The sequence below is a fragment of the Bombina bombina genome, chromosome 1 (assembly GCF_027579735.1).
Source record: "Bombina bombina isolate aBomBom1 chromosome 1, aBomBom1.pri, whole genome shotgun sequence".
NCBI lineage: Eukaryota > Metazoa > Chordata > Amphibia > Anura > Bombinatoridae > Bombina > Bombina bombina.
The window spans coordinates 169629971-169774149 of record NC_069499.1 but is presented as its reverse complement, the minus strand read 5'-3'; the positions used below and the strand labels follow the sequence as shown (position 1 = coordinate 169774149).

The following is a 144179-nucleotide window of genomic DNA, read 5'->3' as shown; positions in this document are numbered from 1 at the left end:
ACTGTCAATGAAATAGCCAGCAGCACCGGAGTCAACAAAAGCCTGAGTGACTATGGAGGAGTCCACCCAGGAAAGGACAACCGTGACCAAAGGTTTCTCCTTAAGCGGTTCCGGGGACAAGAATAAACCACCCAAGGTCTGCCCCCAACAGGACTTTAGGTGTGAGCGTTTCCCAGCCGTGTAGGACAAGACTTCAAAAGGTGGCCCTGTAATCCACAATAGAGGCAGAGCCCCTCCCTCCTCCTAAAGGCCCTCTCCGCCACGGAGAGATGCGTGAATCTCAACTGCATTGGCTCAGCAGTACCTGGTGACTCGGGACCAGGAGGCATGGGAGGAGAGGGAGGCATGGGTGGGAACGAACACGTAGGAGACAACGGAACAGGAGGCTTCCGCAAGTGCTCCTTGAAAGAGGGCCTCTCTCTGAGTCTGATGTCAAATAGGATAAAAAAGACACCAATGCCTCAAGATCCTCTGGTAAATCTCTGGCAGCAACTTCAGCTTTAATCGCATCAGAGAGCCCATGAAAGAAGGCGGCAACAAGGGCTTCATTGTTCCAACCTACCTCTGCCGCAAGCGTACGGAACTCAATAGCATACTGAGCAACAGATCTTGTACCTTGCTGAATGGACATGAGTCGTTTAGCAGCAGAGGAGGAGCGAGCTGGAACATCAAATACCCATCGAAAGGAGGCCACAAATTCAGGGTAATTTGAAATCACAGGTTTATTAGTCTCCCACAAGGGATTAGCCCAGGCAAGAGCTGTGTCAGAGAGTAACGAAATGAGAAATCCCACCTTAGCTCTGTCAGAGGGAAACGCCTGAGGTAACATCTCAAAGTAAATGCCCACCTGGTTCAAAAACCCTCTGCACTGAATAGGATCGCCTCCATATCGCTGAGGTAGAGGTGCAGAACTGGACATGCTCCTGGTAGGCAAAGGTGCAGCAGCGGAAACAGGAGCAGCCATAACATGCGGGACACTTTGGTCCAAATGTGCAGTGCGAGTCAGCAGGGTTTGCAGGGCTAGTGCAAATTGATCCAAGCGGTGATCCTGTACATCCATCCTGGAAATGATGGCAGGTAAAGGTGGATAATTAGCAGCAGCAGGATTCATGGCCTTTGTGTAATGTCAGGGTGCCTGGAATCAGACTGAGACGAGAAGTGCAAAAATAATCACACCTTTATTAATAGCAAAAAATAATAAAATATCCACAAGTCAAATAACAATCCAGGAGTCAAAACCAGAGCTGGTAGTCAGCCGAGCCGAGTCAGAAGCCAAAGCGAATAGTCAGACGAGCCTGAATCAGGAACAAGGAGAACAGCAGAGTCAGGAACAAGCCAGGGATCAGGAACCAGGAAGGACGTCAGGCAGCCAGGTAATACACAGGAACTCTCACAAACAGGTCTGAGACAACGCAAAGGCAAAGCATACTGAACAGAGGCCCTTTAAATAATAAATGATGACATCACAATTCTAAGACTGCATCCTGTCTCACATGGATGATGCACACCAGTCTGGCCATAAAAGGAAGTGCAGGAATTGAGCAGCATCCCCCACAATGCACCAAGTCAGGAAGAGAGGTGAGTAAAATGGCTGCCAGCAGCACATGGCAAACACAACAGGGAAACACCCTGACAGTAGTGAGGTGTGAGGAAGACAAAAGGGAAGCCACTTCACTCTCAGTGGTTGGGAGGAGGGTGCAGAGAGTGGCAGAGGGTGTGACTGGGAGCGAAGTTGGGAGATTACAGGTTTGTGTGGGGATGTTTCTTCAGATGGCAAGGGTTTTATTGAAAAAATAGTCAGCAGGTTCTTGAGCACTGAATGCAGATGATGGGGGTGGTGCAGGTGGGTAGAGGAGAGAGTTGAAAATGGAGAAGAGCCTTTTAGGGTTTGAAGAGTGAATGGATATAAGAGAGGAGAAGTATGTTTGCTTAGCTAAGCGAAAGGCAGAGGTGTAAGAGTAAAGAATGAACTTATAGTGCAGGAAATCAGGTTCAGAGCGGGATTTCCTCCAGGCACGTTCAGCAGTGCATGAACATTTTTGTAGGTGGAGTGTTTGTTGGGAGTGCCAGGGCTGGAGCTGACGATGTGGGGCTTTGCAAAGTTGGGGTGGAGCGAGAGTGTCAAATGCAGCGGAGATAGTATTGTTATAGTGGGTTATAGCAAGGTCAGGGCAGGATATCGTGGAAGTGTTGGAGAGGCGTATATGAATAAGATTGGAGAGTTGGGGAGGTTCCACAGTGTGCAGATTTCTACTGGTGTGGGGGCAAGAGGGATAAGTAGGTTTAGCATCTATATGGGGATTAAAGGTGAGCAGATGGTGGTCTGAGATTGGAAATGGTCGACAGGCAACATCAGAGAGAGATCAGAGATAGGAGAATACCAGATCAATTGAGTGTCCGTCACGGTGGGTAGGAAATAGAGTGGATTGTGAGAGGTCGAAGGAGTTAGTGAGTGAGAGAAGTTTAGAGGCAGCAGGGGCAGATGGGTTGTCAATAGGGATGTTGAAGTCCCCCAGAATTAGGGTAGGTGTATTTGTAGAGAGAAAGTGAGGAGTGATAGATAACTGCCACTCTGAGAGAGAGGGGAGTGAACAGGCGGATGCAGTGGACTTCAAAGGAAGAAAAGGAGAGAGATGGAAATGGAGATAGGTACTGATAGGAGCAGGAGAGGGAGAGTAAGATGCCAACACCACCACCATGTCTCTCACCTGGCCTAGGTGTGTGGCTAAAGTGAAGACCACCATGATTGAGAGCAGCAATGGAAGCAGTGTCAGAGGAAGATAGCCAGGTTTCAGTAATTGCTAAAATTTTAAAAGTGTTGGAAACAAACAGGTCGTGTACAGTTGTAAGTTTGTTGCAAACAGAACGAGCATTCCAGAGGGCACAAGAAAAGAGAGGGGATAGGCGCTGTGTTAATGGAGATGAGATTGTTGGTATTGCGTGACCTAGAGTTTTTGCAGTGGGAGACGGAGCGAGATTGTAAAAGTGTGGTGAATGCGGCAGGGCCAGGGTTAGGAGAGACATCACCAGCAGCAAGCTGTAGTAGCAGTGAGAGTGACAGAAGGTGAGAGTGAGATTTGTAGGAGCGTGAATGACTAGACACAGGAGAGTTAGAGTGGGAAGTGTTTCTAAGGAAACAGAGTAGTTCATGAGAGGACAGCATAGGGGATGAGAGAAGGGAGGAGGAGATGTGGATAGTGTGGGGATTGTTGGACATGCAGTGATTTTTAGGAGAAGGGCAGAGAGAGCAGAAAAGACATGGAAAGCATTGTGTAAGTTTATAGTTATTAAGTTTACCTGTTAGTTGGTCTGCAGTTTCAACCTCCAGTTTCTAACTCCAGTGAGTAACTCCGCCACTTTTAATCAAAGAGCCACTTAGACTCAGAGAGCCAAAGCTCAAATGAGCTTATGGCTTGCAATATGTAGTAATGAGTGTAATGGAATAATTTTGTGCAGCTGATTAAAAGAAGTTGGGCTAGCCAGGAGTTACACACTTGCAAATTAGAGGGGGGAGGGTGGCAGCATGCATTACAATTATACAAAGTATATGATAAAATGATTACAGGTAGACAATATGGAGACAGAGCAAATGGTTACCAAAGATTCAATCAGGAATTAAAGGGATATTTAACAGCAGCCAGGTAGACAGAGGCAGAAGACATTACCAGAGATTCAAACAGGAATTAAAGGGACATTTAACAGCAGCCAGGTAGACAGAGGCAGAAGACATTACCAGAGATTCAAACAGGAATTAAAGGGTCATTTAACAGCAGCCAGGTAGACAGAGGCAGAAGACATTGCCAGAGATTCAAACAGGAATTAAAGGGACATTTAACAGCAGCCAGGTAGACAGAGGCAGAAGACATTACCAGAGATTCAAACAGGAATTAAAGGGACATTTAACAGCAGCCAGGTAGACAGAGGCAGAAGACATTAACAGAGATTCAAACAGGAATTAAAGGGACATTTAACAGCAGCCAGTTAGACAGAGGCAGAAGACATTACCAGGGATTCAAACAGGAATTAAAGGGACATTTAACAGCAGCCAGGTAGACAGAGGCAGAAGACATTACCTGTAGAGAGATGAGATGAAGTAGCATTAGAAGCAGTGTGAATGTAGATGAACTCCAGTGAGCAACTACGCCACTTTTAATCAAAGAGCCACTTTAGACTCAGAGAGCCAAGGCTCAAATGAGTTTATGGCTTGCAATATGTAGTAATGAGTGATATAAGCATATATATGTATACATATATAGACACCCATATAGAAGCAAGTCCTGCTTTGTGCACCTATGCAATACTTTACTCACTTATTTACTCACTTATTTTCAGTTGTGTACGTTACTGCAACCTAATCCTAGTGGCTTTCCCAACTCCCGACTTGATATGATCACAATCAGCAATTTTCCTTGTTTATCGCCGGTACTTTTTTACAGTAAAATGGCTTCATACTTAAAGAGACACTAAACACCTTGCAATTAGAAGACATTTCTGTTGTCTTGCTATAGATTAACATATAAGTCTCAAGATTTTAAAACATATTTACATATTGCATGCTGCAATTGTTTTTCTATACCAAACTGCACCTAACACTCGCTTTAATTGGAGGATCCAGTCTGCGATTAATCCCGCAGACAACAAGGATAGCAACTGTCATTATGCGTAAACAGCATTGATTTGCAGTTGTAATCAACTAAAGACAATTACGGAACAATATGTTGCAGGGTTAGACTTCATAGAGAATTCTGCAGTGTGGTTTTCAAGCTTGAGAATGAGAAAGTACACAATGTTCAGAGCTAAATTACATGAAAGGGGCAAAATAAATAATTTAAGTATATGGCAAAGTTGTTTTACTAAGCAAAACTAAACATGTTATATAAAATTTGAATTTTGCCAATTCTTATCACAATCAAAATTCTCAAAACTTAATGATATATTTATGGAGCTACTTTTTATTACTTATCCAATTTTATTACTTATCAAGACAAACAAATTACGGCTCCCCCGTATTGAATGTCATCACCAGATACAAATGCTTCCTGCTTGGCCAATTAAAGTTAACAAAATTAAGAATAAGCACTTATACACTAATAATACCTCTCTGGTTTTGGAGCATAATAGGTTAATTGCACACGTCACCAATTAACGTCACAACACAAACCACACACACAGATACGACCAATAGATAGAAAGAAGATAGACAGAAAGATAGATAGATAGATAGATAGATAGATAGATGATAGATAGAAGATAGACAGACAGAGAGACGGACAGACAGACAGATAGATAGAAGATAGATAGAAAGATTATAGATAGATGACAGGCTTTAACTCATGATTGCAAGTGTCATATGCTTTGTACAGTCTGCATGTTATTCAGACAAATTATGCAACAACACATGTAATTAGATATCGTTTTAATTTAATTTAATATTTTCGGTTTTATAGAGGATATTACCATGAGTGTAACATCCCAATAATCAAACCAACAGCATCCATTGGATACATAGGGGCTGATTTATTAAGGCCCGAATGCACCTGTTTCCGTGCGAGACTCCAGGCTCGCCGGAAACAGGAGTTAAGAAGCAGCGGTCTTAAGACCACTGCTCCTTAACTCGTCCGCCACTTCTAAAGCGGTGGACAGCAATCTGCCGATCGGATACGATCAGGTTGATTTACACCCCCTGCTGGCGGCCAATTGGCCATGAATGAGCAGGGGGCGGCATTGCACAAGCATTTCACTAGAAATGCTTGTGCAATGATAAATGCTGACAGCGTATGCTGTCCGCATTTATCGATGTGCAGCGAACATGATCCGCTACAGAGGATCATGTCCACCCGCACATTGTTCAATCCCCATAAAATTAGGTCAAAAAGCTAGTACAAAAAAAGTTTTAGTACTCAATGGATATAGAGGTCTATAAAGCATTGTTTTACAAACTAAATTAACAATGCAGCTGCATTTTTTTCTAAATCTTATCATCTGCAGAGTCCTCTAATAACACAATGTACACTGAGCTCTCCCCTACTCCTATTGCTAAAACCGTGTTGTACAGATCTCTGGCACCTCCTAGTACCACAATCACTCTGCTCCTGCCAAGAGCAGGCCCTGATGTTCACCATGTGCCACAAGACAAGAGAATCCGTGGCTGCAGACCCACTGAATGGAATTCCCCCCATGCTGGATACAAAAAGAATATTGCCAGAATAATGTCAGTGTATCTGTTACCTCCTTGTGTGTATCTTCATTTTTTTTTTTAGTTTGTTGGAATAAAGCTTCTTTGTTTTTAAAGCGATTAAGTGGGGCAGTATTCTCTTTGTATTCACCATATGATACCCCTGTCTAAAGATATTTATTTGCCTGCAATATGTCATGTTGGGCATTGTACACTGTGACCTTGGAACCATTACCTTCTCTTTAGGTTATGTTTGCCTATTTTTACATGCTGTGTCAGTTTATTGTATCTTTTATGGCTATTGCCTGTATATCTTCTGCGGCTGGCCGTCTTCTGCATCTTGTATTCTTGCTTGCTGTTTCAGTTCAACTGATCAAATACTTGTCTGCCATATCCCTAGTCAGTCTGTTGCCTGTTTTGCACTTTGTTTTACTAGGATTTAATTTAACTCTTAACTTGTTTACCTCTTACCTATGCTTCAGAAATGTAACTAGCTTATCATGTATGATGTCCCCTGGATGAACCTGTGTATTTATTACATGAGCATACCTTTTATACTTGTAGATATGCTATTTCTTTATTACCTCAATGCTGCACTCAATCTATTAAAATGGTATTCACCTGCCAAGAACTGTGAAATCATTGATCTGTTGTTAAATGTTATAACCCTGTATTGTTAATTTATTGCAGGCACATCAGACACACTCTCCTCTTCAAGGTCCGACTCCTCAGGAACCTCTCACAGGTTTTTATTATTTTGGGGGGCTTTTTATTTTATTAGGGGGCTTAGATTAGGTGTAATTAGATTAAAATTCTTGTAATATTTTTTTATTTTTTGTAATTTAGTGTTTTTTTTTTGTAATATAGTTTAGTTTATTTAATTGTATTTTAGTTTAGATCATTGGAGGTAATTTATTTAATTAATTTATTGATAGTGTAGTGTTAGGTGTATTTGTAACTTAGGTTAGGATTTATTTTACAGGTCATTTTGTAATTATTTTAACTATGTAGTTATTAAATAGTACTTATTAACTATTTAATAGCTATTGTACCTAGTTAAAATAAATACAAAGTTGCCTGTAAAATAAATATAAATCCTAAAATAGCTACAATGTAATTATTAGTTATATTGTAGCTATCTTATGGTTCATTTTATAGGTAAGTAGATATTTTTAAATAGGAATAATTTATTTAATTATAGTAAATTTATTTAGGTTTATTTAAATTATATTTAAGTTAGGGAGGTGTTAGGGTTAGACTTAGGTTTAGGGGTTAATAACTTTATTATAGTAGCGGCGACGTTGGGGGCGGAAGTTTAGTGGTTAATAATTGTAGGTAGGTGGTGGCGATGTTAGGGAGGGCAGATTAGGGGTTAATAAATGTATTATAGTGTTTGCGAGGTGGGAGTGCAGCAGTTTAGGGGTTAATACATTTATTATAGTGGCGGTGATATCCGGTCGGCAGATTAGGGGTTAATAATTGTAGGTAGGTGGCGGCGACGTTGGGGGGGGCAGATTAGCGGTTAATAAATATAATATAGGTGTCGGCGATGTTAGGGACAGCAGATTAGGGGTTCATAGCTATAATGTAGGTGGCGGCGGTGTCTGGTCGGCAGATTAGGGGTTCAATAATTTTATTATAGGGTTTGCGATGTGGGGGGGCCTCGGTTTACTGGTTAATAGGTAGTTTATGGGTGTTAGTGTACTTTGTAGCACTGTAGTTAAGCGCTTTATGTTCCGGCGTTAGCCCATAAAACTCTTAACTACTGACTTTTTTATTCGGTAGGAGTCTTGGAGGTAGAGGCTGTACCGCTCACTTCTTCCAAGACTCGTAATACCGACGTTAGGTAAATCCCATTAAAAAGATAGGATACGCAATTGACGTAAGGGGATTTGCGATAGTCAAAAGTCCCGGAAGAAAAGTGAGTGGTACACCTGTACCTGCCTGACTCGTAATACCAGCGGGCGTTAAAAAGTAGCGTTAGGACCCCTTAATGCTGCTTTTTAAGGCTAACGCAGAACTCGTAATCTAGGCGATAGATATTGACGGCAGATAAGAGCCATAGGCCCAGCAAGTCTGCCCGATATTACAGTATAAACTTATCTAGTTTGTAGGATAGCCTTATGGTTGTCCCATGCATTTTAAAGTCCCCCACAGTGTTTGTCGCTACTACCTCTTGAGGAAGTTTATTCAATAAATCAATCACTCTTTCTGTAAAGTAGTGCTTCCTCAAATTACTCTTGAATCTACTACCCTTTAGCTTGAGCTCATGACCCCTTGTTCTTGAATTTTCCATTTTATGTAAAATACCCACAGCCTCAGTTTTACTAAGCCCTTTAATGTGCTTGAAAGTTGCTATCATATCACCTCTTTCCCTTCTCTCCTCTAAGCTATACATATTTAGGTCATTGAGCCTATCCTGGTAAGTTTTATTTTTTAGACCATTTACCATTTTTGTAGCCCTCCTTTGCACAGATTCAAGTTTGTTAATATCCTTCTGAAGATATGGCCTCCAGAACTGCACACAATACTCAAGATGAGGCCTAACTAATGATCTATAAAGTGGCATAAGAACCTTACTATTTCTGCTGCAAATACCTCTACCAATACATCCAAGCATTCTGCTAGCCTTACTAGCTACATTACTACATTGTTTACTAAGTTTTAAATCATCTGAAATAATAATTTCCAAGTCCTGTTCCTCATCTGTAACAGTCAGTAAAGTGTCATTGAGTCTGTAATTAATGTTTTGTAATTACAAGGTGTTTACTGCCTCTTTAAGTGTTGTAATACAGAGCAATCCAAAATACCACTTAAAATGTCACACTTTTTGAGACCGATGGTAAACCAGTTTTATTAATAGTATAGCACAGAACTGCATGAAGAACCTGCACACCATCAGCTTAGTCACTTTGGTTTAGCGCTCGAGCAGTATAACATACATTTTACTGTGTGCCCCCATAGAAATCTATTATTGAAGGGATTTAGCGCACCCATGCTATCCAACATACAGATGTTGGTCCAATGTAAAAAAAATCCAATTTCAACACAATCCCAATCATTATAGCAGATGTTAAATTAATCTGAAAAACAAATCCTAAAATTTAATATTTATGGGCTGTTTGGCTTCCGATTAGGTAAATATGTATATAAATAAATAAAGAATTAAAAAATCATGACAACTGTAAGGTGTTGGTTTCAGGGGGGGGAGTGTCAGGTCAGGCCGAAGCCGTGGGCCCACTGTACCACCTGAAGCAGATGTAGATTATCTGATAAGGATATCCTTAGAACAGACTCAGACCACGCAGCAATGATCCAAAACTATTCTCCTTTATTGAAAGACACACAACATGTCTTATAGGCACCAATTACAGTGTACAGGGTTAACTTGATGACACGTTATGGCCGCATCATTTTACACAGTTATACACAGTGTTATTCTGGAAATTTACTACCTCTAAACAATCTATATAGTCATAACAAGAAATGCATCTGCAAGAACAACAAGGTCGCCTGACCATCTTATTGAGATAGTACCCTCCTGGGTCTAGTGCCAGGGACATTTACAAGGTTAGCTAGCTTTGCAAAATAAAATGACAAGCATATATTTCTCACTACAGAATAACCCATTATAATAAAGTTTAATCATTACAAGATGGATGCAAAGAACAAGATGGCGCTAGTCAGGTTCACATTAACCCTTAACATACCACCCTTTTATTCTAACAGAATAACATAAAAATAGAGAGGCGCGGAAAATGAGGAAGACCTTTAACAACAGTATGAGCCTAATACTATGGTAACAGAACTCTATGTGAGAATACTAGAGAGAAAAATATTCACATGTCGTGGCACAATTTGTCACTGCACATAGGTGCAGCCTCTCCAATACCTTCCGTCTACCTTCCAGCATCCCTAAAGCTACAGGTCTATCTGCACAAAGACCCAACCAGCCCCCCATCTACCCCCAAACAATGCTGCATCTTTTATTTCTCCACCTGCATTGCTAGCACCCCCCCCCCCAATATGTCCAACAGTTTTTTCTCCACAGTAAAGCATGACATGGTAACAGCACAACTGTCTCTAGGTGGCCTCTGATCACTTTAAGAACAGTTTTTGTGCTCTTAGAGTGCTCCACCTTCCTCAGACACTTTGCTTTAATACAGTTCAATTGCAGTAGGGGTGCTTATCCAGTGCTCTTCCGCAGGGAGATGCTGGAAATCTGATGGTTTGTTCATGGGGTAGACAAGGCAGCCAGTGGATCCCCATAGCAAGCAGACACTCGAGTCACTGGGAGTCTAAGAAGAAAACAGAAACAGTACAAGATGAGTACACACCCCAATACAATCACAATTATGTCCAAATAAAACTTGTTTCATCTTTTTTCAGGCATCACAATTCCTTTAGCTTAACTCATCCTATGTCAAAACCAAGAAAAAACATTGTTGATGATATATAATACAAACTAATACATTGATACTTTTACAGAGAATAACTCACAGCTTCTCTATACAATTTAAACAATACTTCATGAACACTAACGGCTAGATTTGGAGTTTTGTCGGTAAGGACCCGCGTAGCTAACGCCGGCTTTTTTCTGGCTGCACCATAAAAATAACTCTGGTATTGAGAGTCCACATAAAGGCTGCGTTAGGCTCCAAAAAAGGAGCGTAGAGCATTTTTAACGCAGCTTCAACTCTCGATACCAGAGTTGCTTACGCAAGCGGCCAGCCTCAAAAACGTGCTCGTGCACGATTCCCCCATAGGAAACAATGGGGCTGTTTGAGCTGAAAAAAAAACTAACACCTGCAAAAAAGCCGTGTTCAGCTCCTAACGCAGCCCCATTGTTTGCTATGCGTAAACACTTCCTACGTCTGCACCTAACACCCTAACATGTACCCCGAGTCTAAAGACCCCTAACCTTACACTTATTAACCCCTATTCTGCCGCCCCCGCTATCGCTGACCCCTGCATATTATTATTAACCCCTAATCTGCCGCTCCGTAAACCGCCGCTACTTACATTATCCCTATGTACCCCTAATCTGCTGCCCCTAACACCGCCGACCCCTATGTTATATTTATTAACCCCTAATCTGCCCCCCACAACGTCGCCGCCAGCTACCTACAATAATTAACCCCTAATCTGCCGACCGCAAAGCGCCGCCACCTACGTTATCTTTATGTACCCCTAATCTGCTGTCCCTAACACCGCCGACCCCTATATTATATTTATTAACCCCTAATCTGCTCCCCACAACGTCGCCTCCACCTGCCTACACTTATTAACCCCTAATCTGCTGAGCGGACCGCACCGATATTATAATAAAGTTATTAACCCCTAATCCACCTCACTAACCCTATAATAAATAGTATTAACCCCTAATCTGCCCTCCCTAACATCGCCGACACCTAACTTCAATTATTAACCCCTAATCTGCCGACCGGAGCTCACCGCTATTCTAATAAATGGATTAACCCTTAAAGCTAAATCTAACCCTAACACTAACACCCCCCTAAATTAAATATAATTTTAATCTAACGAAATTAATTAACTCTTATTAAATAAATTATTCCTATTTAAAGCTAAATACTTACCTGTAAAATAAATCCTAATATAGCTACAATATAAATTATAATTACATTGTAGCTATTTTAGGATTAATATTTATTTTACAGGCAACTTTGTAATTATTTTAACCAGGTACAATAGCTATTAAATAGTTAAGAACTATTTAATAGTTACCTAGTTAAAATAATTACAAAATTACCTGTAAAATAAATCCTAACCTAAGTTACAATTAAACCTAACACTATACTATCATTAAATTAATTAAATAAAATACCTACAATTACCTACAATTAAACCTAACACTACACTATCAATACATTAATTAAATACAATATCTACAAATAGCTACAATGAAATAAACTAACTAAAGTACAAAAAATAAAAAAGAACTAAGTTACAAAAAATAAAAAAATATTTACAAACATAAGAAAAATATTACAACAATTTTAAACTAATTACACCTACTCTAAGCCCCCTAATAAAATAACAAAGACCCCCAAAATAAAAAATGCCCTACCCTATTCTAAATTACTAAAGTTAAAAGCTCTTTTACCTTACCAGCCCTGAACAGGGCCCTTTGCGGGGCATGCCCCAAGAAGTTAAGCTCTTTTGCCTGTAAAAAAAACATACAATACCCCCCCCCAACATTACAACCCACCACCCACATACCCCTAATCTAACCCAAACCCCCCTTAAATAAACTTAACACTAAGCCCCTGAAGAGCTTCCTACCTTATCTTCACCATACCAGGTTCACCGATCCGTCCTGAAGAGCTCCTCCGATGTCCTGATCCAAGCCCAAGCGGGGGGCTGAAGATGTCCATGATCCGGTAGAAGTCTTCATCCAAGCGGGGCAGAAGAGGTCTTCCATCCGATTGAAGTCTTCATCCAAGCGGGGCAGAAGAGGTCTTCCATCCGATTGAAGTCTTCATCCAGACGGCATCTTCTATCGACATCCATCTGGAGCGGAGCGGCAGCATCCTGAAGACCTCGGACGCGGAACATCCATCCTGGCCGACGACTGAACGACGAATGACGGTTCCTTTAAATGACGTCATCCAAGATGGCGTCCCTCGAATTGCGATTGGCTGATAGGCCAATAGAATGCGAGCTCAATCTGATTGGCTGATTGGATCAGCCAATCGGATTGAACTTGATTCTGATTGGCTGATTCCATCAGCCAATCAGAATATTCCTACCTTAATTCCGATTGGCTGATAGAATCCTATCAGCCAATCGGAATTCGAGGGACGCCATCTTGGATGACGTCCCTTAAAGGAACCGTCATTCTTCAGTTGGACGTCGCCGGATGAAGATGGGTCCGCGTCAGAGGTCTTCAGGATGGAGCCGGTCCTCATCGGATGAAGATAGAAGATGCCGCTTGGAAGATGATGGTTACCGGTCCGGATCTACTCTTCTTCCCGGATAGGATGAAGACTTTGGAGCCTCTTCTGGACCTCTTCAGCCACCGGATGATGGATGTCTAGCCCCCCGCTTGGGTTGGATGAAGATTTTGGAGCCAGGACGGATCGGTGATACCTGGTGAGGTGAAGACAAGGTAGGATGATCTTCAGGGGCTTAGTGTTAGGTTTATTTAAGGGGGGTTTGGGTTAGATTAGGGGTATGTGGGTGGTGGGTTGTAATGTTGGGGGGGGTATTGTATGTTTTTTTTTACAGGCAAAAGAGCTGAACTTCTTGGGGCATGCCCCGCAAAGGGCCCTGTTCAGGGCTGATAACGTAAAAGAGCTTTGAACTTTAGTAATTTAGAATAGGGTAGGGCATTTTTTATTTTGGGGGTCTTTGTTATTTTATTAGGGGGCTTAGAGTAGGTGTAATTAGTTTAAAATTGTTGTAATATTTTTCTTATGTTTGTAAATATTTTTTTATTTTTTGTAACTTAGTTATTTTTTATTTTTTGTACTTTAGTTAGTTTATTTCATTGTAGTTATTTGTATATATTGTATTTAATTAATGTATTGATAGTGTAGTGTTAGGTTTAATTGTAGGTAATTGTAGGTATTTTATTTAATTAATTTAATGATAGTATAGTGTTAGGTTTAATTGTAACTTAGGTTAGGATTTATTTTGCAGGTAATTTTGTAATTATTTTAACTAGGTAACTATTAAATAGTTCTTAACTATTTAATAGCTATTGTACCTGGTTAAAATAATTACAAAGTTGCCTGTAAAATAAATATTAATCCTAAAATAGCTACAATGTAATTATAATTTATATTGTAGCTATATTAGGATTTATTTTACAGGTAAGTATTTAGCTTTAAATAGGAATAATTTATTTAATAAGAGTTAATTAATTTCGTTAGATTAAAATTATATTTAACTTAGGGGGGTGTTAGTGTTAGGGTTAGACTTAGCTTTAGGGGTTAATACATTTATTAGAATAGCGGTGAGCTCCGGTCGGCAGATTAGGGGTTAATGTTTGAAGTTAGGTGTCGGCGATGTTAGGGAGGGCAGATTAGGGGTTAATACTATTTATTATAGGGTTAGTGAGGCGGATTAGGGGTTAATAACTTTATTATAATAGCGGTGCGGTCCGCTCGGCAGATTAGGGGTTAATAAGTGTAGGCAGGTGGAGGCGACGTTGAGGGCGGCAGATTAGGGGTTAATAAATATAATATAGGGGTCGGCAGTGTTAGGGGCAGCAGATTAGGGGTACATAGCTATAATGTAGGTGGCGGCGCTTTGCGGTCGGCAGATTAGGGGTTAATTATTGTAGGTAGCTGGCGGCGACGTTGTGGGGGGCAGATTAGGGGTTAATAAATATAATACAGGGGTCGGCGGTGTTAGGGGCAGCAGATTAGGGGTACATAGGGATAATTTAGCTGGCGGCGCTTTGCGGTCGGAAGATTAGGGGTTAAAAAAAATAAATCGAGTGGCGGCGATGTGGGGGGACCTCGGTTTAGGGGTACATAGGTAGTTTATGGGTGTTAGTGTACTTTAGAGTACAGTAGTTAAGAGCTTTATGAACCGGCATTAGCCTAGAAAGCTCTTAACTACTGACTTTTTTCCTGCGGCTGGAGTTTTGTCGTTAGAGTTCTAACGCTCACTTCAGCCACGACTCTAAATACCGGAGTTAGAAAGATCCCATTGAAAAGATAGGATACGCAATTGACGTAAGGGGATCTGCGGTATGGAAAAGTCGCGGCTGAAAAGTGAGCGTTAGACCCTTTTTTGAGTGACTCCAAATACCGGAGTTAGCCTAAAACCAGCGTTAGGAGCCTCTAACGCTGGTTTTCACGGCTAACGCCAAACTCCAAATCTAGGCCTTAGCAAGTGAAAACTGCTAGACTTCATCAAGAGGCCGAATGGCTATGCTAAAACTTATGCTAAGGCCTACCCTGTAGCAAAAATGAAAAAGGAAAACAGTCAATAAAAATAAATGAATCTCTTTACACTGTCACTTTGAACTACTAAAAATAAGAGAACCTAGTGTTGCTTAATTCAGCACACCTACTATCTATAATGTTTATAATTCTCCAACTATGATCCTAATAGTCAACAATCTCATCTGATATAAACACTACTAGTTTACTAATTATTTTATGCAACCTAAATTCTCTCACACTCCTGTATGAGGAAAGAATACAATCATAACATCATTTAAAACTACAAAATCTTTTAAAAATCTTTTAAAAATAAACACATCTTTATGGTAAGATAAATCCTTTCTTTGACAAACATCAGGAATGACCAAATTAACTTTGCAAATACCATACCAATTAATTAAAGGAAAAATACATTTGCTTTCATAAATTATTCCCTAAATAAATATTTCTCTATATAATTAATATAAACTTCTAGCTGAGACATGTCCGCATTATGTTCTAGAGGGCGAAGGGTCTAAAATATTCTGATATATTGCAGCATTTTCCTTACACTATAAAGGTGCAAACATATTTTTTTTATACTCAGTGGGCCATTCAATAGGGTACAATACTGCGAGGTTTAGAGTACAATACAAGTGCATAAAAAGAAGAAATATAAGTAAATGAGTTAAAACAATACTCCCCTAATTTAATTGGTTGACCCTGTAACAGCATAATAGGTCCTCAATATCAACCGTCAAGGCACAGTCCAGAGAAGGATAGTATTTATGTTCTGACGACACACATCAGAGGAAACAGTCATGGATTACCCAGAGTCCAGTTCTGGGGCTGGTACCAGCATGCAATGCAAAGAATGGATCCAAAGATAGTTCAGCAACTTTTACTGCAGTATGGTGGTTAAAACAAGCTTGACAAAAGGTCTTTTATCTTTTTTCTCTGTAAAAGGTTTACTTGCATTCAATCTTCAAATCTTTGGAAGAGTGCACTTATGGAATTTTATCTGTACAGATTTTACCTAAATATGGAAACTCAAAAATAATTCAGTTAGTGTCTTTAATCTCTGGATACAGTTGCATAATCTCATCCTGCAAATACAAATATTATGTTAAGAACAAAATAGAAAAATAAAAACATTTTAGGTTCCCTTTCTTACTTAAAATAATAATCACCTAACTCACACAAAGATACTCATCAATACTTCCCCCTTGTTTACGTGAAACATCCCATGTGGCACGCAAACACACTATAACAATAAACTAAAAGACAAATCATGCACTCCACTCAGGCATGCAGAATACAATTCTCAATAGCAAGCCACATCAAATACACCTCACTATTCAAGATGCCATTCATACAGCACGCTTCCACACGCAGTCACAAAAGAGAAAAACATATCAATCTCTTAGAAAACATGTACAACCACTTGTCTATGCCACACAACAAAACATGAGCTGCCGACGCAAACTTTAAACAACCACAATTAACCTGAAATTCAACACCTATACTGACATTCCCTGAAACACAGCTCTCTCAAAACACTACACATAATTAAAAACATCCCATAAGAACCATCTATACCCTGGCTCTGCAACGTCTACTATGTACAAGACTTTGATATCATACTAATGATGCAATCACTACAGATGCTCAATAAACTCCGGTTGCAAATTTACACATAAAATCCTGAACCATAAACTTACAAAGGAACACACAAACACACCTAATTATCCTATTTTGGGAAAGATCAGATAACCATGGTACAGCCACCATTCTATTTAGCTCCTGCCCGCATGCACCATGCAAATCCACTGTGAAATAAATCATATGTGACACAAATAACTTGTGAAAAACTCAAGAATCCAGTCTATACTTTTACATAACCAAAATTTTAATAACAACACAAGTATTGGATCTAACTTTGTTGATAATTTGATATTCACCATTCTGCAGTTCTCTAGTCAAATATAACAATGGCATAAAAAATGAGCTTTCTACAAAAGAATAATAATAAAATTTCCCCTTTAAATTATTCCCAATGATCCATTGGCCTTATAATAAAAATGTATACTGACGTTCATTAAATAGCCTAAGCAAGCATAAGCAGCATAAAAACACACTCACAGTGGGATGCAGGCTAGTTAAAGGGACATTTTACCCAAATTAAAAATTATCTTTAGTTGAAACTGCTGACACAGTTAAATATACTAGTGTTAGGCTTACAGTAAACTTCATTGTCTTCTCTGTAAATATTTCCTTAAAATCTCAGAAGTTATATCAGTTTGCCTGTATCCCTTTAAATATTTTCACTCCTCTGTTTGTTTGTTTTTTCTTCCTGCTAGTCACAGAGATTGCAACACTAAGGCCTAGATTTGGAGTTTGGCGTTAGCCGTGAAAACCAGCGTTAGAGGCTCCTAACGCTGGTTTTAGGCTAACTCCGGTATTTGGAGTCACTCAAAAAAGGGTCTAACGCTCACTTTTCAGCCGCGACTTTTCCATACCGCAGATCCCCTTACGTCAATTGCGTATCCTATCTTTTCAATGGGATCTTTCTAACTCCGGTATTTAGAGTCGTGGCTGAAGTGAGCGTTAGACATCTAACGACAAAACTCCAGCCGCAGGAAAAAAGTCAGTAGTTAAGAGCTTTCTGGGCTAATGCCGGTTCATAAAGCTCTTAACTACTGTACTCTAAAGTACACTAACACCCATAAACTACCTATGTACCCCTAAACCGAGGCCCCCCCCACATCGCCGCCACTCGATTACATTTTTTTAACCCCTAATCTGCCGACCGCCACCTACGTTATACTTATGTACCCCTTATCTGCTGCCCCTAACACCGCCGACCCCTGTATTATATTTATTAACCCCTAATCTGCCCCCCACAACGTCGCCGCCAGCTACCTACAATAATTAACCCCTAATCTGCAGACTGCAAAGCGCCGCCACCTACATTATAGCTATGTACCCCTAATCTGCTGCCCCTAACACCGCCGACCCCTATATTATATTTATTAACCCCTAATCTGCCGCCCTCAACGTCGCCTCCACCTGCCTACACTTATTAACCCCTAATCTGCCGAGCGGACCGCACCGCTACTATTATAAAGTTATTAACCCCTAATCCGTCTCACTAACCCTATAATAAATAGTATTAACCCCTAATCTGCCCTCCCTAACATCGCCGACACCTAACTTCAATTATTAACCCCTAATCTGCCGACCGGAGCTCACCACTATTCTAATAAATGGATTAACCCCTAAAGCTAAGTCTAACCCTAACACTAACACCCCCCTAAATTAAATATAATTTTAATCAAACGAAATTAATTAACTCTTATTAAATAAATTATTCCTATTTAAAGCTAAATACTTACCTGTAAAATAAACCCTAATATAGCTACAATATAAATTATAATTACATTGTAGCTATTTTAGGATTAATATTTATTTTACAGGCAACTTTGTAATTATTTTAACCAGGTACAATAGCTATTAAATAGTTAAGAACTATTTAATAGTTACCTAGTTAAAATAATTACAAAATTACCTGTAAAATAAATCCTAACCTAAGTTACAATTAAACCTAACACTACACTATCAATACATTAATTAAATACAATATCTACAAATAACTACAATGAAATAAACTAACTAAAGTACAAAAAATAAAAAAGAACTGTTACAAAAAGTAAAAAAATATCTACAAACATAAGAAAAATATTACAACAATTTTAAACTAATTACACCTACTCTAAGCCCCCTAATAAAACAACAAAGCCCCCCAAAATAAAAAATGCCCTACCCTATTCTAAATTACTAAAGTTAAAAGCTCTTTTACCTTACCAGCCCTGAACAGGGCCCTTTGCGGGGCATGCCCCAAGAAGTTCAGCTCTTTTGCCTATAAAAAAAACATACAATACCCCCCCCCAACATTACAACCCACCACCCACATACCCCTAATCAAACCCAAACCCCCCTTAAATAAACCTAACACTAAGCCCCTGAAGATCATCCTACCTTGTCTTCACCTCACCAGGTATCACCGATCCGTCCTGGCTCCAAAATCTTCATCCAACCCAAGCGGGGGTTGGTGATCCATCATCCGGGGGCTGAAGAGGTCCAGAAGAGGCTCCAAAGTCTTCATCCTATCCGGGAAGAAGAGGCGATCCAGACCGGCAACCATCTTGATCCAAGCGGCATCTTCTATCTTCATCCGATGACGACCGGCTCCATCCTGAAGACCTCTACCGCGGACCCATCTTCTTCCAGCGACGTCCAACTGAAGAATGACGGTTCCTTTAAGGGACGTCATCCAAGATGGCGTCCCTCGAATTCCGATTGGCTGATAGGATTCTATCAGCCAATCGGAATTAAGGTAGGAATATTCTGATTGGCTGATGGAATCAGCCAATCAGAAACAAGTTCAATCCGATTGGCTGATCCAATCAGCCAATCAGATTGAGCTCGCATTCTATTGGCTGATCGGAACAGCCAATAGAATGCGAGCTCAATCTGATTGGCTGATTGGATCAGCCAATCGGATTGAACTTGATTCTGATTGGCTGATTCCATCAGCCAATCAGAATATTCCTACCTTAATTCCGATTGGCTGATAGAATCCTATCAGCCAATCGGAATTCGAGGGACGCCATCTTGGATGACGTCCCTTAAAGGAACCGTCATTCTTCAGTTGGACGTCGCCGGAAGAAGATGGGTCCGCGGTGGAGGTCTTCAGGATGGAGCCGGTCGTCGTCGGATGAAGATAGAAGATGCTGCTTGGATCAATATGGTTGCCGGTCCGGATCGCCTCTTCTTCCCGGATAGGATGAAGACTTTGGAGCCTCTTCTGGACCTCTTCAGCCACCGGATGATGGATCGCCAACCCCTGCTTGGGTTGGATGAAGATTTTGGAGCCAGGACGGATCGGTGATACCTGGTGAGGTGAAGACAAGGTAGGATGATCTTCAGGGGCTTAGTGTTAGGTTTATTTAAGGGGGGTTTGGGTTAGATTAGGGGTATGTGGGTGGTGGGTTGTAATGTTGGGGGGGGTATTGTATGTTTTTTTTTACAGGCAAAAGAGCTGAACTTCTTGGGGCATGCCCCGCAAAGGGCCCTGTTCAGGGCTGATAACGTAAAAGAGCTTTTAACTTTAGTAATTTAGAATAGGGTAGGGCATTTTTTATTTTGGGGGGCTTTGTTATTTTATTAGGGGGCTTAGAGTAGGTGTAATTAGTTTAAAATTGTTGTAATATTTTTCTTATGTTTGTAGATATTTTTTTATTTTTTGTAACTTAGTTCTTTTTTATTTTTTGTACTTTAGTTAGTTTATTTCATTGTAGTTATTTGTAGATATTGTATTTAATTAATGTATTGATAGTGTAGTGTTAGGTTTAATTGTAGGTAATTGTAGGTATTTTATTTAATTAATTTAATGATTGTATAGTGTTAGGTTTAATTGTAACTTAGGTTAGGATTTATTTTACAGGTAATTTTGTAATTATTTTAACTAGGTAACTATTAAATAGTTCTTAACTATTTAATAGCTATTGTACCTGGTTAAAATAATTACAAAGTTGCCTGTAAAATAAATATTAATCCTAAAATAGCTACAATGTAATGATAATTTATATTGTAGCTATATTAGGATTTATTTTACAGGTAAGTATTTAGCTTTAAATAGGAATAATTTATTTAATAAGAGTTAATTAATTTTGTTAGATTAAAATTATATTTAATTTAGGGGGGTGTTAGGGTTAGACTTAGCTTTAGGGGTTAATCCATTTATTAGAATAGCGGTGAGCTCCAGTCGGCAGATTAGGGGTTAATAATTAAAGTTAGGTGTCGGCGATGTTAGGGAGGGCAGATTAGGGGTTAATACTATTTATTATAGGGTTAGTGAGGCGGATTAGGGGTTAATAACTTTATTATAGTAGCGCTCAGGTCCGCTCGGCAGATTAGGGGTTAATAAGTGTAGGCAGGTGGAGGCGACGTTGTGGGGGGCAGATTAGGGGTTAATAAATATAACATAGGGGTCGGCGGTGTTAGGGGCAGCAGATTAGGGGTACATAGGGATAATGTAAGTAGCGGCGGTTTACGGAGCGGCAGATTAGGGGTTAATAATAATATGCAGGGGTCAGCGATAGCGGGGGCGGCAGATTAGGGGTTAATAAGTGTAAGGTTAGGGGTGTTTAGACTCGGGGTACATGTTAGAGTGTTAGGTGCAGACGTAGGAAGTGTTTACGCATAGCAAACAATGGGGCTGCGTTAGGAGCTGAACGCGGCTTTTTTGCAGGTGTTAGGTTTTTTTTTTCAGCTCAAACAGCCCCATTGTTTCCTATGGGGGAATCGTGCACGAGCACGTTTTTGAGGCTGGCCGCTTGCGTAAGCAACTCTGGTATCGAGAGTTGAAGCTGCGTTAAATATGCTCTACGCTCCTTTTTTGGAGCCTAACGCAGCCTTTATGTGGACTCTCAATACCAGAGTTATTTTTATGGTGCGGCCAGAAAAAAGCCGGCATTAGCTACGCGGGTCTTTACCGACAAAACTCTAAATCTAGCAGTAAGATTGTAAACAATTTATTAATTCAGTTTGCATTACAGAGAGAATGCAGTTACACTGCAAACGAAATATCTGCTATCTAAACGGCAGATTTAAAAAGAATAATACAAAGAAAGGTCTCAAAAAATATATTTTGCAAACTACTAATACAGTGTTATTGCTGCTACTGAACTCCTTTCACATGAGTGAACTGCTCCTTCAAAAAATAAAATGACAATTTTCTATTGCTCCATCTACGCCCTGAGCTCTGATTTTACAGACAAATATAAGATAAGGATTATCAGAAATTCAACCCATTATAATTTACTTCATATATACACAAACTTGCAAATGCAACTTCTCCTACATTTTAAACTACTCAGCTTGTATAACAAGCCATTTACAATACATTAATATCAAAACTATGTTACAGTGGACTGTCCCTTTAAAGACTAACCATTTAACACGTAAATTACATATGTATACCCTAACCATAATTTAAGCTGCTTGTATGATTTACCACACAAATTCAACTTCTGTACTGTATCATGACCTGCATATTAATTTACTTGCAACAGAAACAGACCCAAATACTTTTAGATAAATTTAATGATATACAGCCTATAACTATATTTTATCTTTTCCACTAACTCCGTGCACAGACCTTACAAATACAATGTTAATCTTTTTCAATTGACCCGAACATGACCAAAGGTCCTCAATCATCCGCACATTCACAAATCCTTTAATTTGTTTTTTATACTTGCATACAACAATTATCACTTAACCTAAAACTGCTTATTAATAACACACATACTTAAAACATGCTGTTGACTTTAAAATACATTTATAAAAGTAACACTACAAAATACCTCCTTACAACGTCTGATTTCCCAGCAAAGAAACAGAAAGAAACATTTTTTTTTACAGCGATACACTCACACAAGCCCATCTCATCTCGCATACCAGAATTCACCCCTTTTTTTTCTCCTTTCCTCCTACAGAAAACAAATATTCCATAACATACCAAAGACACATAAAAATACAATAATATCAACTTTCCAGCAAATGTAAAATGTATTTGAAAGTCTCCGAATTTGCAAAGAATGGCCATTTCCCCACAAATTGAGAAAACATTTCAAAACAGGATAAAAACATCCTCTGTTACTTTTTTTGTTTATTTTGTTATTCTGTTGATCTAAGCAACTCTTTGACACATAATAACAGACACATAACTCATTACACATCAAAATATACAACATTTCCTTTTCATTACTGCAAACAAAGAGAGAAAGAGTTTTACCAACGGAGCTGCTGTAACAGTTTTTTTTCTCTGTTCTCTGATCTGTGTGTGCGCTCAGTGGCAGCCCCCCTTCTTTGCCCGCTACATTATTTAACACAGAGATTTCCCATTGAATCTACACAGCAGAGCTTACTGACAGTGTTTTTTTTATGATTCCCCTCGCTTTCTCGAGTGGATGCATTATGTCTCTCTGCTTGAAATGTTTCCGTCTTTAACCGAAACTGTTAACCCTTTTGTAGACATTAAATATGTAATCTTCTCTGTGCATTATTATCTATAAGCAGATCCCATTCCTCAACACAATAATAGCAACAATAATAAAATGCATAGCCACTTAATATTTTCTAAGCACAGCACAATTTTATAGCAATAAAAAGCAAATAAGCAAAGCAAAGCATCAGATATCAAACATTAGATCCAGGTGGGTAACAAAACCCTATTATGGGAATGGATATGGAAAACTTCAACACACGTGAGACTCAAACTCACTGTCACACGGCCATGCCACCTTGCATGCCAATTATTATCTTGTGCGCTTACCAGACAGGACTGCAATACCTGTCTTAACCTAGCCCAGGACTGTAAACCTGGCTAGAGGGATTATCACACGTGCCGACAAGACTGAAACCTTCGCACAAAACCCTGCTTCTCTAGTTACTGCAGGAATCCCTTTTAACCCTTTATCATATATTACCAACACCTATTACAAGACTAAATTTAGGTTCAGATTCACAGAGGGAAAGCAGAGTAAAAACACTCATACTTACTGACTGCGAATCCCACTTCTGACACCAGAAACTGTAAGGTGTTGGTTTCAGGGGGGGAGTGTCAGGTCAGGCCGAAGCCGCGGGCCCACTGTACCACCTGAAGCAGATGTAGATTATCTGATAAGGATATCCTTAGAGCAGACTCAGACCACACAGCAATGATCCAAAACTATTTTCCTTTATTGAAAGACACACAACATGTCTTATAGGCACCAATTACAGTGTACAGGGTTAACTTGATGACACGTTATGGCCTCGTCATTTTACACAGTTATACACAGTTTTATTCTTGAAATTTACTAGCTCTAAACAATCTATATAGTCATAACAAGAAATGCATTTGCGAGAACAGCAAGGTCGCCTGACCATCTTATTGAGATAGTACCCTCCTGGGCCTAGTGCCAGGGACATTTACATGGTTAGCTAGCTTTGCAGAATAAAATGAGAAGCATATATTTCTCACTACAGAATAACCCATTATAATAAAATTTAATCATTATAAGATTGATGCAAAGAACAAGATGGCGCTAGTCAGGTTCACATTAACCCTTAACAACAACCTAATTTGTAGGAATTTTTCACTTAAATTGTAATATTATAATAATGAATGACGTGTGTAATTGTTCATTTCAAATACTTTTAATTAATTTTAGAATTAACATTCAACCTACAAAACACTTAATTGCATTTAAAGATGGACATTTTAATTATTGTATTTAATATATGTGTACTAATTTCATAGTTTAAAATGTGGTTTCAACTTTTAAGTAAATTATAATGTGTTGAAGTATAAGCCTAGGTAGGTTCTTAGAAGCAGGTATGTGCCTTTAGCTCTCTATGGCCCTGATATTCAAAACCTCTCTGCTCAGGTGAGATATTCTAAAATGATCCTCCAGCACTGCGAGATCCCTAGTGAAAAATTCAAAACGCAGATTTTGCCTTTACTTCTCCAAGAGGTGCATTTACACTTTTTATATCACTTTACACCTCAGATTACATTTTATTACATTTAAACCTTGCACTTTCTATTTTGTATTTTATTTTGCACACAGCAGTGCATTTAGGTTTGTGATTTTACAAATTCTGATTATGCCTTCACAGTTTCTGACAGTGGAGGGCCCTCTAGTGGGCCTGTAACAAAATTAAGGGATAACTGACTTGAAGTCTGGAGTTTGCTATGTGTGTGTTTTTTACTTTGTTGCAACTGGAGGGGCGGAAAGTGTGCTTACCTTTATATGCCCATGTTGCAGTGGTTCCAGCCTTTTTTTCCTGCTTCCAGACTTCAAGAGGATTTTGTTCTGCGACGAGGATTTTCTTGAAGACAGCATGGATCGTTCTAGGAGAGCTTCTGTTCGCCCCAGGCGTTACAGGGAGGAGACGGATAGATCCACAGGGAGAAGAGGGCCTGCAAGGGAAAGCATGAGAAGTTCAGATGTGTCAGGGTGCCAGGAATCAGACTGAGACGAGAAGTGCAAAAATAATCACACCTTTATTAATAGCAAAAAATAATAAAAAGTCCACAAGTCAAATAACAAGCCAGGAGTCAAAACCAGAGCTGGTAGTCAGCCGGAATCAGGAACAAGGAAAACAGCAGAGTCAGGAACAAGCCAGGGATCAGGAACCAGGAAGGACGTCAGGAAGCCAGGTAAAACACAGGAGCTCTCACAAACAGGTCTGAGACAACGCAAGGGCAAAGCATACTTAACAGAGGCCCTTTAAATAATAAGTGATGACATCACAATTCTGAGACCGCATCCTGTCTCACATGGATGATGCAAAACAGTCTGGCCATAAAAGGAAGTGCAGGCAATGAGCAGCATCCCCCACAATGCACCAAGACAGGAAGAGAGGTGAGTAAAATGGCTGCCAGCAGCACATGGCAAACACAACAGGGAAAAAACCCTCACAAGATGACAGTGAGGTTGTACTGCCAACACCCCAACCCAGCTCCCCTGTAGCACACTTATCTATACAGTGATGGCTGCCCCTCTTGATAGGTCGTTTCTTGATGCCCCTCTTGGGAGATAGTTTCTGGGCCTAGCACAGGCCTACAGGGGGCTGTGGCCCTCACGTCTCAGTCAGGCCTTTCACAATCCTTAGCACATTGGGTGGTGCAGGAGTCTGCAGAAGAGGGGACAGTGGCCCATTATTAAGATGACTTCCTGTTAATAGGGAGAGCAGGACGGTACTGCAGAATGTGATAAGCTAATAGTGGTCATGAGAGCTGTAACTTCAGAGTTCGGAGTCCCACTGGTGGAGGACGAAACACGGGGCCCCTGCACATGTCTAGCAATCCTGGGGATTGAGATAGACACAGTGGCAGCTGAATGCCATCTCCCGCGAGATAAAGTCAGATCGGTGGCGAGTGCTTTTAGCATTTCACTTAGGGAGTTGCAGTCATTATTAGGCATGTTAAATTTCACAGGCAGGGCCATTCCGATGGGCCGCATTTTTAACAGTTGAAGGGTCAAAGGGATGGCGCCAAAAGATTCATGGTGTCCACAGAAATGAAAGAAGACATACATATGGGACATATTTCTGACCCATTTCAACGGGGTCTGCCTGTGGCGGGCTGATCTAATTTCGAATCAGTCCCTGAATCTATTCACTGATGCGGCAGGAGGATTCGGATATGGGGCATACCTCAAAGGTGAATGGAGCGCAGCTCCGTGGCCAAGCGAGTGGGTAGCCTCAGGTTTGACAAGAAACCTAGCAGTACTAGAGCTATGTCCAATTGTGGTGGCTGTTGAACTGTGGGGAACTAAGTCTGGAGTTTGCTATGTGTGTGTTTGTTACTTTGTTGCAACTGGAGGGGCGGAGAGTGTGATTACCTTTATAGGTCCATGCTACAGAGGTTCCAGCCTTTTTTCCTGCTTCCAGACTTCAAGAGGATTTTCCCACCCACCTGTCCCCTTGAGAAACAGATGTTGGCGGCAAGGTATAACTGGTGCATTATTGGTTAGGTCTATCCCCTGGCATGAGTAGGTTTAGTTAAACTAGCTCTGTAAGCCCAGGTTTTAAAAAAGACCTCCACCCTTGCTCAGCGGGTTGAATGGCACATCTGTAAGGGTCACTCTACTGGGTTGGTGGTTAAATACCATAGCTAGGCGGTCAGTCGGTCATGGCCCTGGAGTGAGCAATCAGAATGAAGAGTGCAGGCCTTTGAGAACGGGGAGGGGTGACGCCCACTAGGTGCCGGCTTAGGGGGTTCCCCTCCTTGACGAATTGCGGCCGAAGATCTCTAAGCAAACATCTATCTCTCTCTGCTAATGAGGGTGAGCTACATGTACCACGCTGCAGGTACCGAAAGGGGCCTTGACCGTCTGTTGGTAGGGGTTAGTTAGTTTTTAAGTGCCACCAATGAATTTAGAAATTTTACAAAGTTTAAATTATTAAAAAGGTTGCCTAAACTATTAAATAGTTGATAAAGTTTACATTTTAATAAACGTGACCGGTCTTTTCCCAAAACAGTTGTATGTGTTTTATTTATAGTGTTGGTTAAGTTAGTAAACAAAATGACGCAATGGGAGGTTTATCCCTTATGTGTAACTTTAGCACATTAGTCTCATACTCCCAGAGAGCATCATTATTTTCAATAGGCCAGATAATCAAATATTCTCTAGTTTGGAGAGATTTAATATAGTGCTGACTTCACAGGAGCAGAACTCACTGAATTTTCTAAGAAGATATCAGAGAGATGAGAGATGCCTATCATAGAAAGTAATGAAGCCTTGTGGGATACAAAATTTCACATGGGAGAGCAAAGGTAACTTCAGACCCTTTTGGCTGATATAAAGGCTCCGTTTGCATCAATTACAAATTAAACAGATGTTTTAACTACAATTTAACTTACTTTTGTCTATATTTTAGTATATATTACTGTTCTGTTAGTTAAAATAAGGGTATTATGACTTTTGAGCAAACTTCACCTGCATACAGTTGGCCAGACAAATCAGTGAGACCAGCTTATTAAAAATGCTTACAAAATATCACTAGACTTGAGAGACACTTCAGACATGGACTTGGAACTCCCCTGTTCAGCCCTGTTTTTACAATAGAGAAAAATCAAAGTATAATGTAAGCTGCAAAATATATACATAAATATACAAAGTATGATCCTAATTTGTTATAGTAACACAGAAACTTTAAAAACCTAATCAGAATTTGTAAAATCACTGCTAGAGCTAAATCTTAATGTATTAAAATATAAATAAGTGCAAAGTTTAATTGCTTTACTACTGAAAGGATAGAATTTAAAGTGATCTAAAATACAAAGCACAAAAGTGTAAATGTAACAAAACTCTCATACCATGCAGTACTGGACTTGTCTCTCCATATTTAAAAATGAGAGAGGTCTTGCAATGCTGGAGAGTCCCTTTTTCTTTTGAAGATTCAATGAGTTCAGCTCCTGTGAAGTATGAACTGCAATTTCTCTCCAAGCTGGAAAACTTCTGGCACCAGTATTTGCAACAAAGGGCTAGTTTACAAGTGGCACACAATTTAGCACTCCTGCTCGAGCGTAAACTTCACTTGAAGTAATCTTTTTGTCAGGTTGCGTGTGTATTACAAGTTGAAAGTATGAAGCTTGCAATATCCAAAGTCTGTAAGTTAACATGCGAGTGAAACCCAACGGGCACTAACTTCTAGACTTTGGATATTGCAACTGCACTAACTTATTCTCCCCATAGACTTCAATACAGAGCGCAGAAGAAGAAAAAATTAACACCTATGGCTCTTACGCTAACTCAACAAAAATTATTCATATTTCACATTGAAATGTTCTTCACTTATAGTAGAAAGGTATTTTTATTGTAAATATATATATAACTATAAATATCTGTATATACCTATACCTATATATCTATTCCTATACATGAACGTTATCAGATATATATATATATAGATAGATAGATAGATAGATAGAAATATATATATTTAATAACAAAAAAGTACATTATTTTATGTGTTAATAAACTAGCATTGTAAAATATGCGTACATACTTCCATGTATATCTGATGGTATTTTGGTACAAGATATATCTATACCTATATAAATAGATGATTATATATAGGTATAGATATATACAGATATATATAGAAATATCTATTTCAAAATACATAGAACATAGTCTGCTATGTGCAGAACATTGGAATGTGAAATATTTACAGTAAATACATAGTTTATTAAACACTTTATTAAATATGAATATTGCATAAATATTTTACGTTTTCATCTACTTGACTGTAAAGGGCCCCAATTCACTGGTATATATACTGTATATACCGTCGTATGCAAAAGTTTAGGCACCCCTGACAATTTCCATGATTTTCTTTTATAAATAATTGGGTGTAGGGATCAGCAATTTCATTTTGATCTATCAAATAACCAAAGGACACAGTAATATTTCATTAGTGAAATGAGATTTATTGAATTAACAGAAAATGTGCAATATGCATCAAAACGAAATTAGACAGGTGCATACATTTGGGCACCCCAACAGAAATATTGCATCAATATTTAGTAGAGCCTCCTTTAGCAGAAATAACAGCTTTGTCTATACGCTTCCTATAGCCTGTAATGAGTGTCTGGATTCTGGATGAAGGTATTTTTGACCATTCCTCCTTGCAAAACATCTCCAGTTCAGTTAGGTTTGATGGTTGCCGAGCATGGACAGCCTGCTTTAAATCATCCCACAGATTTTCAATGATATTCAGGTCTGGGGACTGGAATGGCCATTCCAGAACATTGTACTTGTTCTGCTGCATAAATACCAGAGTTGATTTTGAGCAGTGTTTTGGGTCGTTGTCTTGTTGAAATATCCAGCTCCGGCGTAACTTCAACTTTGTGACTGATTCCTTAACATTATTCTCAAGTATCTGCTGATATTGAGTGGAATCCATGCGACCCTCAACTTTAAAAAGATTCCCAGTACCGGCACTGGCCACACAGCCCCACAGCATGATGGAACATTTACCAAATTTTACTGTGGCTAGCAAATGTTTGTCTTGGAACGCTGTGTTATTTTGCCGTCATGCATAACACCCCTTGTCATGACCAAATAACTCAATCTTTGTTTCATCAGTCCACAGCACATTCTGGCTTGTCTAAATGTGCGTTGCATACCTCAAGCGACTCTGTTTGTGGCGTGTGTGCAGAAAAGGCTTCTTCCGCATCACTCTCCCATACGCTGAATTGTTTAATGATGCACAGTGACACCATTTGCAGCAAGATGATGTTGTAGGTCTTTGGAGGTGGTCTGTGGGCTGTTTTTGACCGTTCTCACCATCCTTTGCCTCTCCGATATTTTACTTCGAGCATTAACAAGAACTGTGCCTGTGGCCTTCGATTTCCTCACTATGTTCCTCACAGTGGACACTGACAGCTTAAATCTCTGCAAAAGCTTTTTGTAGCCTTCCCCTAAACCATAATGTTGAACAATCTTTGATCCAAACACCCAATTATTTATAAATGAAAATCGGAAATTGTCAGGGGTGCCTAAACATTTTCATACGACTGGATATACCGGTATATATATATATATCTATACTGTATGTGTTTGCATTTGTTTATATGTGTATAAATATCTGCAAATACACATATAAATACATACATAAAAATAAATACATATATTCACACAATCATATAAACATATACATATATATCCATCTTTAGACATGTATATGTATGTATCTCTTTGCATGCCTTTTTTTTCTAACACCTGAGACCTCATATCTTTGAGCCCTTATAACTTTTTTGCGCTACTTTCCTTGAAAACCATATTGATTTTCTTTTTCTGTTACAAACAAACCTAATACAGGGCTTAATTGAATCTTGAATATCGTTATAAATATTCCCACTGTTTTTGTACGCCTGTAATCTGTGCCATCCCTTTTAGAGAATCATTAAAGTATTTGCCCATGTAAGAAAAGCATACCTAGGTAGACTCAGGATCAGTAAAGCACTACTAGGATCTAGCAAATGATTGGTGGTCACACACATATGCTCACCAGATGTGTTCAAGTAGGCTGCAGTAGTGTTTTATTGTGTTTAACCTTTTAGCTGTATGAAAGCAACAGTGCATTAAAAAATGCTCTAACAGATTGGAGCAATTTCATTTTGCCCTTTTAGGTCTCATGAAGTCCATAGTCAACATTGTAGCACATAACTGTCTTTTTTTAATTTATTTATAACTGTTGAGTAAGAGAGATCTTCCAGATTCAATGTGTTCTCTTTACTCTGTTGCAGAGACTGAATTGGACGTTGGAACAGCCAATCACATGTGGTTTTGAAATGTACAAAATGAAGAAGACCTATTTAAAGATATTTATTTTGCTTACAACCTTTACATTCATAGTCATTAGCTTTTTCTTTCATTTTCAATATATGGAACAACCATTTTTTGGTAAGTAATAATCAGTGTTCTGTTCTGTTGTATGTATTATATGCTTTGTGTGACAGTCACAGATAAGGAGCTCAGTCCTACCTGAAACCACCTTAAAATCTACCCTGGACTAAACCTGTGGCTTTTTATCCAGGACCCAGGAGGTTGAGGGGAGCCGTCACCTTGTTGTGAACATTCTATCATTAGGGACATAAAAGTACAAAAAGAAAAGTGCCATAGAGTGTTTGGGTATTTTACTATTACATATATGCCTGTATATAAGTATGTGTTTAACTTATTCAATGGGATTAAACACACAGTTAAAGTTATCTCCAAAGCAGCAATGCAATCCTGGGACTTAGTTGAACACATCTTGTTAGCCAATGACAAGAGGCAAATGTGTGTACCCACCAAATACTATCTAGTTCCCACTAGTGCATTGATGTTTTTAAGCCTATCTAGATATGTTTTCAGCAAAGATTACCAAGAACAAAGTGCATTTTATAATAGAGATAAATTGAAATATTTCTTAAAATTGCATGCTCTATGTAAGCCATGAACGTTTCATTTTGGCTGTATTGTCTCTTTAGTATTTTGCAGTTCAGCACAGTGAAAATAAGCTGTGCTTATGTTGCTGTTCACACATTCACATGCCAAGGTATAAAATAACGATTATATTAAAAATTAATCAAGATAATTCTAAAATTCTAAAATGTTCTAAAAGGCAGGAAATAATGCTGCCATCTAGTGCTCTTGCTAAGTATAACATTCTTGCTGTTGGCATATAGTGCTTCAGACACATGCACACTTCTGAGTTTGCCTTCCTGCTTTCCAACAAAGTATGATGACATATTTCTCCCTGGGATATTCATTTAGCCACTTTTTAAAGCAAACTGTTTAAAACACCAGGCCAATTTCATGTAAGAAAGGCCTCCCCCTATACACCTTTGTCATCTAGAAAAAGATTTTGGCCTATTCTGAGTATACTCCCATAATGCATTTAAATGGTATATAATAGGCCACACCCTATTGAACTGGGCTTAAAAAGAGGGGGGGGGGGCAGTAACACTCCCTGTCATCTCTTTTCCTCCTACTAAAAGATGGCTGAATTTGGACAGAGAGACAAAGCACGCATTAGAGAATTTGGCTAAGTATTCTAACGTCTTTTCTTGGGATAAATTATCTGTGATTCTTATATTTAGTTATTGCTGTTGCACAAATTGGGGTTCTGATACCTAGAGTAGCCCTGTATAAATTGGACTGATTTGTTGTAAATATATGTGTATATATTCATGTTATCTCAACATATATATTTTAAACTATTTGCAGTAATGGAGGACCTTTCAGTTTTTATTTCACTTAGTTGTAATGACTGACCAGTGTGAAAAGTTTACCAGAGGTTACCGTATTCTCAATATCAGATTCACCCCACTGACTTCAATGGAGCAGCAATGTTAAAAAAACAACTGACACCTATACTTGCACGCAAACCCCCATCACAATAAGCCCCCTACTCTAATAACCCCTATCAATTATCATGTAATTGTAAATAGACATACAACCTAAAAGAGTACCCTGTATTCTATCAAGTAGTTACTGTCTTTGAAGCAATATGAATTGAATTAAATTTGCATATCATCAAACACACATTTATTTAAAAGTAAACAGTCACACAGTCACTTAAACCTTAGCTATGTCACTTGCCATAATATTGATACCCTAACCATTCAAATGTGGGAATTGTGAATATGACGATATTGCATACTGCAGCAGCTTGCTAAATAACAATAAGCTATGCTCCTACAATCCGGAAGCAGTATTAAGTATTAACATTACAGTGCAAGGCTTGCTGCAAGTAAAGATCTAAATCTATTTCCCAATCCCACAAATTTTCATGGATATAATTTTTCGGAGGAAGCGTTATTGTTAAACGCACATCAGGGGTTCAGTTGGGAGCTTTGTCTCTCTTTTTTTAATCTCTCACTTTAGCGTTTATTTGTTAAAAAAAAGTGATATCCGTGAAAATGTGTGGGATTGTAAAATATATTTAGATTTTGAAGTAATTTAAATACCGCTCTGTTTTTAATACAGAGTCAAGATCAAAATATACAGCAATCTCGTGATTACGCTTGGCGCTCAATCAATTGTACTACACCCGTAATCTAGCCCTTAATTGTTATGGTTTGCTGGCTTAACCATAACATTATATTTAGTTAGATTAGTTAGAATAAATAAAATATATCACATTTAAAAATAAAAAAAAGGATACCACAAAAACTAAGTAAATTTGTTTAAAATAGCATGATCCATCTAAATCATGAAAGAAAGAAAAAATGGGTTTTATGTCCCTTTAAGAAATAATCAGTGGATAATAAGAGTTTAAAGAAAAATAGAACAGCATAACACATCCATTTATCCCCTATATATGGTCTTGAAATGCTGTAATATTTAAAGGGACGCTGTACCCCAAATTTTTCTTTTGTGATTCAGATTGAGCATGAAATTTTAAGCAACTTTCTAATTTACTCCTATTATCAAATTTTCTTCATTCTCTTGGTATCATTATTTGAAATGCAAGAATGTAAGTTTAGATGCCGGCCCATTTTTGGTGAACAACCTGGGTTGTCCTTGCTGATTGGTGGATAAATTCATCCACCAATAAAAAGTGCTGTCCAGAGTACTGAAACCAAAAAAAAGTTTAGATGCCTTCTTTTTCCAATAATGATAGCAAGAGAACGAAGAAAAATTGATAATAGGAGTAAATTAGAAAGTTGCTTAAAATTACATGCTCTTTCTGAATTACAATAGAAAAAAATTGGGTTCAGTGTCCCTTTAATGCTCTATGTAATGATAACCCAATCTAACATTTAGATACAAACAGTTCAATATCCAGCACTCTAAACCCATAAAAGTTTACGCACTGTCAAGGGATTACTGCAAAAATCCCACAAAATAATACAGCACAAAATTGCAGCAGCACCACAGGTAATCTTCAAAAGAATCTCTTTATTTTCCACAAAGTGGGAGCAGGTATTAAAAGAACAACGTTTCGGGTTACAAACCTTTAGTCATGTTCATACGAAATGTACATATCCAAGTCTCCTTAAATACCTATAGGCAGGTAAAGCCACACCTCTTTAATTAACATTCTAATTACACAACATTTTTTAGCTCTACTGGCCTCTAGTCATACTGCTGAACGGCATTGGAGAAAATCACAGAGTTCAGCTGATTTTCTTCATTACAAATTCATCTTGAACTCCTACTACTCTGCCCTTAATCTCCACAAGCAACACTACTTCTCTACTCTTATCTCTACTCTTTCTTCAAACCGAAAACGTCTGTTCTCCACTTTCAATACTCTCCTCCGCCCTCCCCCACTTCCTAATACAACTTCTCTGTCAGCCCAAGACTTTGCCAGTCCCTTCATTAACAAAATTGACTCCATCAGACATGAAATCAGCTCTCAACACAATTCCATTTTCTCCCCCCCTCAAATACTCTCACTCAACCACAACCCTCATAACCTGAAACTTAGTTCATTTTCCCCTGTTACTGAGGACGAAGTTTCAGCACTTATACTACGCTCTCACCTCACTACCTGTCCCCTTGACCCTATCCCCTCACAGCTGCTCCCCTCTCTCTCTGCTACCCTTACCCCTATACTAACACACATTTTCAACCTCTCCCTCAGCACTGGTACATTTCCCTCATCGATGAAACATGCGCTGGTCACACCTATGCTCAAAAAACCTTCCCTTGATCCTACCTCCCCATCCAACTACCGCCCAATTTCCCTCCACCCTCTTGCTTCAAAGCTTCTCGAAAAACTAGTATATGCACGCCTATCCCATTTCCTTACGTTAAACTCCCTTCTTGACCCGCTGCAATCTGGATTTCGTCCCTATCACTCCACAGAGACAGCTATTGTTAAGGTCACCAACGACCTACTTACAGCTAAATCAAAAGGCCACTTCTCTCTGCTTATCCTCCTTGATCTGTCCGCAGCCTTTGACACTGTCAACCACCCTCTTCTGCTCCAAACCCTCCAATCCTTCGGCATCTGTGACACAGCCCTTTCGTGGCTCTCTTCCTATCTGTCAAACCGTACCTTCAGTGTAGCCTTCTCTGGGGCCTCCTCTGCCCCGTCACCACTTTCTGTCGGAGTACCGCAAGGCTCTGTCCTCGGTCCCCTTCTCTTCTCAATCTATACATCATCAATAGGTTCCCTAATTAAGTCCCACGGTTTCCAATATCATTTGTATGCCGATGACACCCAAATCTACTTCTCTGCACCAGAACTATCTCCTTCCTTGCTAACCCGTGTCACTAACTGTCTTTCTCACATCTCTTCCTGGATGTCCTCTCACTACCTCAAGCTAAATCTCTCCAAAACTGAGCTCCTCATTTTCCCCCCTTCTTCCAAAATCTCCACCCCCAATATCTCTATAACTGTCGACAACTCTATCATTACCCCTACCCCGCACGCCCGATGTCTCGGGGTCACATTCGACTCAGATCTTTCCTTCACTCCTCACATTCAGTCATTGGCTAAAGCCTGCCGCTTCCACCTTAAAAACATCTCTAAAATTAGACACTTCCTTACACAAGACACAACTAAGATTTTAATCCACTCTCTCATTCTTTCCCACCTTGATTACTGCAACTCTGTCCTCTCTGGTCTCCCCACCTGCCACCTAGCTCCTTTACAATCCATAATGAATGCCTCTGCCAGACTCATCTTCCTTACACGTCGCTCTTCATCTGCTGCGCCTCTCTGCCAATCCCTTCACTGGCTTCCTCTTGCCTCTAGGATCAAACACAAAACTCTCACTCTGACATACAAAGCCCTCAACTGCACTGCTCCCCCCTACATCTCAGACCTTGTCTCCAGATACTCTCCCTCCCATCCCTTTCGCTCTGCTCATGACCTCCTACTCTCCTCCTCTCTTGTCACCTCATCACACTCCCGTTTACAGGACTTCTCCAGACTGACTCCCATCTTGTGGAACTCCCTGCCTCACTCCACAAGACTCTCTTCTAGTTTTAAAAGCTTCAAGTGCTCCCTAAAGACTCTACTGTTCAGGGACGCATACAACCTACGCTAACCTTTCCTAATACCAGTTCCTCTCCTCCACTGCAATCCCCTGAACCCTCTTAGCACGTAAGCCTAATAGTCCAGCTGTTTGTAGATCACCTTCTTAAGAGCTGACTAACTACAACAGTGCAACTCTTGGCAGGGCCCTCTACCCTATAATTGTTTTGTTGTACTTCCCCTTTGTTTATAGCGCTGCGGAATCTGTTGGCTCTCTACAAATAACCGATAATAATAATAATAATAATAATAATAATAGTGGCCTATACCTATAGTAATAAAAAAAATGTTTAAAATTAAAAACACATCAACACACAAATGTTGTCAGCAAAAGATCTAATATCCAGAATAACAAAGATAGTGTTTAAGAAAAACTTTTCATTTAAATTTCCAAACCTATTAGTAATTCACTTTATACATAAATATACTGTAATCCAATTCCCTATTCATTCCATTGGGCATTAAGCAATCTAATTTATTAATCCAGATTTATACAGGAAGGATACGGATAGGAATAGCCTGTTAGATTTTACTAGTGCTCATGCCCCTGCTCGTGTTAAGTCACTACCCTACAGTCAGATGCTCCGAGTAAGGCGTATTGTAAAGGATGAAACCCTTGCACTTAGGAGACTGAAAGAGATGGGTAATAGATTTGTGGAGCGTGGTTATCCCCATGACATGATTCAGGAAGATATTGATAGAGTATTAAAAACATCTAAAGGAAGGGTTAACAATGATAATTTAAGGAAGAAGAATGACCCTGACATGATGTTTTTTATTTCACAGTACAGTGCCGTAAATCCAAAAATACAAAAAATTGTTAAGAAGCATTGGCATGTCCTAAGGGAATGTAATCCAGAGGTGCAAACATTTCATCAGCCTCCCATGCCAGCCTATACTAGACTCCCTAGTTTAAGGGATAAAATTATTAAAGCACATGTGGGCAGTAGAAAGAAATCTAAACAGGGGTTCATTACCTCAGTAAATAATGGCTTTTTCCCTTGCCTTAATTGCTCTAGTTGTAACAATATAATAAAAGGAGATTTGTTTATTCATCCCATCACGGGACAGAAATTCAGGATCAAAGATTATTTTAACTGTAATGCCAAGTTTGTAATCTATCTGATTAGGTGTCCGTGTGGGTTAATTTATATTGGCGAGACGACACAAAGGGTCAGGGACAGAATTATTCAACATAAATCCAATATTAGAAATAAGGATTTAAATGCCCCAGTTTCATATCATTTTTTAGATAAGGGCCACATGATTGCGCAATTGAGATTTCAAATAATAGATTATATACAAGTACCAAGACGGGGGGGGGGGGGGGTGACAGAGAATTGCTCCTCAAAAAGCGAGAGGCTTTCTGGATTAATAAATTAGATTACAGTATATTTATGTAAAAAGTGAATTACTAATAGGTTTGGAAATTTAAATGAAAAGGTTTTTCTTAAACACTATCTTTGTTATTCTGGATATTAGATCCTTTGCTGACAACATTTGTGTGTTGATGTGTTTTTAATTTTAAACATTTTTTTATTACTATAGGTATAGGCCACTAGAGGCCAGTAGAGCTAAGACATTTTGTGTAATTAGAATGTTAATTAAAGAGGTGTTGCTTTATCTGCCTATAGGTATTTAAGGAGACTTGGATATGTACATTTTGTATGAACATGACTAAGGGTTTGTAACCCGAAACGTTGTTCTTTTAATACCTGCTCCCACTTTGTGGAAAATTAAGATTCTTTTGAAGATTACCTGTGGTGCTGCTGCAATTTTGTGCTGGCCAATCTAACATTTACCAGCTTTAAATGGACAGTTAACACTTTGAAACTGTAATAAAAAATGCTCAATTATGGGTAGCAAAAAATATAGCAATATACTTTACTTATTTATTTTGCCCCCTCTTCTTGTAATTTGTCTGAAATTTAAGAGATTTCAAATTCTGAGAACTGATAGTGTACATAGTAGGCTTCCCAAGCCTAACCCTGTCCCATACCTGCTTCTAATTGGCTTAAGCAGAGATGATAAGATAAGAACTGCAAAATAATGAATAGTTTGTAAACATAATGACCATATGTAGCTGTATCTGTATTGGATCATTAAAGTGAAGGTAAACTTTGATGAATCAGTGCCCTGTTTTTAAAAATACTATTAAAAACAAGGAAACTTTCATTCACCAAAGTATACATTTCACCGTTTTTGTAAAAATACTTACCTTTAATTCTGGAAGCCGCTCCAGCGCTTCCCCCACCCGTTGCAAGTCTCTTCATACGTCACTAATGACAAATCTTGCTTCCTCCAATCACGGCTTTCCTCCTAGAGCAAACATTGCCTGAGGCTACGCCGTGATAGGAGGAATCCGGATTCTTCATTGGTGACGTAAGAAGAGACTTGCGACGGGTGGGGGAAGTGCTGAAGCGGCTTCGAGAATAAAAGGTAAGTATTTTTACAAAAACGGTGAAATGTAAACTTTAAAGATTGAAAGTGCCCCTGTCTTTAATATTATTTTTAAAAACAGGACACTGATTCATCAAAGTTTACCTCCACTTTAATATTAGACAAAAGGTGGGTAGAGTTTGGCTATTGATAAACAGTTGTTACACGAACATATAACCAGTGCAACAATAACAAAATTGCTGGACTGCGCTAAAATTACTACACTCATTTATAAACACGTTTAATAAAAAATATCAGTTTAATATTGAAAAAAGTTTTAAAAGGGTTAAAAAGGGATATGGTATATGACAAGGTGTTGGACATGGAAGGACTCAAAGCTGTGTATAAATAAAAATGTAAATAAATATTTCTAAATATTTGTATGTGTGTATGTATAGATGCCTATATATGTGTATTTATGTGTTTGTATGTGTATATACTGTATGTATGTGCACACATACATACATACATATGTATTTAGACATAAAAATGTTTTGTAGAAATATTTGAAATTCATATTTTCTTCACTAAATATATACATATTATATATATATATATATATATATATATACATATATATATATATATATATATATATATATATATATATATATATAAAATTCATTACAGTATTTTGAAGCAAAAAAACTGAGAATTTGCATATCTTTCGGAGAATTCTCTTGTGCTTTGGTAACATTGTATATGAGATATTTCTGGGAAAAAGCAAGCGGGGAATCTTGCCTAGGTGTGCTAATTTCCTATGCAAATATTTACATAGATTTATATATATATATATATATATAAATATATATATATACTGTATATATATAAAATCTGTATGTACAATATAGATCTATATATATATATATATATATATATATATATATATATATATATATATATATATATATTTAATTAGAAATATAGTGATAGATATATATTTTACAATAGGGAATGTGTGAATGAAATAGTGCGCTGGGTATGGGGTATCAAACTCCTTACAGAAAAAATAGATCCTTCAATCTATTCAAAGTATGTGAACACAGAAAGGGGTGTAATGGCGCTCATAGCTAAAGATAACCAGCTAGAAACTGATAATACATATATATGCAAAGAATATAATAAAAGTATCAAACCCAATAGAAAAGTTAAAATAATTTATTCTTAAGTGCATAAAAATGTAATGAAGCTATAGAGACGTCTCTAAAGATAATATTAAAAAAGAGTTAAAGAGTTACAAATAAAAAGTCAACATGTTCAAGTTAGGCTAAATTGTTGGGCATAACGGATACAGAATATATAAAAAAGGGGTTACCTCGTGTGTAAAAGTCACAAGTAGTCTCTAAGTAAAGACAATCAAACCCAATATCTATGTCACATTTGATATATATGTACAACAATTATCTATGTCACATTAGATACATATGTACAACAATTTTATCTATGCTCAAGATCGTATCTAAAATAATACACAGCGGATTGGCTGGAAAACTAAACCACAGGCTAACTGGATTTGGTCTATATAAATATGCACCAAACACACGCTAAGTTAAAGCACTTTAAATATTAAATGAAAAAGGTTTCACATTAGTATGTAGAACAGAGTCCATTGGATCCAGCAGTGTTAAAAAGGGAAAGCGCTGTTATCCCAGATTAGGTATAGGTAGTAAAGCTTAAAATGTCAGATATCTTTTCAGCATCTAGCCAATAGATGGTATTTAAAAAATGACGTTCCTGTTATTAATGTAGGATTGTATCTTAGAAATTTTGTTGTCCTGAAAGGAAAGAGTGTCCTGTGCGTCCCGCAGTCTGGATGCTCATGAGTAGTTCCTCGTGACTTTGGGCGTCTGACGTCACAGCCGACACTCCGGGGGCTCGTCTCAGCCCTACCAACCAGCTCCGACTTCCAAGCCGACACAGAGAAGGAATACCATTAGAACTCCACTTCTTAGTGTGCAAACAGGCTGAGGGGTATATTATTAACCAGACTTCACCTGCCCTTAGTGCTATGCACGCAGGTTCTGTAGATGAGATAATTGAAACAAATTAATCAATATGAGAACAACCCGGGTTGAAAAAGATTCTTGTTTGTGCAATAATTCTTTCAGATAGAAGGTACACAGTCCCACAATTCAATGCGTTTCACTCTCTCCAAGAGCTTTATCAAGAATAAGTTTGACCGTGTAACACCTTCTTTTTAAAGGTACAGCTCCAACCTCATTGGTTAATCATCCAGTCCTCAGAATTAAGGTGGTATTGAATAATCAGACAAGCTTTACTACCTTCCTTCATTTGGTCTCCTTCATTTGCGGTTATTAAGACAAAACATTCTCATTTTTTTGCAGAGAGTCCTTTGGTCTTCTTAGTTAGAGGAGGTATTATATATCATTAAGTGCTTTACTACTTCAAAACATAAGTTATAATTTTAATATGTGCAAAAATAAACATTCTTATTAAAACATTTTATTGATGTGCATGAAAAAATCATATTATCACATAACTAAGGTCTATGTCTAAGGTATATGAAACAATGTATAATAGTGTGCATGAAAAAATATTTTTACTACATACCTAAGGTATATAAAATAAGATCTGTTATTATCTTGGACTTTCTCAAAGTAAAAAAAAAAACTTCTGGAATAGAACCATATGTGATTAAGTGATATATATTATATATTACGTGACAGATATATTCTTTGTGTGTAAAAAAGTTTATTGTCTTCAATAATGAATTTTAATATATGCTGCTATCTAATCTAAAAGGAAAGGTGATATGTCTAGCTCAGAGTTTAGACCTTTAGGAAATAGAGTGTCATATTTAAAGATAAGTTCAGCTTCCTTAAGTAATAATTTCTTTTGTATGTCTCCACCTCTCCAATGTTGTTTTACCTTTTGGATCCCCCAATAAGAAATGTCTTTTGTGTTACCTTTATGAACAGTTTTAAAATGTTTATATAGATGTGTATCTTCAACACCATTCTCGATGTTACAAAGATGTACTCTGATTCTGTCCCTAACGGCCCTCTTTGCTTCCCCAAAGTAAAAAAGATTGCACGTGCATTTTAAAATGTATATTATACCTTTATGTGTACAACTTATTATCTCTTTGATTTGGAAAATATATTTTGAATTATTAATCTGTATCATTTTTACTTTGCTACTGTGGCCGCAAGCTTTACATGAATAACATGGAAAAAAAACTGCCAATCTTTGCCCTTTTAGATCTTTCTGTATAATCACTTTTTTCTTCTGTTTCTTTAGTTCACTGGGTGCTAAAATTGATTTTAAATTAGTGGCTTTTTTAAAGACAAAGCTTGGGTTATTGGATATTTTTCCCCCTAAAATAATATCCTCTTTAATTAGGTGCCAGTGTTTTTTTTACAATTCTCTTAATTAAGTTGTAATCAACATGATAATCAGTTACAAATGGTATTTTTAGTATATCGCTTTGGTTACTGATTTTTTCTTTATATACCAATAGTGACTCTCTATTTGTATCTTTAGCTCTTTCTCATGCCTTGTTAGTATTCTCCACATTATTGCCTCTAGAATTAAATCTCTCTACCAGTGTGCCTACCTGTTCTTCAAAGTCTATTGTTCTAGAGCAATTTTTGCGTATCCTCAGGCATTGACCTATAGGAATGTTATTTTTCCAGGTATCTAAATGGCAATCTTTGGCATGAATGTAATTGTTGCAGTCCACTTTTTTAAAATGTGTTTTGGTCTCTATTTGATTATTAATGGACATTATTTCCAAATCCAAGAAAGTGACTGCGGTCTTACTATAGTTATGAGTAAAGTTTAAACCATAATTATTTTTATTCATTTCCTCAAACAGTGAAACAAGACCTTGTTCAGGACCTTTCCATATTAATAGCAGGGCATCTATATATCTCTTGTAGAGTACAAGGTTTGCACCATAGCTGCCTGTGCCAAAAAAGAAGAAGAAGAGAAAGTTCTAAATTTAGGGCTTTCATATGCCCCCACAGCTAGCCTAAATAAATTTAATACCTTTATCCATGTTAAAAAATGGTGAGAAACTTAACTCTGAAAAGACATTTCTTAAAAAAATCCAATTGAAAGACAGCTAAACACACAACCTCTTACATCCATCAAAGTCCAACATTCAGATCTAAAACCAAAATCTAGATTTAACCCCATCCATTCCAAAGGGAATTATCTAGATCCTTTTGAAAAATTAATCCTAAAGGACATAAAGAGATGTAATCCCCCTAAATCTAAGAAATTTAATATGAGTATTAGGGAAAAGACTATCATTATTGACCTTCAAAACAACAAAGAGTTAACTATAACATCAGCAGATAAGGGCGGGGGTATAGTCGTGATGGATACTAAAAATTATGTAACTGAGGCTCATAGACTATTGGATGATACCAAGACTTATAAGAGACTAGAATTCGTTCCAACTGTGAAATTTTCTCAAACACTCAATAAATTACTACTAGAGGGTAAAAGATCTGGTATATTGAATGATAAAGGGTTTCAGTATTTAACCCACAAAACTCCAAGAATACTGATCTTTTATTTTCTACCGAAAATACACAAATGTCTAGTTAATCCCCCAGGAAGGCCCATTATCTCAGGCATTGAATCAATATCAGCTAATCTTTCCCATTATGTAGATGGCTATTTACAAAAACATGTCCAAAATCTAAATTCCTATTTGAGAGACTCTACACAAGTGCTAAATATCCTCAGCTCACTTGAATGGGGAGAAGACATGTTTTTAGATACTTGTGACGTGACATCACTAAATACATTGATAGATCATGTCAAAGGTTTGGAGGCAGTTAATTATTTTTTAAAACAAGATAAGGATATGATAGAGATGCATAGAAACTTTATCATTAAAAGCATTAAGTTTATCTTGGAAAACAACTATTTTTCCTTTAATGAAAGGTTCTATCTCCAAATAGAGGGAACAGCTATAAGTACAAGGTTTGCACCTAGCTATGCCAATCTCTTTATGGGATCTTGGGAGGCCGAACGTTTTGGCACAGGCAGGTATGGTGCAAACCTTGTACTCTACAAGAGATATATAGATGACCTGCTATTAATATGGAAAGGTCCTGAACAAAAATAATTATGGTTTAAACTTTACTCATAACTATAGTAAGACCACAGTCACTTTCTTGGATTTGGAAATAATGTCCATTAATAATCAAATAGAGACCAAAACACATTTTAAAAAACATTCCTATAGGTCAATTCCTGAGGATACGCAAAAATTGCTCTAGAACAATAGACTTTGAAGAACAGGTAGGCACACTGGTAGAGAGATTTAATTCTAGAGGCTATAATGTGGAGAATACTAACAAGGCACGAGAAAGAGCTAAAGATTCAAATAGAGAGTCACTATTGGTATATAAAGAAAAAATCAGTAACCAAAGCGATATACTGAAAATACCATTTGTAACTGATTATCATGTTGATTACAACTTAATTAAGAGAATTGTAAAAAAACACTGGCACCTAATTAAAGAGGATAATATTTTAGGGGAAAAAATATCCAATAACCCAAGCTTTGTCTTTAAAAAAGCCACTAATTTAAAATCAATTTTAGCACCCAGTGAACTAAAGAAACAGAAGAAAAAAGTGATTATACAGAAAGATCTAAAAGGGCAAAGATTGGCAGTTTTTTTTTCCATGTTATTCATGTAAAGCTTGCGGCCACAGTAGCAAAGTAAAAATGATACAGATTAATAATTCAAAAGATATTTTCCAAATCAAAGAGATAATAAGTTGTACACATAAAGGTATAATATACATTTTAAAATGCACCTGCAATCTTTTTTACTTTGGGGAAGCGAAGAGGGCCGTTAGGGACAGAATCAGAGTACATCTTTGTAACATCGAGAATGGTGTTGAAGATACACATCTATATAAACATTTTAAAACTGTTCATAAAGGTAACACAAAAGACATTTCTTATTGGGGGATCCAAAAGGTAAAACAACATTGGAGAGGTGGAGACATACAAAAGAAATTATTACTTAAGGAAGCTGAACTTATCTTTAAATATGACACTCTATTTCCTAAAGGTCTAAACTCTGAGCTAGACATATCACCTTTCCTTTTAGATTAGATAGCAGCATATATTAAAATTAATTATTGAAGACAATAAACTTTTTTACACACAAAGAATATATCTGTCACGTAATATATAATATATATCACTTAATCACATATGGTTCTATTCCAGAAGTTTTTTTTTACTTTGAGAAAGTCCAAGATAATAATAGATCTTATTTTATATACCTTAGGTATGTAGTAAAAATATTTTTTCATGCACACTATTATACATTGTTTCATATACCTTAGACATTGTGACAGACCCTTCAGTCAGGACTGAAAGTGTTAACTTTATTTTCTAACCACAAGTGGCTGGCTCCAGCTACAATCTAATTAATGCTTAGCATTCTATTGTTTGATCACCCCCAGAGAGAAACGCCTAAGTGATAAGGAGAGTCAAGAGTGTCCTGTGGTTGAAGTGTTTAAGTAATATAATCCTATTGTATCATGTCAAGGGCGCTTCTCCCTTTTATCTAATGTACAACATTCTTTCAACCCCCATCTGAGGGGGGGTCAGACCTGCATAAATACTAGGCATAGCCTTTTAATAAATGTCATTCTGTTTTAAACCTGAAACTGGCTGGGTTGTGAATTGCTGATTGTCTATGCAGGACATTGTTCATCTGGGGTTAACCCTTGGTACACAGTTGGTACCGTAACATTGGTGGCAAGCGACGGGAGAATCCTTATCGCCCAGAAGAGCAACTACACAAGCCAGTAACCTCAGGAAGAGGGGGATTATTACAATACTGACTAAGATGGAAAGAGTACCAGGGACAGAAGGAACCAATGGGCCCAGCATAGCAGACAGAACCCCTGAAGAAGCAAGTTTTGACCGGGCTGTCAAAATAAGACTGGCACATTATGGCCCCAACCCATCTGCGGAAATTATCGACCGGGTCATAGCAGCTGTGGAGGCCAACCTACTTCGCCAAAGCGGCGCTGCAGCAAACCCATTGGAAAAGAGAAAAGTAAATTTTGCAGCTTTTAAAAACTTCCTGGAAACAGAAGGAGAGATTGATGGGTACCTTGCGGATTTTGAGAGGCAATGTGCACTACACAAGGTACCCGCAGAGGACTGGGTCATGATATTATCCGGAAAATTATCCGGCCGGGCCAGTGAGGCTTTTCGGGCCATTCCAGATGAGGAAGTCAGGGATTATAATACTGTAAAAGAGGCTCTGCTCTCCAGGTATGCGGTTACACCGGAGGCATACCGGAGGCGGTTCAGAGACACTGTTAAATTGGCTGGTGATTCCTACCTTGAGTGGGCATGTAAGGTGCACCGCACAGCAGCTCACTGGATAGCGGGGTGCCAAGCCGTATCTGGGGAAGAGGTGCTGCAGCTATTCCTGTTGGAACATTGCTTCGACAAGTTACCCGCAGGAGTTCGAGAGTGGGTTCGGGACCGTAAACCCTCCACCCTGCATGAAGCGGCTCGCTTGGCAGATGAGTATACGGATGCCCGCAAACTGGACACTGCTACCACTAAGCCCCCTGCCAGAGTGGAGTACAGACCCCCAGTCACCCCAGCACCTGCCAGTTACCAACCCCCAGCGCACCGCTATACCACACGGTCTCGGGCCACGAACTACCCTCAGAGAGCCTGGTTCAATTCGCGGGGCTACTCACAACCTATTCGGTGCTTTGGATGTAAGCAACTAGGGCACAAAAGACCAGAGTGTCCCCTAAACGCAGCGAACCAAGCACAGTCCTGGAGAAGACCCGCTAGCGGAATCCCACGTAATCCTCAGCCTGCGGCCCGCTATGTAGAGGCGCAAGAATGCTGGGGCATCCTACATGAGGCAGACCTTGTGCAAGCTGCCCACCGGAATAACCGGCAACTGGTTAAAGTGAATGGGAAGGAGGTCAGTGGTCTACGGGATACTGGTGCTACCATGACCTTGCTTCGAAAGAACTTGGTGTCTGAGAAACAGCACACAGGAGACACTGTGGCTGTGAGGGTAGCAGGGGGCACTGTGTTCCGCCTGCCTGTTGCCAGGGTGCATTTGGATTGGGGAGGGGGCGCTAGACCTGTGAATGTGGGGGTCATGAAGGATTTACCAGCTGATGTTCTCCTTGGAAATACCTTGGTCCCCCTTGTTTCTGCCTATGCTCCCATGGGTCCCGCTGATGTTAACCCTGTGACTACCCGTGCTCAGATCCGTGCAGCAGAGACTGACCCCCCTGCTGCTAAGCCCCAGGACGCTGAGCTCAGTAAATCTCTATCCGCTATTGATATGTGGGAGTCACGTTACAATGCGCTGATGAAGGAGAAGAGTCACGTAGAGGATAAAATGGTCACGTTAAATAATCATGTAACAGTGCTAGCGGGAGAGAAGAGGAGTGCAGAGGAAAAAGCACGTTTAGAACAGGAATCTCTGCTAGACAAGCTGCACCGACAGACTGCAGAAAACACCAGCTTGAGAGTGGAACATGAAACATTAAGGACAAACTTAGTGACACTGGAGGAGAAGCTGACGCTGGCTCATAGGGAGGTGCAGCAACTCAAGGGCACCCTATGTCAGTATGAAGGGATTGTGGATACCTATAAAGAGCAGGTACAAAAACCACGTAAAGAAGCCGATGATATTTTGAAGGACTGTTTAGCCCTAGTCAGGGCACTGAAGAGGTTGAACCCTTATTTATACAGACAGGGATTCTCTCTCATAACGGGAATACAGATGGATTATCCCAGCAAACTGACATGCCTACCACCCCTTAGTCCGGTCATCCCCAGGTTGACCCGCAAAAGGGTCAAGCCGGGTCTGCCGGAGTGTTCCACAAGGGGGGAGCTATGTGACAGACCCTTCAGTCAGGACTGAAAGTGTTAACTTTATTTTCTAACCACAAGTGGCTGGCTCCAGCTACAATCTAATTAATGCTTAGCATTCTATTGTTTGATCACCCCCAGAGAGAAACGCCTAAGTGATAAGGAGAGTCAAGAGTGTCCTGTGGTTGAAGTGTTTAAGTAATATAATCCTATTGTATCATGTCAAGGGCGCTTCTCCCTTTTATCTAATGTACAACATTCTTTCAACCCCCATCTGAGGGGGGGGTCAGACCTGCATAAATACTAGGCATAGCCTTTTAATAAATGTCATTCTGTTTTAAACCTGAAACTGGCTGGGTTGTGAATTGCTGATTGTCTATGCAGGACATTGTTCATCTGGGGTTAACCCTTGGTACACAGTTGGTACCGTAACAGACATAGACCTTAGTTATGTGATAATATGATTTTTTCATGCACATTAATAAAATGTTTTAATAAGAATGTTTATTTTTGCACATATTAAAATTATAACTTATGTTTTGAAGTAGTAAAGCACTTAATGATATATAATACCTCCTCTAACTAAGAAGACCAAAGGACTCTCTGCAAAAAAATGAGAATGTTTTGTCTTAATAACCGCAAATGAAGGAGACCAAATGAAGGAAGGTAGTAAAGCTTGTCTGATTATTCAATACCACCTTAATTCTGAGGAATGGATGATTAACCAATGAGGTTGGAGCTGTACCTTTAAAAAAGAAGGTGTTACACGGTCAAACTTATTCTTGATAAAGCTCTTGGAGAGAGTGAAACGTGTTGAATTGTGGGACTGTGTACCTTCTATCTGAAAGTTTTATTGCACAAACAAGAATCTTGTTCTCATATTGATTCATTTGTTTCAACTATCTCATCTACAGAACCTGCGTGCATAGCACTAAGGGCAGGTGAAGTCTGGATAATAATATACCCCTCAGCCTGTTTACACACTAAGAAGTGGAGTTCTAATGGTATTCCTTCTCTGTGTCGGCTTGGAAGTCGGAGCTGATTGGTAGGGCTGAGACGAGCCCCCGGAGTGTGGGCTGTGACGTCAGACGCCCAAAGTCACAAGGAACTACTCATGAGCATCCAGGCCGCGGGACGCACAGGACACTATTTCCTTTCAGGACAACAACATTTCTAAGGTACAATCCTACATTAATAACAGGAACGTCGTTTTTTAAATACCATCTATTGGCTAGATGCTGAAAAGATATCTGACATTTTAAGCTTTACTACCTATACCTAATCTGGGATAACAGCGCTTTCCCTTTTTAACACTGCTGGATCCAATGGACTCTGTTCTACATACTAATGTGAAACCTTTTTCATTTAACATTTAAAGTGCTTTAACTTAGCGTGTGTTTGGTGCATATTTATATAGACCAAATCCAGTTAGCCTGTGGTTTAGTTTTCCAGCCAATCCGCTGTGTATTATTTTAGATACGATCTTGAGCATAGATAAAATTGTTGTACATATGTATCTAATGTGACATAGATAATTGTTGTACATATATATCAAATGTGACATCGATATTGGGTTTGATTGTCTTTACTTATCGACTGCTTGTGACTTTTACACACGAGGTAACCTCTTTTTTATATATTCTGTATCTGTTATGCCCAACAATTTAGCCTAACTTGAACATGTTGACTTTTTATTTTTAACTCTTTAACTCTTTTTTATATTATCTTTAGAGACGTCTCTATAGCTTCATTATATTTTTATGCACTTAAGAATAAATTATTTTAACTTTTCTATTGGGTTTGATACTTTTATTATATTCTTTGCATATATATGTATTATCAGTTTCTAGCTGGTTATCTTTAGCTTTGAGCGCCCATACACCCCTTTCTGTGTTCATATATAGTGATGTCGCGAAAATAAAAATTTGGGTTCGCGAACGGCGAACGCGAACTTCCGCAAATGTTCGCGAACCGGCGAAACGCCATAGACTTCAATAGGCAGGCGAATTTTAAAACCTACAGGGACTCTTTCCGGCCACAATGGTGATGGAAAAGTTGTTTCAAGGGGACTAACACCTGGACTGTGGCATGCCGGAGGGGGATCCATGGCAAAACTCCCATGGAAAATTACATAGTTGATGCAGAGTCTGGTTTTAATCCATAAAGGGCATAAATCACCTAACATTCCTAAATTGTTTGGAATAACGTGCTTTAAAACATCAGGTATGATGCTGTATCGATCAGGTAGTGTAAGGGTTACGCCCGCTTCACAGTGCGCAGTGTAGGTGATATACCTGCCCTGACCATGCTTTGCAGACCAGGTATCAGTGGTCAGATGGACCCTTGCCCCAACACTGTGAGCCAGACATGCCATTATAGCAGACTTATATGGCTTTGGCGTTGCTTTTTGGTAATTAGAAGGCTGCTAAATGCCACTGCGCACCACACGTGTTTTATGCCCAGCAGTGAAGGGGTTAATTAGGGAGCATGTAGGGAGCTTGTAGAGTTAATTTTAGCTTAAGTGTAGTGTAGTAGACAACCCAAAGTATTGATCTAGGCCCATTTTGGTATATTTAATGCCACCATTTCACCGCCAAACGCGATCAAATAATTTTTTTTTTTCACTTTTTCACAATCTTTATGTTTCTCACAGAAATTATTTACAAACAACTTATGCAATTATGGCATAAATGGTTGTAAATGTTTCTCTGGGATCCCCTTTGTTCAGAAATAGCAGACTTATATGGCTTTGGCGTTGCTTTTTGGTAATTAGAAGGCAGCTAAATGCCACTGCGCACCACACGTGTTTTATGCCCAGCAGTGAAGGGGTTAATTAGGGAGCATGTAGGCAGCTTGTAGAGTTAATTTTAGCTTAAGTGTAGTGTAGTAGACAACCCAAAGTATTGATCTAGGCCCATTTTGGTATATTTAATGCCACCATTTCACCGCCAAATGCGATCAAATAAAAAAAAAAATGTTCACTTTTTCACAAACTTTAGGTTTCTCACAGAAATTATTTACAAACAACTTATGCAATTATGGCATAAATGGTTGTAAATGCTTCTCTGGGATCCCCTTTGTTCAGAAATAGCAGACTTATATGGCTTTGGCGTTGCTTTTTGGTAATTAGAAGGCTGCTAAATGCCACTGCTCACCACACGTGTTTTATGCCCAGCAGTGAAGGGGTTAATTAGGGAGCATGTAGGCAGCTTGTAGAGTTAATTTTAGCTTAAGTGTAGTGTAGTAGACAACCCAAAGTATTGATCTAGGACCATTTTGGTATATTTAATGCCACCATTTCACCGCCAAATGCGATCAAATAAAAAAAAAAATTGTTCACTTTTTCACAAACTTTGTTTCTCAAAGAAATTATTTACAAACAACTTATGCAATTATGGTATAAATGGTTGTAAATGCTTCTCTGGGATCTCCTTTGTTCAGAAATAGCAGACTTATATGGCTTTGGCGTTGCTTTTTGGTAATTAGAAGGCTGTTAAATGCCACTGCGCACCACATGTGTTTTATGCCCAGCAGTGAAGGGGTTAATTAGGGAGCATGTAGGCAGCTTGTAGGGTTAATTTTAGCTTAAGCGTAGTGTAGTAGACAACCCAAAGTATTGATCTAGGCCCATTTTGGTATATTTAATGCCACCATTTCACCGCCAAATGCGATCAAATAAAAAAAAATTGTTCACTTTTTCACAAACTTTAGGTTTCTCACAGAAATTATTTACAAACAACTTATGCAATTATGACATAAATGGTTGTAAATGCTTCTCTGGGATCCCCTTTGTTCAGAAATAGCAGACTTATATGGCTTTGGCATTGCTTTTTGGTAATTAGAAGGCTGCTAAATGCCACTGCGCACCACACGTGTTTTATGCCCAGCAGTGAAGGGGTTAATTAGGGAGCATGTAGACAGCTTGTAGAGTTAATTTTAGCTTAAGTGTAGTGTAGTAGACAACTCAAAGCATTCATCTAGGCCTATTTTGGTATATTTAATGGCACCATTTCACCGCCAAATGCGATCAAATAAAAAAAAATTGTTCACTTTTTCACAAACTTTAGGTTTCTCACAGAAATTATTTACAAACAACTTATGCAATTATGGCATAAATGGTTGTAAATGCTTCTCTGGGATCCCCTTTGTTCAGAAATAGCAGACTTATATGGCTTTGGCGTTGCTTTTTGGTAATTAGAAGGCTGCTAAAGGCCACTGCGCACCACACGTGTTTTATGCCCAGCAGTGAAGGGGTTAATTAGGGAGCATGTAGGGAGCTTGTAGAGTTAATTTTAGTTTAATTGTAGTGTAGTGATGTCGCAAACTGAAAATTTTCCGTTCGCGAACGGCGGACTCGAACTTCCGCAACTGTTCGCGAACGGGCGAACCGCCATTGACTTTAATAGGCAGGCGAATTTTAAAACCCACAGGGACTCTTTCTGGCCACAATAGTGATGGAAAAGTTGTTTCAAGGGTACTAACACCTGGACTGTGGCATGCCGCAGGGGGATCCATGGCAAAACTCCCACGGAAAATTACATAGTTGATGCAGAGTCTGGTTTTAGTTTAATCTTTTATTTGTATCAAAGTATTCATTACAACAAAACAGTTTCAAACAATAATTACACTCCATTGGTCAAAACATATTACATGGCAGATTCTATATCGTATTACATGGTGGGTTCTTCAACAATCACACAGGATCCGGGTTCAGAAAGTCCACATGAAAAATTGTATGCTCACCTGAAGCGTTTCTATAATAGGCAAGACCTGATTTCAGTGTGCCAAGAACATATTTCCACATATTTCAACATCATTTTCAACAATAATTAAACTCCAATAATCAAAATAAACTACACAAAAAGTTTTTTTGGTAAGTTTGCAAAGTTCATCTGATCAAGGTACACATAGTGAGATCTATGCTTATACATCAATACTGCAATCGTAACTTCTTGTATATATCTCCTATGCCATCACTGATCCTGAGGTAAAGTTGGGCAGTCAGGTGGTTATGTCTGAGATGTATAATTGGAAATGGGACTGTGTTAGTTTGGTTCTAGTGTAATCTACTTTCCACGTTCGGCTGCCTATCAGTCCTGGCTAGTACTTATATGACTAGAAGGGCATATAGTGAGTTGGGAGTTAGACGGTGTGCTTCGTCTTGCTAGAGAGGAACTTTCCATATTCAACCTTGTGATTTGTCAATATAAATGGGCGCTGCATGAAGGACTTAGTTCTGTTTTGTGTAATAATAGGATTCCCAAAAATATAGCATTTCGGCATAGAACTCCAATCTGCCAGTTTTATAATAAAAGAATCTTTCCAGGGATAGATTCGCTTCCATTTGTGTTTTCCACATTAATAGAGTTGGAGTGGACTCAGATTTCCACATCCTCGGGATTATTTGTTTGGCACTGCATATGGCTAACTGAAATAGGGATGTGTATTGCTTAAACTGGAATTTGGGCAGGATATGGAATAAATATATCAAAGGGTCTAGAGCAATCTCATGATTTAATAACCTGCTCATTTCTTGGTTGATGTCTATCCAAAATTTTAAAATCTTAGGGCATTCCCACCAGATATGGTAAGGTGTACCTTCTCCCGAGCACTTCCTCCAGCATCTATCCGATGCTTCTGGGAATATATATTTTAATCTATGGGGAGTGAGATACCACCGAAGCAAGAATTTATAATTAGTTTCTAGTAGGGTGGCTGAATGTGCAGATTTACTGGTATGTCGAAAGATATCGAGCCACTCTTCCTCAGAGAGTGTGTATGGAAGTTCTTTATGCCAAGATACTATTGTAGAAGTTTGTTTGGGGTCAGAGGGTGTGAGTAGGATTTGGTATAAGGTGGATATAACATGGGCTGGAGGTGAGCTGAGAGTGCAAAGTTTTTCGAAAGGGGTACGGTCTCTTGTTGTGTGGTGTTTAAGTTTATGGGTGTGCACGAAATGTTTGAGTTGTAGATATTTAAACCAGTCAGTGAATTGTGTGATTCCCAAGTCCACTAATTGTTGTTTAGATATCAATTTGTTCGCCTCTAATAGTGTATACAGTGGGAGGAGGTTGTCTAGGCTGTTCTGTGATTTAGGCGTAGCTAACATCCCTGTTGGGAAGTCTGGGTTGGACAAAACAGTCGTCAGGGGAGAGGGGATAGTTGAGATATGTGGGTTTCCAGCTATAGTCCGAGACCAAACGGCAAATGTTTCTCGTATTATAGGGTAGATTTTTATCAAGGCTGGGTGGTTCCCATTCGGTTGCCAACAGTATGCACCGAGTTGGGGGAATCTAGTCAAGTCGTGTTCTAACAGCAACCAAATCTTGTTATATTTGTTAGGGGTTGTGCACCAGTCTATCAGTCTCTTTAAAAAGACTGCTGTTCGATACTTAACTACGTCTGGTACTCCTAAACCCCCGTATATTTTTGATAGGTAAAGAGTTGTTCTAGCTATTCTAGGAGGTTTCTTTTTCCAGATATACGAATTCATCACAGACTGGAGTCTATTAAGGTAGGTATCTGAGAGCGGTATGGGGACCGTTTGGAACAAGTAAAGGATCTTGGGGAGTATGGTCATTTTGGCTACCCCTATCCTGCCTAGCCAGGATATATTTTTATTTAGCCACGCAGATGTGTCTCTAGTTAGAATATTTAAGAGTGGTTCATTATTCAGTTCAAATAGTTGTTGTACAGTACTAGCGAGGTGAACCCCCAGATACTTCAGTGAGGACCTCTGTATTTGGTATGGTACCTGTGAACTTAGTGTTTGGATGTCAGTCTCATTTAAATTTATGGGGAGCAATTCAGATTTATGTTTATTAACTAAATAATTAGAATGGAGGCCAAACTCTTCCAGTGTGCTCCGTGCCGCAGGTAGGGATATATTTGGATGAGTTAGTGTCAGTAGTAGGTCGTCTGCATAAAGTGCCAATTTATGATGGGTGGAGTTTATAGTAAGTCCAGTTATTGCAGGATTGTCACGTAATTTAGTAGCAAGAATTTCCATTGAGAGAACGAATAATAAGGGTGACAAAGGGCATCCTTGTCTAGTACCGTTTAAAATGGGGAAAGAGTTGGAAAGTGTACCATTAATTTTAATCTTGGCAGTGGGGTTAGTGTAAAGGGCTAGAATTTTTTGAATAAAACTGTCTGGGAAACCAAATTTCTGTAGAGTAACTTTTAAAAAGGTCCAGTCTAGTCTGTCAAAGGCTTTTTCAGCGTCGGTCGAAAGTAAAATAAAGGGAATGTCATGTATAGCTGCATATTGCATAAGGTGCAAGACTTTTACAGTGTTGTCTTTAGCTTCTCTCTGCGGCACGAAGCCCACCTGATCCGGATGGATCAATGAAGGGAGTACTTTATTAATTCTGGTGGATAGAATTTTAGCATATATCTTAATATCTATATTCAGGAGAGATATTGGGCGGTAGTTTGATGCAATAGTCGGGTCTTTACCTGGTTTCGGTATAAGTGTAACTACTGCCTCAAGCATAGAGGAGGGTAGCCCATGAGATTCACCAATATAATTAAAAACTAAAAGTAGATGTGGGATCAAAAGATGTTTAAATTTTTTGTAATAACCGCTAGTGAGGCCATCAGGTCCAGGGCTTTTCCCCTGTTTTAATGAGTTTATAGCATTGGTAATCTCTTCAGCGGTTATTGCTGAGTCAAAGGGGCTAAGATCTTCTGCTGTTAGTTTAGGTAGGGTAACAGTATCCAAGTACTTGCAACAGTCGTTAAAATGTGTTTTATTATTCCTGTGCAGCGTCAAGTTATATAACATGGTATAGTAATCTCTAAAGATTTCTGTTATCTTCTTAGTCTCTACCGTTAATCCACCAGAAGGGTCTCGTAACATAGGAATATAGTGGGCCGATTGTTTGGTTTTAAGTGCTCTTGCTAAGAGTTTCCCGGGCCTATTTCCCTCCAGAAAAAATTTCTGTTGTAATTTTAGTGCTTGTTTCTGGGCTGCTAATTCTAGAAATTTTTGAAGTTTCAGCTTAGCTTGATCCCGTAATGATTTTAGGGAGTCGTCATGCAGATTGTCCTTATATAAGTTCTCTGCATTTTGATAAGAAGCAGTGAGGTCTATTTGTTGTGATCTATTACTTTTATTTTGCATGGCTTTAATTTTTATCATTTCACCCCTGATGACACACTTATGAGCCTCCCAGAGTGAGAATGGGTTTATATTTGGGGTGTTATTGTGCTCAAAGTAGTCCACTATCGACTTCTCTACTTGTTGTAATATTGGTAGTTCATTGAGTATAGTGTCATCAAATTGAAATGGTTTAAAAGGGAGTGAGGTCCAGTGCAACCTACACACAACTGCCGAGTGGTCGGACCAGCTAGTCGGGGTGAGGTCTGATGAGGTCACTGAGGAGATGGTGTTATGGTCTGTAAATATGTAATCTATACGGGAGTGAGTGTTCTGTGGTGCTGAGTAATAGGTAAATTTCTTATTATTCGGATGTTGAACTCGCCAGACATCATGGATTCCTAGTAATGTCAGGTCATCCCTAATGGACCTAAGTGATTTTTTCGACACCAGTGATTGTGCAGTAGAACTATCCATCATTGGATTCAGCTGGGTATTTAAGTCGCAGCCTACAATGAGGGACCCCTTGTAAAAGGCTAAAATGTTATTAGTTATCCTGCGAAAGAAAGGGGCTTGGTGTGTGTTGGGGGCATAAATATTGACCAAAGTAATTGGTTTCCCTTGAAGTAGTCCCCCCAGGGCCAGATATCTCCCCTCATTATCCCCATCTGTTTGTTGGACATGGAACTGTAATGAGTTATGAAGTAGGATACTGACTCCCGAGTTTTTTTTGGATGGGTGACTGCTGTGATAGTGTCTGGTGTATGTGGATGCAAAAAATCCTGGTTCTTGTCCTGCTATGTAGTGCGTCTCCTGCAAAAATAGGATGTCTGCTTGTCTATGCTTAATGTCAGTGAATGCTATTCGTCTTTTGTGAGGTGTGTTGAACCCCCTTACATTTTGTGTCATACACACAATTGTTGTTTTGTCAGTCATTATATGTTTAATGGGTCAATATCTGCTTGACTGCTAGGTCTATCTATGAGACTGTGCGAACCAATCAATAATAGTGTAGAAGGTGCATATACCTGGAGTTTGTTGATTACGGGTAGATAGCGTGTAAACAAAAATATCAATTTGAACAATGATGATTCAAACTTAAACCATGAAAACAATAACAAAAACAACAACAAAAACAATAACAAATAACAAATGGTTTGACATAACATGTCACAATTCAGGGGGAAATTAGTTTGCCCCTAGTAATAACTTATAGTAAATTTATGAACAATTACAAGGACATTATAACATTTATCGACTAATAATATAGGACTATATCAATTATTTATGCAATGTTCAGTCTCTTTACCTGAAAGTCCAGCAAATAAGAATTATGCTAATGTTCATAGTGAAATGAGGAGACAGAAGATTTAACATTTAGATAACATGGATTTATCTCACCCAGTCAGTTCCTATCAGCGTCATCCTGGATTATCCACATGTGTAAGGTCTTGGGAGTTCTTTGGTCTTTTACTTTTCCGCTGCTGCCATTGTGCTTTAGGAGGTCTCGTTGGTTTGGATGCCACTGCTGATTCTGCATCTTCTCTTGATATTGTTGGTTGGGGGGTTCTATCCCCAGGGCCGCACATAATTCTGGTATATCGTCCAAAGTTTTACATGACAGCTTATTGCCACCATGGGAGATGTTAATAGAGCATGGAAAGCCCCATCGATATGGTATTCCTTTAGCTCTGAGAAGCATTGTTAAATGTTGGTATTCTTTTCGCCTTTGCAGAGTACGAGGGGCCAGATCTGTGAATATTTGCAGGTGGCAGTTCTGGAAATTGATATCCTTAATTCATCTTGCTGCTTTCATGATGTCTTCTTTGGCCTGGAAATGTGTCAGCTTGAGAATAATATCTCTTGGAAGTGCTTGGTCTGAAGGCTTTGGTCTTAGAGCTCTATGAGCTCTATCCATGGATAGGTCTGTGGTAGAAGTGGGGCCCAGTAGAAAAGAGAAGAGGCCTTTAAGGAATTCAGGAATCGTGTTGGGCAAGATTGTTTCTGGGATCCCTCTAACACGAAGATTCTGCCGTCGCTCTCTATTCTCTAAGTCTTCTAGTTTATCTTGCAGTTGTAAAAGCATTGAATCGTGTACATTAGCTGTAGTTTGCAGGTTAGAGATTTCGTGACTCATAAACTCATTATCTTCTTCTAGGGCTTCTACCCTATTACCAATTTCTGACATATATTTTCTTAGGTTGGCTAGTTCCTCTTTTATGCAATCTCTAACCTTGACAACTATATTATCCAGATCATGTTTAGATGGTATAGTGGCCAAAAAGGATTTAGATATCTGCACAGATTCTTCCATATCACTATCCTCACTGTCTGAGGGTGACATCTCAGGTCTCTGTGGTGTGGCTTGTTCAGATAGAATAGACTGTGAGGTTTCTGCAGGTCTAAAGAAAGAGCTCACTGAGTGTTTTGTTGCAGCAGGTTTTTTTGTATCTCTGCCCGGTTTGACTATCTTTTTTGGTGACATTTTCATGCAGTGCTATAGCCAGGTTCCTTTCCCTTAGTTCGTTATCACTTTTACCCACTAAAAATTAGACCAGGATAGAGGAACAGTTCTTATAATGATGATTGGAGAGTATGTTAGAAATCTCCCTCAGTGGTTGTGAGCTGTGATTATATTAAATGAGGCAGTATGTCAGCATGGCCTGTACTACGCACCTCTTCAGTACTCAGGCAATTAATATGTGCTTTATAGTGAATTTAGGCAAGCAGCAAAAACCATCTGTTGTTGCAGTGATTAGAAGATGACAAAACTTTCCCTGTATCTATACCGTGCTTACTTTTCCAAATCCCAGTCTCTATTATTAAGTAGCTGCTTTTCAAGTCACAGTTCATATGAGACTAAACGTTGGCAAATATGTATTAATAGTAGATATATTCAATCAGTTTGATGCCTATGGTGATGGATTCATTTATGCTCTCATGCAGCGTGTCACATCTCAGCGTTGTGGAGATGGCGGTTATGATAGGATCCGCATCAATAACACCTCACTTGATCCGCATTCTACAGTCAGGCATTACCTATATTCCAGTGTCTCCTCCGGGGTCCTTTGCTTCAAGTCTCTAGTTGGCATAGGAATCCGGAGGGTTCCGGTGTTACATTTTACCCTCAGGCTGCAAAGATGGCGGCCGCGATTTAGGCCTCAATCCTTAGTGGCATCAAAGATCTAGCTATAGCAGTTTTGGTCGCCTCTTTTCAGGTCTCCATCCGATCCGGAGGTGATTTGAGAGTATTGCGCCTCCGGTCTGTGCTCAAATGCCCCCGTAACAGCTATCTTGGGCAATTTTTGGTCGGAGCTCACATTAAAGTGCGGCCATCCGTCTCGCCAGCCAGCTCCGCCCCCCCCCCCGCAGAGTCTGGTTTTAATCCCTAAAGGGCATAAATCACCTAACATTCCTAAATTGTTTGTAATAACGTACTTTAAAACATCAGGTATGATGTTGTATCGATCAGGTAGTGTAAGGGTTACGCCCGCTTCACAGTGACAGACCAAACTCCCCATTTAACGCACCGCAAACAACCACAAACAGTCCATTTGCACAACCACGAGATAGATAGATTTGATAGATACATATATACATAGATTAGATAGATAGATCAATAGATGCAATATACATTTTGATAGATACCATAGATAGATACATGATAGATAGATAGATTTGATAGATAAATAGATAGATTTGATAGATATATAATTTCCCAGACAGAGAATTACAAGACGTGTGGTCTGTGACCCATGGTAAGGTTCCCAGAGGCAGTTGCGGCGCCAGGGGACGTGTATATGGCATGGATTTTAGGAACCGGGAGATGGAAAAAGATGCTTGGTCGGTCCTCCTACTTCAAATTTGGGGCACTGCGCGTGCAATCTACTGTGCCACCAGATATGAGTGGTGTGTTAAGCAGTACTATTCTGATCAGTTTAATACCTGTTACTCCCCCTATCGGGGGAGGTGTATATGGCATGGATTTTAGGAACCGGGAGATGGAAAAAGATGCTTGGTCGGTCCTCCTACTTCAAATTTGGGGCAATGCGTGTGTAATCGTGGCCGGACCTTTAGCCGACGGACATTTGGCCGAAACACAAGTGGCTGTCACAAAACAGTCCGGCCACGAGATAGATAGATTTGATAGATAGATACATAGATTAGATAGATCAATAGATGCAATATACATTTGATAGATACGATAGATAGTTAGATAGATTTGATTGATAAATAGATAGATTTGATAGATAATTTCCCAGACAGAGAATTACAAGACGTGCGGTCTGGGACCCATGGTAAGGTTACTTCCTTTTGCACAATCGAGTACAGGTTGGGGATTGCCTTTTGTGCAAAGAAATTTTGGCCGGGTACCTTCCACTGCGGTGTCCCCTATCAGGGGATGTGTATATGGCATGGATTTTAGGAACCGGGAGATGGAAGCAGATGCTTGGTCGGTCCTCCTACTTCAAATTTGGGGCACTGCGCGTGCAATCTAATGTGCCACCAGATAGGAGTGTTGTGTTAAGTAGTACTATTCCTATCAGTTTAATCCTGTTAAGTGTCTTCTTTTTGGTTTTGTTTTTGAAGCCACAGTGCAGCACCACAGGCCAGAAAAATTTGGCATGTACACATGCCTGAAAAATTAGGTATTGTTGCAGCCGCTGCTGTAGCAGCGGCCAGAAAAATTGATGTTTGTTTCCCAGGCAGAAAGTGCCCTAAAACATTGCGGCTTGAACCCTAGTTGGTGGCGGATAAGTCACGCAAGTCATCCGGCATTTGAAGATAAAATACAGCAGCGTGTGGACCATTTTTAGCCGAAGGCAGCTCATCTCATCAGGCCTTTTTTACTCGAATGTATCGCCCAATGTCAGACCCTTCGGGATCCATCCCTCATTCATCTTAATAAAGGTGAGGTAATCTAGACTTTTTTGACCTAGGCGACTTCTCTTCTCAGTGACAATACCTCCTGCTGCACTGAAGGTCCTTTCTGACAGGACACTTGAAGCGGGGCAGGCCAGAAGTTCTATTGCAAATTGGGATAGTTCAGGCCACAGGTCAAGCCTGCACACCCAGTAGTAAAGGGGTTCATCGCTCCTCAGAGTGTCGAGATCTGCAGTTAAGGCGAGGTAGTCTGCTACCTGTCGGTCGAGTCGTTCTCTGAGGGTGGACCCCGAAGGGCTGTGGCGATGCATAGGAGTTAAAAAGCTCTGCATGTCCTCCATCAACAACACGTCTGTAAAGCGTCCTGTCCTTGCCGGCGTGGCCTGTTAGATTCACGTTGTGCTGTGACATCACCCTTATACGCTGTGTAAAGCATACTTTTTAATTTATTTTGGAAATGCTGCATCCTTTCCGACTTGTTTTAATTCGGTAACATTTCTGGCACTTTATGCTTATACCGGGGGTCTAGTAGCGGGGACACCAAGTACAGGTCGTTCTCCTTTTGCTTTTTTATACGAGGGTCACAACAGCATGAAAGACCCCATTTGCACAAGGTTGGATGCCGAGCTACTCATGTCCCTTTCCTCATCCTCAGTGATGTCACTGAAGGTATGTTCTTCCCCCCAGCCACGTACAACACCACGGGTACCAGATAGGTAACAATGAGCACCCTTGGATGCCTGTTGTGGTTGGTCTTCCTCCTCCTCCTCAAAGCCACATTCCTCCTCTGACTCCTCTTCCTCACAATCCTCTTCCAGCGTTGCCGCAGGTCCAGCAAGCGATGCTGATAAGGTTGTTTCTGGTGGTGATGGTGACCACAACTCTTCCTCTTCACGCTCATCTACGGCTTGATCCAGCACTCTTCGCAGGGCACGCTCCAGGAAGAAAACAAATGGTATGATGTCGCTGATGGTGCCTTCGGTGCGACTGACTAGGTTTGTCACCTCCTCAAAAGTACCCATGAGCCTACAGGCATTGCGCATGAGCGCCCAGTAACGTGGAAAAAAAATTTCCAGCTCCGCAGAGGCTGTCCTAGCACCCCGGTCATACAAATACTTGTTAACGGCTTTTTCTTGTTGGAGCAGGCGGTCGAACATTAGGAGTGTTGAATTCCAACGTGTCGGGCTGTCGCAAATCAAGCGCCTCACTGGCATGTTGTTTCGCCGCTGGATATTGGAAAAGTGCGCATGGCCGTGTAGGAATGCCTCAAATGGCCACACACCTTCCTGGCCTGCTTCAGGATGTCCTGTAAGCCTGGGTACTTATGCACAAAGCATTGTACGATCAGATTACACACATGTGCCATGCACTGCACATGTGTCAACTTGCCCAATTTCAGTGCCGCCACCAAATTACTTCCATTGTCAGAAACCACTTTGCCGATCTCCAGTTGGTGCGGAGTCAGCCATTGATCCACCTGTGCGTTCAGGGCGGACAGGAGTGCTAGTCCGGTGTGACTCTCTGCTTTCAGGCAAGTCAACCCCAATACAGCGTGACACTGCCGTATCCGGGATGTGGAATAGTACCTGCGGAGCTGTGGGGGTGCCGTTGATGTGGAGCAAGATGCAGCAGCAGAAGAGGACTCAGCCGAGGAGGTTATGGAAGAGGATGGAGTAGGAGGAGTAGAGGAGGTGGCAGCAGGCCTGCCTGCAAGTCGTGGCGGTGTCACCAACTCCTCCTCTGCAGAGCCACGTATTCCATGCTTGGCAGCCGTCAGCAGGTTTACCCAATGCGCAGTGTAGGTGATATACCTGCCCTGACCATGCTTTGCAGACCAGCTATCAGTGGTCATATGGACCCTTGCCCCAACACTGTGTGCCAGACATGCCATTACTTCCTTTCGCACAATCGAGTACAGGTTGGGGATTGCCTTTTGTGAAAAGAAATTTCGGCCGGGTACCTTCCACTGCGGTGTCCCAATACACAAGCCAGCTGTCAGACGCCGGGCAAGGGGGTGACTTTTTAACATTGGTTTCTTACGCTCAAACATGTCCTTGACAGACACCTGACTGTGGGCAGATGAGCAGGAACTGCTCCGGAAGAGAGACGGAGTGGCGGATGGTTGAGAGGGGGCAAGGAGGACAGCAGTGGTTGACGTGGCTGAAGATGCTGGACCAGGAGGAGGATGGCGGCTTTGAGTTTGTGTGCTGCTTCTACTCATGTGTTGATCCCATAGGCGTTTGTGATGTGCGATCATGTGCCTTCGCAAAGCAGTTGTACCTAGGTGGGTGTTGCACTTCCCACGACTCAGTTTCTTTTGGCACAGGTTGCAAATGGCATCACTGTTGTCAGAGGCAGACACACACAAACAATGCCACACTGCTGAGCTCTGCAATGATGGCATTCTGGTGGTGGCAACAGCATGCGTTGATTGGCGTGCTGTCTGACTGACCCCGGGTGCCGATGCATGCTGTCTGACTGTGCCACTAGCTCCTTGTGACGACCTCCCCCTGCTTCCAACTCGTCTCCTCCTCCTCCTCTCTGTCTCCCCATCTGAACTTTCCCCCTGTTCTTCTTCTCTTCTAGCAGGCACCCACGTGACATCCACGGACGCATCGTCATCATCAACCGCTTCACTTGTATCTGACAAATCAACAAAGGAAGCAGCAGCGGGTACAACATCATCATCATCACACCGTACGTCCATGTCTGTAATGCTGCCTGACTGAGACATATCACTGTTATCTACATCCTCTGTCAATGATGATTGCACATCACTCATTTCTTCCAACTGATGTGTAAAAAACTCCTTTGACACATCAAGTGAAGCAGCTGTGGTGCCAGTGTTGGTGGTGGCAGCAGCCGGGTGAGTGGCGAGAGGTGCCCGCAGATAAGCTGGAGGAGGATGGTGCGTCAAGGTTCGGAGCAGAAGCTATAGAATATTGGGTGTCATGTGTTAAAAAGTCAACTTTGTCCTCCTCAGAACTTTTCGATATTATGGGACGTGGCCTCTGAACACTAGGCATTATTCTATGGCCAAAGGGAATCACAGCACCACGACCATGACGGCACCTGCGGGGTGGCCTGCCTCTGCCTGTCATTTTTTTTTTAAATGTACACTTACACTACTATTAAACAAGATATGAGTGGTGGCACTGGGCAAGTGGGCACAGTATATGCTGTGAGCCGGACACAAAAAAGCAGACTGATGTTTGACAGTCCAAAAAGTTTTTATTTTTTTAAATGTACACTTACACTACTATTAAACAAGATAAGAGTGTGGGCACAGTATATGATGTGAGCCTGGCACACACACAGGCAGGCAGGCAACTGCAATTAGATTACACAAGCAGACTGATGTTTCACAGTGAAAAAAGTTTTTTTTTTTTAATTATTTACACTACTGTTACACCAGATATGAGTGGTGGCACTGGGCAAGTGGGCCGGGCACACACGTTGGCAGGTAGGAAAATGCAATTAGAATTACACTAGCAGACTGATGTTTCACAGTCAAAAAAGTTTTTTTTTTTTAAATTATTTACACTACTGTTACACCAGATATGAGTGGTGGCACTGGGCAAGTGGGCCTGGCACACATGCTTGCAGGCACGTAACTGCAATTAGATTACACTAGCAGACTGATGTTTCAAAGTCAAAAAAGTTTTTTTTTTAAAAAATTATTTACACTTCTGTTACACTAGATATGAGTGGTGGCACTGGGCTAGTGGGCAGGGCACACACGTTGGCAGGCAGGCAACTGCAATTAGATTACACTAGCAGACTGATGTTTCACAGTCAAATTTTTTTTTTAAATTTACACTACTGTTACAACAGATATGAGTGGTGGCCCTAGTTGTCAAGTGGGCCTGGCACACACGCTGGCAGGCAGGCAACTGCAATTAGATTACACTAGCAGACTGATGTTTCACAGTCAAATTTTTTTTAAAATTTACACTACTGTTACAACAGATATGAGTGGTGGCACTAGTTGGCAAGTGGGCCTGGCACACACGCTGGCAGGAAGGCAACTGCAATTAGATTACACTAGCAGACTGATGTTTCACAGTCAAAAAAGTTTTTTTTTTTTTAAATTTACACTACTGTTACAACAGATATGAGTGGTGGCACTTAGCAAGTGGGCCTGGCACACACGCTGGCAGACAGGCAACTGCAATTAGATTACACTAGCAGACTGATGTTTCACAGTCAAAAAAGTTTTTTTTTACAAAATTTACACTACTGTTACAACAGATATGAGTGGTGGCACTAGTTGGCAAGTGGGCCTGGCACACACGCTGGCAGGCAGGCAACTGCTATTAGATTACACTAGCAGACTGATGTTTCACAGTCAAAAAAGTTTTTTTTTTTTAAAATTTACACTACTGTTACCACAGATATGAGTGGTGGCACTAGTTGGCAAGTAGGCCTGGAACACACGCTGGCAAGCTGGCAACTGCTATTAGATTACACTAGCAGACTGATGTTTCAGAGTCAAAAAAGTTTTATTTCTTTAATTTACACTACTGTTACAACAGATATGAGTGGTGGCACTAGTTGGCAAGTGGGCCTGGCACACACACTGGCAGGCAGGCAACTGCTTTTAGATTACACTAGCAGACTGATGTTTCACAGTCAAAAAAGTTTTTTTTTAAAATTTACACTACTGTTACAACAAATATGAGTGGTGGCACTGGGCAAGTGGGCCGGGCACACACGTTGGCAGGCAGGCAAATGCAATTAGAATTACACTAGCAGACTGATGTTTCACAGTCAAAAAAGTTTTTTTTTTTTTAATTATTTACACTACTGTTACACCAGATATGAGTGGTGGCACTGGGCAAGTGGGCCTGGCACACATGCTTGCAGGCAGGTAACTGCAATTAGATTACACTAGCAGACTGATGTTTCACAGTCAAAAAAGTTTTTTTTTTAAATTATTTACACTACTGTTACACCAGATATGAGTGGTGACACTGGGCTAGTGGGCAGGGCACACACGTTGGCAGGCAGGCAACTGCAATTAGATTACACTAGCAGACTGATGTTTCACAGTCAAAATTTTTTTTTAAATTTACACTACTGTTACAACAGATATGAGTGGTGGCCCTAGTTGTCAAGTGGGCCTGGCACACACGCTGGCAGGCAGGCAACTGCAATTAGATTACACTAGCAGACTGATGTTTCACAGTCAAATTTTTTTTTAAATTTACACTACTGTTACAACAGATATGAGTGGTGGCACTAGTTGGCAAGTGGGCCTGGCACACACGCTGGCAGGAAGGCAACTGCAATTAGATTACACTAGCAGACTGATGTTTCACAGTCAAAAAAGTTTTTTTTTTTTTAAATTTACACTACTGTTACAACAGATATGAGTGGTGGCACTTAGCAAGTGGGCCTGGCACACACGCTGGCAGACAGGCAACTGCAATTAGATTACACTAGCAGACTGATGTTTCACAGTCAAAAAAGTTTTTTTTTACAAAATTTACACTACTGTTACAACAGATATGAGTGGTGGCACTAGTTGGCAAGTGGGCCTGGCACACACGCTGGCAGGCAGGCAACTGCTATTAGATTACACTAGCAGACTGATGTTTCACAGTCAAAAAAGTTTTTTTTTTTAAATTTACACTATTGTTACAACAGATATGAGTGGTGGCACTAGTTGGCAAGTGGGCCTGGCACACACGCTGGCAGGCGGGCAACTGCTATTAGATTACACTAGCAGACTGATGTTTCACAGTCAAAAAAGTTTTTTTTTTTTAAATTTACACTACTGTTACAACAGATATGAGTGGTGGCACTAGTTGGCAAGTAGGCCTGGAACACACGCTGGCAAGCAGGCAACTGCTATTAGATTACACTAGCAGACTGATGTTTCAGAGTCAAAAAAGTTTTATTTCTTTAATTTACACTACTGTTACAACAGATATGAGTGGTGGCACTAGTTGGCAAGTGGGCCTGGCACACACACTGGCAGGCAGGCAACTGCTATTAGATTACACTAGCAGACTGATGTTTCACAGTCAAAAAAGTGTTTTTTTTTTAAATTTACACTACTGTTACAACAGATATGAGTGTTGGCACTAGTTGGCAAGTGGGCCTGGCACACACGCTGGCAGGCAGGCAACTGCAATTAGATTACACTAGCAGACAGATGTTTCACAGTCAAATGTTTTTTTTTTTAAATTTACACTACTGTTACAACAGATATGAGTGGTGGCATTAGTTGGCAAGTGGGCCTGGCACACATGCTGGCAGGCAGGCAACTGCAATTAGATTACACTAGCAGACTGATGTTTCACAGTCAAAAAAGTTTTTTTTTTAAAAAATTACACTACTGTTACAACAGATATGAGCGGTGGCACTTAGCAAGTGGGCCTGGCACACACGCTGGCAGGCAGGCAACTGCAATTAGATTACACTAGCAGACTGATGTTTCACAGTCAAAAAAGTAGTTTTTTTAAAAATGTACACTACTGTTACAACAGATATGAGTGGTGGCACTTAGCAAGTGGGCCTGGCACACACGCTGGCAGGCAGGCAACTGCAATTAGATTACACTAGCAGACTGATGTTTCACAGTCAAAAAAGTTTTTTTTACAAAATTTACACTACTGTTACAACAGATATGAGTGGTGGCACTAGTTGGCAAGTGGGCCTGGCACACACGCTGGCAGGCAGGCAACTGCTATTAGATTACACTAGCAGACTGATGTTTCACAGTCAAAAAAGTTTTTTTTTACAAAATTTACACTACTGTTACAACAGATTTGAGTGGTGGCACTAGTTGGCAAGTGGGCCTGGCACACACGCTGGCAGGCAGGCAACTTCTATTAGATTACACTAGCAGACTGATGTTTCACAGTCAAAAAAGTTTTTTTTTTTAATTTACACTACTGTTACAACAGATATGAGTGGTGGCACTAGTTGGCAAGTGGGCCTGGAACACACGCTGGCAAGCAGGCAACTGCTATTAGATTACACTAGCAGACTGATGTTTCAGAGTCAAAAAAGTTTTATTTTTTTAATTTACACTACTGTTACAACAGATATGAGTGGTGGCACTAGTTGGCAAGTGGGCTTGGCACACACACTGGCAGGCAGGCAACTGCTATTAGATTACACTAGCAGACTGATGTTTCACAGTCAAAAAAGGTTTTTTTTTTTAAATTTACACTACTGTTACAACTGATATGAGTGGTGGCACTAGTTGGCAAGTGGGCCTGGCACACATGCTGGCAGGCAGACAACTGCAATTAGATTACACTAGCAGACTGATGTTTCACAGTCAAAAAGTTTTTTTAAAAAAAATGTACACTACTGTTACAACAGATATGAGTGTTGGCACTAGTTGGCAAGTGGGCCTGGCACACACGCTGGCAGGCAGGCAACTGCAATTAGATTACACTAGCAGACTGATGTTTCACAGTCAAAAAAGTTTTTTTTTTTAAATTTACACTACTGTTACAACAGATATGAGTGGTGGCACTAGTTGGCAAGTGGGTCTGGCACACATGCTGGCAGGCAGGCAACTGCAATTAGATTACACTAGCAGACTGATGTTTCACAGTCAAAAAAGTTTTTTTAAAAAAAATTTACACTACTGTTACAACAGATATGAGTGGTGGCACTTAGCAAGTGGGCCTGGCACACACGCTGGCAGGCAGGCAACTGCAATTAGATTACACTAGCAGACTGATGTTTCACAGTCAAAAAAGTAGTTTTTTTAAAAATGTACACTACTGTTACAACAGATATGAGTGGTGGCACTAGTTGGCAAGTGGGCCTGGCACACACGCTGGCAGGCAGGCAACTGCAATTAGATTACACTAGCAGACTGATGTTTCACAGTCAAAAAATTTTTTAAAAAAAAATTTTACACTACTGTTACAACAGATATGAGTGGTGGCCCTAGTTGTCAAGTGGGCCTGGCACACACGCTGGCAGGAAGGCAACTGCAATTAGATTACACTAGCAGACTGATGTTTCACAGTCAAATTTTTTTTTAACTTTACACTACTGTTACAACAAATATGAGTGGTGGCACTAGTTGGCAAGTGGGCCTGCCACACATGCTGGCAGGAAGGCAACTGCAATTAGATTACACTAGCAGACTGATGTTTCACAGTCAAAAAAGTTTTTTTAAAAAAAATTTACACTACTGTTAAAACAGATATGAGTGGTGGCACTTAGCAAGTGGGCCTGGCACACACGCTGGCAGGCAGGCAGCTGCAATTAGATTACACTAGCAGACTGATGTTTCACAGTCAAAAAGGTTTTTTTTTTACAAAATTTACACTACTGTTACAACAGATATGAGTGGTGGCACTAGTTGGCAATTGGGCCTGGCACACACGCTGGCAGGCGGGCAACTGCTATTAGATTACACTAGCAGACTGATGTTTCACAGTCAAAAAAGTTTTTTTTTTTAATTTACACTACTGTTACAACAGATATGAGTGGTGGCACTAGTTGGCAAGTGGGCCTGGTACACACGCTGGCTGGCAGGCAACTGCTATTAAATTACACTAGCAGACTGATGTTTCACAGTCAAAAAAGTTTTTTTTTTAAATTTACACTACTGTTACAACAGATATGAGTGGTGGCACTAGTTGGCAAGTAGGCCTGGAACACACGCTGGCAAGCAGGCAACTGCTATTAGATTACACTAGCAGACTGATGTTTCAGAGTCAAAAAAGTTTTATTTTTTTAATTTACACTACTGTCACAACAGATATGAGTGGGGGCACTAGTTTGCAAGTGGGCCTGGCACACACGCTGGCAGGCAGGCAACTGCAATTAGATTACACTAGCAGACTGATGTTTCACAGTCTAAAAAGTTTTTTTAAAAAAAATTTACACTACTGTTACAACAGATACGAGTGGTGGCACTTAGCAAGTGGGCCTGGCACACACGCTGGCAGGCAGGCAACTGCAATTAGATTACACTAGCAGACTGATGTTTCATACTCAAAAAAGTTTTTTTTTTTTTTAAATTTACACTACTGTTACAACAGATATGAGTGGTGGCACTAGTTGGCAAGTGGGCCTGGCACACACGCTGGCAGGCAGGCAACTGCTATTAGATTACACTAGCAGACTGATGTTTCACAGTCAAAAAAGTTTTTTTTTTTAAATTTACACTACTGTTACAACAGATATGAGTGATGGCACTGCAGGCAGGCAACTGCAATTAGATTACACTAGCAGACTGATGTTTCACAGTCAAAATTACACAGGCAAAAAAAAAAAAAACAACTGATGTTCTAGCCCTAAAAATGGCTTTTTGGGGTGCTGTCCTTACAGCAGAGATCAGATGAGTCCTTCAGGACTGTAGTGGACACTGAATACACTAGCCTAGCTATCAATTTCCCTATAAAATCAGCAGCAGCTACACTATTCCTCCTCTCACTAAGAATGCAGGATCAGAATGAATCTAAAATGGCTGCTGTCCAGGAGCTGGGAGGGTCTGGGAGAGAGTGTCTGCTGCTGATTGGCTGAAATGTGTCTGCAGACTGTGAGATACAGGGTCAAAGTTTACTCAATGATGACGAATAGGGGGCGGATCGAACATCGCATATGTTCGCCCGCCGCAGCGAACACGAACAAGCTATGTTCGCCGGGAACTATTCGCCGGCGAACTATTCGCGACATCACTATTGTAGTGTAGTAGACAACCCAAAGTATTGATCTAGGCCCATTTTGGTATATTTCATGCCACCATTTCACCGCCAAATGCGATCAAATTTAAAAAAAACTTAATTTTTTTTCGCAATTTTAGGTTTCTCACTGAAATTATTTACAAACAGCTTGTGCAATTATGGCACAAATGGTTGTAAATGCTTCTCTGGGATCCCCTTTGTTCAGAAATAGCAGACATATATGACTTTGGCGTTGCTTTCTGGTAATTAGAAGGCCGCTAAATGCTGCTGTGCATCACACGTGAATTATGGCTAGCAGTGAAGGGGTTAATTAGGTAGTTTGTAGGGTGCTTGCAGGGTTAATTTTAGCTTTAGTGTAGAGATCAGCCTCCCACCTGACACATAAGACCCCCTGATCCCTCCCAAACAGCTCCCTTCCCTCCCCACCCCACAATTGTCCCCGCCATCTTAAGTACTGGCAGAAAGTCTGCCAGTACTAAAATAAAAGGTTTTTAATATTTATTTTTTTTAGCATATTTACATATGCTGTAGTGTAGCATACACCTTAGCCCCCAACCTCCCTGATCCCCCCCAAAACAGCTCTCTAACCCTCCCCATCTGCCTTATTGGCGGCCATCTTGGGTACTGGCAGCTTTCTGCTATTATTTCACAGTCAAAAAAGTGTTGTTTTTTTTAAATGTACACTACTGTTACACCAGATATGAGTGGTGGCACTGGGCAAGTGGGCACAGTATACGCTGTGAGCCTGACACACACGCTGGCAGGCAGGCAACTGCAATTAGATTACACAGGGAAAAAAAAAAAAGCAGACTGATGTTCTAGCCCTAAAAAGGGCTTTTTGGGGTGCTGTCCTTACAGCAGAGATCAGATGAGTCCTTCAGGACTGTAGTGGACACTGAATACACTAGCCTAGCTATCGATTTCCCTATTAAATCAGCAGCAGCTACACTGTCCCTCCTCTCACTAAGAATGCAGCTTCCGAATGAATATAAAATGGATGCTGTCCAGGAGGTGGGAGGATCTGCTGCTGATTGGCTGGAATGTGTCTTCTGACTGTGAGGTACAGGGTCAAAGTTTACTCAATGATGAGTAATAGGGGGTGGACCGAACATCGCATATGTTCGCCATCCTCGGCGAACGCGAACATGCTATGTTCGCCGGGAACTATTCACCGGCGAACTATTCGCGACATCACTATTCATATATTTTACAAAACAATATATATATATATATATATATATATATATAGTCTCAATATGAAGATAGCACTCACTGGATTTGAATAAAACTTAGCTTTTATTACAAAACTTCCATAAAATGTCCCATGATGTTTCGGTGCCTGACTGGCACCTTTTTCAAATGGATTGAAACCAATATGCAGGCAGATGATGTAAACTGGCATCCGGGAGTCTGAATAAAAGATTAAAATAAATAGCAGCCTTAAGTACCCTTACCCAGACAAGAACCTCAGTGTTTGATCGCCATTTTTCGACTTCTGGCGCGCGTGAGTATCAAGCCACGACTCTTCCGGTATTATCCGCTGATGAAGTGATTGTCTAGCGGCGCTGTTGCACACCAATGACAGTCAGCGGATGATACCGGAAGGGGCGTGGCTTGATACACGCGCGCCAGAAGCCGAAAACGGTGATCAAACACTGAGGTTCTTGTCTGGGTAAGGATATTTAAGGCTGCTATTTCTATCTTTTAATCAGACTCCCGGATGCCAGGCTACATCATCTGCCTGCATATTGTTTGAATCCATTTGAAAAAGGTTCCAGTCAGGCACCGAAACATCGTGGGACATTTTATAGAAGTTTTGTCAAAAAAGCTAAGTTTTATTCAAATCTAGTGAGTGCTATCTTCATATTGAGACTTAGTACCCCTATAAAAATTCCCCAAAAATAAAAACACCCCCTAATCAAATACTAAACTACCAATAGCCCTTAAAAGGGCTTTTGTAGGGCATTGCCTTAAGTTAAACAGCTCTTTTACCTAAACAAATTGCCAACTACCCCTTAACAGTAAAACCCCCCATCCACCAAACCCCCCAAAATAAAAAACCTAACACTAAAAAAAAACTTAACTACCCATTGCCCTTAAAGGGGCATTTGTATGGGCATTGCCCTTAAAATAGCATTCAGCTCTTTTACTGCCCTTAAAAGGGCAATCAGCTCTTTTCCAGCCCCCAAAAAACCTAATCTAAAAAAAAAAGCCAACCCAGAAAAAAAGAGCCTAAGACTAAGCCCCAAATAGGTACTCACCGTTCCTGAAGTCCGGCAGAGAAGGTCTTCTTCCAGGCAGCTCCACCATCTTTTATCTTCATCCAGAACGAAGGTGGCGTGGAGCAGAAGTGTGGAGCTGTCTTCCCCGATGCGTGGATCCTCATCGGCAGTCCTCAACGGTGCTGGTCCTCAATGGCGGCGGCGTTCCTCAGGGGCATGGAGGCTCCTCTTCATCTGTCCGTTGTACACTGAAGATTGAATGCAAGGTACCGCAATCAATTTGCGGTACCTTGCATTCCTATTGGCTGAAATTTTGAAATCAGACAATAGGATTAGAGCTACTGAAATCCTATTGGCTGTTCAAATCAGCCAATAAGATTTCAGTAGCTCTCATCCTATTGGCTGATTTCAAAATTTCAGCCAATGGGTACCCCAATAAATATGGGGTACCTTGCATTCAATCTTCAGTGTGCGACGGAAGATCGCATGAAGAGGAGCCTCCACGGCGCCGAGGACCACCGCTGTTGAGGACCGCTGCTAAGGATCCACGCATCGGGGAAGCAAGTTCCGCACCTCCGCTCCGCACCATCTTCACTCCTGATGAAGATAGAAGATAATGAAGCTGCCTAGAAGAAGACCTTCTCCGTCGGACTTCAGGAACGGTGAGTACCTATTTGAGGCTTAGTGTTAAGTTTTTTTATATTTCTTATTTTTAATATTAGGGATTTAATGGGCAGGAAAAGAGCTGATTGCCCTTTTAAGGTCAGTAAAATAGCTGAATGCCCTTTTAAGGGCAATGCCCATACAAATGCCCCTTTAGGGGCAATGGGTAGTTTAGTTTTTTTTTAGTGTTAGTTTTTTTTATTTTGGGGGTTTGGTGGGTGGGGGGGTTTTACTATTAGGGGGGATTTAGTCATTTTTAAATGTAACAGAGTTGTTTAACTTAGGTCAATGCAGTCCTTTTAAGGGCTATTGGTAGTTTAGTTTAGGGGGTGTTTTTATTTTGGTTTTTTTTTATTTTCATAGGGATTAGGTTTAATTTTTTTATTTTTGTTAATTTTGTTTATTTCTTTCTGTAATTTTAGAGTTTTTTATTTTTTGTAATTTTAGATCATTTTTTTGTAATTTAATGTTAGGTTTTATTTAAGTGTAACTTAGTATTGGGGTTAATTTAGGGGGTGTTAGGTTAGGGGGATTAGTAATTAAATTAGTTATTTGCGTTGTGGGGGGTTGGCAGTTTAGGAGTTAATAGGTTAATTAGGTTTATTGCACTGTGGGGGTTTGTCAGTTTAGGGGTTAATAGGTTAATTAGGTTTATTGCGATGTGGGGGTTTGTCGGTTTAGGGGTAAATAGGTTAATTAGGTTTATTGTGATGTGGGGGTTGGCGGTTAAGGAGTTAATATTTTAATTATTTTATTTGCCAATGGGTTAATTACTTTATTATTTTGGGATGTGGGGGTTTGCGGTTTTGGTGTTTGTTAATACTTTGTGCGGGAGGTTAGGTTTTTTATTTTGTTATACTTGGTACGGGCGGTTACGTGTTTTTTATTTATTTCTTGTGGACGGTTGAGTGGTTTTTTTTTAAGGCTTCGGGTTTGCCTATGCTGAATCCAGGTGGATTCCGAAAATGACAGGGTGGATTCTTTCTAGATATGTGCAATTCGTTTCGGATCGATTCGGAAATTCGTCAAATTCTGCAAATTCGGAGATTCGGATCGAACCGAATTTCCGAATTAAAATACTGCCGAATTTACCGAATAAATCCGAATTAGTTTGGATTTATTCTGTAAATTCGGATGCCCATGGATTACACTAGTATTGTACAGTATATTAGGTTATATCACTCTGCTATGGGTTACACCTAATATACAGTACATAATACTAGTCTAATACACAGCACACATACCGAAATTCCGAATTTCTGAACCGAATCAAACCGAATCCAGCTGAATTTTTTCGAATCCAAATGAATCCGAAACGAATCCGAAACGAATTCATTCGAAGTTTTCCGAATTCGAATCTATCCGAAACGAAATTCGAAAAACTCTGAATCGTTCCGAACCAAAAACAAATTTTTCGATCATGTCACCAACCTGCCATTTTCAGAATCAATCCACCATGAGGCAGCTTCGCTGCATCCAGGTGGATTCTTTTAGCTGCACGTGCAGCCAACATTCATTTGTGCTGCCTCGAGCAGCCAACATTCCTTTGAGGATGTGTGCACAACTGGCGACACCGATGGGTGCGCTACAAACATGATTATAGTATGTATATACTGTATATATATATATATATATATATATATATATATATACACACAGTATCCCACAAAAGTCAGTACACCCCTTACATTTTTGTAAATATTTTATTATATCTTTTCATGGGACAACACTGAAGAAATTACACTTTGCTACAATGCAAAGTAGTGCGTGTACAGCCTGTATAACAGTGTTAATTTGCTGTCCCCTCAAAATAACTCAACACACAGCCATTAATGTCTAAACCGTTGGCTACAAAAGTGAGTACACAACTAAGTGGAAATGTCCAAATTGGGCCCAAAGTGTCAATATTTTGTGTGGCCACCATTATTTACCAGCATTGCCTTAACCTAACCCTCTTGGTTATGGAGTTCACCAGAGCTTCACAGGATGCCACTGGAGTCCTCTTTCACTCCTTCATGACAACATCACAGAGCTGGTGGATGTTAGAGACCTTGCACTCCCCCACCTTCCGTTTGAGGATGCCCCACAAAGGCTCAATAGGGTTTAGGTCTGGAGACATGCTTGGCCAGTCCATCACCTTTACCCTCAGCTGCTTTAGTAAGGCAGTGGTCGCCTTGGCGGTGTGTTTGGAGTCGTTATCATGTTGTAATACTGCCCTGCGGGCCAGTCTCCGAAGGGAGGGGATCATGCTCTGCTTCAGTATGTCACAGTACATGTTGGCATTCATGGTTCCCTCAATGAACTGTAGCTCCCCAGTGCCAGCAGCACTCATGCAGGCCAAGACCATAACACTCCCAGGTGAGAGTATCAGTCACCGGAGCTGACCACCAAGGGAATCCTGGGCCGCTGGAGTGGACAAAGAAGAACCAGAGCTCAAGTCACTAGTCCTGGAGCAGTAGAATTACATCTGGTGTTATTCCGTGCACACCACCGGTAACACGTTGCCACTTCTAGTTCAGTTAACTTCAGTGAACATATTAACAGACTACGGGGTTCATAGTTTAATTTTCAACCATTTTATATTACATTTCATTTCATTATCTGGATGTCCAGTATTTTAGTAATTATCATTTTAGTAATTATCATTTTATTATCATTTTATTCAACAATGTGCGAGCGTACATGATACGAAGTAACATATCATTTCCGCCGCACATCGCTAAATGCCGACAGCAAATGCTGTCGGCATTTATCATTGCACCAGCAGTTCTTGTGAACTACTGGTGCAATGCCGCCCTGCTAGCAGGGGGGTGTCAATCAACCCGATCGTATTCGATCGGGTTGATTTCTGTCCGCGGCCTCAGAGCAGGTGGACAAGTTATGGAGCAGCACTTGTTGTCTTCCAGAAACAAGGGGCATCAAGCTCCATACAGAACTTGATAAATATGCCCCTTAATCTCAGCTGATCATTAGATCAGAATATTATAGAACTGTACTGCTATAAGCATTTTTTCACCCTATGTGCGCTTTATTGCTACGTGTCTTTTATTGCTACTTTGAGTCTATTAGACCAGTTGAGATATACATGTATTCTTATGTCTATTATATTTGTTCAGATATAGTTATTTCGGAACCTATATTCAGGGCCGTCTTTAATATTGACTGGATCCTGGGCAATTTTGCTATCCACCCCCAACATCCCAAAAAAAAAAAATCTATTTTTTTTTTTTAATTATTAGCCCAGCAGTGGATCATCCACTGCTGGGCTAATCATTTAAAAAAAATTGCAATATGTGAAACTGGACTTTAGCAGTAGTAATAAGTAAATAAATATATAAATTCCTCCACTGTGGATTAATTTAATATGCTTTTGAATGTGATTCTGGTGTGAGGTTAACTGGTTAAAGAGATTTAGGGCAGTCAACAGGAGCAAAGCAAGGTAAAGGCTGAGGAGGAAGCATGGAGGTGCAGACAAATATAATAGTTTAAGACAGAAAAGGTGAGGGAAGAACTAATGGGTTTGTTAATCAAAATTTAAGGGGTTAATTCAGTATAATTGTTGCTTATCACTTTTAACCCTTAAATTACAGAGACTAAAGCAATGATATGCATCACAATGTACAAGAGTAAACAAGAAGGTTTGTTGCCCAGAGAAAAAGACTGCTAATCTCTGATTCAGTTAAATGCTATAAACCCATGTGAAATTGTATGGTCAGACTCACAAAATAACGGACTAGAAAAATCCAAAATATCTCAAGCATACATACTTGTGCAAAATAACTTTATTGGAAAAAATATAAAAGTCCGACTGGACTAGTACTCATGCACTCACACACACACAGTTAAAACTTGCTTGAACTCAGATAGACAATGGTCTATACAAAAATGCACATATTATATCATAGTATGTTGCTTGCCATTGCCAGAAGTACAAATATAATATATTTCCTAATGGAATGTTAACTCCTGGTAGCAAATAGACTGAATGTTATAGACAGTTACATTGAATGTATTTTATTATCTTTATAGCCTCACACAGAGCCCAACATTATTACTAGAGATGAGCAATGAAAATAAGAAAGTAATTCACAACTATATGTCTTGAATTGTGCAAAGAGTTAAATTGCCACTTTTACTTTTCACCTGGATCAAAAAATCAGAGACAACTTGTGCTTTGCAAGAAACTATAGTTTACCTTAATATTGATCACAATGTGACCCAACACTGTTTAAATATTACCATGTGAATTAGAAATAAATGTAGTCTCCTAAATACAGCCCCTACAATGTAGGCAGCCGCAATTCATGTGAGTTTACAGTGGAACAACAGCAGGCTAATCTCAAAAAGGTCTCTTCTATAGCGGAGACCTAATTACATTTAACTGTCTAATCGTAGTAAAGTCAATTATTTAGCGGCATTTAAATTTCAACAGGGTAAGCTTCTAAAAAAATAGGGGTTTCATAACCTCGTGGCAGTGCCCCTGATGCGCGTTTCACATAACGCTTCCTCAGAGGGGTACGCGCCGGCCGAACAGAGCGGTTAATATTGGGATGTAAAACCCGCCCCTGTTTTCTAATTGGTGCTCCAAAATTACGTCATGTCTCTTATTATTGGTTGACAGTGGTGTAATCGATAATACGCTTCACTGCATATGTGAACTCGCTACATTATGTATTCAAGAGGTAAATACTGTTTACTATGAAGGGAAAGAGGATATGTATATTGCTAAACTGATGCGGAAGAAGAAGCGAGATAAAGTTGATAATTACTTTCAACTTCAATCCGTCATCCATCTGTATTATTCTATCAGATATGCCTTGCATTCATACAGCAGACTTTGTTGTTAGAGTAGCCTGTAATCGCTTACATTAAAGGTGGTTATTTGATTGTGACTATAAAATTAGTCCAATACATATTTATCATTATAGTAAATATTTATGCTGCTCCAGTTTGAAACAAAGGGTAGATCCTATATACTTCTAGAAATATTCAAGTTTCGATGTTACTGGTGCAGCATATTACTGATATAGATTTACACGATCTTAGGAAAATTTCCTATTAGTGTCACTTTAATGATAGGCTCAATACTAACACCCACAGTGGGTAACTTGTGTATATATAAAAGGGTCAGTACTTGGCATTAACACTCATTGCCTATACGACTGTTGAGAGGCTATATCAACTCCCTTAGTGACCTGATATTGTGACTGTTGTTATAGTGTAAAATAATGGTCTATAAACACTATTCAGTAAATAAATAAGAATAATAGCACAAATCAATGTGCTAAGAGAATTAAAGGGACATGAAACCCAATTTTTTTCTTTTGTGAATTAGAAAGAGCATGTCATTTTAAACAACTTTCTAATTTACTTCTATTATCTAATTTTCCTCATTCTCTTTATATCACTTGCTGAAAAGCATATCTAGATATGCTCAGTAGCTGCTGATTGGTTGCTGCACATAAAGGCCTTGTGTGATTGGCTCACACATGTGCATTGCTATTTCTTCAACAAAGGATATCTAAAGAATTGAGCAAATTAGATAATAGAAGTAAATTGGAAAGTTGTTTAAAATTGCATGCCCTATCTGAAGCATGAAAGTTTAATTTTGACTAGACTGTCCCTTTAAGTTAAATGTCTATGAATTCAAAATATATGTGATAAGAATGGTGATGGTGGAACCACAAAGAAATAAATGCAAAAATAGTGAAACATCATATATTGAGGTGACCGTAGTGCACGGCATCTATGGGGAAATAATGAATTAGTGTGTAAACAGTGAATGACAGTGAAAACAAAAATGCTTATTCAAAAAAGTGAATAATACTAGGAAAGAACAGCAGTGATTTATTGAAGAAATTCACCAAGCGCCTGCTGAAAATGACCCCTAGCTCAGATAGATTGACCCCTAGTGGTCGAATGGGAAAGTGCAGAAATTCAAAGATATATCAGAGCGCCAACAAATGGAGGCAGGGTCCTAATAAACTAATATCAACTTTACAAGTGTATTTGCAGTGTATTTATTGTGGTACAGTAAGAACAATTATTGATAACTTTCCAAGTGTATTCGCAATGTATTTATTGCGGTACAATGAGAACAATTATTGGTTAAAACCTAATATTGTACTTAAACACTGTAGGATTATAAAAGTGTCAAATGATAAAATAAATTTATTATAAAATCACAATTTTCAGGATATTAAAAATCACAATTTTCAGGATATTAAAAACAACAATGTATATGTCCCTCATGGATCCATGTTAACAATCTAGTGAATAGAATTAACCATTCATTGATTTTAATTATGGGGAATGTTATCAGAGGTAAAGCTAGTCCAGTGATATTTCCTAATTGAGGATAAATAACCTATGCCTGCCTTTGGGTAGATAATGCGCTTTAAGGTTAATACAGACAACTTCAAATACTTAAAACTTATCTCCACAAGATCTTCTGTATTTATATAAAAACGTTGAGTTTAATATATCTGAATGACAAATACTATCTTTTACAGGTCAAGACGGGCAGATATGAATCGATAAGAAATATCTTTTAAAACTGTTACTAGTAGCCTAGAAACGCTTCCGATTGTGGCAGCTTACATAAATTGTACCCCCTTATGAGAGAGGATACCTTAATAGGTTTCAACTGTGTTAAACGGATGTCTGAAAAATGTGCAAATAACGCCAATGTGTCACTGTGCTTTAGTATCAAATAATAAAAAAAAATGTTGCCGTGTTTTAGTGGGGCATGTTAAATACAGTAGTGAAGTAAACCTCAAACGTGCAAACGAAAATTTTGTCTGCTCATAAACTTAGTTCAAGCCAAAAAGCAAACATTAAAATAATACCAATAAATATAAATATAAAACAATGAATAAGTGTCTCCTAATAAATTCAATACATATACTGAAACTTCCAAGAATTTCCAAAAAAATGCTGGTATAAAAACGTGATTGAAAGTAAAAAATCAAAAGTCAACGGAGTGGTGTAAAAACAACGAAGTGAGTCTTGAGAAAGGTCAATATACGACCGAAACGCGTTGGCTGGTAAGTTTATTTCCAATAATAGATATCTACACTTAGCAATCTACACACTATTATACTCTTTTTTCGGCAGAGGGACCGAGAGCTTGAAAGCAGAGGGACTGAGGGCTAGAAAGAAAAACCCTACACATAAAACCGTGAGAACAGGTTAAACAATACATTCCACTGACTTTGGGATCGTATATACTCGTTGGAATTAAGGTTGTTTAAGACTTGTATAAACCCATTCTCAATATGTTTTTGGATGACACATATTATGCTATAACATTGTGAACAAACCACTGCACTGAGGATTAATCACTAAACTGTTGAATTGTTTTTTCACCACTTCGTTGTTTTTACACCACTCCGTTGACTTTTGATTTTTTACTTTCAATCACGTTTTTATACCAGCATTTTTTTTTAAATTCTTGGAAGTTTCAGTATATGTATCGAATTTATTAGGAGACACTTATTCATTGTTTTATATTTATATTTATTGGTATTATTTTAATTTTTGCTTTTTGGCTTGGACTAAGTTTATCAGCAGACAAAATTTTCATTTGCACGTTTGAGGTTTACTTCACTACTGTATTTAACATGCCCCACTAAAACACGGCAACATTTTTTTTTTTTTTTGATACTAAAGCACAGTGACACATGGGGTTATTTGCACATTTTTCAGACATCCGTTTAACATAGTTGAAACCTATTAAGGTATCCTCTCTCATAAGGGGTACAATTTATGTAAGCTGCCACAATTGGAAGCGATTCTAGGCTACTAGCAACAGTTTTAAAAGATATTTCTTATCGATTCATATCTGCCCGTCTTGACCTGTAAAAGATAGTATTTGTCATTCAGATATATTACACTCAACGTTTTCATATAAATACAGAAGATCTTGTGGAGATAAGTTTTAAGTATTTGAAGTTGTCTGTATTAACCTTAAAGCGCATTATCTGCCCAAAGGCAGGCATAGGTTATTTATCCTCAATTAGGAAATATCACTGGACTAGCTTTACCTCTGATAACATTCACCATAATTAAAATCAATGAATGGTTAATTCTTTTCACTAGATTGTTAACATGGATCCATGAGGGACATATACATTGTTGTTGTTTTTAATATCCTGAAAATTGTGATTTTTAATATCCTGAAAATTGTGATTTTTAATATCCTGAAAATTGTGATTTTATAATAAATTTATTTTCTCTTGTTAAGTGTGTTCAGTCCACGGGTCATCCATTACTTATGGGATATATTCTCCTTCCCAACAGGAAGTTGCAAGAGGATCACCCAAGCAGAGCTGCTATATAGCTCCTCCCCTCACATGTCATATCCAGTCATTCTCTTGCAACCCTCAACAAAGAAGGAGGTCGCGAGAGGAGCTGGAGTTTTTACTTAACTATTCTTCAATCAAAAGTTTGTTATTTTAAATGGCACCGGAGTGTGCTGTTTTTCTATCTCAGGCAGTATTTGGAAGAAGAAACTGCCTGCGTTTTTTATCTATGATCTTAGCAGGCGTAACTAAGATCCACTGGCTGTTCTCGACATTCTGAGGAGTGGGGTAACTTCAGACTGGGAATAGCATGCGGGGTCCTCCGCAAATGAGGTATGTGCGGTACTTTATTTTCTGGGAATGGAATTGACTAAGAAAATACTGCTGTTACCGTATGATGGAAGTACAGCTTTAAATGCAGTAGTAGCAACTGGTATCAGGCTGATAAATGTATGCGCAGTCGAGTTATATTCTAGGGACTAGAATTTGACTGGGAAAATACTGTTAACACTGAAATAATACTTAAGCCTTCTCTGCAGTGGTAGCGACTGGTAGCAGGCTTAGTGATAGCTTTGCATGACATTGAGAAATGTTGTTTTTTAATAAAACGTTTACTGGCATGTTATTCGTTTTTTGTGAGGTACTTTGGGGATAAATCGCTTTGGGCATGATTTTTTCCACATGGCTAACATATTTTTCTGCATGGAAACCGTTATATCAGGGCTCCCACTGTTGTGATTGGAGTGGGAGGGCCCTTGTTTTAGCGCCTTGTTGCGCAGTTAAAATTATTGCACAGTCTTTCTGCTTCTTCCTCCTTGATCCAGGACGTCTCTAGAGAGCTCAGGGGTCTGCAAATTTCATTTGTGAGGGAGGTAATCAGTCACAGCAGATCTGTGACAGTGTGCTGACTGTGATTAAAAGCGTTAAATCTTAATTGATATCTGTTTTATCCGTTTTGGGTATCGAGGGGTTAATCATCCTTTTGCTAATGGGTGCAATCCTCTGCTAATAGTACACTTCTTGTTAAGAATTGTTTAATTATATCTGTATTTTTGAAGCGCTGCAGCGTTTTTTATATTGCTTGTAAAACTTATTGAAAGTGATTTCCAAGCTTGTTAGTTTCATTGCTAAGTCTGTTTTAAACATGTCTGATTCAGAGGAAACTGTTTGTTCATCATGTTCAAAAGCCAATGTGGAGCCCAATAGAACGATGTGTACCAATTGTATTGATATTGCTTTGAATAAAAGTCAATCTGTACCGATAAAGAAGCTATCACCAGACAACGAGGGGGAAGTTATGCCGCCTATCTCTCCTCACGTGTCAGTACCTGCGTCTCCCGCTCGGGAGATGTGTAGAATTGAGACACCTAGTACATCTAGGCCCTTACAAATCACTTTACATGATATGGCTAATATTATGAAAGAAGTATTATATAATATGCCCGAATTAAGGGGCAAACGCGATAGCTCTGGGTTAAGGACAGAGCGCGCTGATGACACGAGAGCCATGTCTGATACTGCGTCAAAACTTGCAGAACATGAGGACGGTGAGCTTCATTCTGTCGGTGACGGTTCTGATTCGGGGAGACCGGATTCAGAAATTTCAAATTTTAAATTTATGCTTGAGAACCTCCCTGTGTTACTAGGGGAGGTATTAGCGGCTCTGAATGATTGCGACATGGTGGCAATTCCAGAGAAATTGTGTAGGTTGGATAGATACTATGCGGTACCGGTGTGTACTGACGTTTTTCCTATACCAAAAAGACTTACAGAAATTATCAGTAAGGAGTGGGATAGACCCGGTGTGCCTTTTTCCCCTCCCCCGATATTTAGAAAAATGTTCCCTATAGACGCCACCACACGAGACTTATGGCAGACGGTCCCTAAGGTGGAGGGAGCAGTTTCTACGTTAGCCAAGCGTACCACTATCCCGGTGGAGGATAGCTGTGCTTTCTCAGATCCAATGGATAAAAAATTGGAGGGTTATCTTAAGAAAATGTTTGTTCAACAGGGTTTTATATTGCAGCCTCTTGCATGCATTGCGGCTGTCACAGCTGCAGCGGCATTCTGGTTTGAGTCTCTGGAAGAGGCGATTCGCACAGAGCCGTTGGATGAGGCCTTGAGCAAAGTTAGAACCCTTAAGCAAGCTAATGCATTTGTTTCAGATGCCGTAGTACATCTAATCAAACTTACGGCTAAAAATTCCGGATTCGCCATACAGGCGCGCAGAGCGCTCTGGCTTAAATCCTGGTCAGCGGATGTAACTTCCAAGTCTAAACTACTTAACATTACTTTCAAAGGGCAGACCATATTCGGGCCCGGCTTGAAGGAAATTATTGCTGACATTACGGGAGGTAAGGGCCACGCCCTTCCTCAGGACAGGGCCAAACCAAAGGCCAAACAGTCTAATTTTCGTGCCTTTCGTAACTTCAAGGCAGGAGCAGCATCGACTTCCTCCGCTCCAAAACAGGAAGGAACTACTGCTCGTTACAGACAAGGTTGGAAAGGCAACCAGTCATGGAACAAGGGCAAGCAGGCCAGAAAGCCTACTCCCGCCCCTAAGACAGCATGAAGTCAGGGCCCCCTATCCAGAGACGGATTTAGTGGGGGGCAGACTTTCTCTCTTTGCCCAGGCTTGGGCAAGAGATGTGCAGGATCCCTGGACGTTAAAGATTATATCTCAGGGATACCTTCTGGATTTCAAATCCTCTCCTCCACAAGGGAGGTTCCATCTTTCGAGGTTATCGACAAACCTAGTAAAGAGAGAGGCATTTCTACAATGTGTACAAGACCTCTTAATCATGGGGGTGATCCACTCAGTTCCGCGATCGGAACAGGGACAAGGATTTTACTCAAATCTATTTGTGGTTCCCAAAAAAGAGGGAACCTTCAGACCAATCTTGGACTTCCTAAGGGTACCATCGTTCAAGATGGAAACCATTCGAACCATCCTACCCATGATCCAAGAGGGTCAATATATGACCACGGTGGACTTAAAGGATGCTTACCTTCATATACCGATTCACAAAGATCATTATCGGTACCTGAAGTTTGCCTTTCTAGACAGGCATTACCAGTTTGTGGCTCTTCCCTTCGGGTTAGCCACGGCCCCGAGAATTTTTACGAAGGTTCTGGGCTCACTTCTGGCGGTACTAAGACCACGAGGCATAGCGGTGGCTCCGTACCTAGACGACATTCTGATACAAGCGTCAAGTTTTCAGAATGCAAAGTCTCATACAGAGATAGTTCTAGCATTTCTGAGGTTGCATGGGTGGAAAGTGAACGTGGAAAAGAGTTCTCTGTTACCACTCACAAGGGTTCCTTTTCTAGGGACTCTTATAGATTCTGTAGAGATGAAGATTTACCTGACGGAGTCCAGGTTATCAAAGATTCTCAATGCTTGCCGTGTCCTTCATTCCATTCCAAGCCCATCAGTAGCTCAGTGCATGGAGGTAATCGGCTTAATGGTCGCGGCAATGGACATAGTGCCATTTGCGCGCCTGCATCTCAGACCGCTGCAACTATGCATGCTCAGTCAATGGAACGGGGATTACTCAGATCTGTCCCCTTTGCTAAATCTGGACCAGGAGACCAGAGATTCGCTTCTCTGGTGGTTGTCACCGGTTCATCTGTCCAAAGGAATGACCTTTCGCAGGCCAGATTGGACGATTGTAACAACGGATGCCAGCCTTCTAGGCTGGGGAGCAGTCTGGAATTCCCTGAAGGCTCAGGGATCGTGGACTCAGGAGGAGAAACTCCTCCCAATAAACATTCTAGAATTAAGAGCAATATTCAATGCTCTTCTAGCTTGGCCTCAGTTAGCAAAGCTGAGGTTCATCAGATTTCAGTCGGACAATATCACGACTGTGGCTTACATGAATCATCAGGGGGGAACCAGGAGTTCCCTAGCGATGTTGGAAGTCTCGAAGATAATTCGCTGGGCAGAGTCTCACTCTTGCCACCTGTCAGCGATTCACATCCCAGGCGTAGAGAACTGGGAGGCGGATTTCCTAAGTCGCCATACTTTTCATCCGGGAGAGTGGGAACTTCACCCGGAGGTATTTGCTCAACTGATTTGTCGTTGGGGCGAACCGGATCTGGATCTCATGGCATCTCGCCAGAACGCGAAGCTTCCTTGTTACGGATCCAGGTCCAGGGACCCGGGAGCGGTGCTGGTAGATGCATTAGCAGCCCCTTGGGTTTTCAACATAGCTTATGTGTTTCCACCATTTCCGTTGCTACCTCGGCTGATTGCCAGGATCAAACAGGAGATGGCATCGGTAATTCTAATAGCGCCTGCGTGGCCACGCAGGACCTGGTATGCAGACCTAGTGGACATGTCGTCCTGTCCACCATGGTCTCTTCCTCTGAGGCAGGACCTTCTAATTCAGGGTCCTTTCAACCATCCAAACCTAATTTCTCTGAGGCTGACTGCCTGGAAATTGAACGCTTGATTCTATCAAAGCGTGGGTTTTCGGATTCGGTTATTGATACATTAATACAGGCTCGGAAACCTGTGACAAGAAAAATTTACCATAAGATATGGCGTAAATATTTATATTGGTGCGAATCCAAGAGTTACTCATGGAGTAAGGTTAGGATTCCTAGGATATTAGCTTTTCTACAAGAGGGTTTAGAAAAGGGTTTTTCCGCTAGTTCGCTAAAGGGACAGATTTCAGCTCTGTCTATTCTTTTACACAAACGTCTGGCAGAGCATCCAGACGTCCAGGCCTTTTGTCAGGCTTTGGCTAGAATTAAGCCTGTGTTTAAAGCTGTTGCTCCTCCGTGGAGCTTAAACTTGGTTCTTAAAGTTCTTCAGGGTGTTCCGTTTGAACCCCTTCATTCCATTGATATTAAGCTTTTATCTTGGAAAGTTTTGTTTTTGATGGCTATTTCCTCGGCTCGAAGAGTATCTGAGTTATCTGCCTTACATTGTGATTCTCCTTATCTGATCTTTCATTCAGATAAGGTAGTTCTGCGTACTAAACCTGGGTTTTTACCTAAGGTCGTTTCTAACAGGAATATCAATCAAGAGATTGTTGTTCCATCATTATGTCCTAATCCTTCTTCAAAGAAGGAACGTCTTTTGCATAATCTAGACGTGGTCCGTGCTCTGAAGTTCTACTTACAGGCAACTAAAGATTTTAGACAAACTTCTTCTCTGTTTGTCGTTTACTCTGGACAGAGGAGAGGTCAAAAGGCTTCGGCTACCTCTCTCTCTTTTTGGCTTCGTAGCATAATACGTTTAGCCTATGAGACTGCTGGACAGCAGCCTCCTGAAAGAATTACAGCTCATTCCACTAGAGCTGTGGCTTCCACCTGGGCCTTTAAGAATGAGGCCTCTGTTGAACAGATTTGCAAGGCTGCAACTTGGTCTTCACTTCATACTTTTTCCAAATTTTACAAATTTGACACTTTCGCTTCTTCGGAGGCTGGTTTTGGGAGAAAGGTTCTACAGGCAGTGGTTCCTTCTGTTTAATGTTCCTGCCTTGTCCCTCCCATCATCCGTGTACTTAGCTTTGGTATTGGTATCCCATAAGTAATGGATGACCCGTGGACTGAACACACTTAACAAGAGAAAACATAATTTATGCTTACCTGATAAATTTATTTCTCTTGTAGTGTGTTCAGTCCACGGCCCGCCCTGTCTTTTTAAGGCAGGTTCTAAATTTTAAAATTATAACTCCAGTCACCACTGCACCTTATAGTTTCTCCTTTCTCGTCTTGTTTCGGTCGAATGACTGGATATGACATGTGAGGGGAGGAGCTATATAGCAGCTCTGCTTGGGTGATCCTCTTGCAACTTCCTGTTGGGAAGGAGAATATATCCCATAAGTAATGGATGACCCGTGGACTGAACACACTACAAGAGAAATAAATTTATCAGGTAAGCATAAATTATGTTTTATCATTTGACACTTTTATAATCCTACAGTGTTTAAGTACAATATTAGGTTTTAAACAATAATTGTTCTCATTGTACCGCAATAAATACACTGCGAATACACTTGGAAAGTTATCAATAATTGTTCTTACTGTACCGCAATAAATACACTGCAAATACACTTGTAAAGTTGATATTAGTTTATTAGGACCCTGCCTCCAATTGTTGGCGCTCTGATATACCAAAGAACAGCAGTGAGACATTCCTCTTATAATGGTCACATGTACTTGTTGGGGTCAGTAGAGATGTGATACTAGTCTACGGTTATAAATCCGTCAGTGTTGTTCCATCAGAAATGCCTTTCATTCATATAGCAGACTTAGTTATAAGTCAGTTGTAAAAGACAGTACTTAACATTAATACTTATTGCCTATATGGATATAAAAGACTATATTGGTACCAATGGTGACCTAGTATTATAACTGTTGTTGTGAATAAGTGTAAAATAGTGATCTTAACTAAGTATAACCTAAGTGGGTGAGCGTCATAACGCTAATCGATGTACATAGAAGAATAAGTTTGATGATTATAAGTTTAAAATTTATGTGATAAAAATTGGTGACGATAAAACAGAAAAAATAGTGCGAATTAAGTGAAAAAAACATATACTGAGGTGAACCTTGTGCACTTTATCTATAATAAAAAATTCAATTAATGTATGTGTTATGAAGAGTAAATAACAGTGAAAAAAGAATTGTTACTTACTGTAGTAAATAATGGTATAGCTGAACAACAATAAGATATTTCTCTTATAATGGTCACATATTCTTATGCATGCCAGTGTAGATGTAATGCAAGTCTATGATTATAAATATACATTATAGTTATTATACTCATTGAGTCCATAGGGGTATACTGTATTGAGCAAATGTATCCAACGACATTCTGCTCTAAGTAATGAGTCTTCAAGGCTGCCTCCTCTGATGCCAAGGGAAACTTTCTGAATTATAGAAAATTTAAGATGATTACATTGGCTCTGATGTTTTAATAAAAAATGTTTTGCAACGCTGGTAATCTTTTTTCCATTTTGTTGGTCGTTTTCTGCGTTTTAATGTTATTTTTGTGTTCCAGAATTCGTACTCTTGCCTCTCTAGTGGTCATGCCCACATAGGCTTTCTCACATTCGCAGTAAATGACATAAATGACACCTGAGGATCTACATGTGAAATTATGTTTTAATTTTTTAATCTTCCCATATTTATCTTTAACCACTTTTATTTTTCTGACAAAGGGACAAACCGAGCATGTGCCACATGGGTATATCCCAGGATCTGTATCACTTTTTTTAGGGTTATGTACATAATGGCTCTGTACCAATTGGTCTTTAAGATTTCTTGGTCTTTTATAACCAATTTTCACTCTGTCTCCTATTATGTCTTTAAGCTCAGGGTCACTTGTAAGAATGTGCCAGTTCTCATTTATTATTCTTACCACACTTTGCATTTGAGGGTTATACGTTGTGATCAATCTTGGAACAGTTGAGGATTTGTCTTTCACTTTGGGACACAATAATGTTTCTCTAATAGTGATGTCGCGAATAGTTCACCGGCGAACATAGCATGTTCGCGTTCGCCGCGAACGGCAAACATATGCGATGTTCGGTCCGCCCCCTATTCATCATCATTGAGTAAACTTTGACCCTGTACCTCACAGTCAGCAGACGCATTCCAGCCAATCAGCAGCAGACCCTCCCTCCCAGACCCTCCCACCTCCTGGACAGCATCCATTTTAGATTCATTTGGAAGCTGCGTTCTTAGTGAGAGGAGGGACAGTGTAGCTGCTGCTGATTTAATAGGGAAATCGATAGCTAGGCTAGTGTATTCAGTGTCCACTACAGTCCTGAAGGACTCATCTGATCTCTGCTGTAAGGACAGCACCCCAAAAAGCCCTTTTTAGGGCTAGAACATCAGTCTGCTTTTTTTATTTCCTGTGTAATCTAATTGCAGTTGCCTGCCTGCCAGCGTATGTGTCAGGCTCACAGCGTATACTGTGCCCACTTGCCCAGTGCCACCACTCATATCTGGTGTAACAGTAGTGTACATTTAAAAAAAACAACACTTTTTTGACTGTGAAATAATAGCAGTCAGTTTCCTTCACACGTGTGTGTTTGGGAGCGGGTGGGAGATTGGTCTTGAGGGGGGGGGGTGGAAGCTACACTACAGAAAAAAGGAAAAAAAATAAAAATAAACATTTTATTTGCAAACTGGGTAGCTGCCAGTACCCAAGATGGCCCCCCAATAAGGCAGAAGGGGAGGGTTAGAGAGCTGTTTTGGGGGGATCAGGGAGGTTGGGGGCTAAGGGGGGATCCTAAACAACAGCATATGTAAATATGCTAAAAAAAGATTATTTTTTTTTTAAAAAAGATACCTTTTTTTTTTAGTACTGGCAGACTTTCTGCCAGTAGTTAAGATGGCGGAGACAATTTTGGGGTGGGGGAGGGAAGAGAGCTCTTTGGGAGGGATCAGGTGGTCTGATGTGTGAGGTGGGAAGCTGATCTCTACACTAAAGCTAAAATTAACCCTGCAAGATCCCTACAAGCTACCTAATTAACCCCTTCACTGCAGGGCATAATTCACGTGTTGTGCGCAGTGGCATTTAGCAGCCTTCTAATTACCAAAAAGCAACACCAAAGCCATATATAAAACTGAAAAGAGAAAAAAGGATACACTTTTTTAAGCACTCGTAGGTCAATAGACGACAATATAGTATGATAAAGTCATTAATGAAACCCAAGAATTAGAAAAAGGGAGACAAGAATTTGATTAGGTTAAAATATAACTTTTATTGGGGTACAAACTTAAAATAGGAAATTCGAATTTAAAAACACACTTAGGCTTCGACTGTAGTCGACTGGGCTCGGCTAGGCAATGTTAGAAAAACACAGATATCCACAGGATATACTGCTATGCTCGATGACCACTCAATTGGATTGCCTACCAATCGTAAACAAATTTTATGGGTGGCAGTATAGACCCTGTAAATGATTCTGAATGGGTGTGATACCAGGGTTCAATTTAAGGAATCTAGTCCAGAGTGACTAAATGTTGATTGTGTCATTGTTGGTACTGATCACTGCTATGCGTCACTACCCTATTGTACAAGTAAAGGTACAGTGTTCATAAGTATTTAGTCCAAGATTTTTAGGTGTGTTCCGTATCTCAGATAATACTAATTGCTGTTATGAGTCAATACTCCATTATAACAATACTGCTTAAATATTCTTAGGTAATGGTTCCTACACCTAATTGGGTATCACAGTACATGTGACTTATATTTATCTGCTCTTAATCGCATAAGTATCTAAGAAGCAACAACTTGTGCCTGTGGTAGAAGTTACTATATACGGCCACCTTGAATATGATCGAACTTGTATGGTTATTCGTGGGTGTACTAACACAATAAGGCCTAGATTTAGAGTTCGGCGGTAAAAGGGCTGTTAACGCTCCGCGGGCTTTTTTCTGGCCGCACCATAAAATTAACTCTGGTATCGAGAGTTAAAACAAATGCTGCGTTAGGCTCCAAAAAAGGAGCGTAGGGCATTTTTACCGCAAATGCAACTCTCGATACCAGAGTTGCTTACGGACGCGGCCGGCATCAAAAACGTGCTCGTGCACGATTCCCCCATAGAAAACAATGGGGCTGTTTGAGCTGAAAAAAAACCTAACACCTGCAAAAAAGCAGCGTTCAGCTCCTAACGCAGCCCCATTGTTTCCTATGGGAAAACACTTCCTACGTCTGCACCTAACACTCTAACATGTACCCCGAGTCTAAACACCCCTAACCTTACACTTATTAACCCCTAATCTGCCGCCCCCACTATCGCTGACCCCTGCATTACACTTTTAACCCCTAATCTGCCGCTCCGTAAACCGCCGCAACCTACGTTATCCCTATGTACCCCTAATCTGCTACCCTAACATCGCCGACCCCTATGTTATATTTATTAACCCCTAATCTGCCCCCCACAACGTCGCCGACACCTACCTACACTTATTAACCCCTAATCTGCCGAGCGGACCTGAGCGCTACTATAATAAAGTTATTAACCCCTAATCCGCCTCACTAACCCTATCATAAATGGTATTAACCCCTAATCTGCCCTCCCTAACATCGCCGACACCTACCTTCAATTATTAACCCCTAATCTGCCGAGCGGACCTCACCGCTACTATAATAAATGTATTAACCCCTAAAGCTAAGTCTAACCCTAATACTAACACCCCCCTAAGTTAAATATAATTTACATCTAACGAAATTAATTAACTCTTATTAAATAAATTATTCCTATTTAAAGCTAAATACTTACCTGTAAAATAAATCCTAATATAGCTACAATATAAATTATAATTATATTATAGCTATTTTAGGATTAATATTTATTTTACAGGCAACTTGGTAATTATTTTAACCAGGTACAATAGCTATTAAATAGTTAAGAACTATTTAATAGTTACCTAGTTAAAATAATTACAAATTTACCTGTAAAATAAATCCTAACCTAAGATATAATTAAACCTAACACTACCCTATCAATAAATTAATTAAATAAACTACCTACAATTACCTACAATTAACCTAACACTACACTATCAATAAATTAATTAAACACAATTCCTACAAATAAATACAATTAAATAAACTAGCTAAAGTACAAAAAATAAAAAAGAACTAAGTTACAGAAAATAAAAAAATATTTACAAACATAAGAAAAATATTACAACAATTTTAAACTAATTACACCTACTCTAAGCCCCCTAATAAAATAACAAAGCCCCCCAAAATAAAAAATTCCCTACCCTATTCTAAATTAAAAAAGTTACAAGCTCTTTTACCTTACCAGCCCTGAACAGGGCCCTTTGCGGGGCATGCCCCAAGAAGTTCAGCTCTTTTGCCTGTAAAAAAAAACATACAATACCCCCCCCCCCAACATTACAACCCACCACCCACATACCCCTAATCTAACCCAAACCCCCCTTAAATAAACCTAACACTAATCCCCTGAAGATCTTCCTACCTTGTCTTCACCATCCAGGTATCACCGATCGGTCCTGGCTCCGATATCTTCATCCAACCCAAGCGGGGGCTAGACATCCACTGAAGAAGTCCAGAAGAGGGTCCAAAGTCTTCCTCCTATCCGGCAAGAAGAGGACATCCGGACCGGCAAACATCTTCTCCAAACGGCATCTTCGATCTTCTTCCATCCGGTGCGGAGCGGGTCCATCTTGAAGCAGGCGACGCGGATCCATCCTCTTCTTCCGATGTCTCCCGACGAATGACGGTTCCTTTAAGGGACGTCATCCAAGATGGCGTCCCTCGAGTTCCGATTGGCTGATAGGATTCTATCAGCCAATCGGAATTAAGGTAGGAATTTTCTGATTGGCTGATGGAATCAGCCAATCAGAATCAAGTTCAATCCGATTGGCTGATCCAATCAGCCAATCAGATTGAGCTTGCATTCTATTGGCTGATCGGAACAGCCAATAGAATGCGAGCTCAATCTGATTGGCTGATTGGATCAGCCAATCGGATTGAACTTGATTCTGATTGGCTGATTCCATCAGCCAATCAGAAAATTCCTACCTTAATTCCGATTGGCTGATAGAATCCTATCAGCCAATCGGAATTCGAGGGACGCCATCTTGGATGACGTCCCTTAAAGGAACCGTCATTCGTCGGGAGACATCGGAAGAAGAGGATGGATCCGCGTCGCCTGCTTCAAGATGGACCCGCTCCGCACCGGATGGAAGAAGATCGAAGATGCCGCTTGGAGAAGATGTTTGCCGGTCCGGATGTCCTCTTCTTGCCGGATAGGAGGAAGACTTTGGACCCTCTTCTGGACTTCTTCAGTGGATGTCTAGCCCCCGCTTGGGTTGGATGAAGATATCGGAGCCAGGACCGATCGGTGATACCTGGATGGTGAAGACAAGGTAGGAAGATCTTCAGGGGATTAGTGTTAGGTTTATTTAAGGGGGGTTTGGGTTAGATTAGGGGTATGTGGGTGGTGGGTTGTAATGTTGGGGGGGGGGTATTGTATGTTTTTTTTTACAGGCAAAAGAGCTGAACTTCTTGGGGCATGCCCCGCAAAGGGCCCTGTTCAGGGCTGGTAAGGTAAAAGAGCTTGTAACTTTTTTAATTTAGAATAGGGTAGGGAATTTTTTATTTTGGGGGGCTTTGTTATTTTATTAGGGGGCTTAGAGTAGGTGTAATTAGTTTAAAATTGTTGTAATATTTTTCTTATGTTTGTAAATATTTTTTTATTTTCTGTAACTTAGTTCTTTTTTATTTTTTGTACTTTAGCTAGTTTATTTAATTGTATTTATTTGTAGCAATTGTGTTTAATTAATTTATTGATAGTGTAGTGTTAGGTTAATTGTAGGTAATTGTAGGTAGTTTATTTAATTATTTTATTGATAGGGTAGTGTTAGGTTTAATTATATCTTAGGTTAGGATTTATTTTACAGGTAAATTTGTAATTATTTTAACTAGGTAACTATTAAATAGTTCTTAACTATTTAATAGCTATTGTACCTAGTTAAAATAAATACCAAGTTGCCTGTAAAATAAATATTAATCCTAAAATAGCTATAATATAATTATAATTTATATTGTAGCTATATTAGGATTTATTTTACAGGTAAGTATTTAGCTTTAAATAGGATTAATTTATTTAATAAGAGTTAATTTATTTCGTTATATGTAAATTATATTTAAGTTAGGGGGGTGTTAGTGTTAGGGTTAGACTTAGCTTTAGGGGTTAATACATTTATTAGAATAGCGGTGAGCTCCGATCGGAAGATTAGGGGTTAATAATTGAAGGTAGGTGTCGGCGATGTTAGGGAGGGCAGATTAGGGGTTAATACCATTTATGATAGGGTTAGTGAGGCGGATTAGGGGTTAATAACTTTATTATAGTAGCGCTCAGATCCGCTCGGCAGATTAGGGGTTAATAAGTGTAGGTAGGTGTCGGCGACGTTGTGGGGGGCAGATTAGGGGTTAATAAATATAACATAGGGGTCGGCGATGTTAGGGCAGCAGATTAGGGGTACATAGGGATAACGTAGGTTGCGGCGGTTTACGGAGCGGAAGATTAGGGGTTAAAAGTGTAATGCAGGGGTCAGCGATAGCGGGGGCGGCAGATTAGGGGTTAATAAATGTAATACAGGGGTCGGCGGTGTTAGGGGCAGCAGATTAGGGGTACATAAGTATAACGTAGGTGGCGGTCGGCAGATTAGGGGTTAAAATTTTTAATCGAGTGGCGGCGATGTGGGGCGAGCTCGGTTTAGGGGTACATAGGTAGTTTATGGGTGTTAGTGTACTTTAGGGTACAGTAGTTAAGAGCTTTATAAACCGGCGTTAGCCAGAAAGCTCTTAACTCCTGCTATTTTCAGGCGGCTGGAATCTTGTCGTTAGAGCTCTAACGCTCACTGCAGAAACGACTCTAAATACCGGAGTTAGAAAGATCCCATTAAAAAGATAGGCTACGCAAATGGCGTAGGGGGATCTGCGGTATGGAAAAGTCGCGGCTGCAAAGTGAGCGTTAGACCCTTTAATCACTGACTCCAAATACCAGCGGGCGGCCAAAACCAGCGTTAGGAGCCTCTAACGCTGGTTTTGACGGCTACCGCCGAACTCTAAATCTAGGCCTTAGTATTTAAAACCGTGGTATTATATGTTTTCTTTATTCATATCTAATTGTATACAACAGGTGGAATAAATGTTATGTGTTTACATTAGTATACTGTATAATCCCCGCGGAGTATTTAAATATAATGTGTATCGTCTTAGCAACTAGCAGATCAAGCCAAGTGGCACATTGGAAAAATGCAAATTGACGATCAGCTGATATCAAATTCAGCAGTAGTATCGAGCAAACACTTCAATGGTTGTGTTAGAGCTGGGAATGTCTCATTGATTAGGTACTAATTTAAGGACATCTAAATTAGTGTCTCCGTTTAATATTAAAAAATCTGACCGCTATCAGTAACACAATATATGGTATCACCAACACAATGTTAAATATATATTAACTAGTTTAGGTATAATACATGTTAGAAACGTGATTATGTATTTGGATTCAATAAAGGACTGGATATCTAATTGCATCATATGTTAATAATGTCCCATTTTGTAAAGTCCCAAGTCTATATATTTGAGTGTTATATTTATGACTAGGACAGAAATATAAATGCGTTCGCTTCACTTGCACGGTTATCGTCAGTTATTTTATTGTTTCTGACAGCATGAGGTTATGTACCGACAAGTGAGAATGTTTATCAGCTGTGGGCTTTCAAACCTGCATTATTGCTTAGCGATGATTATAATTTACAATTTCAGCATTATCATGCGGAAACGAATGCTGTTTCTTAATCATCTATACCACTCAATTTATATGTTAGTAATAGGGAGTAACGGGATGATGCAGGAGGTAGCTATCACCAGGACTCCGGTATCGGTGTATCCATTTGTTTAGTACATTTAAACAGCTGTTAGTTGCTGATTATAGATTTTCACAAATCCAGTGTTGGATGCATATATATTAGGCTAAGTCTTTTGAATGTTACGAACGTAACTGTGTACTTTAGTTCAGTAAAAGGACTGGATACCTTATTGTAGACCAATTATATAGCACCCCAAGTATATGTGTTATTTTGAAAGGTAAACTAAGTGCGGTCGTTTTGCTTGCTTAGTTAACAGAGGGTTTTTAATTGTCTGTATCAGTACATAGCTGTATACCGGCAAGTGAGAAATATTTATCAGCTGTGAAGTATCATGAATATAATAGTGAATAGCAGTAATTACAAACCGCTTTATGATTTCGACATTGTCGTGTGTAAATCACAGGTAGTAATTATGAATTTGACATCCGAATCCACCTAAGTTAATTAACAATATTCAACAATATTGTGTATAAATTTATATGTGATAGATATTGTAATTTGTGACCGAACGTCACAACAGTATACACTCTAGCACATTCCTTTACTCATTAACTTGGTTTACCCGCATATTGCCAGTGGCCATTATTATGCCCAGTATGAACTGTTAGTATGTCGATAATAAACTTAAGTAAAGCATCAGTTAATATAAATAGTAGACTACAGTAAAAAGATCGGAAGCTTCAGGCTTGCTAAAAACACAGGAGCTCCTAGGACTCCTCACCATTGCCCTAACGTCCCTAACATGTTTCGCCACATTCCATGGCTTTTTCAAAGGTGAACGCGCCGCACTATAGTCGGCTATTTAAGGCTTTTAACAATCACGCCCCCAAAAGGCATGTTAATGCCTCCTGACCAATTGAATCAATAACACTGCTATTGTCATAGATGGGTGGGTATAGTTAAACTATACGTCAAATAAACTTAACTGTTTCCTGACTGTTTGAAGTTTAGGCATGTGTGTCAGAGGGCAACAAAATTGCACTATGTTTATTAGTACGAGCTAATTAATCATTGATGTGTTATAATAATAATGTAAATGTTAAAAGGTGTATTAATGTAATGTAGCTTTTGTTCTGTATAGAACATTAATGTTAGGATCTCCAATTGGTGTATTTATGGCTTAACGCAATGTCTAAATATTAATGAATTTGAAATGCTGTGTTATATTTGTCTATTAAGATATACTTCTATACATTCAGTAAATATGTCACATACAGAGGCTTATTAGTATACCTTGTAGTGTGGTCTGAAAAGATAAAATAAAAAGTGATGACGTGAAGAAATATAACTGTAGAGAGATGCCCTAGATTGTTTATATTGATACAATCTAACTAGAGTATGTGGGTGCACATAAGGACATGGCCATGCCCTGCTATGAAATATGTTAGTGCTGAAGTGATTACAGTTATAGAGTTACCTCACCGTGTCCAGCTATGAAATATAGTGTACATGCTGAGTGATCCGGGTCACAAAATTTCCCCTTAATGATCTACCAAAGCCATATATGTCTGCTATTTCTGAACAAAGGGGATCCCAGAGAAGCATTTGCAACCATTTGTGCCATAATTGCACAAGCTGTTTGTAAATAATTTCAGTGAGAAACCTAAAGTTTGGAAAAAAGTTGACTATTTTTTTTAATTTGATCGCATTTGGCGGTGAAATGGTGGCATGAAATATACCAAAAAGGGCCAAGATCAATACTTGCGGTTGTCTACTACACTACACTAAAGCTAAAATTAACCCTACAAGCTCCCTACAAGCTCCCTAATTAACCCCTGCACTGCTGAGCATAATACACGTGTGGTGCGCAGCGGCATTTAGCGGCCTTCTAATTACCAAAAAGCAATGCCAAAGCCATATATGTCTGCTATTTCTGAACAAAGGGGATCCCAGAGAAACATTTACAACCATTTGTGCCATAATTGCACAAAATTTTTGTAAATGATTTCAGTGAGAAACCTAAAATTTGGGCGGTGACATGGTGGCATGAAATATACCAAAATGGGCCTAGATCAATGCTTTGGGTTGTCTACTACACTACACTAAAGCTAAAACTACCCCAAAAAGCTCCCTACATGCTCTCTAATTAACCCCTTCACTGATGGGCATAATACACGTGTGGTGCACAGTGGCATTTAGCGGCCTTCTAATTACCAAAAAGCAACGCCAAAGCCATATATGTCTGCTATTTCTGAACAAAGGGGATCCCAGAGAAAAATTTACAACCAATTATGCCATAATTGCACAAGCTGTTTGTAAATAATTTCATTGAGAAACCTAAAGTTTGTGAAAAAATTTGTGAAAAAGTGAACAATTTTTTTTATTTGATCGCATTTGGTGGTGAAATGGTGGCATGAAATATATCAAAATGGGCCTAAATCAATACATTGGGATGTCTTCTAAAAAAAAAATATATACATGTCAATGGATATTCAGGGATTCCTGACAGATATCAGTGTTCCAATGTAACTAGCGCTAATTTTGAAAAAAAGTGGTTTGGAAATAGCAAAGTGCTACTTGTATTTATGGCCCTATAACTTGCAAAAAAAAGCAAAGAAGATGTAAACATTGGGTATTTCTAAACTGAGGACAAAATTTAGAAACTATTTAGCATGGGTGTTTTTTGGTGGTTGTAGATAAGTAACAGATTTTGGGGGTCAAAGTTAGAAAAAGTGTTTTTTTTTCCATTTTTTCCTCATATTTTATAATTATTTATTGTAAATTATAAGATATGATGAAAATAAAAGTCCATTTAATGGCGAGAAAAACGGTATATAATATGTGTGGGTACAGTAAATGAGTAAGAGGAAAATTACAGCTAAATACAAACACCGCAGAAATGTAAAAATAGCCTTGTTCCCAAACGGACAGAAAATGGAAAAGTGCTGTGGTGATTAAGGGGTTAAAAAAAAACCACTTTTTTGACTTTGAAATAATAGCAGTCAGTTTCCTTCACACGTGTGCGTTTCAGGGCCTGCCAGGGCACAGTGTCATACCAGTGCAACTCATATCTGGTGTAACAGTAGTGTACATTAACCCCTTAATGACCACAGCACTTTTCCATTTTCTGTCCGTTTGGGACCAGGGCTATTTTTACATTTCTGCTGTGTTTGTGTCTAGCTGTAATTTTCCTCTTACTCGTTTACTGTACCCACACATATTATATACCGTTTTTCTCGCCATTAAATGGACTTTCTAAAGATTTCATTACAGGTGGCCCTCGTTTTACAACGGTTCATTTTACACCGTTTCAGAATAACAACCTTTTTTTCCAGTCATGTGACTGCTATTGAAAAGCATTGAGAAGCAGTGCATTTATTAAAATAGCCAGTAGGTGGAGCTGTCCGTTTGTGTTGCAGCAAAGCCAAGCAAGCTGAAATTAATCAGTTTAACCCGACCTGAGCTATCGAGCAGATTTCAAAGGAACAAGATCTTCCTGTTGGAATGCATAGAAAGAACTGTTTGCAGAAAAATGCAAGTGAAGTCTGCGTTGTGTGATTATTTTATTAGGTTTATAATGCTGTTTAGCAAATGTTTTTGTTCATTTAACTTTGTTTAATTATATATTCTATGTTGTGTGTTATTTTATTAGGTTTATAATGATGTTTAGCATTTAAAGTCTTCATTTCAAAGCTTTAAAAATAATGTATTAGGTGTTACTTATGACAATTTTGAGAAGGGCCTGGAACCTATCTCCCTCACTTCCCATTGACTTACATTATAAACTGTGTTTCAATTTACAACGGTTTCGATTTACAACCATTCCATCTGGAACCTAACTCCTGCGTAAACTGAGGGTTACCTGTATTTTCATCATATCCTATAATTTACTATAAAAAAAATGATAAAATATGAGGAAAAAATGGAAAAAACACACTTTTTCTAACTTTGACCCCCAAAATCTGTTACTCATCTACAACCACCAAAAAACACCCATGCTAAATAGTTTCTAAATTTTGTCCTGAGTTTAAAAATACCCAATGTTTACATGTTCTTTGCTTTTTTTGCAAGTTATAGGGCCATAAATACAAGTAGCACTTTGCTATTTCCAAACCATTTTTTTTTTTCAAAATTAGCGCTAGTTACATTGGAACACTGATATCTGTCCGGAATCCCTGAATAGCCATTGACATGTATATATTTTTTTTTAGAAGACATCCCAAAGTATTGATCTAGGCCCATTTTGGTATATTTCATGCCACCATTTCACCACCAAATGCGATCAAATAAAAAAACATTGTTCACTTTTTCACAAACTTTAGGTTTCTCACTGAAATTATTTACAAATAGCTTGTGCAATTATGGCATAAATGGTTGTACATTTTTCTCTGGGATCCCCTTTGTTCAGAAACAGCAGACATATATGGCTTTGATGTTGCTTTTTGATAATTAGAAGGCCGCTAAATGCCACTGCGCACCACACATGTATTATGTCCAGCAGTGAAGGGGTTAATTAGGGAGCATGTAGGGAGCTTTTTGGGGTAATTTTAGCTTTAGTGTAGTGTAGTAGACAACCCAAAGTATTGATCTAGGCCCATTTTGGTATATTTAATGCCACCATTTCACCTCCAAATGCGATCAAATAAAAAAATAATTACATTTTTCCAAATTTTAGGTTTCTCACTAAAATCATTTACAAACATTTTGTGCAATTATGGCACAAATGGTTGTAAATGCTTCTCTGGGATCCCCTTTTTTCAGAAATAGCAGACATGTATGGCTTTGGCATTGCTTTTTGGTAATTAGAAGGCTGCTAAATGCCGCTGCGCACCACACGTGTATTATGCTCAGCAGTGCAGGGGTTAATTAGGGAGCTTGTAGGGAGCTTCTAGGGTTAATTTTAGCTTTAGTGCAGTGTAGTAGACAACCCCAAGTATTGATCTAGGCCCATTTTGGTATATTTCATGCCACCATTTCACCGCCAAATGCGATCAAATTAAAAAAAATAGTCAACTTTTTCCCAAACTTTAGGTTTCTCACTGAAATTATTTACAAACAGCTTGTGCAATTATGGCACAAATGGTTGTAAATGCTTCTCTGGGATCCCCTTTGTTCAGAAATAGCAGACATATATGGCTTTGGCGTTGCTTTTTGGTAGTTAGAAGGCCACTAAATGCAACTGCGCACAACACATGAATTATGCCCAGCAGTGAAGGGGTTAATTATGTAGCTTGCAGGGAGCTTGCAGGGTTAATTTTAGCTTAAGTGTAGAGATCAGCTTCCCACCGGACACATCAGACCCCCTGATCCCTCCCAAAGAGCTCTCTTCCCTCCCCCACCCCACAATTGTCCCCGCCATCTTAAGTACTGGCAGAAAGTCTGCCAGTACTAAAATAAAAGGTACCTTTTTTTTTAATATATATTTTTTAGCATATTTACATATGCTGTTGTGTAGGATCCCCCCCTTAGCCCCCAACCTCCCTGATCCCCCCCAAAACAGCTTCCTAACCCTCCCCCTCTGCCTTATTGGGGGCCATATTGGGTACTGGCAGCTGTCTGCCAGTACCCAGTTTGCAAATAAAATGTTTTTTTTTTATTTTTTTATTTCATTTTTCTGTAGTGTAGCTTCCCCCCCCCAAGACCAATCCCCCACCTGCTCCCAGATCACTTAGATTTCCAAGTACTAAATATTTTGCACCCCTTTCTCCCACTTCTAAAAACATTTTTTCTGTAGTGTAGCGGTTCCAACCCGCTCCCTCCCCGTGCACGTGCCCGCCTCCTCCCGTAGACACGCGCGTGCCCCCGGCGATCCCACCCCCCTCTCTGACAAGGACCGCATCTATGGCCGCCCACCAGCCTCCCACTTCAGCTCCCACCCACCAACGAATGCGGCCATCGATGCCTGGTGCAGAGAGGGCCACAGAGTGGCTCTCTCTGCACCGGAGGGGTAACATTTGTTATTGCAGGATGCCTCGATATCGAGGCATCCTGCAATAACCGGAAAGCAGCTGGAAGCGATCAGGATCGCTTCCAGCTGCTTTCCAAACCGAGGGCGTACGCCATACGTCCTCAGGCGTTAACTGTATTTTTTCTGAGGACGTATGGCGTACGTCCTCGGTCATTAAGGGGTTAAAAAAAAACTAGAAATTTGACTATGAAATAATAGCAGTCAGTTTCCTTCACACGTGTGCGTTTCAGGGCCTGCCAGGGCACAGTGTCACACCAGTGCAACTCATATCTGGTGTAACAGTAGTGTACATTTAAAAAAAACAACACTTTTTTTACTGTGAAATAATAGCAGTCAGTTTCCTTCACACGTGTGCATTTCAGGGCCTGCCAGGGCACAGTGTCACACCAGTGCAACTCATATCTGGTGTAACAGTAGTGTACATAAAAAAAAAAACTAGAAATTTGACTGTGAAATAATAGCAGTCAGTTTCCTTCACACGTGTGCGTTTCAGGGCCTGCCAGGGCACAGAGTCACACCAGGTCAACTCATATCTGGTGTAACAGTAGTGTACATTAAAAAAGAAAATAGAAATTTGACTGTGAAATAACAGCAGTCAGTTTCCTTCACACGTGTGCGTTTCAGGGCCTGCCAGAGCACAGTGTCACCCCAGTGCAACTCATATCTGGTGTAACAGTAGTGTACATTTAAAAAAACAAGACTTTTTTGACTGTGAAATAACAGCAGTCAGTTTCCTTCACACGTGTGCATTTCAGGGACTGCCGGAGCACAGTGTCACCCCAGTGCAACTCATATCTGGTGTAACAGTAGTGTACATTTAAAAAAACAAGACTTTTTTGACTGTGAAATAATAGCAGTCAGTTTCCTTCACACGTGTGCGTTTCAGTGCTTGCCAGGGCACAGTGTCACCCCAGTGCAACTCATATCTGGTGTAACAGTAGTGTACATTTAAAAAAAAAAAACACTTTTTTGACTGTGAAATAATAGCAGTCAGTTTCCTTCACGCGTGTGCGTTTCAGTGCCTGCCAGGGCACAGTGTCACCCCAGTGCAACTCATATCTGGTGTAACAGTAGTGTACATTTAAAAAAAAACAACACTTTTTTGACTGTGAAATAATAGCAGTCAGTTTCCTTCACGCGTGTGCGTTTCAGGGCCTGGCAGGGCACAGTGTCACACCAGTGCAACTCATATCTGGTGTAACAGTAGTGTACATTTAAAAAAAAAAAATACAATTTTGACTGTAATAGATTGAATAGCAGACAGACAGAGGCAGGCCACCCTGCAGGGGCCGTCGTGTTGCTGTGATTCCCTTTGGCCCTAGAATAATGCCCAGTGTTCAGAGGCCACGTACCCTGAACTCGAACAGTTCTGAGGACATAGTTGACTGGCTAACACAGGACACCCAATCTTCAACAGCTTCTGCTCGGAACTTTGACGCACCATCCTCCTCCAGCTTAGCTTCGGGCACATATCAAGTTACCACTCGCCCGCCTGCCGCCACCACCAACACTAGCACCACAGCCGCTTCACTTGATCTGTCAGAGGAGTTATTTACACATTAGTTGGAAGAAATGAGTGATAGTGATGCGCAACCATTATTGACAGAGGATGTAGATAACAGGGATATGTCTGAGTCAGGCAGCATTGCACACATGGACGTACGGTGTGATGATGATGATGATGATGTTGTACCCGCTGCTGCTTCCTTTGCTGAGTTGTCAGATACAAGTGAAGTGGTTGATGATAACGATGCGTCCGTGGATGTCACGTGGGTGCCCGCTAGAAGAGAAGAAGAACAGGGGGAAGTTCAGATGGGGAGACAGAGAGGAGGAGGAGATGAGTTGGAAGCAGGGGGAGGTCATCGCAAGGAGCTAGTGGCACAGTCAGACAGCATGCATCGGCACCTGGGTGACACATTGCCACGACTTGCAGGCAGGCCTGCTGCCACCTCCTGTACTCCTCCTACTCCTTCCATAACCTCCTCGGCTGAGTCCTCTTCTGCTTCTGCGTCTTGCTCCACATCAACGGCACCCCCCCAGTTCCCCAGGTACTATTCCACATCCCGGATACAGCAGTGTCACGCTGTATTGGGGTTGACTTGCCTGAAAGCAGAGAGTAACACCGGACCAGCACTCCTGTCCGCCCTGAACGCACAGGTGGATCAGTGGCTGACTCCGCACCAACTGGAGATCGGCAAAGTGGTTTGTGACAACGGAAGAAATTTGTTGGCGGCATTGAATTTGGGCAAGTTGACACATGTGCCGTGCATGGCACATGTGTGTAATCTGATCGTACAATGCTTTGTGCATAAGTACCCAGGCTTACAGGACGTCCTGAAACAGGCCAGGAAGGTGTGTGGCCATTTCAGGCGTTCCTACACGGCCATGGCGTACTTTTCAGATATCCAGTGGCGAAACAACATGCCAGTGAGGCGCTTGATTTGCGACAGCCCGACACGTTGGAATTCAAAACTCCTAATGTTCGACCGCCTGCTCCAACAAGGAAAACGACTATTTGTATGACCGGGGTGCTAGGACAGCCTCTGCGGAGCTGGGAATTTTTTTGCCACGTTACTGGACGCTCATGCGCAATGCCTGTAGGCTCATGCGTCCTTTTGAGGAGGTGACAAACCTAGTCAGTCGCAACGAAGGCACCATCAGCGACATCATACCATTTGTTTTCTTCCTGGAGCGTGCCCTGCCAAGAGTGCTGATCAGGCCGTAGATGAGCGTGAAGTGGAAGAGGAAGAGTTGTGGTCACCATCACCACCAGAAACAGCCTTATCAGCATCGCTTGCTGGACCTGCGGCAATGCTGGAAGAGGATTGTGAGGAAGAGGAGTCAGAGGAGCAATGTGGCTTTGAGGAGGAGGAGGAAGACCAACCACAACAGGCATCCCAGGGTGCTCATTGTCACCTATCTGGTACCCGTGGTGTTGTACGTGGCTGGGGGGAAGAACATACCTTCAGTGAGATCACTGAGGACGAGGAACGGAAAGTGACTAGCTTGGCATCCAACCTTGCGCAAATGTAGTCTTTCATGCTGTCGTGCCTGTTGAGGGACCCTCGTATAAAAAGGCTGAAGGAGAACGACCTGTACTGGGTGTCCATGCTACTAGATCCCCGGTATAAGCATAAAGTGCCTGAAATGTTACCGAATTAGCGCAATTCGGAAAGAATGCAGCAGTTTCAAAATAAATTAAAAAGTATGCTTTACACAGCGTATAAGGGTGATGTCACAGCACAACGGGAATCTAACAGGGGAAGAGGTGAAAGTAATCCTCCTCCTCCCACGACCATGCCGGCAAGGACAGGATGCTTTACAGACGTGTTGTTGATGGAGAACATGCAGAGCTTTTTAAGTCCTATGCATTGCCACAGCCCTTCGGGGTCCACCTTCAGAGAATGACTCGACCGACAGGTTGCAGACTACTTCGCCTTAACTGCAGATATCGACACTCTGAGGAGCAATGAACCCCTTGACTACTGGGTGTGCAGGCTTGACCTGTGGCCTGAGCTATCCCAATTTGCGATAGAACTTCTGGCCTGCCCCGCTTCAAGTGTCCTGTCAGAAAGGACCTTCAGTGCAGCAGGAGGTATTGTCACTGAGAAGAGAAGTCGCCTAGGTCAAAAAAGTCTAGATTACCTCACCTTTATTAAGATGAATGAGGGATGGATCCCGAAGGGACTGACAGTGGGCGATACATTCGACTAAAAAAGGCCTGATGAGATGAGCTGCCTTGGGCTAAAAATGGTCCACACGCTGCTGTATTTTATCTCTGAATGCAGGATGACTTGCGTGACTTATCCGCCACCAACTAGGGTTCAAGCCGCAATGTTTTAGGGCACTTTCTGCCTGGGAAAAAAACATCAATTTTTCTGGCCGCTGCTACAGCAGCAGCTGCAACAATACCTAATTTTTCAGGCATGTGCACATGCCTAATTTTTCTGGCCTCTGGTGCTGCACTGTGGCTTCAAAAACCAAACCAAAAAAAAGGCACATAACAGGGATTAAACTGATAGGAATAGTACTACTTAACACACCTTATAATAACGCAGAGAGAGGCAACGCAGAGAGAGGAGTCTGAAGAAGAGTAGTCAGAGGAGGAAGGTGACTTTGAGGAGGTGGAAGACCAAACACAGCAGGTGTCCCAGGGGGCTTGTTGTCACCTTTCGGGGACCCTTGGTGCTGTACGTGGCTGGGTGGAGGAAGAGACCTTCAATGACATCAGTGAGGACAAGGAACGGGACATGGCTAGCTTGGTATCCAACCTTGTGCAAATGGGGAGTTTGCGGTTGTGCAAATGGACTGTTTGCGGTGTGTTAAACGGGAAGTTTGGTCTGTCACTGTGAAGCGGGCGTAACCCTTACACTACCTGATCGATACAACATCATACCTGATGTTTTAAAGCACGTCATTCCAAACAATTTAGGAATGTTAGGTGATTTATGCCCTTTATGGATTAAAACCAGACTCTGCATCAACTATGTAATTTTCCATGGTAGTTTTGCCATGGATCCCCCTCCGGCATGCCACAGTCCAGGTGTTAGTCCCCTTGAAACAACTTTTCCATCACTATTGTGGCCAGAAAGAGTCCCTGTGGGTTTTAAAATTCGCCTGCATATTGAAGTCTATGGCGGTTTGCCCGGTTCACAACATTTTATGTTCGCGACATCACTAGTCTCTAACAGTTTTCAATGCTTTAAACTTGGCTTGCTTTATGGATCTGTTGCTGTAGCCTCTTTGTAATAGTCTAGTTGTCAGAAGTTTACTTTCATTTTCATAAATTAAGACATCAGAACAATTTCTCCTGAGTCGTAGGAACTCTCCATATGGTATTGCTTTCAAAGTACTAGCTGGGTGTGCACTTGTATTGTGTAATAGTGTATTTGTAGATATTTCTTTCCTAAACACTTTAGTTGTAATGGTACCATCATTGTTTTTAGTAATTGTTAGATCTAGGAAATTGATTTCTCGTAAATTAGCTTGATATGTTAATTTAATGTTAAGGTAATTATTATTGAGTACCGATAAGAAATTATCTAGATGTTCCCGTGTGCCATCCCATATAAATAGCACATCGTCGATATACCTTAACCATAGAGGTACGTGATTGGTAAATGTTTCCATACCTTCTGAGAAAACAATTTTTTGCTCCCAGAATACCAAAAATAAGTTGGCATACGTTGGGGCACACAAAGTGCCCATCGCAGTGCCTTGTGTTTGTAGGAAGAAATTATCTTTGAATGTAAAGATATTGTGGGTAAGTACATATTTCAAAAGCAATAAGATAAATTCATTATGTTTTTTATTATCAGACTCATTAGTGGATAGGAAGTATCTTATCGCCTGTATTCCATCATTGTGTCTGATACTTGCATATAAAGACTCCACGTCTGCTGTAATAAGCCATGTATCTTGATCAAGATGTACATTTTGTAAAATCTGTAGGACTTCGATAGTGTCACGGACATATGATGGCATTGTAGTCAAATATTCTCTTAATCGTTGGTCTACATATTTACTTGCTGCCTCAGTTAAGTTGTTATTGCCGGACACTATGGGTCTTCCCAGAGGTTTAGTCAGACTTTTATGTACTTTTGGTAAGAAATATATAGTAGCCAGAGTGGGTTTTTTGTATCAGAAAGTTTTTTTCAGTTTTAGTGATGGTACCATTGTTCCACATCTTTAAGATGAGTTTGTTATACTGTTTCATCTACTCTGATTGAGGATTGAATAAAAGTTTTTTGTAACAGTCCTTATTTGTTAATTGTCTCATAGCTTCTTCAACATAATCATCTTTGGACCACACGACTATATCTCCGCCCTTATCGGACGGCTTGATGACTACATCTGTCCATGTTTTTATATCTTTTAAAGCAGTTTTTTCAGAATAGGTAAGGTTATTATTCACATTGTAAATTGGTAGTTTTTCAATATTTTTTGCATACAATTTGAGAAAAAACAGTCACTTGTGGTGAAGTAGATGCAGGAGGGGTATATGTGGACTTAGGTTTTAAATCTTTCTTCCAAAGAGTGTTTTGAGTTTCAATATCAGATTAACCTAGAAGATCTTCCAAATCTTTCAGAGAATCTAACTCCTCATTTGTTAGGTAAGGATCATTTTTATTTGAGTACATCTTTTTTAGTAAAAGTTTACGTGAAAATAAATGAACATCTTTAGTTAATTCAAACTTATTTAAAGTGTTGGTTGGGCAGAAGGTTAACCCTTTAGAGAGAACATTTATATGATTTATGTTAAGAGTATGGTCAAGGGTCAAGGGTTAACCTTCTGCCCGACCAACACTTTAAATAAGTTTGAATTAACTAAAAATGTTAACTATCGACGATGTGCTATTTATTTGGGATGGCACACGGGAACATCTAGAGAATTTCTTATCGGTACTCAATAATAATAACCTTAACATTAAATTAACATATCAAGCTGATTTACAAGAAATCAATTTCCTAGATCTGACAATTACTAAAAACAATGATGGTACCATTACAACTAAAGTGTTTAGGAAAGAAATGTGGAGAATAAGGTGTGGTAGCCAAGCGCTAAGACAATCCCTTAAGCTGAATACAAATGAAGGGTCTAACCAACCCCCAAGGGAAAGAACAGGTAGTGAAGGAATATGTACAGCGCCAATACAGGCTAAGGGATAAATATAAACACTAAAAGATACAATAAAACACTAAAAGATACAATATATACCTGCTAAGGCTAAAAAAGGATTTATTACAAATAAATAGTTGGTACCAATAGAAGGATAAAATGCTTAAAAACAATGGTAAGGTAGAGTAATGTTCTGAAAAACTCACAAAGTGCAAATGGCAATGAGGGTATAAGAAACTAAAATGGTGAAATCCACGTGTGGGTGCGGATACACAAATAAGCAAAGTGTTTATGCAACATAAATGTGCAACATAATATGGGCATAAATGTGCAAATGTTTTACAACATAGGTGAGAGTAATTGTGAACACTGTGTTTAAATATAAAGAAGAATCGATTCACAACCAATAATCAAAAATTCACAAAAAATCACAAAAATATAATGAATAGTCCTGATGACACTGCAGTGCAAAAATAAGTCACAGGTAAGTTGATACCATTGGGTGACAAATGTGGAAGAAGGTGATGTGACATAAGGTAAAAACAAAAAATATGTGGAAAAAATAATCAAAAAAATCCAGTGAAAAAACAAAAATCAAAAAACAAAATGATGTTCAACAAAAGATCAAAAAAGAACAAAAAAGGGTGTTGTAATCCAAATAACAGTAAATTAAAAAGGAATCATATGAAGGAACCTTGAATCCTGAGGGGGAGAGTTCCCAGGCAAATCCTAACAACGGTCAGCTCTTTGTCCAATGTCCTAGAAATGTCCCTGTAAAAAAAGGAGTAACATAGCGTAACAAGTCCTCAAAGTGGTTAAAAAACTTGGAATAATGCTTACCAACAGGTCTACGCGTTTCGGCCCCAAAATAAGGCCTTTATCAAGACTGCTCCTTTTTTTTTACAGGGACATTTCTAGGACATTGGACAAAGAGCTGACCGTTGTTAGGATTTGCCTGGGAACTCTCCCCCTCAGGATTCAAGGTTCCTTCATATGATTCCTTTTTAATTTACTGTTATTTGGATTACAACACCCTTTTTTGTTCTTTTTTGATCTTTTGTTGAACATCATTTTGTTTTTTTATTTTTGTTTTTTCACTGGATTTTTTTGATTATTTTTTCCACATATTTTTCGTTTTTACCTTATGTCACATCACCTTCTTCCACATTTGTCACCCAATGGTATCAACTTACCTGTGACTTATTTTTGCACTGCAGTGTCATCAGGACTATTCATTATATTTTTGTGATTTTTTGTGATTTTTTGTGAATTTTTGATTATTGGTTGTGAATCGATTCTTCTTTATATTTTAAACACAGTGTTCACAATTACTCTCACCTATGTTGTAAAACATTTGCACATTTATGCCCATATTATGTTGCACATTTATGTTGCATAAACACTTTGCTTATTTGTGTATCCGCACCCACACGTGGATTTCACCATTTTAGTTTCTTATACCCTCATTGCCATTTGCACTTTGTGAGTTTTTCAGAACATTACTCTACCTTACCATTGTTTTTAAGCATTTTATCCTTCTATTGGTACCAACTATTTATTTGTAATAAATCCTTTTTTAGCCTTAGCAGGTATATATTGTATCTTTTAGTGTTTTATTGTATCTTTTAGTGTTTATATTTATCCCTTAGCCTGTATTGGCGCTGTACATATTCCTTCACTACCTGTTTAGGAAAGAAACATCTACAAATACACTATTACACAATACAAGTGCACACCCAGCTAGTACTTTGAAAGCAATACCATATGGAGAGTTCCTACGACTCAGGAGAAATTGTTCTGATGTCTCAATTTATGAAAATGAAAGTAAACTTCTGACAACTAGACTATTACAAAGAGGCTACAGCAACAGATCCATAAAGCAAGCCAAGTTTAAAGCATTGAAAACTGTTAGAGACACATTATTGTGTCCCAAAGTGAAAGACAAATCCTCAACTGTTCCAAGATTGATCACAACTAGTTATAACCCTCAAATGCAGTGTGGTAAGAATAATAAATGAGAACTGGCACATTCTTACAAGTGACCCTGAGCTAAAAGACATAATAGGAGACAGAGTGAAAATTGGTTATAAAAGACCAAGAAATCTTGGTACAGAGTCATAATGTACATACCCCTAAAAAAAGTGATACAGATCCTGGGATGTATCCCATGTGGCACATGCTCGGTTTGTCCCTTTGTCAGAAAAATAAAAGTGGTTAAAGATAAATATGGGAAGATTCAAAAATTAAAACATAATTTTACATGTAGATCCTCAGGTGTCATTTATGTCATTTACTGCAAATGTGAGAAAGCCTATGTGGGCATGACCACTAGAGAGGCAAGAGTACGAATCCTGGAACACAAAAATAACATTAAAAACGCAGAAAAAGACCAACAAAATGGTAAAAAGATTACCAGAGTTGCAAAACATTTTTTATTAAAACATCAGAGCCAATATAGTCATCTTAAATTTTCTATAATTCAGAAAGTTTCCCTTGGCATCAGAGGAGGCAGCCTTGAAGACTCATTACTTTGAGCTAAATGTCGTTGGATACATTTACTCAATACAGTATACTAGTGATGTCGCGAATAGTTCGCCGGTGAATAGTTCCCGGCGAACATAGCATGTTCGCGAACATAGCATGTTCGCCGCGGAGGGCGAACATATGCGATGTTCGATCCGCCCCCTATTCTTTATCATTGAGTAAACTTTGAACCTCTACCTCAAAGTCAGAAGACACATTACAGCCAATCAGCAGCAGACCCTCCCTCCCTCCCAGACCCTCCCACCTCCTGGACAGCATCCATTTTAGATTAATTTCTAAGCTGCATTCTTAATGAGAGGAGGGACAGTGTAGCTGCTGCTGATTTAATAGGGAAATCGATAGCTAGGCTAGTGTATTCAGTGTCTTACAGTCCTGAAGGACTCATTTGATATCTGCTGTAAGGACAGCACCCCAAAAAGCTCTTTTTAGGGCTAGAACATCAGTCTGCTTTTTTTTTTTTTTTTTTTCCTGTGTAATCTAATTGCAGTTGCCTGCCTGCCAGCGTGTGTGTCAGGCTCACAGCGTATACTGTTCCCACTTGCCCAGTGCCTCCACTCATATCTGGTGTAACAGTCGTGTACATTTAAAAAAAACAACACTTTTTTGACTGTGAAATAATAGCAGACAGCTGCCAGTACCCAAGATGGCCGCCAATAAGGCAGATGGGGAGGGTTAGAGAGCTGTTTTGGGGGGGATCAGGGAGGTTAGTGGCTAAGGGGGGATGCTACACCACAGCATATGTAAATATGCTAAAAAATTTAAAAAAATTTAAAAACCTTTTATTTTAGTACTGGCAGACTTTCTGCCAGTACTTAAGATGGCGGGGACAATTGTGGGGTGGGGGAGGGAAGGGAGCTGTTTGGGAGGGATCAGGGGGTCTGATGTGTCAGGTGGGAGGCTGATCTCTACACTAAAGCTAAAATTAACCCTGCAAGCTCCCTACAAACTACCTAATTATCCCCTTCACTGCTAGCCATAATACACGTGTGATGCGCAGCATTTAGCGGCCTTCTAATTACCAGAAAGCAACGCCAAGGTCATATATGTCTACTATTTCTGAACAAAGGGGATCCCAGAGAAGCATTTACAACCATTTGTGCCATAATTGCACAAGCTGTTTGTAAATAATTTCAGTGAGAAACCTACAATTGCGAAAAAATTTAAGTTTTTTTTAAATTTGATCGCATTTGGCGGTAAAATGGTGGCATGAAATATACCTAGATCAATACTTTGGGTTGTCTACTACACTACACTTAAGCTAAAATTAACTCTACAAGCTGCCTACATGCTCCCTAATTAACCCCTTCACTGCTGGGCATAAAACACATGTGGTGCGCAGTGGCATTTAGCAGCCTTCTAATTACCAAAAAGCAACACCAAAGCCATATAAGTCTGCTATAATGGCATGTCTGGCACACAGTGTTGGGGCAAGGGTCCATCTGACCACTGATACCTGGTCTGCAAAGCATGGTCAGGGTAGGTATATCACCTACACTGCGCACTGTGAAGCGAGCGTAACCCTTACACTACCTGATCGATACAACATCATACCTGATGTTTTAAAGCACGTTATTCCAAACAATTTAGGAATTTTAGGTGATTTATGCCCTTTATGGATTAAAACCAGACTCTGCATCAACTATGTAATTTTCCATGGGAGTTTTGCCATGGATCCCCCTCCGGCATGCCACAGAAAGAGTCCCTGTGGGTTTTAAAATTCGCCTGCCTATTGAAGTCTATGGCGGTTCGCCCGGTTCGCCTGTTCGCAAACTTTTGCGGAACTTCGCGTTCGCCATTCGCGAACCCAAATTTTTAGGTTTGCGGCATCACTACAGTATACCCCTATAGACTCAATGAGTATAATAACTATAATGTATATTTATAATCATAGACTTGCATTACATCTACACTGGCATGCATAAGAATATGAATATGTGACCATTATAAGAGAAATATCTTATTGTTGTTCAGCTATACCATTATTTACTACAGTAAGTAACAATTCTTTTTTCACTGTTATTTACTCTTCATAACACATACATTAATTTAATTTTTTATTAAAGATAAAGTGCACAAGGTTCACCTCAGTATATGTTTTTTTCACTTAATTCGCACTATTTTTTCTGTTTTATCATCACCAATTTTTATCACAAAAATTTTAAACTTATAATCATCAAACTTATTCTTCTATGTACATCGATTAGCGTTATGACGCTCACCCACTTAGGTTATACTTAGTTAAGATCACCATTTTACACTTATTCACAACAACAGTTATAATACTAGGTCACCATTGGTACCAATATAGTCTTTTATATCCATATAGGCAATAAGTATTAATGTTAAGTACTGTCTTTTACACATAGCAGTTACCCATTAAAGGCGTTAGTATTTAGCCTATTATTAAAGGTACATTATTAGGAAATTTTTCCTGTGATCTAGTAAGTCTATATTAGTAATATACCGCATTAATACCAAAGAGATATAAATATCTTTAAATAGATATAAGCTTTCTTCTTTGCCTCTGAATGGAGTAGCATAAATATTTACTATAATGACAAATGTGTACCGGATAATATTTACAGTTACAATCAATTAACCATCTTTAGAGTTTGCGTTGACAGGCTATTTTTATAACTAAGTCTGCTATATGAATGAAAGGCATTTCTGATGGAACAGCACTGACGGATTTATAACCGTAGACTAGTATCACATCTCTACTGACCCCAACAAGTACATGTGACCATTATAAGAGGAATGTCTCACTGCTGTTCTTTCCTAGTATTATTCACCTTTTTGAATAAGCATTTTTGTTTTCACTGTCATTCACTGTTTACAACATACACACTAATTCATTATTTCACTATAGATGCCGTGCACTACGGTCACCTCAATATATGATGTTTCACTATTTTTGCATTTATTTCTTTGTGGTTCCACCATCACCATTCTTATCACATATATTTTTAATTCATAGACATTTAACTTAATTCTCTTAGCACATTGATTTGTGCTATTATTCTTATTTATTTACTGAATAGTGTTTATAGACCATTATTTTACACTATAACAACAGTCACAATATCAGGTCACTAAGGGAGTTTATATAGCCTCTCAACAGCCGTATAGGCAATGAGTGTTAATGCCAAGTACTGACCCTTTTAAATATACACAAGTTACCCACTGTGGGTGTTAGTATTGAGCCTATCATTAAAGTGACACTAATAGGAAATTTTCCTAAGATCGTGTAAATCTATATCAGTAATATGCTGCACCAGTAACATCGAAAGTTGAATATTTCTAGAAGTATATAGGATCTACCCTTTGTTTCAAACTGGAGCAGCATAAATATTTACTATAATGATAAATATTTATTGGACTAATTTTATAGTCACAATCAAACAACCACCTTTAATGTAAGCGATTACAGGCTACTCTAACAACAAAGTCTGCTGTATGAATGCAAGGCATATCTGATAGAATAATACAGATGGATGACGGATTGAGGTTGAAAGTAATTATCAACTTTATCTCGCTTCTTCTTCCGCATCAGTTTAGCAATATACATATCCTCTTTCCCTTCATAGTAAACAGTATTTACCTCTTGAATACATAATGTAGAGAGTTCACATATGCAGTGAAGCGTATTATCGATTACACCACTGTCAACCAATAATAAGAGACATGACGTAATTTTGGAGAACCAATTAGAAAACAGGGGCGGGTTTTACATCCCAATATTAACCGCTCTGTTCGGCCGGCACGTACCCCTCTGAGGAAGCGTTATGTGAAACGCACATCAGGGGCACTGCTACGAGGTTATGAAACCTCTATTTTTTTAGAAGCTTACTCAGTTGAAATTTAAATGCAGCTAAATAATTGACTTTGCTACGATTAGACAGTTAAATGTAATTAGGTCTTCGCTATAGAAGAGACCTTTTTGAGATTAGCCTGCTGTTGTTCAACTGTAAACTCACATGAATTGCGGCTGCCTACATTGTAGGGGCTGTATTTAGGAGACTACATTTATTTCTTATTCACGTGGTAATATTTAAACAGTGTTGGGTCACATTGTGATCAATATTAAGGTAAACTATAGTTTCTTGCAAAGCACAAGTTGTCTCTGTGATTTTTTGATCCAGGTGCAAAGTAAAAGTGGCAATTTAACTCTTTGCACAATTCAAGACCTATAGTTGTGAATTCCACTTTAAATAAGCACATGTTATACCCAATTTTGGCAAATATATTTATAATATGTGTATCCCCTTTAAAAACTGTTGAATAACTATCAGTGGCAACATTTTAATTTAAAATTAAACACACATTGCAACAATCACTGAACATGAGATAAAGCTACAAATATAATTACCACTTGTGTCTGTCAGAGTATCTAAATAGATTGACACTATAAAGCACAATTACTTTCTTATTTTTCATTGCTCATCTCTAGTAATAATGTTGGGCTCTGTGTGAGGCTATAAAGATAAGAAAATACATTCAATGTAACTGTCTATAACATTCAGTCTATTTGCTACCAGGAGTTAACATTCCATTAGGAAATATATTATATTTGTACTTCTGGCAAGCAACATACTATGATATAATATGTGCATTTTTGTATAGACCATTCTCTATCTGAGTTCAAGCAAGTTTTAACTGTGTGTGTGTGAGTGCATGAGTACTAGTCCAGTCGGACTTTTATATTTTTTCCAATAAAGTTATTTTGCACAAGTGTGTATGCTTGAGATATTTTGGACTTTTCAAGTCCGTTATTTTGTGAGTCTGGCCATACAATTTCACGTGGGTTTATAGCATTTAACTGAATCAGAGACTAGCAGTCTTTTTCTCTGGGCAACAAACCTTCTTGTTTCCTCTTGTATATTGCAGATAAATATAAGTTTACTGACTGGAACAGCAGAACTACTATGGGAAGCTGTAAAATCTGAGACAGAGAAAAAAAAAACTATAAAAAAAAAATCTTACCTTTATGTGTGAAGTATCAGCATGACACTATACATCAGCCAGAGCAGCACATGTCACTTCTTTGCTAGGAACAAGTTCCCTCTCACCCTGCACTAGACAATGCTGCATGGGGGAGGGGCGTGTATGCACTCACTTATTCTTCCCACTGAAACCTTTCTAAAAGGAACTGTTCCCCTAACAGACTTCTGTTAGTTGATCTTAGGGCCACAGCAGACTGGATGCTGTCTGCCCAAGAGTGCATGGATACAGTGTGAGATGAGTCACACAGCCTCAAGACTGAAGACAGCAGTGTGTGCAGCTACACAAATCCTCACTTGCCTGCCGCTCCAGCTTTCTGCTGCATGTGCCTACAGTCAGCCCTACCCAGAAACATCCCTACCACCAGAGCAGTTACCTGGTAACAGTGGTAACCCCAGCAGCACCTTTTCTGATGCAGTGAGATTGGCTGGATGCCAAGTTAGGGATTAGCATTCAGTGCTGCACAGTGCACATCTATAGCAGCACATGGCACTAGCTTGGCATGTCACATGACACCGGCACTGTCTTGCACAGTTTCTCACAAATAAATATAAGCAGGGAACTTTTGACTGTGACAGTATTAGGACTGACTGTGTGTGTCCCTCATATCACATGACATCAGCAGTCTGGCATGCCCTTTTGCCCTGTGTTAAAGATGGCCCTGCCTATATTCTTTAGTGTTTTCTTATTTGTAATAAACTTATCACTATTGTAATCTGCTTTTTTCAAGCTTGTCCTTAGTGGATAGGTTTAACTTTTAAGACTATGGCCCCTAGTTATCAAGCCGTCAACGTCAAATACGCTGGAATTCCACAGCGTATTTGTGGCGAGGCTGATTCGCCTTAGTTATCAAGCCCTAGATACCGGCAAAAGTAGAATTTAGTGACGTAAGCTTCGATCCGCCAGACTCAGTCCGACACAGATCGATGCTTACGTCACTACAGATGTTCCGCACACAAGTGCGGCACAATCTGACTACTTTTGCTAGTTATCAAAAAACTAGCAGGTACGCTCGGCACTTTTCCGGCCCAGCGTACCTGGTTTTCAAACCGCCGCCCTGAAGGCAGCGGATCCCATAGGAATCAATGGGAGTCTGACCATAGCGAAAGTTCATGTTCGCTGCTGCCAGACATCCCATTGATTCCTATGGGAAACGTCTGCACCTAACACCCTAACATGTACCCCGAGTCTAAAGACCCCTAATCTGTCCCCCCTACACCACCGGAACTAAATAAAGTGTTTACCCCCTAAACCGTTGCTCCCGGAGCCCACCGCCACTATAATAAATATGTTAACCCCTAAACCGCCACTCCCGGACCCCGCCGCAACTCTAAGAAATCTGTTAACCCCTAAACCGCCGCTCCCGGCCCCCGCCGCCACCCTTAATAAATGTATTAACCCCTATCCTGCTGCTCCCGGACCCCGCCGCAATGAAATAAATAGTTTAACCCCTAAACCGCCGCTCCCGGACCCCGCCGCCACCTATATTAAACTTATTAACCCCTAATCTGCCCCCCCTACACCGTCGCCACCTATAATATTTTTATTAACCCCTATCCTGCCCCCCCTAAACCGCCGCAACCTATAATAAAATTATTAACCCCTAAAGCTAAGTCTAACCCTAACCCTAACACCCCCCTAAATTAAATCTAATTTAAATCTAACGAAATAAATTAACTCTTATTAACTAAATTATTCCTATTTAAAGCTAAATACTTACCTGTAAAATAAACCCTAAACTATCTACAATATAACTAATAGTTACATTGTAGCTATTTTAGGATTTATTTTTATTTTACAGGCAAGTTTGTATTTATTTTAACTAGGTACAATAGTTATTAAATAGTTATTAACTATTCAATAGCTATCTAGTTAAAATAAAGAGAAATTTACCTGTGAAATAAAAACTAACCTAAGTTACAATTACACCTAACACTACACTATCATTAAATAAATTATTCCTATTTAAAACTAAATACTTACCTGTAAAATAAACCCTAAGATAGCTACAATATAATTAATAATTACATTGTAGCTATTTTAGGATTTATATTTATTTTACAGGTAACTTTGTATTTATTTTAGCTAGTTAGAATAGTTATTAAATAGTTATTAACTATTTAATAACTACCTAGCTAAAAGAAATACAAAATTACTTGTAAAATAAATCCTAACCTAAGTTACAATTAAACCTAACACTACACTATCATTAAATTAATTAAATAAATTAGCTACTAATAACTACAATTAAATTAAATTAAATAAACTAACTAAAGTACAAAAAATAAAAAAGCTAAGTTACAAAAAATAAAAAAAAATAAGTTACAAACATTTAAAAAATATTACAACAATTTTAAGCTACTTACACCTACTCTAAGCCCCCTAATAAAATAACAAAGCCCCCCAAAATAAAAAAAATCCCTACCCTATTCTACATTAAAAAGTTACCAGCTCTTTTACCTTACCAGCCGTTAAAAGGGCCTTTTGCGGGGCATGCCCCAAAGAATTCTGCTCTTTTGCCTGTAAAATAAAAATACAACCCCTCCCAACATTAAAACCCACCACCCACATACCCCTAATCTAACCCAAACCCCCATTAAAAAAACCTAACACTACCCCCCTGAAGATCTTCCTACCTTGAGTCGTCTTTACTCAGCCGAGCCGAATTCTTCATCCAATCCGGGTGATGTCTTCATCCAAGCATGGCGCTGAAGAGGTCCATCATCCGGCTGAAGTCTTCATCCAAGCGGGGGCTGAAGAGGTCCATCATCCGGCTGAAGTCTTCATCCAAGCGGGAGCTGAAGAGGTCTTCCATCCGGCTGAAGTCTTCTATCAAGCGGCATCTTCAATCTTCTTTCTTCCGGCTCCATCTTCATCCCGCCGACGCAGGAACATCCTTCCTCCATGACGAACTCCCGACGAATGAAGGTTCCTTTAAATGACGTCATCCAAAATGGTGTTCCTCGAATTCCGATTGGCTGATAGGATTCTATCAGCCAATCGGAATTAAGGTAGGAAAAATCTGATTGGCTGATTGAATCAGCCAATCAGATTGAAGTTCAATCCGATTGGCTGATCCAATCAGCCAATCAGATTGAGCTTGCATTCTATTGGCTGTTCCGATGAAGATGGAGCCGGAAGAAAGAAGATTTAAGATGCCGCTTGATAGAAGACTTCAGCCGGATGGAAGACCTCTTCAGCCCCCGCTTGGATGAAGACTTCAGCCGGATGATGGACCTCTTCAGCCCCCACTTGGATGAAGACTTCAGCCGGATGATGGACCTCTTCAGCGCCACGCTTGGATGAAGACATCGCCCGGATTGGATGAAGAATTCGGCTCGGCTGAGTGAAGACGACTCAAGGTAGGAAGATCTTCAGGGGGGTAGTGTTAGGTTTTTTTAAAGGGGGTTTGGGTTAGATTAGGGGTATGTGGGTGGTGGGTTTTAATCTTGGTGGGGGTTGTATTTTTATTTTACAGGCAAAAGAGCAGAATTCTTTGGGGCATGCCCCGCAAAAGGCCCTTTTAACGGCTGGTAAGGTAAAAGAGCTGGTAACTTTTTAATGTAGAATAGGGTAGGGATTTTTTTTATTTTGGGGGGCTTTGTTATTTTTTTAGGGGGCTTAGATTAGGTGTAAATAGCTTAAAATTGTTGTAATATTTTTTAAATGTTTGTAACTTATTTTTTTTATTTTTTGTAACTTAGCTTTTTTATTTTTTGTACTTTAGTTAGTTTATTTAATTTAATTTAATTGTAGTAATTGCAGCTAATTTATTTAATTAATTTAATGATAGTGTAGTGTTAGGTTTAATTGTAACTTAGGTTAGGATTTATTTTACAGGTAATTTTGTATTTCTTTTAGCTAGGTAGTTATTAAATAGTTAATAACTATTTAATAACTATTCTAACTAGCTAAAATAAATACAAAGATACCTGTAAAATAAATATAAATCCTAAAATAGCTACAATGTAATTATTAATTATATTGTAGCTATCTTAGGGTTTATTTTACAGGTAAGTATTTAGTTTTAAATAGGAATAATTTATTAAAGTATAGTGTAGTGTTAGGTGTAATTTCAGAGAGAAACTTCATGGCAACATGCCTATTTGATATACATCGGAATTTACATGATGAATTAAACAAGCATGTCCTCACATCTGTAGAATCTAAACATATCCTAACCCAAAGGTCCATTTTCTAGCCATGGATATTACCTCATTTTCCATAAGTGCATTTTCAAACGGACAGATAACACAACTTTAGACAACCAGCTCAGTATAAGCCTAACTTCGATGACCAGTTTGTGACATATGTAGGCTTGTGCTTGTCCTTGATATATTTAACAACTATAGCTAAATAACATGACACATGGGAATGTTCAGATAAGAATCATTTTCAAACAGACAGATAACACAGATTAAGACAACCAACTCAGTATAAGCCTAATTTAGATGACAAGTTCGTGACATATGTAGGCTTGTGTTTGTACCTGATATATTCAACAACTATAACTAAATAACATGACACATGGGAATGTTCATATAAGAATCGAAATGAATACTCGCCATAGATGTAATTCAACAAGACTCGCAGACCTAGAGTTTGTGTTACCCTCAGGCTATATATATGAGATCTGTTAATCCTCCGGACCAATAACTTAATAAATACAAAATCCTCCTCTTCTTCTGAGAGCGCTATATAACTATGACTATAAGCAATACCCTTGTGAGTAAACTTGTTTTCCACCTCCTGAGGTTAAGAGGGCCTCCTCAGGACCCTCAGTATCCACTGTTTTAAACATAGAAGGTTTATTTAATAAAAGTATGTCCACTTGGAATACTTGCTCCCCATTACCCAACATCATCTACACTAGTATATATAGATTCAAAGGGCACATAGGCTAAACCCTCAGTTCCCACCTCCTGAGCTTAATAAGGCCTCTCCTGGACCTTTGTTATGAACTATATAAAATGAGGGAGGTTTAGTTAGATAGTAGGGCCACTCCTGGACCCTTAACTTCTACACGAAAGTAGTAGCAAAAAAAAAGGTATAAATCTAAATCTAGCCTCTACATAGATAATAACAGTATAAAAGTATAGTGGATACCAACACTATTTTAGGGTTAGGTAGGCAACAACCTCAGCAAGGTAAAATTCATATCTGTATTAGCTGGTCTCGCATCCATTCCTGCTGAGCTTCTAGGGGTAAAGAATTATTATTATATATACAGCTTCATACAAGGCAAATACAGACACATCCACATATATAAACAGCCATATGGATTAGAGTCGCCTATCTAAAATAAAATAACATGGGGGGATTATCTAAACAATAGGAACAATATTCACAGGCCCATATAGATCCAGTCAGCCAATTGCTGTAGGCCCAGGGGGGACTTCCATTGTTATCTTGGGGTTAAACCAAGGAGGTATACTAAAAACACTGTCGTGTAGCAAGGCGCAGAAATTCAATACATAAAATGCATTATGTAGATATAACAATATAATGTAGCCAACACTCCTAATACAGCAAATTTTGATTGTGGAGGTACATGCATGCAAACGGAACATGAATAATGTGTAGGGCAAACAATTGTGATCACTAGTACATACCTGTAACACACATCCCCACACAGCTCTAAATACATATTACCCAATTCAAACACCCCTGATCCGTGCTTGTAATATTTTCTAGTTTGACATGTGTGGGAAATATATAAAAATAAAAGTACATATAAGCATGTCTAAACTGTGCGTACTTCGTTGCGGCCACAATTACAAAGTATACCTATTTCTAAGCCCAACAACGAGGGGAACAGTTCTAGCTGATACCGGCTCTGAGGGATCTGTGTAGACCCAACCTGTGCGGTAAGTGGATCGCATTAAAGTCCGGCTTCCCTCTAAGTACTCCAAACTGCATTTGCCGATATACTCTCATATCGAGATTCTCTCCGGCAAGTGTGTCAGTGATAGTCTGGAGCCTCCTTTGTCCATACCTGGTCTTGATTTCCCTGTCGGCAGTCAGACAGGATTTGGCATCTCCTTCTAATCTAAGCCGGGTAGAGAGAATTGCGGGCAAGTTCCGCCTTCGTTGGGAGACAGCCATATTGTGAGAGTTTTCCATGATCCAGTCTTCGTGCTCCGTGTCCAAGTGTCTCTCAGCTACCTCTGCGTGGATCTCTTTGCAGGCCTCCAAATGGTCTGAGTCCCTTCCCAGGGGGCCGGCCGCATCCCCCAGAGTCGGGGCCAAGATGCAGGGTAGGGATCCCACGCAGGCCATCTGTTGTGAATACAGTAGAGCTCCCTCCGAGGCAAGCCAGGCCACATTGGAATGTAGAATTTTTCCCTGTCCGTTAGGCTCTATCTTGGTCGTCACCTCCATCTTAGACATTGCTGTCTGTGTGCACATGTTCCATGAGGGCTGCTAAGCGGTCTATTCTGCTGCAAAACTTGCGTTCAAAATTGAGGAACAGGTCTCTCATAATAGTAGAAATATCCCCCATGCTGCAAATCTTATTGTAGGCTAGTATAAATGCAGAGGCACAATTTTTACTCTGCTTACCCCGGTTTCCCGGGGGGGGGGTGCTGAGGTCTCTTTCTTAGTAGGCCGCCAAGAGATCTCTGCGGTCCAGTCTGGAAAGCTTCTTTTCTTTCAAAACAGGTGTAGTCCAATCCAGCAAAGCGTTATACACTTCATGGAGGTCAGTTTTTTTTCTGGAAGGACTTGAAAGTTCTTAATTACAAGGCGGGTTGTAATTTTTCCTTACAGAGCTCCCAGCAGCCATCTTAGGCCATAGCCCGGACACGCCCCCGCCAGAAGGCTTTTTTTCTGTTAAAAATGAAATTTCCAAGGGCCAATCCTATAAGACTTCCCAGGTAACCAATGGGATGATCAGCTCCGTAAGGGCCAATAACAAAGCAGGTTTTCCGAAAAGGGCCTCCCATATTCTCACCCATGATGGAAACACATATAAGCTTAATGCAAGATAGAAGAAGGAGAGATGCTGCTGAGCTGACTTGTAACTGGTTTGTGGGCGTGAAGTACCATTGTCTCATTGATTGCAAAATATACTTATTGGAATTCTGAGGTGAGATTAAACCTGTTGAGAAACATTGGAAACTGGATATCGAGTTGTTTATTTGGTAAAGTATACAAAGGTTATTGGTAAGACCATATTAAAAGATTGTTGATAGATTTAAAGGAGCACTCAGTATTTTAAACTGTGTTTCATAGTCTTGAATAGCTTTTAGTTTGTCTTTCTGTATGCAAAACATTTAAAACAAACATTCATTGCTGCTGTATGTAGCAGGCTTAAAGAAATAAAATGTATTTTGAAACTGGTATCCATAATCCTGTATATTGTTAAACATATATCCTTGATGCTAAATAATTCATCTGTGCAAAATATAGAATATATATATATATATATATATATATATATATATATCTTAGAATTGATTTTAATTATAAGTAACTAAAAATTTGTTCCAGTTTAAATAAATAGACATTTTAAAGTAACGATTTATAGTAAGAATATATGTATTTTAGTATCCTAATTAGAATTGTATTAGAATCAATTGCATCTAAATAGCTGAGTATATATATATTGTCCTATTGTTTATTAGCACTGTTAATTGTATTGCTAAATATTAGTAGCCGTTATCTTAGGTCTCACTATGATATTTTAAATGCAGCTCTGAATGAAAGGCTATTGTGAATAAGGCCAGTTCTAAAGGTAAACGTGTATGAACTCTGCATAGCATATTTTAATAGTTTTTAAACATGTATAGTATTGACTCACATTCTGATCCATACAAATATATTCCAATGTGTTCATAGATATTAACTAATAAAAATAATTCAGGTATTTATATTAATTTTGTGGTTTCTAGTAGATGCATATTGATTGAGGGTTTATTTTTAAAGGATAATTATTAAATATATTATATTATAACCCTGCCATAGACTGACATATTATTTGGAGAGCACTACTGAGATTCTTATAAAAATACTGACATTTCCCTCCTTAATCCCTAGCTTTTGAGCGCCAGTATTTTCTATTTTTCATGACACTCCCACCACCATGCTTGACTGTAGGCAAGACACACTTGTCTTTGTACTCCTCGCCTGGTTGCCGCCACACACGCTTGACACTATCTGAACCAAATAAGTTTATCTTGGTCTCATCGGACCACAGGTTGTTATTTGTAATCCAGATTGAAATGAATCAAACATGAAAGTAGTGATCAAATTATGTCTTTTTGTATTTTCCTGTGGGGGTGATGCCTGGTTCATCTGGCTTTGTGGCACTTTGGGAGACATAATTTGATCACTACTTTCATGTTAGATTCATTTCAATCTGGATTACAAATAATAACATTCCACAGTGGATTAATTTATATTATATTATTGTACTCTTCATCTGGTGCACCAAATTTTGCTTAGCCGATCCAATTTATGTGTGAATATAGGGATCCCTTGCATGAGTGTGATTTTAGTATAATAAAGTGTGTTTTGTATTTTGGATCATTGTAATTCTCCTTGTTTTCATTCTATTTTTGGACAGTTGTGCTGGTTATTCCTAGACTTTTAGAAACTCCGTATTTTGGAGTATCTACCTTCTTTTTTGATATTGTTTATGTTTTTATTTTGGGGTGGCTTTTTGTTTTTATAGGGGTATTAGATTAGGTTTAAATTTTTTATTTTGGATCATTTAGTTTATTTTTTTCTGTAATCTTTTTGTTTTTTTATTTTTTGTAAAATTAGATTTTTTTTTAATGTAATCTTAGCTTGTTATTTTACTGTAATGTTATTTTTTTATTTTACTGTAATGTTAGGATTTTTTATTTTAACCCATAATGACAGAGGACGTACCAGGTATGTCCTGCAAAAATTGTCAGTTAATGACAATGGACTTACCTTGCATGTCCTCTGTGAAATTGAGTGCTGGAAGCAATTGCTATTGCTTCCAGCCTCTCTAAGGGTATTGCAGCAATGCCTCGATATTGAGGCATCATGCAATACCCTCCGGTCAGTTGCCGATGCAGAGAGAGCAACTCTGTGGCCTTTTCTACATCGGCCAGCGATGGTGCTGATCGTTGGTGGCGTGGGAGGGTTAGGAGGGATGCGGCTGGGTGGCCCATTGCTTGAGGGGGGAAGGAGAAGGGCGGGAGTGGGTGGGACCACTACACCACGCTACAAGAGCAAAAAATAATTTTTTTAGCCACAGCGGCATTGAGGGGGAAGGAGGGAGGAGGGGAGGAAGTGCAATAAGGGGGATCCTATGTGGGATAGATCCGATAAAGTAAAAAGATCTAGGAGTGGGGGGGAGGGTATGGTATTGAGGGGGGGCAGCTACACTACTGAAAAAAATGGGTCTATTTTTTTTAAAATGAGCCACATTTGCAGCAAACTGGGTACTGGCAGACCCAGCATTGGAAACAAACAGGTTGTTTAGGGGTTAATAACTTTATTAGGTAGATTGCAATATATGGGGATGGCGGTTTAGGGGTTAATAGTGTTAATAGTAGGGATGGGCGAATGTTTCGCAACATTCGAAAATATTAGTTTAGAAAAATTCTAATTTATATTTGTAATAATATTTCTAATGCTTTCTTTAAATGTAATATTCGAATAATGCAATATTCAAATTCGAAAAATTCGAATTTATATGTTTGTAATAGTATTTTCTAATGTTTCTTTAAATGTAATATTCAAATTATGCAATATTCTATATAGAAACATTCAAAATGATATATTTGTATCTATTATGTATCAATTTACTAGATTCCCGCCCTACCACATGAACTATTAAACTTCTGAGTAGTATTTGTTAAATAGAATGTTAAATTCGAAATTTCGAATGTGGACATTTAATATAATTATAAACATTCGAATTAGAAAGTGACATTCGAAAACTGTAAATAGCATTCGATTATAGAATTTTTAAGAATATTCATTCTTATCAACATTCGGATTTATAATTTGAATTTCAGTAATAACATTCGTTCTAACATTCAAATTCGGAAATGTATACATTCGCCCATACCTAGTTAATAGGTAGATTGTGTTGTGGGGGGTTGGTGGGTTAGGTGTTAATACTTTTATTATTATTAATTATTGCGATGTGGATGGATGGCGGTTTAGAGGTTATTAGGTTTATTAGGTAGATTGCGATGTTTAGGGATTAATCACTTTTATTAGTAGTTGCGATGTGGGGGGATGGCGGATATAGGGGTTTTGACATGTCGGTTTAATTTTTGGGAGGCGAGTTAGATTTTTTTTTTTTTTATTTAGGTGCCGGCAGATCTTAAACTGCAGTAAGTCACTGGTGACTCCAGAAATGTGTATTTGCAAACATTTCTGAACCGCGCCAGATTATCCGACTTACGGCAGTATATGATCCGCCGGCACCGTATATGTGATTTACCCGATGTACAAGGTGAACTTATGGTCGGCATGGTTTTCAGCAGTTGCACTGAAACATACGCTGTATATGTAATCTCGCCCCTTGTGTTAGAGAGAGAGATCTGTGTATAATTTTTTTATAGATGTCATGGGATTAAGAACCCTTATGTTTCAGAGATTTAAATTTGCAGACAACTTGATAGCTTTGTTCTCTGTCTAAAAATTGTAATGTACACATATGCATAAACATGTTGACTTTTTTATGTTTACAGCAAATAGCACACAATTTGAAATATACCGTCAAGGAACTGGTCCCTTATTAATAGATCCATCTTTACCATTCATTAAACAACACCCCTCTAGGATGGCGTATTGAAGTAGGAGCCTAACAAATATTTTTGTTCGTAATGGATATTCAGTCCATTGTTAAATCTGGCTACCTAAACGAGGATGCCACAACATATAAAAAACTTGACACAAGATATAAAAAAATGTGTGTATGATATATATATATATATATATATATATATATTTATATACACGGATACCTATAATAGATAGGTGATAGAAAAAGAATGCTGTTGGGCACTTAAATGACTTGATATAAAACTTAGCATTTAATTAAACTAATATAATATTGCACCTAGGCATTTATACCCTGTCACCCCTAGGAACAACTGCTATTTAGCAGCCAACTTTGCCTAAAAACGTTTGAATTGTGAAGTTAATTTTGCCTGAAGAGAAGTGTTTTCAACTATTAGTTGCAGTGGATTTCCACAGGTACTCTGTTGTCTGTTTAGTTTAATTAAATGCTAAGTTTTATATTAAGTCATTTAAAGGGCCATGATACCCAAATGTTGAAACACTTGAAAGTGATGCAGCATAGCTGTAAAAAGCTGACTAGAAAATATCACCTTAACATCTCTATGTAAAAAAGAAAGATATTTTACCTCAAAATGTCCTAAGTATTCAAACCCCATTGCAAAGGACTTTAAGCAGCAAATCAGTATGTCTGTCCCGGGACAGCCAAGGGAGTGAACTTAGTGCACACTCATGGTATTTCCCTATTCAGTTTAAGGAGGTTTACTATGAAATCTCATGAGAGTTAAGTGAAATCTCATGAGATCACAGTAAAAGATTTCATGCCTCAGCACTGCTGATGCTGATTGGCTGCTGTTCATTTCTTCTTCTTTTCTTTTTTTACCTGCAGCTAAGCAGCAGCTGAAGTATAACTTTTTAAACAGAACTTACTCTGCTGAGCTGAGAAAATTGTGAGGTTAAACATCTTCCTTTTTTACATAGAGATGCTCAGGTGATATTTTCCTGTCAGCTTTTTACAGTTATACTGCATCAGTTTCAAGTGATTTAGCATATTAGTATTATGTCCCTTTAAGTGCACAACAGCATTGTTTTTCTCTCACCTATATAGTATAGATATCTGTGTATATAAGTACACTGTTATGCTTAAGCACACTTTTGGATAGTTACCTACCACAAAAATGATTTACCTCTAACAAGGTCATCCAAAAGCAACTACTTGTTTATGTCCCAGGACAACAGTATATTCATATGATATATATATATATATATATATATATATATATATATATATATATATATATATATATATTGATTGATTGATTGATTGGAGTAGCCGTGTTAGTCCAGAGATTTAGATATCAAAATAACAAGAGTATTGCATTGAGCAATGATACTTATTTATTGGACTAACTATACATTTATAAGTTGACAAGCTTTCGGAAGAGTTCCTTCCTTTATCAAGTCTGAAGCAATACAGTATTGGTCAGTATTGCTTCAGACTTGATAAAGGAAGGAACTCTTCCGAGAGCTTGTCGACTTATATATGTATAGTTAGTCCAAAAAAAAACATAATTTATGTAAGAATTTACCTGATAAATTAATTTCTTTCATATTGGCAAGAGTCCATGAGCTAGTGATGTATGGGATATACAATCCTACCAGGAGGGGCAAAGTTTCCCAAACCTCAAAATGCCTATAAATACACCCCCACCACACCCACAATTCAGTTTAACGAATAGCCAAGAAGTGGGGTGATAAGAAAGGAGCAAAAAGCATCAACAAGGAATTGGAATAATTGTGCTTTATACAAAAAAATCATAACCACCATAAAAAGGGTGGGTCTCATGGACTCTTGCCAATATGAAAGAAATGAATTTATCAGGTAAATTCTTACATAAATTATGTTTTCTTTTATGTAATTGGCAAGAGTCCATGAGCTAGTGACGTATGGGATAGCAAATACCCAAGATGTGGAACTCCATGCAAGAGTCACTAGAGAGGGAGGGATGAAAATAAAGACAGCCAATTCCGCTGAAAAATTAATCCACAACCCAAATCAAAAGTTTTAATCTTTATAATGAAAAAAACTGAAATTATAAGCAGAAGAATCAAACTGAAACAGCTGCCAGAAGTACTTTTCTACCAAAAACTGCTTCTGAAGAAGAAAAAAAACATAAAATGGTAGAATTTAGTAAAAGTTTGCAAAGAAGACCAAGTTGCTGCTTTGCAAATCTGATCAACAGAAGCTTCATTCTTAAAAGCCCAGGAAGTGGAAACTGACCTAGTAGAATGAGCCGTAATTCTCTGAGGCGGGGATTTACCCAACTCCAAATAAGCATGATGAATATAAAGCTTTAACCAAGATGCCAAAGAAATGGCAGAAGCCTTCTGACCTTTCCTAGAACCAGAAAAGATAACAAATAGACTAGACGTCTTCCTGAAATCTTTAGTAGCTTCAACATAATATTTCAAAGCTCTTACCACATCCAAAGAATGTAAAGATCTTTCCAGAGAATTCTTAGGATTAGGACACAAAGAAGGGACAACAATTACTCTACTAATGTTGTTGGAGTTCACAACTTTAGGTAAAAAATTAAACGAAGTCCGCAAAATCGCCTTATCCTGATGAAAAATCAGAAAAGGAGACTCACAAGAAAGAGCAGATAATTCAGAAAATCTTCTAGCAGAAGAAATGGCCAAAAGGAACAACACTTTCCAAGAAAGTAATTTATTGTCCAGAGAATGCATAGGCTCGAACAGAGGAGACTGTAAAGCCTTCAAAAACAAATTAAGACTCCAAGGAGGAGAAATTGATTTAATGACAGGCTTGATATGAACCAAAGCCTGTACAAAACAATGAATATATGGAAGTTTAGCAATTTTTCCGTGGAACAGAACAGAAAGAGCAGAGATTTGTCCTCTCAAGGAACTTGCAGACAAACCCTTATCTAAACCATCCTGAAGAAACTGTAAAATTCTAGGAATTTTAAAAGAATGCCAAGAGAATTTATGCGAAGAGCACCATGAAATGTAAGTCTTCCAAACTCTATAATAAATCTTTCTAGACACAGATTTACGAGCCTGCAACATAGTATTAATCACGGAATCAGAGAAACCTCTATGACTAAGCACTAAGCGTTCAATTTCCATACCTTCAAATTTAATGATTTGAGATCCTGATGGAAAAACGGACCTTGAGATAGAAGGTCTGGCCTTAACGGAAGTGGCCAAGGTTGGCAACTGGACATCCGAATAAGATCCACATATCAAAACCTGTGTGGCCATGCTGGAGCCACCAGCAGTACAAACGAACGCTCCACTATGATTTTGAAAATCACTCTTGGAAGAAGAACTAGAGGCGGAAAAATATAGGCAGGTTGATAACTCCAAGGAAGTGTCAACGCATCCACAGCTTCCGCCTGAGGATCCCTGGACCTGGACAGATACCTGGGAAGTTTCCTGTTTAGATGAGAAGCCATCAGATCTATTTCTTGAAGCCCCCACATCTGAACAATCTGATAAAACACATCTGGGTGAAGAGACCACTCTCCCGGATGTAAAATCTGGCGACTGAGATAATCCGCTTCCCAATTGTCTACACCTGGGATATGGACCGCAGAAATTAGACAGAAGCTGGATTCTGCCCAAGCAAGTATCCGAGATACTTCTTTCATAGCTTGAGGACTGTGAGTCCCACCCTGATGATTGACATATGCCACAGTTGTGACATTGTCTGTCTGAAAACAAATAAACGGTTCTCTCTTCAGTAGAGGCCAAAACTGAAGAGCTCTGAGAATCGCACAAAGTTCTAAAATATTTATTGGTAATCTCGCCTCTTGAGATTTCCAAACCCCCTGTGCTGTCAGAGATCCCCAGACAGCTCCCCAACCTGAAAGACTTGCATCTGTTGTGATCACAGTCCAGGTTGGACGAACAAAAGAGGCCCCTTGAACTATACGATGGTGATCTAACCACCAAGTCAGAGATAGTCGAACATTGGGATTTAAGGATATTAATTGTGATATCTTTGTATAATCCCTGCACCATTAATTCAGCATACAAAGCTGAAGAGGTCTCATGTGAAAACGAGCAAAGGGGATCGCGTCCGATGCTGCAGTCATGAGACCTAAAACCTCCATGCACATAGCTACTGAAGGGAATGATTGAAACTGAAGGTTCCGACAAGCTGCCACCAATTTCAGACGTCTCTTGTCTGTTAGAGACAAAGTCATGGATACTGAATCTATTTGGAAACCTAAAAAGGTTACCCTTGTCTAAGGAATCAAAGAACTTTTTGGTAAATTGATCCTCCAACCATGTCTTTGAAGAAACAACACTAGAGATTCTGCAGAACGTAAAGACTGAGCGAGTACCAAGATATCGTCCAAATAAGGAAATGCCGCAATACCCCGCTCTCTGATTACAGAGAGTAGGGCACCGAGAACCTTTGAAAAGATCCTTGGAGCTGTCGCTAGGCCAAAAGGAAGAGCAACAAATTGGTAATGCTTGTCTAGAAAAGAGAATCTCAGGAACTGATAGTGATCTGGATGAATCAGAATATGAAGATATGCATCCTGTAAGTCTATTGTGGACATATAATGCCCTTGCTGAACAAAAGGCAGAATAGTCCTTATAGTCACCATTTTGAATGTTGGTATTATTACATAACGATTCAAAATGTTTAGATCCAGAACTGGTCTGAAAGAATTCTCCTTCTTTGGGACAATGAACAGATTTGAATAAAACCCCAGACCTCGTTCCTGAAAAGGAACCGGCACAATTACCCCAGATAACTCCAGGTCTGAAACACACTTCAGGAAAGCCTGAGCTTTCTCTGGATTCACTGGTATGTGTGAGAGAAAGAAACTTCTCACAGGCGGTCTTATTTTGAAACCTATTCTGTACCCTTGAGAGACAATGTTCTCAATCCAATGATTTTGGACTGAATTGATCCAAACGTCTTTGAAAAATCTTAGTCTGCCCCCTACCAGCTGAGCTGGAATGAGGGCCGCACCTTCATGCGGACTTGGGGGCTGATTTAGATCCTTTAAATGGCTTGGATTTATTCCAGACTGGAGAAGGCTTCCAATTGGAAACCGTTCCCTAATGGGAAGGATTAGGTTTCTGTTCCTTATTTTGTCGAAAGGAACGAAAATGGTTAGCAGTCTTAAATTTACCTTTAGATTTTTTATCCTGAGCCAAAAAAGCTCCCTTCCCCCCAGTGACAGTTGAAATAATCAAATCCAACTGAGAACCAAATAATTTATTACCTTGGAAAGAGAGAGATAGCAACGTTGATTTAGAAGTCATATCAGCATTTCAAGATTTAAGCCATAAAGCTCTTCTAGCTAATATAGCTAAAGATATATATCTAACATCAATTCTGATGATATCAAAAATGGCATCACAAATGAAATTATTAACATGTTGAATTAACTTAACAATGCTATACACATTATGATCTGGTACTTGTTGCGCTAAGGATTCCAACCAAAAAGTTTAAGCAGCTGCAAAATCAGCCAAAGAAATAGCAGGCCTAAGAAGATGACCTGAACATAAATAAGCCTTCCTTAGATAAGATTCAAGTTTCCTATCTAAAGGATCTTTAAAAGAAGTACTATCTGCCGTAGGAATAGTAGTACGCAAGAGTAGAGATGGCCCCATCAACTTTGGGGATCTTTTCACAAAACTCCAATCTATCCGTCGGCAAAGGATACAGTTTCTTAAACCTTGAAGAAGGAGTAAAAGAAGTACCCAATTTATTCCATTCCCTAGAAATCACTTCTGAAATAGCATAAGGAACTGGAAAAACCTCAGGAATAACTACATGAGGTTTAAAAACCACATTTAAACGTTTACTAGTTTTAATATCAAGAGGACTAGTCTCCTCCATACCTAATGCAATCAACACCTCTTTTAATAAGGAACAAATATACTCCATTTTAAATAAGTATGAAGATTTGTCAGTGTCAATATCTGAGGCAGAATCTTCTGAAACAGATAGCTCCTCATCAGAGATAGATAAATCAGAATGTTGTAGGTCATTTAAAAATTCATCAATTTTATGAGAAGTTTTAAAAGACCTTTTATGTTTATTAGAAGGCGGTATGGCAGACAAAGCCTTCTGAATGGAATTAGAAACAAATTCTCTCAAATTAACAGGAATATCCTGAGCATTAGATGTTGAAGGACCAGCAACAGGTAATGGACTACTACTAATGAAAATATTGTCTGCATGTAAAAGTTTGTCATGACAACTATCACAAACTACAGCCGGAGGAACAGTTACCACAAGTTTACAACAAATGCACTTAGCTTTGGTAGAACCGACAACAGGCAGCAGGATTCCAGTAGTAGATTCTGAGACAGGGTCAGATTGAGACATCTTGCAATATGTAAGAAAAAAAATAACATAAGGCAAAATTATCAATTTCCTTATATGACAGTTTCAGGAATGGGAAAGAAATGCAAACAAAATAGGCCTCTGGAAACCAGAAGCAAAAAGAAATGAAGTCTTAAATAATGTCAAAAAGTTTGGTGCCAAGTATGACGCCCACAACTGACAAAATATTTTTTGGCGCCAAAAACGTCTGCAACGAACACGAGCGTCATAGATGACGCAACCTCGTGAAAAAACTCAGCGCCAACTAAGACGCCGGAAATTACGAAATTACGTCAACAAAACGTAATTCTCGCGCCACAAAAGTCTTGCACCAAGAATGACGCAATAAATGATAGCATTTTGCGCTCTCGCGAGCCTAACAGCCCACAATTTAGAAAAGAGAGTCAATTTGAAAACTTCAGGTAAGAATTTTTTTTTTATATTATATGCATTTCCCAGATATGAAACTGACAGTCTGCAAAAAGGAAATATACTGATGAAACTGAATCATGGCAAATATAAGAATAAACATATATTTAGAACTTTAAATATAAAGTGCCAAACCCTAGCTGAGAGTGTCTTAAATAAAAGAAACATACTTACCAAAAGACACTCATCTACATAAAGCAGATAGCCAAACTAGTAATGAAACGAGAATCAGCAGAGGTAATGGTATATAAGTCTTGTATATCGTCGATTTGAAAAGGGAGGTAGGAGATGAATCTCTACGACCGATAACAGAGAACCTATGAAATAGATCTCCCGTTAGGAAAACCATTGCATTCAATAGGTGATACTCCCTTCACATCCCTCTGTCATTTACTGCACTCTGAGAGGAACCGGGCTTCAAAAAGCTGAGAAGCGCATATCAACATAGAAATCTAGCACAAACTTACTTCACCACCTCCATAGGAGGCAAAGTTTGTAAAACTGAATTGTGGGTGTGGTGGGGGGTGTATTTATAGGCATTTTGAGGTTTGGGAAACTTTGCCCCTCCTGGTAGGATTGTATATCCCATATGTCACTAGCTCATGGACTGCCAATTACATGAAAGAAAAGTATCATTGCTCAATGCAATACTCTTGTTACTTTGAGATATATATATATACATATATATATATATATATATATATATATATATATATATATATAAGGCCTTAACAAGAAAGATATAATTATGGAATTTCGACAAATTTCATAAAAAGAAAAGGGATTCCAGCACTCTTTTGGAGAAAAGTCATATAAATTTATTTCAGAAAGAGATCCAACAGACAAAGGACCCCTGTCTCATCCATGAACAGAATACCTGTACATAATGAACACACATTAAAACAGATGCATAAAACACTTATGACTGGCCAGTCCTCTAGCAATAACCCAATCAGATTAGAATTACTTATAAACAGACAGCATAGTGTTAAAGACACTGCCTGCTCAAAAAAAGTTATCTGAATGAAACAGCTGATTTACAACCGTGCATAGCAATTTAACAAATTGTATCTCTATAACAGTATTGCACAAAAGTAGAGACACTAAACTGATATATGCAACTAGTTATCACAACTTAGTTAAAAGGAATAGACAGTCCCACAGATATCTAGCATGTGATTTCAGTGAAAGTCATTTGGACTCCTCATGCTAGCATAGCAGTTATAGTTGGTATATACACACATACTTGGCACCATTGTGGAAACAAACATGTTCCGTAAAGCAGTAAAGATACAGCAAACAGTTCACTTTGTCACATCAATATCCTCAAACAGTATCGCTCTTAACTTTTTCATTACTGGCAAGTTGTTATACTGTGAAGGCACTGTATTATTGTTACCGTATCTTCTGCTGAGTCGTCTGTTAACTCTCCCTGTATACATACGCTGCGCTTAGTCCAGCGCTACTCCGCCTCTTCTAGGCTGTATGTCTCTCCAGGGTAGATTGTATGAAGCAAAGTGCCCGCATCCAGGCCATGAGCAGTGACGTCCAAACCCTCTATCTTGCTCCTGTGAACACTTTCGCTACACAGGCAGGGATCCTTCCAGGACTAGCAAACAGATTGCTCACTCCTCCTCCGCCATCTCATTCTGTAGGATGCTCAGGTGTGCGCTGCTTACAATCAGGAACTGACTCACGCTTGTGAACAGGTATAATTTTCCACTACTTCGGATGCTTAGTTAAGTGGTGCAATCCAATCCGTGGGATTTTGTAGCCAAAAGTCAATCAGTGTGGCATCTCAGGGAGCTTGCCTACGTACGTTTCACCCCTATACTGCTCCAAACATATCGGGGCTTCCTCAGGGCTAATTAGCTCAAGTTCAGGTGCTTCCTTTAGTACCCAAAACTCCACCTCCATTCATTACATCATCAAGGTGTTGACAGACCTAGTCTGTTTTTTTAAAATTAAAGGTACCACAATACCTGACATCTATAAAGTTAAACATATATACAGTTGTCCTTACAAATGTGACCTCAAAAGTACAGGATTTGGCGGTCACCATATCAATTTCTTAGTACCCCTAAAGAAATGAAGCGAACTCCAGTTTCTCATTTAAACCTCTAGGGTATCTAGTTTTTAGCACATAAATCCAACGAGTTTCTTTCTGTAATAACACTGTATCATTATCACCACCTCTATTATTCACTATGCCTTTGTCAATCCCCATTATTTTTAACTGTGATGCATCTGATTGGTGAAACTGAGTAAAGTGTCTAGCTATAGTAGTGTCTCTATTATGTGAGATGTCGTCTCTGAGTTCTTGAATTCGATCTTTCAAAAACCTTTTCGTTTTTCCTACATAGAATTTTGGGCAGGAGCAGTGTATTAAATACACTACACCCACTGAGTTACAGTTGAAAAAATATTTAACATCAAACTCTCTACTATTCCCTGCAATTTTTTTGCCTTTTCCATAAAGGGGCAGTACACACACTGACCACAAGGGTAATTACCTTTTACCCCCCTATCTTTTCTCAACCAGTCTTCATTCAATGGACTTCTATTATACATACTTTTTACTAGATGGTCTTTTAAATTTGGCGACTTTAGTGCTACCATCTGAGGAAAGGTCCCTACCTTATCTTTAATTTTATCTTCATATGTTAGAAGATGCCAATGTTTTTGCAGTATTGACTGAATAGTTCTCCATTGACAATTATAATTTGAAACAAATCTAATCATCTCTTTTTGGTTTAGTTTGTCCTTGCTTTTATAGAGCACCTCATCTCTGTCCAATTTTTTTACTTTGGATATGGCTCTATTAACAACTTTTTTAGAGTATCCTCTATCTAGGAATCTAGTCTCCATCAGATCAGCATGTTTCATGTATTTCCTTTTGGAAGAACAATTTTGTTTCAATCTAAGAAATTGTCCAAAAGGGATGCCTCTCTTAAGATGTTCAGGATGGCTGCTTTGTGCTTGTAGAATGCTATTGGTCGCTGTCTGCTTCCTATAATTTTCAGTTACAATTGAATCGCCTTCTTTGCTTATCAATATGTCCAAAAATGGAAGACTATTTTTGTCAATATGATAAGTTTACAGGATATTTTTCTCATTTTTATTTAAATCTGTGATAAACATTTCTAACACCTTTAAGGGTCCATCCCATAAAAGGAGGACGTCATCCACATAACGAATCCAAAGGATGATGTTATTCTCAAAGATGTTACTATATTTCTCATAGATTTCCATCTCCCATGCTCCTAAGTGTAAGCAAGCATAGGTGGGGGCACATACCGCCCCCATTGCCGTACCTCTTTTCTGTCTATACATGATACTATCAAAGACAAATATATTATTTTCAAGGATAAACCTAAGTAGGGATAGTACAAAAACAGTATGCTCTCTATATTTTAGGCCCCTTGAATCAAGGTAGTGTTCAGCTGCTTTTATGCCCTCTTTATGGGGAATGGATGAGTATAGGCCCTCCACGTCGAGAGACACCAGGAGAGTTTCTGCACTAACCTTTACTCCATCCAATTTTTTAAGGAGATCCCCTGTGTCCTTTATATATGATGGTAAGGTGTTTAGAAATGGTCTCAAAAAGTGATCAACATAATTACCTATGTTTTCTGTAATACTTCCGATTCCTGACACAATCGGACGCCCTGGTGGGCATTGTAAGTTCTTGTGGAGTTTTGGTATTACATAAAACACAGGTATGATCGGGTATTGTTGGTAAAGAAAGAAAAATTCTTTAGATGTTACAATTCCATTCTGTTTTGCATCATAAAGTATTCGATAAAGACTGTTTTGTACCTCCTTTAGGGGATTACCTCCAAGCTTCTCATATTGGTCCCCAACACCCAATTGTCGCCTGACTTCTCGGACATACATGGACTCATCCATTATGACGAGATTGCCGCCCTTATCGGCCGGCTTGATCACTATGTTGGGGGCCAACATGAGATCCCTGAGAGCTTTTCTTTCACTTTTAATCAAATTATCATTAATTATCACATTATCTGGCAACTTTTCAATATCCTTTTCCACCAGTTCTAGGAAGAAATTTACTGATGGTACTGAGGCCAGAGAGGTCATATAACTCGATTTTGGTTTAAAATCAGTTTTTATCAAGGGGTCACCCTGTTCCACAGTACGTGGTTCATTTTCTTCAAGGAGATAATTTAAGGTATCTAGGGTAGCTTGATCGCCTGTAGTTAGTGTCTTATTTTTGATACTCTCTTTACCCATTGTTTGGGACAGGACTATTTTTCTAGCAAATAAGTTTAAATCTTTTGTAACTTCAAATTTATTTAATTTTGCTACTGGACTAAAGGAAAGACCTTTTTTCAAAAGACTTATGTGTTCAAGATTAAGTGGGAACTTTGAAAGATTTACTATTTGCATCTCATCTGTGTCATAAATTTTTAATAATCCCTGAACCTGCCTCTCCTTGATCTTCCCCTTTCCAATGTTCTCTCTAGATTGTAAAAATCCCTTCTCCCTCTCGTCTGCCTCATTGGATATCTCCTCTCTCTCGTAGATGTATTTCCTTGACCTCTTCCGCTTTCTCCCGCCCCTTCTTCTCCATCTTTTAAGTAGGGGCCTGGTGGATTTTTTGACATATTCTCAGCCTCTATATCAGAGGCATCTGTGCCTGAGTCATATGATTCTTTCTGGGATTTATATACATAAACTCTATCCTTCCTGTAATCATCCTGGTCTCTTAATAGTTTCCAATACTTTCTTAATTTTATGTCTGCCTGTAACCTAGATATACTATTTTTTGTCTCTTCATTCAATTTGTCAAAATTCTTATCCTTTTCAAATAAATTCACATTTGCTAAGGCTTGATCTACCTCAATTTTAACTTTTTCAAGTCTTTTGTTATTTCTAGATATCATCATACCCATTAGATCTAGTGACAGTGTGGATAGCTTTCCATTCCATTCTGTTTGGAATGAGTCCCCTTCCTCATCTTCCTTAGTTCTTGCACCAGGATCCAATTGGAGACGTAGGCCCCTGGGTATGATTTTATTTTTCACATAATTGTTCAGACTTGAATTTTCTGCTCTTATTTTTATTTGTCTATTAAGATATTGTCTATATTTTTTGAAAGATGAAAATACATTTAAAGTTTCGTTGTTAGTATCACTTATTTCTATGCTACTACTTTGGGAAAGTGATTCATTTAGTTCAGCTTCCCACACCTCGTCTGACATGGTGAACGCCATTCTACTCACGGACAAGACAAAGAGAATGGAGGTCACGCGGAAAGTGGATCTGCCACTGAAACAAACAAGCTTGGGACACTTATTATGCCCACTTTATGACGAAAAATCTCAAATACCTCAATCACCCAGAAATAAAGGGGGAATGTGAAAACTCAACAAGTAATCCTTTAGTTCATAGTATAAATACAAAAATATATTGTGAGGGGAGAGATATCACGTATACCACTAGTTTCAGTAGTATACAGAATTAATCATTTGATGCAGTCACATCATGCGGTGCAGACCCTTCAAAATTTAAATATATAAGGCCTTAACAAGAAAGATATAATTATGGAATTTCGACAAATTTCATAAAAAGAAAAGGGATTCCAGCACTCTTTTGGAGAAAAGTCATATAAATTTATTTCAGAAAGAGATCCAACAGACAACGGACCCCTGTCTCATCCATGAACAGAATACCTGTACATAATGAACACACATTAAAACAGATGCATAAAACACTTATGACTGGCCAGTCCTATCTAGCGATAACCCAATCAGATTAGAATTACTTATAAACAGACAGCATAGTGTTAAAGACACTGCCTGCTCAAAAAAAGTTATCTGAATGAAACAGCTGATTTACAACCGTGCATAGCAATTTAACAAATTGTATCTCTATAACAGTATTGCACAAAAGTAGAGACACTAAACTGATATATGCAACTAGTTATCACAACTTAGTTAAAAGGAATAGACAGTCCCACAGATACTTTGCTTCATACAATCTACCCTGGAGAGACATACAGCCTAGAAGAGGCGGAGTAGCGCTGGACTAAGCGCAGCGTATGTATACAGGGAGAGTTAACAGACGACTCAGCAGAAGATACGGTAACAATAATACACTGCCTTCACAGCATAACAACTTGCCAGTAACGAAAAAGTTAAGAGCGATACTGTTTGAGGATATTGATGTGACAAAGTGAACTGTTTGCTGTATCTTTACTGCTTTACGGAACATGTTTGTTTCCACAATGGTGCCAAGTATGTGTGTATATACCAACTATAACTGCTATGCTAGCATGAGGAGTCCAAATGACTTTCACTGAAATCACATGCTAGATATCTGTGGGACTGTCTATTCCTTTTAACTAAGTTGTGATAACTAGTTGCATATATAAGTTTAGTGTCTCTACTTTTGTGCAATACTGTTATAGAGATACAATTTGTTAAATTGCTATGCACGGTTGTAAATCAGCTGTTTCATTCAGATAACTTTTTTTGAGCAGGCAGTGTCTTTAACACTATGCTGTCTGTTTATAAGTAATTCTAATCTGATTGGGTTATCGCTAGATAGGACTGGCCAGTCATAAGTGTTTTATGCATCTGTTTTAATGTGTGTTCATTATGTACAGGTATTCTGTTCATGGATGAGACAGGGGTCCGTTGTCTGTTGGATCTCTTTCTGAAATAAATGTATATGACTTTTCTCCAAAAGAGTGCTGGAATCCCTTTTCTTTTTATGAAATTTGTCGAAATTCCATAATTATATCTTTCTTGTTAAGGCCTTATATATTTAAATTTTGAAGGGTCTGCACCGCATGATGTGACTGCATCAAATGATTAATTCTGTATACTACTGAAACTAGTGGTATACGTGATATCTCTCCCCTCCCAATATATTTTTGTATATATATATATATATATACTGTATATATATATATATATATATATATATATATATATATATATATATATATATATATATATATAAAAGCACTTATTATTTTTGTTTTTTCCAATCACTTGAGGATTTTGAGCACCCCTTAGTTTTCTATAGGATAATAAGCAATGTGTTTCCAAAAAAAATTCTAGACTTGCAACAGTTCTTTAAAAATGTTTGCTAGCCATTACATTAAGTATTGCTGTTAATGATACTCAATATTATCTTTTGCAGGTACTATTGAAAACATAGCTGTTCAGCGTCATCGTAAACATGTAGTAAAATATGTTTGCCAACAAAACAATATGACTAACTCATCAAAAACGTACACACTTCCATTAGACATTGCAAAGCGGCTATTTGTGGAGCATAATTATAAATTGATATATTGTGAGGTGCCCAAGGTGGGCTGTTCTAACTGGAAGAGGATAATTCTTCTGTTAAACGTAAATGCTACAGCTACTGCAGATGACTTAAAACATGATGCTGTACACACCACCCTATTATTGAAAAGACTTAGTGACTACAGTTCTGCTGAACAAAGACAATTTTTTAACAATTACACCAAGGTGATGTTCACTCGGGATCCTATGAACAGGCTAGTTTCAGCTTATAGAGACAAATTACATCATGACGAGCCTTACTACGGTAAAAAACTTGTACATACCATCAAGGGGATGTTCCGTGAAGATATCAATTCTACAGAAAAGGTTACATTTGAAGAGTTTGTTCAGTTTATTCTTCAAGAAAAAACTAAATATAGAGATATCCACTGGAAGCCCATGTATCAGCTTTGCGATCCATGCAACATTCATTATGACATTATTGGGAAATATGAAACCATGAATCAAGATGCAGAATATGTTCTAAAAACCATTAGAGCTCCAAAACATCTGAAATATCCCAGTATTAAACATTATCCCGATGAATCCAGGACAAATGAAAAAATGACTGCTGACCACTTCAAAAATCTTTCTTCAGTTATTCTAAAAGGTCTTCTATATCTTTATAGGCATGATTTTTCCATGTTTGAGTATAGTCCAATAGAAATGACCAATTTCACTAACTTAAAATGATTTGCACAAATTCGCAATATATGAACCCCATTGCAGTTTTCAGTATTTATGTGTAAGTATGTAAAGATCATAGAATTTTTAAGAGATATTTATTATGATGACACATTAAAATTTTTAGTAAATTATATGTTAATAATAGTGTGATTTTCTGTTTACTTTCATATTGTCTATTTTAAATGTTTACAACTGATTTCAGATCAATAGAGAAAGATATGTTCTGTATTATGTTATAATTTAATAAATGTTATGCTATTTTTGTTCCAAATCATGAAAAAATGTTATTTGAAGGGACAGTCAACACCAGAATTTTTGTTGTTTAAAAGCTAGATAATCCCTTTATTACCCATGTTCCAGTTTTGCATAACCAACACTGTTATATAAATACACTTTTTACCTCTGTGATTACCTTGTATCTAAGCCTCTGCAAACTGCCCCCTTATTTCAGTTCTTTTGATAGACTTGCATTTTAGCCAATCAGTGCTTACTCCTAGGTAACTTCACATGCATGAGCTTAATCTTATCTATATGACACACATGAACTAACGCCCTCTAGGGGTGAAAAACTGTCAAAATATATTCACATAAGAAGCGGCTTTTAAGGTCTAAGAAATTAGCATATGAGCCTACCTAGGTTTAGTAGCTTTCAACTAAGAATACCAAGAGAACAAAGCAAAATTGGTGATAATCGTAAAAGTTTAAAATGACATGCCCTATTTAAATCATGAAAGTTGTTTTTGGACTTGATGGTCCCTTTAATGGATTACTAGTCTTCTGTTTATGAAGGTAGGCTAGGTTTTGTTTTATGATACATTATACAGACACTAGGGGCCTGATTACTTAAAGGGACACTGAACCCAATTTTTTTCTTTTGTGATTCAGATAGAGCATGCAATTTTAAGCAACTTTCTAATTTACTCCCATTATCAATTTGTCTTCATTCTCTTGCTATCTTTATTTGAAAAAGAAGGAATCTAAGCTTTTTATTTAGTTCAGAACTATGGACAGCACTTTTTTATTGGTGGATGAATTTATCCACCAATCAGCAAGAACAACCCAGGTTGTTCACCAAAAATGAGCCGGCATCTAAACTTGCATTCTTGCATTTCAAATAAAGATACCAAAAGAATGAAGACAATTTGATAATAGGAGTAAATTAGAAAGTTGCTTAAAATGTCATGCTCTTTCTGAATCGCAAAAGAAAAAATTTGGGTTCAGTGTCCCTTTAAAGTTCTCTGGGCTTTTCAGTTATTAATAGAGAATGCTTGGCAGTATGTCTATTTCCCTGGTGGAATGATATAATTATGTACCCGACTGTCTCGCTAAGAGGTGTATACTGCATTTATTATTATTAATATTGGGTATTTGTAGAGAGCCAACAGATTCCGCAGCGCATTCATTACAAAAGTGCACAATGTAAATTACAAATTGTACAAAATGAATATTTCAACCGTTCACACATGAATACGCAGGAAACATTTTTATTTTTAAGTTGCTTTAAAAAAACTAAATTGTTCACCAAAAATTATATTTTATCAAAAACTAAAAATTTCTATGTAAATTACACAGGAGTACATTGTATTAAACATGCACAGTGTAAATTGTATTTAAAAGGACATACAACCCACATTTTTTCTTTCATAGTTCAGATAGAGCACACAATTTTAAACAACTTTCCAATTTTCTTCTGTGATCAAAGTTTTCTTGTTATCCTTTGTTGAAAAGCAAGTATATAAGCTAAAAAGTTTGCACGTGTCTGCTGCACTATATGGCAACAGTTTTACAACAATGTTTTACATTAGCAGGAACACTAGATGGCAGCGCTATTTCCTATCATGTAGCGCTTCAGGCATGTGCACGCTACCAACCTAGGTATCTCTTCAACAAAGGGAAACAAAACCCAAATTTTTTCTTTCATGATTCAGATAGAGCATGCAATTTTAAGCGCTACCCAGGTGCTGAACCAAAAATGGGCCAGCTCCTAAGCTTACATTCCTGCTCTTTCAAATAAAGATAGGAAGAGAATGAAGAAAAATGTATAATATGAGTAAATTAGAAAGTTGCTTAAAATTGCATGCTCTATCTGAATCATAAAAAAAATGGGGTTTGTGTCCCTTTAACACCATAATAGAAAAACACATGCATATGAAAATAAAGGAGATTGTAAGATGATATACGCACACAGCAGCGCAATGTGATTAGTTTTTAATGCAGGATTTCATTTATAAAGTGCGCACCCTGCTCACTGCTAACTTCCCTCTACCCAGCAAAGTCGAGCACCATTATTTTCAATAGGAGACATTTCACTACTCGCAAGAACTGCTCTTTTTTTAAAGATAATTCCACCAGGGCAGCCCCTGCGAGGGTCGGTGTGAAAAACCACATCTGATTCAGCTAAGTTTAGATAATTGGGCCCCTGGTCTTAAAGAGACAAAAAAATGCAAACAAATAAAAAAAAAGGTTTTATGTTTTAGATCATTTTGTTATTGCTCTATTGCTAGCAAAAGGATTAATCATATAGTTGAAGCCAGCACCAGAGGAGCAATGCACTACTGGGATCTACTGAACATATCAAGTGAGCCAACGACAAGAGGTATGTTTGTTGCCACCAATCAAAAGCTAGCTCCCAGTAGGGTATTTGCTGCACCTGAGCCTTACTAGTTATGCATTTCAACAAAGGATACTAAGATGACAAAGTATCTTTAATAATAGAAGTAAAATTTACATTATCTTAAAATTGTATGCTCTGTTTAATTTTGACTTTAGTGATCTTTTAAATACATTGAAGAAAACATTCCATCCTCTGAAGACTGGCATTTAATTGTTCAAATATACTCACATGCTTAGTAAA

The 144179-nt window shown here is 39.1% G+C and overlaps 1 protein-coding gene across 1 annotated transcript; it reads left to right on the top strand.

The window, feature by feature from the left end:
* Positions 1-30752: 30752 nt before the first annotated feature.
* LOC128636570 (carbohydrate sulfotransferase 8-like) lies at positions 30753-141467 on the top strand. Its single transcript, XM_053689565.1, has 2 exons — positions 30753-31103; positions 140490-141467. The coding sequence occupies exons 1-2, from the start codon at positions 30992-30994 to the stop codon at positions 141329-141331; spliced, it is 954 nt and encodes a 317-aa protein (XP_053545540.1). The 5' UTR covers positions 30753-30991; the 3' UTR covers positions 141332-141467.
* Positions 141468-144179: the final 2712 nt, after the last annotated feature.

Excerpts from the sequence above, each read along its gene's own strand:
- LOC128636570 (XM_053689565.1), top strand. The coding sequence starts at position 30,992 with ATGTACAAAATGAAGAAGACCTATTTAAAGATATTTATTTTGCTTACA. Across the intron at positions 31,104-140,489 it reads TATGGAACAACCATTTTTTG|GTACTATTGAAAACATAGCT; the intron begins GTAAGTAATAAT and ends TATCTTTTGCAG.